The sequence below is a fragment of the Phyllostomus hastatus genome, unplaced genomic scaffold (assembly GCF_019186645.2).
Source record: "Phyllostomus hastatus isolate PE091 unplaced genomic scaffold, TTU_PhHast_1.1 phas_contig_471, whole genome shotgun sequence".
Lineage (NCBI taxonomy): Eukaryota > Metazoa > Chordata > Mammalia > Chiroptera > Phyllostomidae > Phyllostomus > Phyllostomus hastatus.
In genome coordinates this window covers 104,815-244,633 of record NW_025333887.1, presented here as the reverse complement: position 1 = coordinate 244,633, position 139,819 = coordinate 104,815, and the positions used below count along the sequence as shown (strand labels likewise).

The 139,819-nt window shown below is 51.0% G+C and overlaps 6 protein-coding genes across 9 annotated transcripts; 4 read left to right on the top strand and 2 right to left on the bottom strand.

Moving 5' to 3' along the window:
- Positions 1 to 12,445: 12,445 nt before the first annotated feature.
- BGN (biglycan) lies at positions 12,446 to 27,672 on the bottom strand. The gene is made up of 8 exons (XM_045845415.1): positions 27,518 to 27,672; positions 17,260 to 17,511; positions 16,799 to 16,911; positions 16,042 to 16,255; positions 15,474 to 15,584; positions 15,209 to 15,302; positions 14,984 to 15,122; positions 12,446 to 13,651 (listed from the first exon to the last, which is right to left on the bottom strand). Exons 2-8 carry the CDS (start codon positions 17,507 to 17,509, stop codon positions 13,454 to 13,456), a joined length of 1,119 nt encoding a protein of 372 aa, XP_045701371.1. The 5' UTR covers positions 17,510 to 17,511; positions 27,518 to 27,672; the 3' UTR covers positions 12,446 to 13,453.
- A 24,863-nt stretch (positions 27,673 to 52,535) lies between these two features.
- HAUS7 (HAUS augmin like complex subunit 7) lies at positions 52,536 to 75,991 on the top strand. 2 transcript variants are annotated; one of them, XM_045845436.1, is made up of 10 exons: positions 52,536 to 52,664; positions 53,729 to 53,844; positions 58,086 to 58,153; positions 60,857 to 60,918; positions 67,914 to 68,005; positions 68,440 to 68,595; positions 68,693 to 68,789; positions 69,262 to 69,486; positions 70,654 to 70,768; positions 75,715 to 75,991. In XM_045845436.1, the coding sequence occupies exons 1-10, from the start codon at positions 52,566 to 52,568 to the stop codon at positions 75,849 to 75,851; spliced, it is 1,167 nt and encodes a 388-aa protein (XP_045701392.1). In that variant the 5' UTR covers positions 52,536 to 52,565; the 3' UTR covers positions 75,852 to 75,991. The 2 variants fall into 2 exon arrangements, with proteins under 2 accessions (XP_045701392.1, XP_045701391.1); XM_045845435.1 differs by having other exon boundaries at positions 60,854 to 60,918.
- A 1,881-nt stretch (positions 75,992 to 77,872) lies between these two features.
- On the top strand, positions 77,873 to 79,550 carry TREX2 (three prime repair exonuclease 2). Its single transcript, XM_045845455.1, has 2 exons — positions 77,873 to 77,928; positions 78,538 to 79,550. Exon 2 carries the CDS (start codon positions 78,572 to 78,574, stop codon positions 79,280 to 79,282), a length of 711 nt encoding a protein of 236 aa, XP_045701411.1. The 5' UTR covers positions 77,873 to 77,928; positions 78,538 to 78,571; the 3' UTR covers positions 79,283 to 79,550.
- Positions 79,551 to 90,639: 11,089 nt separating this feature from the next.
- ZFP92 (ZFP92 zinc finger protein) lies at positions 90,640 to 104,743 on the bottom strand. Of its 3 annotated transcripts, none has more exons than XM_045845515.1 (5): positions 104,387 to 104,743; positions 98,973 to 99,023; positions 98,620 to 98,746; positions 97,477 to 97,581; positions 90,640 to 97,163 (listed from the first exon to the last, which is right to left on the bottom strand). In XM_045845515.1, the coding sequence occupies exons 2-5, from the start codon at positions 99,003 to 99,005 to the stop codon at positions 95,860 to 95,862; spliced, it is 1,569 nt and encodes a 522-aa protein (XP_045701471.1). In that variant the 5' UTR covers positions 99,006 to 99,023; positions 104,387 to 104,743; the 3' UTR covers positions 90,640 to 95,859. The 3 variants fall into 3 exon arrangements, with proteins under 3 accessions (XP_045701471.1, XP_045701472.1, XP_045701473.1); XM_045845516.1 differs by having other exon boundaries at positions 104,523 to 104,743; XM_045845517.1 differs by lacking the exon at positions 104,387 to 104,743 and adding an exon at positions 103,988 to 104,115.
- Positions 104,744 to 112,280: 7,537 nt separating this feature from the next.
- On the top strand, positions 112,281 to 113,850 carry LOC123823083 (zinc transporter ZIP9-like). Its single transcript, XM_045845403.1, is given in 5 exon segments — positions 112,281 to 112,325; positions 112,770 to 112,914; positions 113,092 to 113,436; positions 113,695 to 113,770; positions 113,772 to 113,850. Coding segments are annotated over 5 exon segments (690 nt in total).
- A 5,917-nt stretch (positions 113,851 to 119,767) lies between these two features.
- PNMA6E (PNMA family member 6E) lies at positions 119,768 to 121,828 on the top strand. Its single transcript, XM_045845402.1, has 2 exons — positions 119,768 to 120,443; positions 120,531 to 121,828. The coding sequence occupies exons 1-2, from the start codon at positions 119,768 to 119,770 to the stop codon at positions 121,826 to 121,828; spliced, it is 1,974 nt and encodes a 657-aa protein (XP_045701358.1).
- Positions 121,829 to 139,819: the final 17,991 nt, after the last annotated feature.

Below are 139,819 nucleotides of genomic sequence, written 5' to 3'. Positions count from 1 at the left end.
TGCTTGATAAATAGCTGTCGAATGAGTGAATGATTATTTGTAGTTCCTTCTTTGCATAGTTCAAGTTCTTTATTTTTTCAATCAGCACTTACTGCTTTCATAACCTTAAAAAATTAAACTGTATCCATTTTGAAAAATTCATTTAAGAATGGATTATATTAATAAAGAAAATGTGCATGTGAACTAAAAAAATAGATTACACAATTATGCCCATGGTATAATTACAGTAATGTGAAAATAAATAGCCTATGCAAGAAAATGGAGCGGAAATGCGTCCAATAAAATGGAAGCACTGGCTTGCATTTTGATAATAGGGTGTATGGGCTTCCTATGTCTTCTATTTCTCTGTGTTTTATGAATTTTCTATAAGGAGCACATATGTTAACACCATTATTTTTAAATGAAAAAAAATTTCTTTTTAAACCCAAGCATCTCGTCTATTTGTACGGAGCCTCCTGGGCCCTTCTAGCATGCCCCAGTAAGCCAGCCTGAGCACAAGACAGGGGCCTCATCAGCAAAGAGCAGGGCCAGATCTGGGTTTGCCCCAAGTTGGTGCACCAGGGCCACTGGAGTCAGCATGCAGCCAGGCCAGTCTGGGCATTCTCACTGCATGATGGGCTGTTCTCTCTCACCTACCCCCCCACGTGTGTAGGGCATGTGGGCCAGTCTTGGACGGTGTGGCAAAAGTCCCTAGACTCCCCAGGGCACAGACAGGCTGCCCTGAGGCATCTACACCTGCTTAATCATCCCGTTTCAACGATCCATGGGGAAGTAGGCATGGGAGTGACCTCAGGATCCGTGTGAGGACTTGGGCCTGCTTTGGTTCTAAAGCAATACCATGTGACAGAACCTTTTGGAGTGATGGAAATGTTCTCTATCTGCACTGTCCAATATAGTAGCCACCAGCCACATGTGCTTACTGAGCACTTGAAATGTGGCTAGTTTGAAAGAGAAGTGAATTTTAAATTTTATTTAATTCTACTTAAATCACCACTTGTGGCTACTTGCTAGTGCATTGGACTGTGCAGCTCTAGGAAGTGCCTTGAGACTGTGGCTGCATTCTCCTTCAGACTTCTCATTTGAATAAAAGGGTTCCCTTTTACGGAGGGAACTCATGTACAGAACACCAAATCAGGTTCAGAATCCTTTTCAAAGATGCATTCCCCAAGATACTGATCATAGTATCCCCTTTGCACACCACTGATTTGGATCCAAGTCACTGGAAACTTCTTGTTCTCCAAGTTCACTGCTAGTCCTTGAGGTGGGACTCAGGACAAACCTCCAGGCCTTTCCTCCTTTCTCACCCTGTGGCTCTGGTCTGGGTACTGCTACCTACTCAGCCATGTAACCTTGGTCTTGTCCCCTTCCCAGCCTTGGGCAGTTCAGGATGCCTGGCCTTCAATCCTACGTCTGAGAGCCCCTTTCCCTCTGTCCTGGTGACGTGTGGGCTCAGATCCTGCTCTCCAGGTGGCACTCCCAGGCCCACTTCCAGCACCTCCCACCCAACAGAAGGTGCACAGGCAGGGGAGGGCTTTCCAGCCAGGCGCCACTTGGCCTGGCTTCTGCCGGATCAGCCAGGGCGGGGAAGAGAAGAACAGTGAGGAGCTGGGGCCTCAGATAAAGAAGCGGCCTTCTGGGAAATGACAGGGGGCAGACAGGAGACATCTGTACATTCCAGGTCTCTGCCTGCTGTGCTTAGCAAAGTCACAGCCAGAGCTCAGTGCCGGGGCCCATCTCAGAGATGGCACTGGTGAGGCTCCAGGGCAGCAAGTCCTCAGTTACATTTAAGCATCTGCCTTTGGTGCCACAGCCCAGGCCCCCATCTATAAGCTTCTGTTTACACATATTGACACTGCCCCTTCGTAGAGATGCAGTGGAGGGGCCACACAGAAGACTTACTGAAACACAAATCATTCCCCAACTTGTTTCAGATTGACACAAATCCATGGTTTGTCTGTTGTTTTTTTCAGTAAGTAGATAGGGGGAGGGCACAGGAGGCTCAGCTTCTGAGCCACAGGGTCTTCCCAGGGCTGGAAGTACCCTCGACAATCAGCTCACATGCACAAGACTCTGTTCTGCTGAGTTCAGCACAGGCTTCCAGAGACTATGGAACTAGTGGCTACATGCACAGACCAGACTCAGAAGCCTGACAGCCTGCCTTCCCATCCTGGTTTTACCATCCACTGGCTCTGTGACCTTGGGCAAGTTGCCTAACCTCTCTGGGCCTCAGTCTCCTCCTCTACAAAGTGCAGATAGTAACAACCCTTGCTACATGTGGTGTTGTTTCAATGAAGTGAAGGGGTGTCTATGAAGCACTGAGAACAACATCCAGCACAAATGCTATTATTATTATCACTGTCATTACCTACAATGTTTGGTGTGGTAGAGACAGCACCCATCAGTTAGATATACACATCCTCAGTTTAAAATTGGAGAGGGTACATTGGGCACAGCCACATACATGCTGACATTTCACTTTGTAAGGTGGGATGAAGGAAGCTGGGTCTGGCTTCAAGAATCCTAGCTGACGGTCAGCTCTCAAAGTCCCCATGGGCCCAGGGCACTCTCATCTTGTCCACTAGGAAGGCAAGGGGGGAGGGGGGAGGGGCTTAAGCTGACCCCAGCACCCTTTGGTTGCCTCCCTGGGCTGGTAGAAGACATTCTTGGATGGAAAGAGTTCACTGACTCACTGCTGGGCCTCTCCCCACTTGCAAATGATTCAACCTCTGAAGCTCCAGCTGGGAATCCTGAAATGTCGTTGGAGTGCACCGAGATCCCCCTCCTAGGTCTGCAGCAGGGAAGGGACCTGGCCAAAGTCACAATAGTCCCAGAGCTGGCAGAAAACCCAGGAGCTCCCCCAAACTTTCTTTACCTGTCAGGGGCCTGGTACACTGCCTCTGTGCCTGTGGTTGCAGCTCTCTCCCCAGCGCTCTTAGCCTAGGGCTTCCTTCCCCATAGGACTGGATCTCCTTCTGGTTCCATGCAAAGCCCCCTCCCACGCCGCCCTAGTGCCATCTGCCTGCGTTACCCCCCCACATGTCTGTGCCAGAGCTGCCTGCCCCTTTGCTCAAACCACCTGGCAGTGCTGGGCATGGACCAGGTTGATCTGATCAAGACTAGCTGTGTCCTCGGCCCTCCTTCTCCTTGAGGCTAGCAGGAGAGACAATTAATACCCTGGGACCACAACTGCCAGCCCCTTTCAACACTCTCAGACCCTCTGCCGGGTCTCAGCCGAGTCCCAGCAGGGACCCAGGTGGCCCCCAGCCCTCCCTTCTGAAGGCTAGTTTGGCTGGGATTCTCACTGCCCAGGTCTGCATCCCAGCTCCTCTGTCATGAGCCCCATGGCCTTGGTTTCCTTGGCTGTGAAAAGGGACAGTGAAAATAACAGCTTGCACTTGGCATTGATGGTGAGATTCAGCTGAGGGTCCAGGAACCCTCATCTTAGAAACGTGATGGACCTAGAATGTCCCCATCTACTTGTCCATCCAGTCAATGTAGGCCCTGAGAGGGGACTCTTCCCTTTCAGGGCCTTAAGTTGTCTCATCTGAAAAATGGGGACAAAACCCCAGGCCTTGCTTCCCTCATTGGGTGATTCTGCAGATTCAGTGAGGTCAAGGTCATGAATGTGCCACACAGAAACCTGTGCTCCCTCTGAGTCACACCTGGGTTGTGCACTTGATTAAGAACTGGCACAGATTAAGTACCAGTCCCTGCCTTAAGATGTTCACAGACCAGTGAGGGTGAGAGCAGGCCTGAGGGCACTGAGCTAGTGGGCAAATGAGGAGGATGTGTACCAGGCTGGCACCCAAGACCTTGCAGGGTGGCAGGGGAGACTGAGATGGCCAGGGTCAGGCTAGACTGAACCCTGCAGCTGTCAAGGACCCACTTTAGGTCAGAGGCCCAGTGGCCTCATCTTTGAAATACTGAGTGGCCCCACTCTCCCGCCCCAGTCTGGCAGTGTCAAGTGTCTAGCTCAGGGATGCTGGCCCTGCCCTGCCCATTGAGGAACCTTTTCCCCACTCTCTCCCAATTCCTCACCCAGGCCCTTGCAAGGGGCTCTCCCAGGCTCCCACCCTTGCCTGCCATCCACCCTCAGCTGGTCTGGCCACTAAGCCCCGCAGAGCCAGCTGAAGGAAAGAAACCAGGTCCTAGAGAGAAAATTGGAGGACTGTCCAAGGGGGAGACCCAGTACTCCCTCCTCTGGGACATGCCACCCCGCCCCCCCACCCGTGCTCCAAATTCCAGAATCCTAAACCCTTGGGAAAACTGAGGCCTGCACAGGAGAAACCTTCTGGCCAAGGTCACACAGGTGAGGAGGAGGACAGCTGTACATAAAGGGATGGAGAAGGAGTTATCCAAGTGTGGCGGAGAGGTTAGCCATTGCACTGCCCATGCATACGGAAGGGTCTGCTGGTTGTCTGTGTGGGCGTGCAGGGACAGTGTGGGAATGTGTGCGGGTTTCTCAGACCGTGTGTCGGGAGTGAATAACAGTGTGAGGGTGCGGGGGAGGGGTGCAGCGAAGCTCCGGAGGTGCGTGCTCAGGACCAGCTTGGCCCAGGCCCCACGTCCCGGCTGTGCCCTCCGGGGACCCCGCCCGCAGCCCCTGGCGGCCCTTTTCCCCAGACGCAGATGCGCGTGCGCGCGGGATGCGGGGCGCAGGGTGGCTGCGGGGCGCTGCCCGCCGGCCCGGGGCTTCGGGTTGACGCGCGGACGCGGCGCCGCAAGGACACGCAGGCCCCGAGCTGGGTGCAGGTGCCGTGAATGGAGACTTGTGTCTCCCCACCTGCCAGCCTCGCCACCTGCCTAGCTACCCGCCCCGCCCGGCCTGCGTCCGCGCCCACCCTAGGGCGTCCGTGCGCCCCAGGGCACCACTTACCCGGTCATGGGCACGGCCGCCACCGCGGCCTCGGCTCTGGCGGGCGCTGTCGCTGCGGGCGGGCGCCCGGCGGGCAACGATCCGCTCCAAGGACGGAAAAGCCCGGGCACAGGGCAGCCTGGCCGGCGGCGCGGGCCCGACCCTCCGTGGCAGGCGAGGGCTGCGACTGAGTGCTCCCCACGCTCCGCACTGGCGGCGGCGGGCGACGCGGCGCGCTCGGCTCCAGCCGCAGCTCTGAGCGAGGAGGGAGGGAGGGAAGGAGGAAGGGAGGGAGGGAACAAGTTGGGGGGGGGTGAGGAGGAGGAGGAGGGAGGAGAGATCGGGCGCGGGGGGCGGCGCGCGGCGCGGGCCGTGGGGCTCCTGAGCCATGCGCCCAGTACCCGTCTTTCTATCCCTCAGGATGAGCGGGGTGCCCGCCCTTCCAGGTCTGTCGGTGACCCCTGAGGGCTCTGGCCTAGGTGGGGTGGGCACGGCTGGAACCTGGGGGTCCTGGCACCTGAGATAGCAGAGAAAAAGCTATGAGCATGCGGCTGGGGCACGAGTCTCCTGCTCCCTCTTAAGACCCCTGTCCTCTGGATCCCTCTCCCTGAAGTCAAATGCGGTGTGGAGCTGGGTTGCTGATATGTAGTGTGGGGTCCGTGGGCCCCTACCTTGAGGGGGGCGGTGATCGTCCTGCAACTGCCTTCCATTGGGAATGCAATATCTAAAAGTGTTTTTAGAAGGGAAGCTGGAGCTTCTGATAGATTCTCAAAGTCCATGACCCCAAGAGATTATAACACAAACCCTGTTATACAAGACAGAGAAAGACACTGCATACAGGTGGACACCAGAGACGGACACACAGGGACACAGGTATTTGTGGACACAGTGGAAACAGACACACAGACAAACCCCAATGCAGAGACCATACCCACAAAGTTACAGATGCACATTGGTGGACAGTGACCCTAGTGCACGGCCCTGGACACCCAAGTGGAAGCTAGCTGGCTTATGTCACTTGTCATTAGAACCCCAAGCTCCGCAGCTCCAGGAACAGTGGGTGCCTCCAAACCTACATGAGGCCTTTGAGCAGACAGCAGAAGTGCAAGGGGGTGGGGGTGGCACAGGAAGGGGGCTGAGTGTGTAGGCAAGAGAAGTGGCAGGCCCACAGTGAGCATCGCCCACATGGAGTAGGCAGGGCTTAGAGCCCGACAAAGTGACAGGTAGAAGAAGCCTGGACACAGCCACAAATTTGACCTTGCCTTGGGCAAACAGAGACCCAGGGTTCTGTGTGCCACGCCCAAACTGGGTGCTGGGGACACAGCAGGGACCACAAAATGGAGCTGGCAGGCAGCGAGAAAGTGCATGGCAATACAGTGGGGATAAGGGTGTAGGGAGACCATCTATTAAGGGAGAGGAAAAATAGTGTTGGGAACTAAGGAAAGGCTTCTTTGATGAGGTCTCACTGTGACAGAGACCTAAAGGACACAAAGGCACTGCAGGAGGTCTTCCCTGGTCCGGGGGACTGTCACACCTCCCCACAGTCTGTCCCTACTGCAGGAAGCAATGGGTTCCATGGACAGCCTTTGAGACCCAACACCTCTCAGTGCAGGCAGAGGTCACATGCATACTGATGCACACTCACAGATGGTCACTCACCCATGTTTGTGTATACACACTCACACATGCTCACACATTCATGCATGCTCATTTACACATGCTTGCACACATTTAAGGACACTCACACACAGTGTCACATGTACACACCTCACACACATACTCAAACACCCCACACATGCTCACACACAAATGGTCACACACACAGCTGACACATGCAAAATGATGATGCCCAATGATTCACACACTGCCACACACTCACACCCAATTATTCACACATAGTCACATGCTCTCACACTTGTGCACTCAGTCACACACATACCTAGTCACTCACATTCACAGTTATACAGTTATTCACAGCCACACCTATTCAGTTATGCACAGTCACACTCTGTCACACTCACATACTCATAAGTCTTACACAGACACATACAGTTGTTCACACTCTTTTTTACACACTCACACATTCATTCACACTTGCTTACTCAAGCACTCACACACACACTCCCCTTCCACTCCAACCCCAGCCACTTTCCTGGGTGTTTGCTCTTTGAAAGAGAGCTGGCTGCCCTGCAGGCCAGGGAGGAAGGTGTTCCAGCAAAGTGGTCTGGCTGTTGTGGGCTTAGCTGCTCTTGGTCCCATAGCAGCCCTGGAGCTTGAAGCCAGCCCTTGATTTCCTGAACACCTATCAAAGGCTCAGTGCTAGCTGTGGAGTCTCATGTCACTATATGTTCAGCCACCTTGGAGTTGTTCTTGCCATCCCACACTTGGAGGGGCACCAGACCTCACCTGAAGGTAGTTGTGAAACTAGGCTTTCACCTTGGCCAGGAGATGGAGTACCCGCTGCCCCTCAATGGAAGAGGAGTTCCAAATGATAGGAGCACCTCCTGAGAGCCCCAGGCCTCCCCTCCTTGCCAGATTCAGGCTATATCTCTTTCTTGGTCTTTGCAGTGTGACAGGCTCCTTGGGAATATCCTTCCATCCCATACCTGAAGGCCTTGGCTCCAGAGCCAGAGGAGGTAGGGGCAGGGTGCTTCCTTGGGCAGAGGGTGCACCCTGGCCAATAGCAAACACCTCCTAGTAGACATGTGTGGGCAGCTCTGGGAGGATAGGAGTGAGGAAGAAATGGAAGCTGGGAGGGAAACGGAGAGACTCACATGTGCAGGCCTGAAAGTGGCTGAAGAAAAGAGAGAAGACTCCCTTGGGACTCTGTCACTGTCTTTTCTCAGAGACCCAAGCAGCTAATGGGCTAGGAGAGGTGATGCCCCCCATCCTTGATTGCCCCTGGGGGCATGTTCATTTTACTGATGGCTGCTGCTCACATGGCAGCATTAGCACCAGTATGTGAAGTCTGTCCTGCTCCTAGAGCTGGGAGCAGGCTGCCTTGGTGGGGAAGTTACATGCCGCCCCTCTCTTCCTGTGCTCAGCATAGGCTCCCTCTCATTGGGAAGGGAAGAAAGTTTGAGGCAGGGATCAGCCACCAATGTCCCTGTTTCTCTTTCCCCAAGCTTGGGGACACTTCTCAGGTCTAGCCCAGGTAAGAGTTGGCTACCCCACATGCTGCTGTGATGAGGCGTACTGAGGCCAAGGTCAGCTGGCTAAGGAACAAGGTATGTGGCTTTCAGGAGTGCTGAAAGGACAGTCACAGAATGTCATAGAAGTCCTCAGTCCCTAGCAAACAGAAATCTCCAAGCAGCTAATGGATCAGCAGAGGGGACTGTCCTCTTTTTGAGGGTGCACTCAGTCAGTCCCCAGGTCCTGGAGTGAGGGAGCCTCTGGTGTGTCACAGATGGCCCTCGCTCATTGGCCAGCCCCTCATGGCTTCTCCATCTGTACAGAGGTGGGTGGGGAGAGCTTCTTTAGAAAGTTCTTCCTTAGGTCAAACCCTGTCTTCTGCACTGGAAATGCTTCGGGAGCAACCCCAGGGGGGCCCATAGCTGGAGCTATGGGGGTATGGCAGGGGAAGGTGCTTGGCCTAGTGGCCCAGACCTCCCTGTTTCCCCACACCCTCCCCCATACCTTTCTTCCTGTCCCATCTCTGGTCCCCACTGTGTCCTTTCCCCCTCCTGCCCTTCACTTGTACATTGTCAACAGCTGCCAGTCCACTGTCTCCCCCTGCCCGTCTCTGGCACTCTCAGCCTAAGAAACAAAGCCAAGAACACGAAACCTGCTCTCAGCCTGTGGCCCCTTACATGCTCTGAAAAAGGAGCCCCTTCTCCCTTTTCCTACTGGCTCATCACCCTTCTCTCATCTCCTGCTTCCAGCCCTTTTCAGCCTTTGCCCTCTTCTCCCACTCCCTGAATGCTTTCTTTCCTAGGTCCTTGGGCCACCCCATGGCCTATCACCAGGCCTCTCCTCTCTGTGGGCCAGCAGCTGCCATCCCTCCCCCTTGCCTGGTTTCCCTCCTGCCAACTTTGGTGTGGCTTTCACAGCCTCCTCTAGGGACAGCAATTCCTCAGCCAAGCCCTGTCATGGAAGAACCTCTGGCTGGGCCCCAGGGCCCCTCTCTTCTTTGTGAGTCCTCCTTCACAGACCTCACCTGCCAAGACCTTGGGGGCCATGCAGCCCTATGGCAGGCTGAAATGCTCCTGGAGAGGTGTGCAGGTCCTAATCCTTGGAATGGGACTGGGACATTATTTGGAAATAGGGCCTTTGCAGGTGTGATTAACATAAAGATCTTGAGATGGAGAGATCATCCTGGATTATCTGGGCAGAACCTAAATACAGCAAGTATCCTTATGAGAGGGAGGCAGGAGGAAATTTCACACACACACACACACACACACACACACACACAGCAGGAGGCCATGTGAAGATGGAGGGAAAGACTGGAGTGATGCAGCCACAAGTCAAGGGACACCTGGAATCACCAGAAGCTGGGAGAAGTAGGAAAGACCCTTCCTTAGTGTCTTCAGAGGGAGCACAGCCCTGATGACACCTTGATTTTGGACTTGTGGCCTTCAGAACCATGAGACAATCAACTTCTGTTCAAAGCCACCAGCTTGCAGTCCTTTGATATGGCCACCCCAAGAAATTCATACCAGCCTGGACCTCCCTTCAGGCCTCCCTGATGCTGAGCCTCAATAGACTCTACCCCAGAGATTCTGGAAAGCCAGGGTTGTATCTCCCAACAGCTCAGGTATGGCTACCAGGAGGTGGTCCTTTGAGCATAATTTCCTCTTGCCAGAGCGGTTCCAGCCTCTGGACACTCCTGCCCTGCCGCGGCAGCCCAGGTACATCAAGCGCTGGGGTCCCTTAGTGACTCTGTGCTACCCCTGGCAATGGTGCCTTGCCCCATGTGTCCACAGTGGAGCCCAAGACAAGAGTCTGGAGCCCACAGGGGCAGGGCCTAGTGACCACAGGGGGACTAGCAGTGGATGAACAGCTCATAGCAGCCCCTCCACTGCCCTTCAGGCTTTTCAAGGAGGGGTTGTCCCTCTGAGGTGCCCTGCCCCCATTCCTGGACATGGCTTGGGGACACCTGGCCAGCCGCCCCTCCGACAAGCCCTGACTCGTCTAAACCTAAGCCGTGGATTCAGCTTAGTCTCCAGCTGGGCCCTGCCACATCCAGAAGGCACCTGACCAGTAATAAGTACTCGGAAATGTCCTCCACCCTGGCCTCGTGTCATTCAGAGTCGGCTTCTTGGTGGCCTCTCCTTTCATGGGATTGCCCTCCCTAAGGGAGCTGTTCCCATGACTTTCATTGCCCCGAGTGTGCGTGTGCATGAGCATGCACATGTGTGCTGGCTCCAGCTTGCCCTCTGGCTCAGACCCCTCCTGAGCTGCACCCGATTGCCTACAACCTCTTAGCCCTCAGGGGGCATTCCTCCAGGGGCCTCAGACCATGAGGGCATCACACACCCACCCTGCCCACTCCCTTCCTCTCACCCCGTGAACAATCTATCACCATGTCCAGGGGCCCCTACTCAAGCTGATAGGCTGGAACCTGGCCCCTTCCCCACTTGTCCTGCACTTTCTAACTGGGCCTCCCTAAGCCCACCCATCCACCTACAGCTCAGTGTGCTCATCCCAGTCCTCTGTAGCTTTGCCAATCTGGAATTCCTGTGACTGCAGCTGGGCCCTGAGCTCCTCTAGGAGGATGTCATGCAGGTCATGAAGTGGACATGAAACTGTACAGGGAGCTGTTGGCTGGCAGGGGTAAACTTGATGTTGCTGTGGGTTTTTTTTTTTAAGCCCAATCAATCTCAACTTTTATATTCATATTCCCCTTCTTCTACTTTCTATTATCATACTTCATCTAATAGTTTACAACACACTTGATAGCAGAGTGAGGCTAAGTAATTAGTCTTTGACTAACTGCTCTAGGTGTGGAACCCTCCCCTCCAACCACAACCCATAAGCCCTTTTGGGGTGTTCGCCTCCCTGGGCCCCTGTCTCAGGGCCCAAGAATTCCTCTGGGTGCCTCACAGCCTCTGGTCTGGGCAAAGTATGGGTTCTGCCTTCAGGACACTGCCCCTTACTGTGAGGGGTGACTCACCAGGCCTACAGGACACCTTCCCTGGGGTCCAGCCAGAGGGGACTCCTCTGTGCCTAACAGTGTCATCACTCTTATCCCACTAGCTTGTTGTGTCACCTGCATCCCTAGTGAGAGGGAGGCAGAGAGGAAACAAATGGCAGGAAGGCTGGGAGGGATGGAGGGAGAGAAGATAGAGACCCACAGCGTGAGGGGCTGTGTTGGTCCTGTACAACATGGTCAGGTGCCCCACACCCTCCCACAGAGAAACAGCCTGAGGGCTCCAAGTTTCCAGCTCTGTTAGGCCCCGGTGCTGAGGTGCTGACTGCCCCTCCTCCTGGCCAGTGAGGGGACTTGACAGAGGCCCTGACTCCTGGCCCCTGGCCAGGGCCCTTGCCCTGAGCCTGCCCAGCTCAGCAGAGATTGCCGGGCTATGGAGCACATGGCCCAGAATAGTGCTATGATGCCGAAGGGTGACATTCTATCGCTGGGCCACCACAGTGAAGGGTGCCTCCCATCCCCAAAAAAGAGGAACCTGGGAACACTGGGAACCTGCCCCAGTGCCAGGCCAGGTGGGAGGGCAGGTGGCTGTGTGCTCGGAGGCAGTGTGCTATTCCTCTGGGCTCCTTTTCTCTTGGGCTGCCACTCCCTTTGGGCCCTACCTGCTCCATTTTCTTGAGTGGGCTGTGGCTGCCCGGGGAAGACTTGGCTCCCACCACTGGACATGAAGCACCTCATGTGGGACCAAGGGAGAGCAGCCAGGTTCTAGCTCACTGCTACCTCAGCCCTCTGGGAATGCCATCTGAGGGGGCATTGCTCTGGGGACTGTCCCCCATACTGCCCTTTCCAGGACAGACCTGTGTATTCAGTGAGCAGGATTTCCAGGCTATGCTCTGGATCCTCTCTTGGGAGCTAGCACCAGCACACTGAAACCTGGGCTGGGCTTTGCTGGCATACAGTGTATCCTGCAGGGTGGAGGTTGTGCTGGGAACCCAGGCCAGGTCAGTACAGATGGGCACACAGCACACAGCACACAGCACACAGCACACAGATGGCCGGGAGTGTGCCCCCTGGTGCTGACACAGGAATCCATCAAGAGGGGCAGTCAGTGGGTCCCCTAGGATTTCCTGGCTCTGCTGGGAGGGGTATCTAGCCTAGTGCTCAGCAAATGCTCTACCCTGGGAGGGCAGATGCTACCTCAGTGGGTCTGCTTCAGGAACCTAGTCTAAGGACAGTTAGGGCAACAGAAGTGCCTAGAAGGGAGGGGAAAGGGCCAGGCAGGGGCTTTTCACCTGGTTGCCTGGACCTGCTTGCACAGTCTCATACCTGGGGGTTCCCAGGATCTTCACTTGATCACAGGGAAAGCAGCAAAGAGGAAGAAGCCCCAGGCTTGGAGGGGGCACAGAGATGAAGAACCTGGGAGCTGGCCAGAGGTAGCCCCTTGTGGCTTGCTTTTCTGCTGGATCCCCAGTGCCATCCCAAGAATGGTGACACAGAGCCATATTGCACAGTGCTTCTTTAATTGAAAGACAACAACCAACCTCAGAAGCAGCCCCTCCTCAAGCTGGGTGTGATTGCTCGAAACTCTACACCAAGGGCTGAAAGCGAGGTGGGGGAAGACCTAGCCATTAAGGGGGAAGGGGGACAATGAAAAGTGTGTTTGGGACTCCAGTGGGATACTGGGCCCCTCCTGGGGGCCTGACTTCCAGGGTCTTGACTAGAGTGTGTGCGGGGTGCAGCACCTCCACCTGCCTCCTCCAGGACCATCCAGGCTTGGGAGAGAGGCCTGGGCAGAGTAGGCAGCTGTGGGGGGCAACTGCCTCCTCACCTGCTGGCTTGCCTGGGTAGGGACTAGGCAGAGGCCTCTCATTGCAGACACCAGATCCAGCCGAAGAACAGTAAGAGAGAAGAGGGAAGACAAGAAAGGGAGACAGAGGGAGAGGGACAGGACTGGTCTAGGAGCCAGTAGAGCAAGGAGGCTTCCATGGATGGGCTATGAACTTGCATAAAGATGGGGGACCATTTGAGACCAAGGATAGCAGACCAGGTCAATGAGGGCTGAAAGCTGCAAGTTCATTTGGTGGAGGAATGTGCACCAGGCAGGTGCACTGGGTTCGATAGGATCTGCTGTCTCCATCCCTGCTCGTCTCCTTCTTCCCCCAGACCTAGGGACTGGTTTTCTTGTACTGGATATTCATAAAATTTGGTTTCAGAGTGAAATGGCAGAAAATTTGGCAGGGGCACCTCTGAGTGGCTATGATGACGGGGAGGGGCAGCTCTGAAGCTAAGGGAACATGTGATGAGGTCTGGGCCTCATGCCCCACCTGCACACTTGGGAGCCAGGGCAAAGGTGTCAGGGGGCAGCAAGTGGGGGTTGGGGATAAAGGGTGGGGCTAGGTTGGGTGCAGCTGGGCACTGGCTTCACTCCCTTGCTCTGCCACCCCCTCAAGATGTTCCCTGTGCTCCCCAGACACCCGGCCCAGGCCACCACAAGGCCGCTGCTGCCTCTACTTTTTGTAGTTGCCAAATTGGATGGCCAGGCGGTCAGTCACACAGCGGAAGGTGGCTGGCTGCACCTCCCAGTAAGGCACAGGATTGTTGAAGAGGCTGATGCCATTGTAGTAGGCCCGCTTGACCCCGAAGCCTATGGGGCAGAAGTCGTTGACGCCCACCTTGGTGATATTGTTGGTGTGTAGGTAGACAACCTGGAACACAGGAGCATGGCCTAGTTTCAGTGCCAATGGCTGAGGCACCTCAACCACCTTTCCCAAGTCTGGCCTGGTGGCTATGGGGACATCACTTCATTGCATTGCATCCAAACAGCCCTTTGAGGGCCCAGATGTAGTTCTCCCACTGGGAGGAACAAACCACAGCTTGAGTATGGTGGTCAGGAGGGTGTGTGATCAGGGCTCAGGTAGGTGTGTGGTGGGTGGGAGGTGAGGGGCACATAAGGGTCAGTGGATGGAGTGGGGTGTCCATGCAGGAAAGATGGCACCTTGGGCTCACAGAGGGACCCTGGCCTTCCTTCTGGGTTCGCCAAACTCCTGGCCTGCCCATCTCAGCCTCTCACTCCAGGGGCCCAGACAGGGGCATGAGAGGAGAAAGAACCTTCAAGTTGATTTCCTTTTCCTCCCAATCCTCTGGGGCACTTGCCCTCTATCAGCCTCCCCCAACTCCCTGAAGCCCCTCTCTAGGGGAAGGGCAGAGCAGACAGGAGGGTGAGTGGGCAAGAAGCCGAATGATGCGGGGGAGACGCTGATCTGCAACAGCACCCTCTAGAGGTGGAGAGGAACTGGCCACTAGAGGGCACACTCAGCTCGGCATTGCCCATGATGCTGTTGCAGCTGGGTTGTCCGGCTAGCAGGGCTCCGTTGGACTTGGCTCTGGCTGGATACCTTGTGGGAATGGCGGGTCTCCCAGCACTTGTGAATGGGGCTGAGGAAGAGACTGGGAACAGGGAAGGTCTGGGCAAGGCCAAGTTTGCCAGTGTGACTGGAGACCAAGCCAAGGAAGGGCCCCTTGAGACAACAACAGGCAAGGGCCTGCACTCCCCTTCCTCCATCAGCCCACTTCTTGCCCTGGGCTGTTTCTGTCTTAGCACATATTTGTACATCCCCATGCCCTCAATGTTCCCCAACCTCCTCTGAGGCCCTGGCCTCTTGGGAGACCTTCAGTTCCAGCATCTACCAGGCCACCTCCTACTCATCCTTTACAACCACTCTCTATCCCTGCCCCACTGTCCTTGCTGTCCTACTCTCCTCCTCCTCTTCCTCAGCACAGACCATTGGCCCTGAAGGAGGAGTCCTCCTAGCTGCTCCTTTTCAGGTGAGGAGGCAGAGGTGGAGTAATCCGCCAGACCCTGCAGCTGCCACTTGCACAGCGAGTTCCAGTTCCACTATCTGGGAACTGGGTCCACTACCTGGGACCCACACCAGGAGGGGCAGGAGGCCAAGGAACTGCCCTGGGGACATGGGCTGTACCCCTCCCCCAGTCTTAGAGAACTTGGTACTGGTATTGCCCCCACCCTCAGCTTTCACCTGGAGTAGCTTGAGATCTGGAAGGCCAGCAGGCACCTTGGACAGCTTGTTATTGTCCAAGTGCAGCTCCCTCAAGGTGGGCAGAAAACTCAGGCTTCCATTCTCGATCATGCGGATCTGGTTGTGGCCCAGGCCCAGCCTGCAAAGGGATGGATGAGATATACCAAGAAGCCAGAGGAGAAAAGGACTGTGGAGTGGGTCACCCGCCTTGGTCCCCCAACCCACCTGTACAGTTTGGAGTAGCGGAGCAGATCCTCCAGCTCAATAGCCTGAATTTTGTTGTGGTCCAGATGGAGTTCATTCAGGGTCTCAGGCAGATCTGCCGGGGCAGGGCAGGGGGTGTGGGGGAGTGGTGGGAAAGGGCACTTTGAGATGAATACAGGAGTGTGTGGCTGGTGCTGTGAGGGGGATGGGGTGGTGGAGAGAGGGCTGCCGAAGGCTCTAGACCCCCAACTTTTCCCATCATGGGAAGAAAGGGTGGTCTTCCTACCTTTAGGAATGCCAGTGAGCTTGGCCTCGGAGATGCGAAGATAGTTGAGCTTCAGGCCACCGAAGGCTCCAGGTTCAAAGCCACTGTTTTCCAGAGGATTCCCACCCATCTCTAGGAGAGAGGCCCCCTCAGCCCCAGAGCCAGAGCAGAACTGCTGCCTGAACATCCTGGGGTCTGTTGGCTTCCTGGCTTGAGCTGGCCTGACAGTCCTTGCTAATTCTAATTCCCTGCTCTCTTTTCTCCCTCTGAAAGCCACTAATTTATGGGGCAAATTGCAAACTCCTAGCTGTTCAAGACCACTACCTCCCAAGGGGTCCTGGCATCGACCTCGTGGGGCAGGGGGAGCAAGGGAGAGCCCATGGCAGGCCCTGGCCAGCTGTCTTGTGGCACTGGCCCCTTCCCTTCCCTCTTTATGGATTCCCTCTTGCTTTGGTGGCTCTAGGACATGCCCCTAGACAAGTCTCCAGAACATTCTGTGAGACCCATTCTGGCTGGAAGAGGTCCCTTTCCCTGACCCTCCCTGCCAGCCACCGGGGTGAGGACTGTCCTGAACCAGGGCCACACTCACCAATGCAGTTCATGTTGCGCAGCCCGCTGAACACACCCTTGGGCACCTTTCGGATGCGGTTGTCATGGATGCGGAGTTCCACCAGGGAGCTAGGCAGGTTGGGAGGGATTTCCACCAGGTGGTTCTTGGAGATGTAGAGCTTCTGCAGCTTCCGAAGAGGGCTGAAAGCCTTCTCATGTATCTTAGAGATCTTATTGTTCACCAGGACAAGAGCCTGAGGTGGAGTGGGCATTGGAGGTGAAGGCACTGGCTCCCCAGCCCATCCTGCCCTCTCCTCTTTCTACTCCTCTGCCACCGGAGCTGGAGATTATTGGGATTTCACAGCTGGGCCTCAAGGAGATCTGTCTTCTCGTAGGCATGGTGCAGAGCTGGGAGCTCGCACTCAGGCCTGGCGAGCCACTACTGCCTAGCTGCAGCCCAGAGCTTCTTTGAGCCTCAGTTTCCCAATTACACCCTGGCTACAATGCAATATGTTCTTGGGAAAAACCAATAAAATGAAAAATGTTTCCAGCTAAAAAGGGAATTAAGTGATCCTGAGTGATCCTGTCCTGTACTTATAGTTGCTGACACCCACAAATGTGACCCTGACCCTCGGCACTCCCTCAATGCCCACCTCCAGACTTTTCTCAGGACTCCATGGGCCCCCAGTCCCCTCTCACACTCCACTAGTGTGCGCACACACCCATCTGGACCCGACTCCCCAGCTGCAGACCATCCATGTCTTCTCAGCCCCTCGAAAGGGCCAGGGCAAGCTTACGTAGAGGTGTTGGAGGCCTTTGAAGTCATCCTTGCGGAGCTCGGTGATGTCGTTGTTTTGCAGGTCCAACAATGTGGTGTCAGGTGAAATTTCCTTGGGCACAGCCTTCAGACCTGGGGGCACCACCGTCACCAATGTGAGCCCAGGCCACAACCCTGGAGAAGCTCAGAGTACGGGGACACAGACATACAGACATGCATCCAGGGACTCCACCACAGCCAGGCAGAAGCTTTGGAGCTGGCAGATCAAGGCTCTTCTCATTCCCCATTCACTTGCAGCCAGACAACTGGACACCTTCCCATACTGAAATCAGGATCCCCAAGCCTGTTCGGGTCACCCCATCTCTGCTCCCATCCTTCTATGCCCATACCACAGGACAGACACGTGTGTCGCCTTGATATGGGCACTCAGGCTGTGCCTGTGCCTCCACATACCCCTCCCACCACAGCCCCAGGACTGACCCAGGTCAGAGCACTGGACAACCCGCAGGTGGCAGTGGCAGCCGAAAGGACACATGGCACTGAAGGTGGGCGGGAGGGAGTCCAGGTCCGGGACTCCTGAGGTTGTGTCGGCACCCGAAGCTTCCTCATCATTGAGCATGGGCAGCCCATCATCCAGGGTGAAGTCCCAGAAGCCCTTCTGTTCAAAGGGCAGGGCCTGGCTCAGGGCCAGCAGGGGTGCGAAGAGCCAGAGGGGCCACATGGTAGGCATACCTAGAAGGCCAGGGTGAGGAGGGGCCGTCAGGAGGGCCTGCCCAGTGTGCACATCCATCCTCTCAGCCCTTTCCTGGCCATCTCCCCAACACCAGGAACTGGAATTCTTCCTGGATTGGCACCATGTCCCCCATCCATCACTGGGGCCGGAGTGGCAGAGACAGGGAATGTGGGCAGCCAGGAGGTACCTGGCAGCATAGAGGCACCTCTTCCTGCTCCCCTCTGCTTCCAGGCAGGACTTGACTTCAGTGGGAAATGCAATGTCTTCCCATTAGGAGTCTGCAGCACCCCCCCTCACACGCACCTACCGCACTGAGTCAGCTGGCAGCTGCCTGGGGGGTCAGTGAGGCAAGTGGAGGAGGCAGAGAAAGAAATCCAGTTATGCTTTGCCCCCCACATGCTTTGAAGATACCGCTGTGGCCTGGGCCAATCCCACATGTTCAAGGCAATGTGGGCAGTCAGGATTGAGTTAGGGGATGACGAGTCACTTCCTTTCCTGCCTGATACCCCCCACCTTGCAGCACATCCACATTTTTCTAAGAAAGTCAAGAGGCCAAGACACCAGGCTGGGCACACTGGACAAAGACCTGGGTTAGTTCCGGAGGCAAAGTGGAGAAAGAGAGGGGTGTCCTCCAAAGCCATGAGAGAAATCACAGAGGTAGAGAGGGCACAGCCCCCCATTCACTTCCCTACTGCTTCCTGGGACCTTGGTTTCTTCCCCTGGCCCACAAGTCTTCCCTGGGCTGGACCCTGGGGCTCTCACCCTTCCTTCTGCCAAGGGTCCAGCCTTCTGAAGAACCAACTGCCCCCCTTCAGGGGAGCAGCCTGACACCAAAGTGGTGGGCAGGGTCAGGCTTGTCTGGAGGCCCCCCAGGCTGGGCAGCAAGGTGGAGGTGGGGGAAGCCTCTCTGCCTGAGCCTGCCCCTGGCACCCACATCAGCCTGCCTCCTTCCTTTTCTAGCAAAGGCTGCCCCCCAGCCAGAGGCTCCTTTGGTCAAAAGCTCTGTACAGGGAAGAGCCAGAGCCCGTGCCTCTCCGATCACCCTCTACTTACAAGGATTTCCAGGGAAAGTCCCAGCCTCATTTTTTCCTATCTGTTAAACAGGAATAAGAGTGCACACCCTGTTTACCTCATAGGTTTGGGACAGAGGGCAGGAGGCTGCCCTGGGTGCATCTCTGGGCAGGGAGTCCAGCTGATTTCCAGGGCCTCCTGCAGACCCAAGCTGGTCCCACCCCAGGGAGGCCCTCACTTGGGGCCCATCTTGTCCAGGGGAGGGGTTGTTTGGGGTATCAGTGGGGCTAGGTGAGCCCCCTGAACCTAACTGCTAGCTGTAGAGGTGGAAGGGAGACTCTGAGGGTGGAGGGCTCTACCCACTCTAGGCCAGCATTTTCGGAGCAGCTTGGCCCTGCCTACCGATTTCCTAGGCAGGCCCCGTCGAGGTATAGCTGGGCTGGCTACCTGGTGGGGCCTGAGGCCACCTCCATGTCTGTGCACACAGCTCTGCCCCTCAGATTCTTATTCATCCTTGCCTTGCTGTCCCCTCCTGCACTCGTCCTGAAGCCACCCCCACCAAGAGGTCACATGGCCTGCTTTGGCCCCCACCATCACTGAGGACAGAGCTGCTGGAGGGGATGGCAGGAGGAGCCCAGGAGCTGCAGAGCCAGCCTCAGAGCACCCCCAGTGGATTCCGACAGCCCTCCTGAGCCATGGTCCCCAGTGACAGGTTCAGGGAAGCTGCCTGCCTACCCCACATCACACAGTGAAGTGAGGGTCCCCCACACTAAGGCAGCATCCAGCTTCCCTGTCTTCTTCAATCACATCACAGGTTCTAGCAGCCCTAGGCTGGCCATGTAGACATCAGGGGGCCCCTGGAAGGCCTTGGCACAGGGTAGGGAGAAGGCCTGGGGTTTGCCTACCTGGACAGCGGGTCTCTCCTTCTTCCCCCAAGTTTGCAACTCTCAGGGCAGAGCACTGTAGGCCTAGGCTTCCTGTGCCTGTTGCCACTGCACAGGGCCCTTGCCCAGATGCCACTGGATGCCCAGGGCTGGGAGGAGGAGGAGGAGCAATGGGAGAGAACAAGAAGGGGAGGATGAAGGTAGGAGAGCGAGATGGAACAGAAGAGAGGGAGGAGACTGCTCCCCCCTTTGTCTGGCACCCCTGCCAAAGCCGCTACCTCACAGAAGGGATGACTCAGGGCTGGAATGCCCAGAAGGAACCTTGGAATTCTCTGGGATCCACAGTCCACCTGAACAGGTGGGGGTGGGATATGGTGGTCTGGCCAGGCCCAGGAGAAACTTTGGGGAGAGGTGGGTGCAGACAGGCCCTGGGCAGCCTGCTGGAGCTGGAGAGTGCTGGGGATCTCCACAGAGAACATCTGCACTGGTGTCTGGCCACTCCACCAGGCAGAGGATGAACAGGCACTGGGAAGGCCAACCAGGTGGTCTCTCAGGACTTGCTCTGGGGGGATGGGCCAGCTCCAAGCAACCGTGTCTGATGGCTGCAGCGCAGACTCACTCTGAAGAGAAGGGAGGCTGAGGGCTTGGAGGCCCTGTACCAGTGCCTCGTGACAGAGGCAGAGGACAAGGTTTGGCTGGTTCTCCCCTGTTCCTGGCTGGGCCCAAGCAGTGGGGAGGCTGGCGGGGTAGGGGCTGGGCAGGCTTCCCAGCACAGCCCTCATTTCCCCTTGAGGAACTGGCACAAGACTCAGCCAGAACTATGCAGGGGGAGGGGGCTAGCTGGATGAGGAACCAGCAAAAGATGGCAAGAGACCCCCGCAGAGCCAGAAAGAGCCAGGAAGGGGCCTCAAGGGGATGCAGGGAGGCTTCCCTGCATCTAGCACAATTGCTCTCTCCATTTTATTGGAAGAGAAAACTGAGGCCTAGAAAGAGAAACAGATTTTCCCCCATTGCAGTCAGCTTGAGATGGGCTCCAACTCAGTCCCTGAGCTTTCAAACCTCAGCCTTGCCTCTCAGTACAGCGTGGGGGTGATGGGGTCTCAGAGTGACTGGCTGGCTCAGTGTGGACAGTGCAGACAGTCTGAGGGGAGGAGTTTGAGGCTGGTGATGATCAGGGTGGGGGACTGTCGGGCTGTAGACAGGCCCAGCTGCCCTAGTTTAAGCATGGTCCTACCTTCTCCCCACTGCCTCACACGGACCTCCACCCTTCAGAAACACACACACGTCAGAGGCAGGAAGGCCACAGCCCAGGAAGTGGGAGCTCCTCATGGACAGATAATGGGAGACCCACAGCAAGTCACCCCAATGCCATCTCCCCATATTACCTGAGCCTTTGGGCTTCAGTTTCCCTTCATTGGCTTCCCCAGGCATGTCCCCAAGGACCTTAGGGAGGGCCTCAACCCCATCAAAGTGTGATCTGAGCTCACTGGACCCCCACCTCCTCAGAGCAAAGGAAAGAAGTGGTAATGGCTGTGAGGCCTTAGGCTTGGTGCCCATAGGTGTGAACGAGAGAAGAGGCTGGGCTTCCTGGAGCCTGCACCTCCGACCCAATAGGGCCCTTCTTGTCTGGCCCTCTGAAAGTCAGAGTACTCCTCCGAGAAGGATTGCTCCAGGTCACAGCCAAACAAGACACATTGGCAGCCTCTAAGAACATGGAGGGGCTATGCCAGGCATTCAGGCCAGGCCAAGGGTGGCGGGAGCAGGACTTGAGGTCTGGCATGCCCTGGGAGCTCGCCGGCAGATGTGTGGCTCACAACTGCCAAGTTGTAGACGCCAGGCGCTGTCTCTGGGCCTCAGCCCGAGGTGTCTGGCCCCACTGAGCCACTCGACCTAAACTCTGACATGTGTGCCACCTTCCACTCAGCCTTGTCAGGTCCCTGGGACTGAGTGGATGGGGTGGGGTGAGAAAGACAGGCGATGCAGGGACCCTCCGCCCCCAACCCTTTTCACCAAACCCTTCTGGCCCAGCTTCAACCAGCAGGCTAGAGGCAGGGGTGCTGCACGGGCTGATTCTACTCGGCTGCTCCCTACTGCCTTCTCAGGCCTGAGCCCACCGGCCTCCTGACAGCTCTACTCTGCACTTGGGTGTCAACCAGAGAGAGGGGACACGTACCACCCATAGGTCCACTAAAGCCCATGTGTGTGTGGGGGGGGAGTGATCGTGTGAAGGGCTGGTAGCTGTAGTGGGGAAGGTTTGGACCTTAAAGCCTACCCTGTCTGTGTCTGCACCCAGGCCACCCTGAAGCCACCACCATGTCTGGCCCTCTGAAAGCCAGAGTAGTCCTCTGAGAAGGATTGCTCCAGGTCACAGCCTAACAAGACACATTGGCAGCCTCTGAGAACATGGAGGGGCTATGCCCTCCAGGCTACAAGGAAGGTCAGATGCTCAAGTGTGGCTTCTGTGGCCCTGCCACTGGGGTGACTGGGCAGAGTTGGGTCTTCAGGGACAGACTCAACCTGGACATGGGTATCAGAGGCCGTAGGGAGCCAGCAATGGGCTGGCACCAGGAAGGTGGTGAGGCAGCTGGTAGTGGCCAAGCCAGACTTCTCTCCCTACAACATGCAGGAGAGCCATCCGTGCCTGCTCCCACCCTGCCAGGAAACCTCTGGAAAGTGAGAGGGTCAAACTGCTGCCTTCTCTTATGCTAGGGGTTGGGCAACAGATGACCTGGGCCAGCTGGGGGCTCTGAGTTTCTGGTCCTTGTGTACTTAAGCTGTGCGCCTTTCTTCATCCCCCCACTCAATGAAGAAATCCTGAGCTCTTCATCATGTTCTACAATCTTTGAGGAAGAGGGAGGATGTTATCACCTCCCAGGGCAGGACAAGGAACTCAAATGATTTTCCAATGACCATAAAGAAGAAGCACAAGGGTTTGTCCAAAACTCTTGCCCAAGGCAACGTGTTGAGGAAATGGTAGAGCTGGGACTCTGCCGTCTGTCTGTCTACTATCCATGTGTCTGGCCCCACCCTCTGCCATTGATCGCAGACTTTGCTGCAAGCCCCAAAGCCACAAGATCCCACACTCTCTGAGCTGTGTAGGGGCTAGACCAGCTCCTGGAGTCCCTGGAGAAGAGTCTTTGGCAGCTCCTTCACCCCAGCTAGGAAGTGAGGCTGTTGGAAAGCACAACCCTGATCTGTGGGTCTTGTGCCCCCGTGCTTGCATCATGAATCCTTTGGGAATATAGCACCTTTCTCTGGCTGCCACCATCAATAGCTCCCCACTGCCTGAGGGGCCTACCCCTTTCACTGATGGGTCTGGTGGCACTGTTTTGACCCAAGTATATCTACCAGGCCAGCTCTGCCTTCATCTGCAAGGAAGTTGCCTGGAAAAGCCATCATCCTGGCAGACCAGGGAAGTTTCCTGGTGTATTTTAGGTCTCAACAGGCGCCAGACCCCCCAGGGCTATGTTCTCAGCCTGGCTATCAGAGTCTGGGGCCCTACCTACCTCATTTCCTCATTAAGCCAGGCGAAGGCAAGGGAGCTTGGCCTGGTTCCCAGGGCAGGAGAGTTGCCAGGCACCCTGCAAGGAAGCGCTGTAGCCCCTTTCTTTCCTGGGCCCAGGGTTTACTGTGGCCCCTTCCCTGCCTCAGGTCCTAGCTCTCTTCCAGGAGCTCTGGCTGGGATGGGAGTCAGCCCTTGGCAGCTAGCTTAGAGGCTCCAGGACCTGTTCACCTTCTGCTCCTTCTAGGGCTCCTAAGCTACAGGCCTCTTTGTAGCTGGGCAACCTCTAAGGCCTGGGGGACCATAATGGAGGCTGAGCTGGGATTTGGACTTCAGAGAGTATCAAAGTCACACTCTCCTCTGCCTTCAGGACTTCCCCTGTCTCCAGGGACAGGACTGCCAGAGCCAGCCTCTCTCTGCCTTCTGCCCTTCTCTTTCAAGCCCAAATTCTCTTCCCCAAATCTTCGATCTTGCAGCCACAGGGTCTGTGACTGCTGTATCCCCTTTGGCCACCTGACCTCCCAGAAGCAGTTGGTGGGGGTGAAGCAGGGGTGAGTTCAGAGTTACACAGAATTTGGGATCTCTCTCAGCCCACCTCCCCCTAAGCCTGAGAGATATGTCACCACAAGGAGGGGGCAGATGTGAGTCATCTGAGTCCCTACACCTTCACTGGGCTCAGGAATGTCAGTGAGGCTGACAATGTCAGTGCTGCTGAAGCTGAGCAATATCTGGAAAAGCTGAGGCTGGTGGGCTCTGGGCTAGAAGGTACCCTCCACAACCACTCTAGGAGCTACCCCTACCTGGAGCAGAGAGGATGGAGCAGGGGTGGAGAAGCTAAGCAGGGTGGGGCTGAGGTGGCTTCTAGAAGCCTGGAGTGCCAGTGGGGGTGAAGGATGCTCTGGGACTCTTGGGCTGTGTGCTCTAAATGGAGGAAGGGCCTTTACCCCAGTACCTCCCATTTGGAAGGTGGGGAGCTGATCTGGAAGGCTGGCGAAGGGCCTGGCCATGGGGCTGGCCAGTTACTCTCAGTGGGCCTCAGGCCTGGCCAGGACTGAGTAGACATGTCCCCATCCCCCCAGCACAGCCCCCTCTGCTCGCCTCCTGCTAGCTCCCTCTAAATTGTGATTTACAGAAAGGGTTCTTTCTGTGGGTGTCCCAATGTGTGAGTAGAAAAGGACAGGAAGGGAGTGGGTAGAGTTAGCAGGGCTGGGGTCTGCCTGCCTTCAGAGGAAGCAGGGGTTTACCCCACCACAAGGCTCACTGTAGGGTACTCTGGAGAGCCACTGTTACCTCCCAGCCCCTCAGTTTGTGTCCCCTCTCACCAGCAGGGCCAATAGGTGTGGGGTAGAGCAGTTCGGGGCAGAGACCAAGCTCCTCTACTCTGGGTACCTGATCAGGAGGAGCAGGGTGAAGTGTTGGTGGGTCTGGGAAGACCTCTTTAACAATCAGGATATACAAGGATGGTGAGGGGCCCTGGGCGTGCCACCTGCAGGACCAGTAGCTCGGTGGCCCAGTGGGTGGGGCTTCAGAGATCAGGGTGTTGGTGGGAGAGAAGGGAAGCCCCCTTGGAAAGTCTTACTTGCTTTTTACGTGAACCCTTACATTCGGGTTCATTACAACTCCCTCCTCTGGAGACTTGATGCTGGCACTGGAAGGGACACTGTGGTCTTGTTTGAGTAACTGCAGTATCTTGCTAAAGAAAGGAGACTCTGGCCATGGCTGGTGTGGCTCAGTGGATTGAGTGCCGGCCTGAGAATCAGAGGGTCGCTGGTTCAATTCCCAGTCAGGGCACATGCCTGGGTTGTGAGCCGGGTCCCCGGTGTGTGTGTGTGTGTGGGGGGGGCTCGTGCCAGAGGCAAGCACATATGGATATATCTCTCCCTCTTTCCCTCCCCTCCATTCTCTAAAATAAATACATGGAATCTTAAAAAATACTTTTTTTTATAAAAAAAAGGAAACTCTGCCTTACAAATACCCACTTTCCTCCTGTCCTTCCTTGTTCATGCTCTTCCAATGGGCCAAGGCTACCTGTGGGACAGGGGAGAAATTTGGGCCGATGCTTGGAAATCACCCCGGATAATGGTCAGAAGGTTGGCACCTCTACCAACCTTTCTGGGTCCCTAAAATGGGCTGACACAGAACTGCCACCGGGTCCACTGGCAAAGGCCTAGACCTCAGACTCCCCGTCTACTAAATGAGGACCCTGGTCTCTGCTCCAGGGCAGGCAGAGCAAAAAGCAGTGGATGGTCAGTGCCCATTGGAACCTGGGTCCTTGGGGTTTGAAGGTGGACCAGTGGGCAGGCAGAACAGGGCAACCACTCAGCAGCTAGCTTGGTATGGGAGCCCTCTCTTCTCCCTGGCTCCCAGCTTCTGTTCCTGTGTTCACGATGCCTGGCCCCAACAGCTTAGTGGCAGCTCTATGCCTTCCTTTCAATGCACTCACATAGACCTGCCCTCACAGGCTCACCCATGCTGGCCACGGTAGCCAGACACAGGCAAGCACCACATGAAGGTGCCTCTGCTCTAGCACCAGCTAACCCAGTGTGCAGATGGCACAGGCAGCAGCATTTTGCCAGAACACACTTGCCTGCACAAATGTAGTCTCGTGCATGTATTCTCACTCTACATGAACTTGCACTCCTGGATACGAATCCCCAAGAACTGTTTTTGTTGTTGTTGTTGTTGTTGTTGTTGTTGTTGGTTTTTGGTACTGAGGGAGGCCCGAGCATCTCTGGCTTGTCTTAGTCCCAATCAGACCCTTGGGGTGGTGAGCTGGCAGGCCAGGGAGGGGTGAGGGCACAGAGGCAGGAGCCTCCTGGGGGCAGATGGGACTGGCCGAATCTGCAACCTGAGAGAACCTTCTGAAGATGGTTCAAGAACAATGAATCTCCCTGGCCTGACTGAGTTCTGCCCCACTTGATGCCACCCACCACCCTCCCTGGGGGACACTGGGCCTTCTGCTCTGCTCAGCAGCCCTCACTAATCAGTGCCCAGACTCCAATTCAGCCTATGGTGCGGCAAGGGGGGGGGTACTCCCATCCCCCAACCTTCCAGGGCACTCAGGGGCACACCCAGAGAGCTCTCTTTCCCCTTCCTCCTCTCCTGAGTCCCTTGGCAGGCCCCTCTACATGCCAGCCATCTTGAGAGCTTGCAGGAAGGATAGTGGTCAGTGGCCTTGCTACCTCTCACTCTAATCATCTCGCACTAGCGTTGACCACAGGCTATTGTCATCAACATTCAAATAACTTTGATGATTCCCTGAGTGGTATGGGGTTAATATAGCTCAAATTTGTCTGTTAGAAGCCCTGGGTCCTGACTTCTGCTCTGCCCTTGAATGGCTGTGCAATTGTGAGCAGGTTCCTGCCCCTCTCAGGCCCTTAGTTGCCCCCTCTGTACAATGGATGGGAATGGTGGAGGATGGGACAAGCAGGAGCCACTTATCCCCACCCAAAGGACCCTGGGGGCAACATTGTAGCTACACTTTGCTTGAGACCTGGGGCTCTCTCTCCCTTCAAGAGATGCCCCACGCACCAGTGTCTGGGCTGCCTTTGGGGGACAGGGCATCTAGTCAGGGAGCTATTGAAGTTCACCCATCCTTAAATGCACCCCTCCTGGGATGATGGTGTCCCAGCTTGGAAGTGGCCCTGTGGCCTAACATTTACCCAGTGTCCCCAGAAGCCTTACGGTGCCCCAAGCCAGGCCTGCCCAGGGTAGCATGGCATAGTTGCCCAAGTTTCTTTCTGCCTCATGCCAATTCTGAGTCCCAATCCAATGGGGTTCTGGGGAGATGGGGCTGAGCTACCCAGGCAGCCATGCTCAGGGTGCTGGAGGCCAGGGGTCTGTGGACCCACACTTTGCCCAGAAGGAGACAGGGGCAAAGCATTAGCCCATGGGTAAGCGAGGAATATCTGGGCAGGGTGCCTCAGGCATGCCTAGAGAACCAAGTCTCTGAGCTCCTGCCAAGGACTAGCCCTGGACAATGGGGACGGCTTCTTGTCCAGAGCTCAGGCGGAGGCCCAGAGGTCCTCCCGACCTGGGTCAGGCAAAAAACCCTGAGTGAGTAGGTTTGCCTGCCCCAGCAGAATGCAGAGAGAGAGGCTGGTGGGAGTGCAGGGTGCACCCGGGGCCTTGCAGCAAAGGGAGAGGGCCATTGGTGGAACTTGGGTGCCTGCTAGCCACCCAGCCATGTCTTGGTGATGTCCTGGAGCAGTAGCCAAAGGGAACAACCCCAAGATGGAGCAGAGAAAACAGACATGGAGCTGAGCTGAACGAAGTCAAAGGGGAGAGGAGGAGGCACCTGGAAGAGGGATGGGAACAGAGGCAGAAACCTAACAAGGACCAAAGGTGCCACAGGGTGGCGACGATGGGGCATGAACTAACAGCTTACAGCAGTGTCCTGGGAATCCGCATTGGGGGCAGGAGAGGGCGGTAAGGGGGCATCAGGGACAAAGATAAGGACATGGAGGGGTGACATGGGGGCAGCAGGGTCGGGGTCTGGGACTTCTTGAGAATGGTGAGGGGGCAACAGAGTCAGGGATGAGACATCAAGGGCAGCTGAAGGCTAGCGTGGGGTGTGGGGACAGTGAGTGGCTGGCGTGGGTGTCCTACCTGGGGAAAGGAAGCGCTGGGTGCAGGCTGGTTAGTTGGCAGGCTTGGGTGTCGGGCAGTCCTTGCGTCTGTCTTGTCTGTCGGTTGGGCCGCCTAGAGCAGCTGCTCACTCCTGGGCAGTTAGTGGAGAGAGGGAGACAGAGGCGGTGGGAGGGAGGCTAAAGGCTGGGCGGGCCGGCGGCCGACAGGGGGAGGGGGCAGGGAGGGAGGAAAGGAGGGAGGGGGCTGGTGGGGCTGGGAAGGGAAGGAGAGAGGGAGGGAGGAAGGGAAGGAGGGGGGCAGGCTTCTCAGCCCCCCTGGCAGCTTCAAAGGGAGCAATTTTCTTGTAGACGGCTGGGCTAGCTGCACCCACTCACAGCTCCTGCTCACACACCCACCTCCAGCACCCCCTCTTCCTGCCCCAAGCACATAGTGAGGGGACACACACTCTCATTCGCATGAGGGCCCTTGGCATCCCTGGGCAGGCATAGCCTCAGAGAGTCAAACTTTCTACTGCCCAGATGGGGACACTGAGGCCCAGAGAGAGGCGGGAACTGGCTTTCTGGCAGTGGGCTGGGCAGAGGAAGGCAAGAGAGCAGAAATGAAAGAGCATTGAGAGGGAGGTGGCCTTTGGTTGCTAATCCAGTGAGTGGCCCTGGAATTCTGTCCTGAGCCCGCCCAGAACCTGTGCCAGCCTAGGACTGATCAAGGAGGTGGTTCTCTGGGATCAGGGAGGCAACTGTTGAGGATTTCTGGAAAAGCTTGATCCATCTAGGCTCCTGGGAACGCTGGAAACGCCCACACCACCCCCACACACTCCAGAGTTCCTTTTCTCCTAAAAAAAAAAAAAAAAAAAAAGGGCAACTGGTCCTCTCTGTGTGATCTCAGGATCTGAGGATGGGAGTCATCTGGGAGTGGCAGGGGAGCAGCACAGATTCTGGGGATCCTCCCTCGGTTGCCTGCCCTGGAGCTCAGAGAAACTGAGTGGGAAAGCTGATTCAGAGAGAAGGATCCTAGCAAGTCATCCTTTTGCTCAATCTGTGATGGTCCCCTAGGATGTGATAACTGCTCCGTGGGTGGGCATTTCCTTAGGGCTTGAGCTCTGTGCTGGCCACTTACTAACTGGGCCAGCCAGCCAAGCATCCCAGGAAGAGGCTGTCATCGACACCCACGTAATCACTGGAAGCTCGGCCACTTCCTGAGGGCTCATGTAAGCCCAGCTCCACCTGCATCTAGAGTATAAGGCTTCCCTGTCCAGTGGGATCCCATTCTTCTCCTGACTCATGTACCCAGCATGCAGTGAGGCCAGGCCAGAGCCAGCCTCTGTCACAAGCTGACACTGCATGGAGGAAGACTCCTGCAGGAGCAGCTCCCAGGAGACAAAGGTGAGGGTTTAGAGGGAGTGGGAAACCGAAGTAAGGAGTGACGCTGAGATCTGCACAGGAGACTTGGAGGCTGAGAGGGGAAGACACTAAGGCAGGTGAACAAGACAGGACAAAACTCTGCCAAGACTGAAAGAGCAAAGTGCATATAGAGAGGAAAAGCTGAGCAGGCAGAGGCCAAGCGGGAGGCCAAGAAAAGGTGGGTCCAATGGGTGGAGAACAGGGGTGAGGTCTGAGGGTTCTGCCTATCTGGCCAGCTGTTATTTACTTATTCCGTGCTTAGACCAGGGCCTGCATGCAGGTGGGATCTAGAAGGTTCTGCATGAAGATGTGGCTGGACCCAGACCCCCTTTCTTGTACCAGCATCAGTTCAGGGCTCCTGACTGGGACTTGGAATACACGGTGGCCTGACCAAGCTGTGGTGCCTGCCTGAAAGAAGCTTCCAGGCTGGGTCATGGAGAAGGGAGACATGTGAAAAGGAGGCTCTGGGCTGGGAGCTGAGGCTCCTTCTTATTTTTGTGGGCAAGGCTGTTGTAAGAGTTTGAGACCAGGAGACTAGAGAGAACACATGCCCTTCTGGACAACACAAGTCAGCTTATCTGCTTGTTTGCTTGTGTTTTTTACTGTTTATTGAAGATGTATTCCAACATCTCTGGCAGTAAAAAGACTAATATTGTGAGGCTCGTGTAGGGGAGGCTTCAGCATCCCCAGTCATGGCATTTAGGAGAAGGAGGGTCAAAAACCTGTAGAAAACATTGTGCTCCATGAAAGAAGCCTGTCACAAAAGACCACCGATTACATGATTCCCCAGGAAATGTTCGGAATATGCACATCTATAGGGCAGAAAGTACATGAGTGGTCTCTGAGGGCAGGGGAATAGAGGGGTGAGAGCTAAAAGGCATGAGTTTTCTTTTCTTTGTTTGTTAAAGATTTATTTATTTATTTATCTTTAGAGAGATGGGAAGGGAAGGAGAAAGAGAGGGAGAGAAACATCAATGTGTGGCTGCCTCCCACACACCCCTCACTGGGGATCCAGCCCAAAACCCAGGCATGCACCCTGAACTGGAACCAAACCAGAGACCCCCTGGTTTGCAGGCCCACGCTCAATCCACTGAGCCACACCAGCCAGGGCTGGCATGAGTTTTCTTTTTGTGATGATAAAAATGTTCTAAAATTGACTGTCGTGATGTTGTACACTCTATGAATATACTAGATAAAAACTTATTGAATTGTACATTTTAAATAGGTGAACTGTATGATATGTGAATTATATCTCAATAAAACTGTTTAAGAAATGGGAAAAAAACACGTAAGGCATGCCCATTGCCCAAGGAGCCTCACCTGGCCTTGTGTCCCCAGGCAGCCCTCTGTTGTACCCTGCACCGCTCTGGAGGCTGGGATGCCAGAGCTGCACACAGCACCAGAGTCTCAGGAAGGCTTCCTGAAGGAGGTGACTTGGAGCAGAGGAGTAAGGAAGAGGGATGTGTTGGCAGTAGAAGGAAGAACACATAGAAGTACAGAGGGTGTGGGGAGCAGGAGGGATAATGCCACCAAAATTAGGTGGGAAGGCTAGTGGTGTGCCTACCTCAGTCTCCCCTGCACAGCACTCACCCTAGGCTATCAGCTTGGCATGTTCCTGGGGGGAGCTTGGGGTTGGTAATGAGGTAGCACTCTGCAAGGGGCATATATGCACCTTGGAGATCTTCCCCATAGTTGGGGGATGCAGCTGGGGCAATATTTCTGTAAATATGGTTCTTGTGCCTGGAAGGATCTCGTGTCTGTGGTTTGCAGTCTGCAATAAGCCATGACTGCATGCCCGGCCCAAGGCCCACTGAGTCACTCGGCTTGGCCCTCTAATTTGGGGGCCACTCCCAGACTAACCAGGCAGCACCTCAGTCCTGGGCTCCCCTCCCCCTCTCCCTTCTCCTCCCCATGCCTCAGTTCTCTGCAGCACAGGAACAACCTGGACCCTAGCTGATGCATGCTGGGAACGGCATGTCCTTGCTGGCTGGTGGGAGGCCAGAAGGCATGGTTGGAAGGAGGCAGGGGAGGGCAGGCATGGGGAGCAAGGCAGGAAGGAAGAGAAGGCATTTCCTGAGGCCCCAGGCTCCAGAGGAGGCCAGTGTGCAGCTGTCTCAGCTCTACAAGAATGAGTGGCCGACAACGCTGACCGATAAGCAGAGGGAGGAAGAATCCACCCCCATCAGCAGGAGACGGAGTGTGACTAGGGCTGCCTCCCAGCATGCCCTGCACTTCTGGGACATCACTGAACAGGATCCAAATTCCCACCCTGGACTCTTCTCCCAAAGGACTGCAGAGGCCTGGGTGATCCTGCTGGACCCAGCTAGCCCCTCAGCCCAGAACCCTGCTCCCTGTAGGCCCCTTCACAGAAGGCCCTTCTGCTAGAAGGAGTGAGAACTTCACCTGAAAATGAGCCCAGTGGCTAGCTCAGGTTTCCCTGGTAAGCCCTTAGGCTACACCGATGGGTGCCTGCTCTGAGCAGCCAGACCTCACTTAGCTCTTGTTGGGTCACTGCTACCCTAGCCCACTTCCCAGTGCCCAGCCTGGGGCCCCAGAGTGGTGAGCAGGTGCTTGAAGGTAGCAGGGTGAAAGGTGGGGGGTGTAGGGGGAAAAGGCAGGGAGCTGAGAATAGGGAGAGGCAGGGCTGGTGAGCAGCTGGGGGTGGGGGGCACCCCAGGTGAGGCAATGTAAGTCAATTGCCACCCTGTAGGCCTACGTGTGGAGAAGTGCCTGGAGTCATCTGCAGCTTGTCCTCCCACAACTGGCTTATACCTGTTCATGCCCTGGCTTCAAAGGTAGAGGGCGAGGACCAGGAGAGAAGCAGGATGAACTCAGAGGTCAGGCTTTAAGCCACTGATTCCATTTAGGCACAAAAGGCTGCCTTTGGTTCAAGTCTCTGGAAGGCAGCACCTAGGAGTCTGGAAGGTGGCCCAGTGGGTGAGGGTTCCCAGGGGCTGATAGGGGGTCTTCTACAGAGGTGGCAGTAATGAGATTTCCCCTTGACCTTCAGCCCCCCCAGCTACTGGCCCCATGAGCTGCTGGGTCCTGGTTAGAGCAGCCAGGCCAAAGCTCCGGGAACCCTCTGCCAGCCTCCTTCTGGGGCCTTCCAGGCCTGCTTGTCCTGCTAGGTCTAGCTGGCTCCTTGCTCACTCCCACCTCTGCAGATTGCTCCCTGTCTGTTTTTTTTTTTTCTGGTTCCCCACTGCTTCACTGCTTTCTTGGGTCCCCCTTCTGCCTCTCTGACCCATCCTTGGGCACTGAGTCAGTCAGCCTTGACAGCTACTGTCCCCTGCACCCAAGAGTACATGTGCTGCTGGACCAGAAGCAAGGATGCTCATGCACAAGCAATATGGTGAGCAAGTGTGATGAGTGAATCAGAAGGAAATAGTGAGGTTTAGGTGCTGGCATGGGATAGGGGCACAGGGAGGGCTCCTAGGAGGAGGTGACTCTCCTGTCTTTTAGACTTTCTCTGGAGTGTTCATATAGGGCTCTGGCAAAGCCAGCCCAACACAAGGAGTCTTGCCCAAGGGACCCTCCAGGATGAGTTCCCAAGTAGGGAGACATCACACACACATCAAGGTCACTTCTTGAGCGAGTGACCTTGCCCCGAACTCAGCTCAGATTTCCAAGAGAGCCCTCAAAGTTCCTGGCAGCTGCAGCCCCTAAACCCAGGCCTATGCCCTCAAGTTCATGGCCTTGCGTGGGCCTCATTAACAGCTGGCAGGCTTCATCCACCCCTAACCTCTGTACTCTCAGAGGCTAGGCAGGAGAGGGTGAAGGCCAGGCCCATAGTCAACAGGGGGTGGCCCTACCCACCTTGTGAGTCCCTTGAGGCCAGAGTTGGGACATCCTGGAACCCTGAGGTGGAATGCACAGCCTGTGCTCAGTGGGACCCTCTGGGTGCAGGGGGCTGGGACCATTTCTAAGAGGCTCATGCTCAACAGGCCCGAAGGGGAGCCAGGCTGCTGTGGAGTGGCCAAGCCTCCACTATCTGGAAGCTTCCCAGTGCGAATGGCTGAGGTGTGGCCAGTGAAAGCTGGCATTCTCTATGCCAGAGCTTTTTTTGACCTTCCCCTGAGGATATAATCACACAGCAGCTCTCCACCCCAGGCTGCCAGGGCTATAATTTCAGGTCCCGAAGGGGGCTCCATGGAGGCTGTCCTACGACTAGCTATCTTTAGAGAAGCACAGTCTGGGGTGTGGCCAGAGGAGAGATGGTGGACAGCGGGCTGTGCCATGGGGAGGCATCCATCTGTGGGCTCCTTTGGAAACCTGCAAGACACAGAGATGCCATGAGGCACCCCAGGGCCCCCATGGTCTTCCTCTGGGGGTGGCCAGCCCCCAGGGACTGTTCTCAGACCTGCAAGCTGCCTGCAGGACCATGGGGCTTTGGTGAAGGCAGTAGGTGAGGGTGGGCACAGGGGAGGGAGCCGTGTAGCCCTCCTGACAGCAGCCCCAAGGGCCTAGCAGTTTCCTGTCTAGGAATTAACTTGGCCACCACCTGTGGGCTGCCCACTCCTCCATCCTCTGTTCTCCTCTACCCCCTACCCCTACCTGGCAGCCATGTTACCCTGTTTTTCTTCAGGTCCTCATCTGCTTAGTGGTGGTAAGAGCAGTAGGAAAGGAGGGATTTGCCCAGCCTGACATTTTTGTGCCTCCCAGGGCCTGACCTCTGAGACTGTGGGGAAGGAGGCAGCTGGAGGCTGACTGGAGCAGGAGGGGTGGGGAGGAGGGGTCATGAGAGCTGGGAAAGCTGCAACCTTCCCCATCAGGGCCAGCGCCTCAAGGGCTGATGACCTCTGACCCAGCCCAAACAGGAAGTGCCATATCTGTGGGCCTAGGCCGGGTTGGAGAAGGAATGCAGGGATGAGTCCAAAGCAAACACTCCACCAGCTTCCCAGGCCTCTCCCCGCCCCCTGCCAGAGTCTGGCCCTTTCTCTGTTGAGAACTGGGGGAGGTGGGGTGGAATGGGGTGGGGGTGGGTGGCTGTAGAATGGGATCAATGTAAAGCTTACAGTTCCCAGGCCCAGGCTCCAGCCGGAGGCTGTGGCAGGGCAAGGTCTCTGCAGTGAGCACTTGGTGTCCTTCCTTCTTCACTCCACCCACATCCAGCAGCACTGAAGGCCAGGGCCTACTGCATCCTTGATGCCTATCACTTGGCTGTCTCCCCCCATACCACCATAAGTCTCCCACCCCCATCCCCCATCCCCCACAGGGGCTGGACCTCCCATGCTCCTGCTGATTGTGCACCCCCCTCATCCCTCACCCTCCCCAGCACCGAGCATGGTGGCATAATGAGCTCTACAATGCTAACTAACCCAGTGACCCCACCCCAGTCCTGTGGCTGCCCTCACACAGGCCGGGCAACTGCTCCAGTGATGTCATGGAACTTCATAGACCCCCTGTCCCCACCCAGCACAGCTGGCCAGTCCTGTCCTCAGGGCTCAACAGGCTGAGCCACCACAGCTGGCTTGTGTCTGCGTCTGCCTCCCCACCAGGCAGACAGTCAGCAACTTTGGCCAGGGGGCAGTTGCTGCTGGGTCCTCAGGGCCAGGCCTGGCCTCCTAGGGCCAAAGTGCTCCTTTCCCAAGAGTTGTTGAGTGGATGTGGATGCCACTCCCCACCCTCCCCTGGCACCAGGCTACATGGGGGCACATCCGGGTCCCACACCGTTGGATATCTGCGCTTGCCTCTAAGGGCTGTGGGGAGCGGGTAAGCCGGAGATCCACAGACTAGCTTGGGGATAGGTGTGTATGGGGGATGAGGGGAACCAGGGTGAGGGTCTTGGGGCCTGAAAGAAGGGAAGAGGGAGAGGTAAGTTGTCCTTGGCCTAGATGAGGGTGTGGATGTGGCTGGCTCCCAGACAAAGGGCCAGCACCAGGGTCTCCCATGTCAGTCAGCTCTGTCAGCCAAACCCACCTCTGTGCATCTACACCCAGGACAGGGACCCTTCCTTGATGACAGATGCTGATGCTGCTATGAGCAACGGAGGCAAGCCTGGCCCCCAAATGGCTTGGGGACTTCAGGACCCTGGCCAGGGTAGGTAAGGTGAGGAGGATCTTGGAGAAGCTTCTGGAACCAGGCACTCTTAAACCCCTGCTGATGAAGCAATGTCCAGGATGTGAATCCTGGGGACTCCATGAACAGTGAGGGTCCAGCATGCTCATGCAGCTTTGCTCCAGGAGGAAGGGAGGCTGGTGGGAGTCATGAACTTAAATAATGTACATTTATTATATTCAAGTCCAAACCAGCACTGCACCCCACTGGGCTGTTTACTAAGTGAAGGGGCCTTGGCAGTCAATAGGAAGTGGGCACATCTGGAAAAATCAGGGTGTTCTAGACCACAGGGGGCAAACACAAGGCCCTCGGGCCCTTGGCCCTCCACCTTGTTTTATCCAGCTTGGCACCTTGTTTCTACCCAGCGGCCATGTCAAGTTCTCGATTAACTGTTAAGGAGTAGTTACATTTATACAGTCCTCAAATTACATTTGGCCCTTTGAGGGCAACCAAGAGGCTGATGTGGCCCCCCGTGAAAATGAGTTTGACACCCCTGTATCTAGATCTTTTTCCAAGTGGTGCAAAGATCAAGTGGAAATGGGCCTGAACACCCCTTACCATTCTGAAAGGAACAGGGGGCAGGGAAGTCCAGTAGGGTGGGGCTAGGAGCTCTCCCCCTCCCCCTGCTGGGGCTGGAGGACCCCACTGTGGTAGGCCCAGATGTACAAAAAGGCCATGGGTGGGATGCAGCTCCTGTAGATGTGGTTGTTCTCCAGGTGGGTTGAGATGAAGTTGGAGTACTGGGTCACTCAAGTGTCACAGAAGGAACTCAGGAGCACGTGTCTCTGGAGTGGGGTGCCAGGGCCAAGCAGAGGAGAGAAGGCCCCAGAAAGGGGAGGCAGGCATCACACAAGAGTAGATAAAGAGAGTAGGCACAGTAAGGGGGCGATGAGACCATAACACAGAGATCAGACCCAGGGCAGAGGGGCAGGCAGGTGTCTCAGCCCTTATCGCTCAGAACTGGAGCTCTCCTGCCTTCCCCTTTCCCACCTCCTGCCCAGATTCTGCTGTATGCTTCCCTCCAACTTGGCCTTCCAGGCCTGAGAGCCACTGGGCCCAGCCTCTTATCATACCAACCAAGATGGGTAGATGTGGGCAGTGAAGGATTCCCCCACAGTCTCACACTCAGCCTCTGAGGCTGCAGGTGAAGAGTCCACAGGCCAGCCCTCCATGGCCTACCTGGTAGGCAGGGTCTCATGGCCTCAGCCCTGGCTTGAGGGGGAAGGGGAAGACAGCAGCATAGGCACAGGTGGGCAGCCCTACCTGATCTTGTTGTGGCTCAGATGCAGGCCCTGCAGCCCCTTGAGGCTCAGGAGGCCATGTGGGATGGTCTGCAGCTGGTTGTGATCCAGTAGCAGCTCGCCTAGGGAGGCACACAGACCCCAGAAGGACACGCTATGGATACCATCGGCACACAGGCTGTTGTGGGACAGGTGCAGAGTCTGCAGGCCCGGCTTCATGGGTGCAGACTATGTAGCCAGGGATGCACTCAATGTGGTTGTGGTGCAGCGTCAGGTGCCGGAGGCCCCTTGGCAGGAAGGAGAGTACATGCACCAGTCGGTTGTGGAACAGGTCAAGGATCTCTAGCTTCCTGTGGGGCGTGCAGGTGTGGGATGAGCAGACAGTGCTCAGCCTCAAGCACAGGAACAGCTGGAACCCACGTCAGGGTCGCCGGGCCACACCCACTAGGAGACTGAAGATTTGCCTCCCGACAGAGCACACAATCTGAGCTACACCTGACAAAGAAAGTACAAATGCAGGTGCCCTCGTTCTGGGGACAGCAAAAGAGTGGGGGGCAGTTGAGTTGTCACCTATCTTTCCCACTTACGCCTGTGCCTGCTTTGCCCTCCCTTGGCCTCACAGCCTTTTCCTCTTATCCCTACATTCTCTTGGCCTCTTCCTGCCTCACCTAGGCTAAGCACAAGAGAGACAGGGAGGGAAAGAAAAATAAGTCTCTTAGAGGGTCAAAGCCAGGGGACCCTTAAGGGATCAGGGCCTCTGTGAAGCTCAGGCCTCTGTGAGCCCAGGTCGCTCCATGGTGGGTGAGGACCAGGGCTGGTCAGGGAAAAGCAGGAGCAGAAAGTGGTGATGCTTCTAGAACGGGTCAGAGCGGAGAAAGTGGTTTTCTCAGTGACATCCCCCAGCCTCTGGAGGTGGGGTCAGGCCTTCAGCCTTGGGGCCCATGCTGTCCTTAGCCCACAGGACAGGGGCTCAGGTGCCTCCTGAGCCTGAAGAGCCAGCAGCCCCCTCCCCTTCCATCATCCAGAGAAAAACCAGGCCGTGCCAGTCCAGGCTTGGCTGGCCGCCAGTCCCCGGCCCAGGCCCCGTGGCTGGAGTGGAACAGCAGCTGGTCGGCTCCTCCCTAGGCTGCTGTCTGCTTTTCCTTGCCCCCTTGGCAAGAATGAGAAAGGAAAAAGGAATAATTAAACCCAAACATTCTAGTAACTTTTTCCTGGAACACAAGGGTGAAGGGAGGGAGGCTCTGATCCCTGCAATGGTAGGTCGGACTATCTGTCAACCCCTGTCTGTCTCTCCCACCCCCACCGTGCTCCCTGGATGATGGTGTCAGATCCCAAGGATTGTATCTTAGCAGTCCTCCTGCTGATCCTGGGGCCATGTCCTGTCTCCTTAGGCACTGCCTTTAAGGACTGGATCTCCTGCTGGACCCCTCCTGCCAGCACCCCTACCCAACTGTCCAAACCGGATCATGTGGACTCATCCTGGAGCCTTCCTATAGTGGGAGGAATAGTGGCCCCCAAAAGGTATGTCTACCCAGAACCTGCAAATGTGACATTATTTGCCAAAAGGGTCTCTGTACATGTAATGAAGTTAAGGATCTTGAGATGAGATCATCCTGGATTAGCCTGGTGAGTTAATAAAATGGACAGCCTGGTGGGTGTCTTTATAAGGGACAGAAGAGAGACACAGACATAGAAAAGCTACATGAAGACAGAGCCAAATACTGGAGTGATGTGGCCATGAGCCAAGGAACAACTGGGTCCACCAGAAACTGGAAGAGGCAGGAAGGACCCTACCCTAGAGCCTTTGGGGGGAGCACAGTGCTGATAATACCTCGATTTTGGACCACTGGCCTCCAGAACCATGAGAGAATCAATCTCTGTTACTTTAAGTTGCCCAGTGGTACTTTGTTACAGCTACCCCAGAATACTCATACATTTCTCTTTCCTGTGCCCCACCATCTCTTCCGTGATCCTTCCTGCCTCTGTTACCCCTAGTTAAACCCAGTATCAGGACAGCTCTTACCACTCACACTGTCCCTTCATCCAAGCTCAAGCCACCTCTTAGGTGAGCTTCCTGGGTGCCTGTAGGGCAAGTCATGGCATGGACAAGGGAAGGGATTTCTTTTTGTTTTTAATTTGTAAACTGTAATTGAAGATTTTGTTCATTTACTTTTAGAGAGGGAGAGAAACAGCAATGGCCTGCAACCCAGGCATGTGCCCTGACCGGGAATCAAACTGGCAACCCTTTGGATTGCAGGCCGGCACTCAATCCACTGAGCCATACAAGCCAGGGCAAGGGAAGGGATTTTTTTGGCCTTGGGGATTCTTCCAGGTGGGAGTAACAGGAAAATCTTGGAGAAGCAGGTGGTGGCTGAGGGCCCAGGCCACCTGGAGTCTCAGGTGGAGAGACAGGTGACTCAGGAGACTCACCTGAGAGCAGGCCTAAGCAACAGGGCCTCCCCAGCCCTCTCAGCCAACCTGCCTAACTCTCTGATTTCTTTTAGGTACATCATCCTTTCTCTCTGGCCTCCAGGTGCCCACTGGGGTGAAGCTTGGGTGCTGCCAGGGTGGTGGTGGCACTCACGGGAGATCAATCCAATCATGGGGTTCTAGCTGGTCCTTCTGGAGCCAGTTGTTGCTGAGCACCAGCATGCTGAGGCTGCAGCTGCAGTTCAGCGTGCCTTCTGTCTCTCCTCAATGACGTTGGCACCCAGATGCAGCAGCTAAGGCCAAGGCTTGGGGTGAGGGTCCAGTTCATCACTTACTGGTGGCCTGGCCCTGTTCCCTGCCCTCTTCCACCCAGCCCCATCTGTGGTACTTAGGTGCCACTGCCTCTGCTCCTCCCAGGGCCATGGTCATCTGTGCAAAAGACCTCAGCAACACCTACTAGTGGTACCATGGCTCCTCAGAGCCCCACAAGACACAGACCCAGAGAGTACCACCAAGCACAAGGGGACTGTGTGGCCTAGAGAGGGCATAGGCTTTGCTCAGGGACACCCAGTCCAGGAAAGTCCTTCAGTCCCAACTCTGGGCTTCTGGCAGTTTACGTCAAGTGGAGGAGAAGTCTTTGGTGCTGAGGCCTTGTGGGTTTATTGTCAAAATTCTCCCCCATGGGAAGCTTTACTACCCAGTGGCAGATGATCTGGTAATATGACCACAATATTGCCACTCCTAGCTCACCTGCAGGGAGGGTGGCAGGCCAGGCAGGATAGTCCACAGCGGGTTCTGGTCCAGCCTCACGTATAGCAAGCTGCACAGGGGTTGGAAGGCCAGGGAGGAGATGTTCCCATCGTGCCACTTGCTTCCTTCCACCTCCATCATCAGCAGCTGCCTGAGTCCTACAGGATGGGTGGGCAGAGGGGCACCTGAGCCAACTGCAGAGCTCTGAAGGCCCACTGGGTGCTGCCTGCTGTAGCTCTCTTAGGGGCCAGGGTCACTTTCCTAGGATGGTGCTCCCTCCTCTGCCCTCCAGCCGGGCTGCCTGGGGCAGACCCTCCCCTCACCAACAACTTTCCAAGGCCTCCTTGGCTGCCTAGTCATGACTGCTTTGGTCCCTGCCCCCAGGGCCTGCCCCCACCTCGGAAACTGCTGTGCTGTAGGCCCTGTAGGAGGTTGTTGTTGAGTTTGAGCTCTTGCAGGGAGGTGGGCAAGGCTGGCACTGCAGACAGGAAGTTTTCATCCAGGTTCAGCCACTTTAGCTATGTCCGATTCTGGAAGTGGGTTGGGGGAGAGGAAGGGGCTGGGGACTGGAGTGCTTTGTGAGCCAGGGCTAAGCCTTATGGGTATGGCTTTGGGCTCATCCCACTCAGGGGGCACCCCTAATGTGTTGCATCATGGCTTCCTAGTTCCCCCTTAGACCAGGCCTGTCTGGGGGTTTCCAGACACCCTCCCTTCATTTCTCTTAGGAGTGCCACTCCCTTGTGGAGCCCAAAAATCTGTTTTGCTCTTCATACTCCCAGCTATGGATGGTGCCAGTCCAAATTATGCAAGCCTGCTGTGCTGGGTACTCTGTGCTGTGCTTCCTCTAAGCCTTCTCCTCCAGGCAGAGTGGAGTGAGGAGTCATGGATGCATGAGGCTATTTTGGACTGGCTCAGGCCCTCTGGGAGACCAGGTGGTGAGGCCACCACACACCTTAAAGGCATGGGGGTGCAGGCCTCGGCATCCAGCTTGTTCTTGCTCAGGTCCAGCCACTTCAGGTTGGGCAGCCCCAGGAAAGTGTTGGGCAGGATCTTGGCAATTTAATTCTCTGTGCACACACATGGGGCCACCATAGTCCACGTCTCCTTTTCCCCCTCTCTTCTGTCACTCTGTACCCCCTGCATTCAGGCCAGTGGCAGTAATGACATACTCCTTGAAGAAGCTGGCTCTTCTGGCCATCCCAGGACAGGGCACCTTCTCATTCCCAACCAGGACCCATGGGAAGGTGAACCATTTCCAGAGCACAGTGGCCCAAGAGCCTGGGTGTGTGGGCTTCTCACCCCTGCAGCAGGGATGGGTATGGTGAAAAAGGCCACCCACCTGGCAGGGTGGGCCTGGCAGGTGGAGTGTGGTCAAGCTAGGGTTGGTCAGGGCAAGGATGTGTTTCATCTTGATGTTGCCACAGGCAATGGCCACCTGGACCAGGAGGGAATGAGGCTGCCAGGGAGGGCGTGGCCTGCTCTGTAGTGCCTGGGTCTGCAGGTCCACAGCCTGTGGTCTCTGAGGTGCTTCTGCCACCCCAACCTTGGCTGCAGTCCTTCTTTTGACACCAGCCACCTGGGCCAGGTTGGCAGGAGGTCCCTGGAGGACAAGATTCAGCTCTAGCCCAGTCACATAGAAACAGCAGCCTGCCCAGGGCCCCTAGACTTGACAATAACTTGGCCAGCTGGGCTGGAATACCAGGCTACTTGGTCCCCTTCCCTGGGCACCAAGGGCAAAGGCCCAAATAGGGGATCTGAGGGTGGGGAAGGGGGCCTGCCTTATAGAGCTCCCCACCTGCTCCCCACATGAGGATGCTAGGCTTGGGCACATTGACAATAGGGTGGGGTCTCAGTGGCTGGTGATGCTGGTGTTGTTGGTGGAGATTTGACCAAGGTTTAGCCTCTTCAGATTTAAGCATGGCCTGATCACCCCCAGAGGATTCATTTGGGGGCTGCCTGTCTTGGCTAGTCCTTACCTCTGAGGGGCCTCATGGGCTTCAGACCCCTTCTTCTGACTTCCCAGGCTCCTGCCTTCCTGCTCTGCCTTCCTCAGTGGCCATTTCTACCTCTTGTGCTCAGGTGGCCCCTGCTGGTCTGCAGGAGCCTGACTTTGGCAGCCTGGGGCCTTGCTGCCTCAGCTGCGCTCCCCCCATGTTGCTGTGGCTTGGGGTGGCGTCTGCTTGGGGATGGACCCCTTGTGACTCCACTCTTGCTCCTGGGCTGCTTGGGGTTACTCTTTCCTCTGGGCCAGCGCTGGCCTGGTGTGGGCCTTCTGGCCAGGGACCAGGGGCTGGGTTGGGTCTCTATGGCCACCCTCCTCAGAGGTGGGCTGTGCCTGTGGCCAGTACAGCTGCCCATCCTCAAGCTTGCCCTAGTCGCCATTCCAAGAGATGGGTTGTACATGACCTGCAGAAGAAGCCAGTTTGAGCTGGGGTGGCCAGGACCCTTGTGTGGCTGGGAAGCAGTACATCCTTCCTCCTAGTGGGAGGTCAGCTGCAGGCTGGACACCCTCTCTCCCTCTTTGTCCAGGCTTCACTTCTGCTTTTCTCCCCCCTCTCCTCAGAAGATCTCATCCTTCTGTCAAGATCCCCGAGGCCACCAAGTATCAGAAATTTCTCGGTCTTTTCCCCACATTTTCATGACTTCAGAGTAGGTGACCCTTAGCACCAGAGCCACCCTATCTGCTTCTCAGAACTGAGGCAGCTCTTTACTGCTGGGAACCCTCCAGCCTGTTGGGACAAGGCATAGGTAGGCCCCCAGAGTGGGCCCAGGAGAGCTTTGGTGGCCCTAGGCAGAGGGCCTGGGGCCGTTCCTATGCCTCTGGGTACCTGTGGATGTTTCATGGGCAGTGAGGGTAAGGACAGCCTCTGGGAAGCAAAAAGCGTTTCCTGGCAGTTGGCTTTCAGAGGTGGGGAGCTCCAGTACCTAGTGAGAGGAGAAGCAAGCCTATTGCCTACCCCCTTGTTGGGGGCAAGGCAAGCCTAGAGGTCACCTAAAGGGGCCATCAGCCTTGGCAAAGGAGGAGCAATAGCTCCCAGGCCTCCCCTCCACTGCATGGCAGCCCCCTCTTAACTAGTACTGACCATAAGCTTCCCATTCAGGTCTACTCCCTCACCCCTCCTGCCCCACCCTGAGGCCTGGTGGTGGGCTACCATCCATTGGCATATGAGATCAAGGCCACACTGTAGCCCAGTTTCCTGGGGCCTTTGTGCCATCCCACTTCAGCACTAGGCCCTCCACTCTCAGCTTCCCACACTTCTCTCAGTATCCCCAGTAGGCCTAGGTCAGTGAGCTCAACTCCCTAACCAGCAAATCCAGATCCATTCTTCTAGCCCCAGCTGCAGTGGCCCCTCCTGGAGGGGGGGATCTCTTACTTCCCCTGCTCCCACCCTGGGCAATGGGCATCAGGCTTCTTATAGTCTGCAACACCCCCTTGCCCTCCAGGGAGGGTTCTCTGAGGCCCATGGGCCCCCCTCGATCCCCCAAGGTGGGCACCATTGGATTGCCTCAGGTGACCAACTTTCTCTTCCTATGCCCCAGCCCCAGAGGTGTTTCACTAGTGGGGTAGGGTGCTCCCTTCCTACCAGCCTCTTCCTGCTGGTGCCACCTACTCACCATTGGGAGGCCCAGGGAGGATGGACAGCAGTGGCTGCAGGGTGGGAAAGTCCCTGGGGGTTGGTGGGGTTATGGGCTCTCTGAGGCTCAGCCCCTGCTTGGTCAAGGCCCCTCCAGGGCAGCACCCCATGTAATGAGCAAGGACAGGGAGCAGAATGCTCTTCATGGTTGTCATGCATAGCCTACACAGGTTGCCTGGGTCAGCAGAGACAGTGAACAGCTGAGAGGTGGGAGTGGCCATCATGGCAGGATGGGACACATTCAGGATGGCATTCAACAGTCCCTCTTCCTGAGCTCCTGGCTGCAGTGCTTGGAGCCTTCCCCGCCCACCGTGGCCCTTCTCCAGAAAGGCCGTCTCCAAACAAACACCCCCCTCCCTGCCCCGCCCCAGGCCTTGCTCTCCACTTCCCCCAACATCCCCTGCTCCCACCTGAGGAGAAAGAGAGATTGATTTTTTTCTTGGATCTGAGCACTCGTGCTCTTTCTCTGTAAGGCCTGCATTTATTCTCTACTGGCCCAAGCCCAGTGGCCCCCATGAATGGGGCTTCTGTCTCCACACACAGCGGGCCTGTGAGGCCCACCACAGAGCAGGCTGCCCACCTGATGCTGCCAGGCCCTACCTCCATGGCTTGGAAAGGAGAGGGGCTGGGCCTTATTAACAGCAGGCCCCAGGGCCTCTTGGGTCCTTGGGAGAGGGGGCAGGTGCCAGGGCTACCTGGGCAATGGAGGCTCTGGAATGTTTGGAAACCTGTGGGCTTCTGCCACAGGCACCAATGCTGAGGACTCCCAATTCCAGAAGAAACAGAACACATCGGCAGAGCTAGGGCAGCAGGTTGGACCCAGCCCTTAGAGTCCCAGGGCCACCTGGACACGGTCCTGCCTCAGGATGGCACTGCAGTATGCAGCTCAGCTCCCGATCCTTGTACCAGCTCCCTGCCTACCTCTGGGCAATGCCAGGCATCCACGTCCTCCTCCATAAAATGGAGAAGGTTATATGTCCTGTGACCCACTGGCTATTCCCTCAACATCCACACTGGAGTATGTGTGGACCAGGGGCTGCCAGGATCTTTAGGGACCCTTGACCTGGGTGTCCTGACAGTGGCCTGGGAAAGGCCATTTCACAGATACCCCCAGACTTCTTGGCCTAGAGTCTCAGGTCCGAGTGTAACCACTGTTATCAGGTGCTCCTGAGATGCCCCCATGCCTCACATATGCCCTCTGGGTCAGAGGGGCACCTGCTGATCGGGATGTGGCAAGGTGGGAAGGAGGTCAGGCCTAAAGGCAGGGGCAGGAGGATAGAGCAAAAAGCAACAAAAGGGATATCTGACCACAGGCCCTGGGACAGCCCTCAGTGGGCCCCAGCCCCAAGCCAGCCATGGCAGCTGAGGGTGGGCAGGGAATAGCCAAGAGACTGGGCTCATCATGAGGCTCTTCAGGGCCAGCGTTGAGGAAGCTTTTCCTACAGCTCTGTCCAGTGTTGACTTATGTTTGGAAGCGTTCTTTAAAAATGAGTTAATTGTAGGCAAGGCGTAGATGGAGGAGGGGGGAGGGGGAGGGGTGGTGCGGGGCTGGGAAGGGCTGTAGGGAAGAAGCTTCCCATCACCACATGGGGTTCAAGGTCTCTGTTTTGGGCCATATGGGAGTGTGTGAGACCTGGGAGGGGCTGGAGGATGGTCAGGGTGGGGAGTCCCCAGCAACTGGGTCTTCAGTGGGCTCCTCAGCATCTGTCCGTTTGGGTCTGAGTAACAGCTAGATGTACAGCTCACAGGGTGCAACAGGGACACCCCATCCCTTGTGCAGTCCAGGGCTCTGGTTCACAGCCTAAATTTGGGACCATGCCACATGCAGACCAGAGACAGGAACTGTCTGGGGAGTGAGGGTGAGCAAGCACCTTGGGAGCCAAGGATGAAGCCACTGTCTGCCTGTGCGCCCCGTGGTTAACACAGGATGTCCTGGGCTGGTGGCGTGCTGAAGCTGGGGGAGGGGAGCACTTAGGCCTGGGAAGCCCGAGGTGTGACTCAGAGACTGAGTGAGATTTGCTCAGGGATCTTGGAAGAGTGCACACTGCCCCCCTTCACACCACCTCCAGAACGGAGAAGGAACCACAAGGGAGTTGGGCTCACCCAAGTCAGATGCCAGAGGCCAGGTCTCCTGCACTTCCCTGAGGTGGGCCCTTGGAGACAACTGTGGTGGGACTCTGGACTCTGACCCTCCCCCTGCCTGGGGAAGGATTCTGGAATCCTGTCCCCCAACCCATTTCCCCTGTTCGCTGCTCCCCAGGCACTGACTAAACATCCTGCCATCTGGTTTCCATTAGCTGGGCTGGGGGTGAGGGGAAGCCTGCTCCCAGGTTTCTTTGGCACAGTGGCCTGGAAGAAGGGAGGGACTCTTGCTCCTACCCACCTAGGCAGGAAAGGGTGAGGCCTGGCCACTTACTTCCCCAGCTCCTGTGGAGTCCTGTCCTAGATGTCATTGCCCTACTGGAGGCCCAGTGGCCACCCGGCCACCTACTCTATCCAGTCTTGGGGTGCCCAGCCATCGTGGGAATCTTGAAGGAACCCCACAGAACAGAGCCAGCCTGCGGGGTCTTGGCAGAATCAGAAGGGCCCTCCCACAGCCGCCCCTCCTGCACACAAAGCTCACTCATGGACTTGGGCTGAGGCAGGCAGGGCCCCTGGCCAGCACTACCCTGAGCCTGGTGTCTGGAGCACAGGGTGGGATAGTGTCGGCATTTTCCAGGAAACAGGGATGCAGCCTGAGGTTGCTGGAAAGAGTTTTGGGCTTTCAGCCTTCCCTGGACAGACAGGCCCTTTGATGTCGGGACAAACTTCCCTACTCAGGGCCTCAGCCTCCTCATTTCAATGCGGTGGACATGGGCTCCTTAGAAAGTTCTAGAATCTGAGAGCTGGAAGGAGCCTAGAGAAACTGCATTAGCTGATCGAGGTCGCTTCTAGCTGCATAAGCCCAGAATTCTAAGGGTGAAGAAGAGACTCCTGCCTCCTTTTCCCTTGCCCATCCCTTTCTTGTGGCCCATTGTCCACACATGTGTACACACCCAGCACTAGTTGGGACTCAGATTGGCAGCTCGGAGAATGCCAAAGCAACGCTCTTCATCCCTCAAGGCTCCTTAGCTGAGACCTTTCCACCTACCAAGGGAGATCTGGAGAATAAATTCCTTGCTCACTGAACATTTCCGAGGCCCTGCTGTGTAATAGTAAACCATATGGTCAGCTCCCCTGCACTCCCAGAACTGACAGTCTAGTGGGGAGCACAGAGACCTCATCAGGAGGAAAGGGGCCAGCCATGGTGATTCGAGGGTGGGGCATTTTTGACAGGGGATCAGATGAGGACTCTGAGAAAGTGACATTTGGATGGAGATGTGAGTGAAAAGGAAATAGCCAGGCAAAAGGAGCTCCAGTAAAGAGTCCTCCAAAAAGAGGGGACAGCCAGTGCAAAGGCCCTGAGGCAGGAATATTTTTGGTCCAATGTGAGAAGAAGCAAGGGAGCAGGCTGAGTGAGGGTGAGGTTGGTGAAGGGCAATTAGGGCTAGCTTGACAGGGTGTCCAAGGGTAGCAGGCCAATTTTGCCTTTGACCTTGAAGGAAACAAAAATCCACTAGGGACTTCTGAGCAGAGGACTCACATGATCTGACTTACATTATAAAAATGATCACTGGGGTCACAGGGTAGAACACAGACTTGTTGGGGGCATAAGAGCAGAAGACAGGAGCTAGTGTGGAGGCAGCTCTACCTTCCAGCGGGAAGATGATCATGGCTGTCCCAGGTTGGAGGCTGCAGGTGGGAGAAGTGGGTAGATTCAGAGCTGTCAGCCGAGTGAGCCTGGGGTAGAAGCTGGGAAGTTCAGCTCCCCACCTGTCACATGTGAGGTTGGCAACTAAACAACCTAGCAGTGACATCTACAAGGCAGTTCCATGTATGAATCTGGGCCTTAGGGCTAAAGTCTGGGCTGTTTGTCCTGCCCTTCTATTACCTGTCATTTGACAAGTACATCAAACCCCCTATTGGATGCCAGACCTTCTGCCAGGGCCCAGGGCAGAACAGAGGCTCTAGCAAAAGACACCCCTGGGGAGACTCCCAGAGAATGGGAACGGGCCCGATTATGAGCCTTCCACATTGTGTCTGGGTAACATCAAAAGCAGTGTGTGCGTGTGCTCATGTGCACTAGGATGCTGGGTCTACCCATGAGGCGTATGTTCACACATCTATGGTATATAAATCAATGTACAGGGGCTCTTTCCCTCTTCAAGCTCAGAGAACAACAACAACAAAAAAGCCAAACTTTCCATGCCTTCTTCTTGTTGCCAGCAGTTTCTTCCCAAGAGAAAACTCATCTTGTTTTAATGCCATTGAAACCTCAGAGGATCTGGTCCCAATTAAACGACTTTTCTTGCAGACGCTTTGTGAGCACTAAATACATCAGCCAGTTCAGACTCATGTGTTGTGCTTCCTTGCCTGAGACCCGGTGTTCCTGAGTGAGGAAATGAGAGACAGAAAAACAGACAGAGAGAGGAGGAGGGAAAGGGTACACAGCACCCCAAATGGGATAATGATGGCTGGGGATGGGATGGTGGGTAGCAAGGAACCTGGCGGGTAGGGAGAGAGGAGCCAAGGCCTTCAGCTGCTGTGGTGTGGGCATCCCTGGGGAGGGTGACAGTGGAAGGTGGAAGGAGAGGGCAGAGTGCAGCAAGGGTGGCTTTGGGGGAAAAAGGGCCCAGGTGGGGAATGTGGCTGGGTCGAAGGAACAGAGCTGTGACTGAGATGGGGGCATGTGGGGAGTCACTTTACCCACTCCCTCTCTGCCTGAAATTCCAGTTGGTCCCTGCCAATAATGTGGGCCCCGCTCAACTCCCTGTGGAAGCTGCCCTTGCCCCTCCAGGTGGGCATCGAGGGGCCTCAGGCAGAAGACAGAGGCTGAACAGAAATGGGGCTCCTGCTGGGCTGAGGGCAAGGGAGCCAGAAGGAGGTTGGGCCCCCCTCCCCCACCCAGCCCTCCCTAGTGGGCACGTTCGTGTTCCTGTCCTGGCGCCCGTGTCTCCAGCTCCAGACACATGTGACTCAGCCCTGCTGGCCTTGCCAAGCCGTCTAGACCCGAGTGTCTCCCTGCGGAGGGGGCCATCCTGCCTGCCATTTCCTTTCATGCCGCCTGGGGGAGGCTGAGCACCGCCCCTCCACCCCCCGCCCCACGTGCTACTCTTCCACTCTTAACTGCACCTCGAGCAGCTGCCTGGACTGCTGCAAATGTGGAGGGAGAAGGCACAAGCTGGGAACCCAAAAGCCCATAGGGACCCAGCCAGCCTCCCCCTCACCCCCAGCCCTGCCATGTGTGGGTCCTGGAGCAAGGGGACAAGTAAAGACCCCAGCCCTGGCCACTTTCCTCATCCACATGGGTTCTACCGCTGGCTCCACTGGGGCCAGGAGCTCATGTGTGGGTTCACTGGGTGCACCGGCCTGGCTCTGTGCACACCCCTACATAACTTTGGACCTCAAGCAAGACTCACCCTAGGCGGGGAGAGGCCCTAGGAGTGGGCTGAGAGCTGATCGGGGTCCTGGGAAGGAGAAATGTGCTCTTGTAGAAGCGTGTGTCCTGGGAGTGGGTGGCATCTAGGAAGTAGGCATGGGGCTCTAAAGCAGGAAGCCCCAGGCAGGGCCAGGTTGACAGTGTATGGGGGCAGCACTGCCTAGGTGTCCCATATGGACAGGGAATCACCTGCCCCTCTCAATGACTGGCTCTCCAGCTGCCCTTGCCTGGGGTTGCCATAGTCCCCACCCCAGCATAGGGACCAGAAGTGATAGGAAGAAGAAGCCAAGGTCCCAGCACAGCATCTCTATCCTCATGTGCCCATAGACTCCCAGTGTGGACACAGGCCTAGAATGAGAGCACTCTAGAATTGGCAGCCATCAGTCGGCTCGTAGGTTGACAGTGTCATTCATTGATTGCTACAACCAGAAACCACTAGACTCCCCCGAGCCTACGCTCACGGCAACCCATGTCTGTCAGACCCACTGTGCCATACCTGGAATCTTCCAGGCTTATGCTATCCCAATACCTTGTACTTGGTCAGGCCAGTCCCCAGAGAACTTGGGGTAGGTAAATGACAGCCACCTGTGGGCAAGACAGTGTCATTCTTGCTCTGAGAACGCTTTGGCTTATTGCCCATGCCAAAGTTTGGGGTCCCTGTAGTCTCAAGGCTCTTCCCCATCTCATATGCAAAGGCCCTCACTTTCATGTTCATCCTTCACCCCATAAACTGAATTCTTCCCCTGAAATATCACCACACACACACACACACACACACACACACACACACGCACACACACACGCTTGCTTTCGCTTCAAGAGCCTGCCTTTGGTGCTCACCAGGGGACATGGTGAGAAGTCCTTTGATCTTCTTTTCTTCCTGGAGAATCTCAGGGGTGAGATAGGCTGGAGAAAGCCTCTGTCCCTCACAGGCTCCTCCTTCCCTGGGGCAGGAGTTGATGCAGTCCATGGGACAAGGCTTTCATCCCTGCTGGATGCAGCAGGTGCCAATGCGTTCTCTTCCTTGCTGGAGAGGTAAACCCCTGAACTTCAGATTTGATTGGTGATGTTTGTTAGGGGGCACCTGATTCAGATTTGCCCCATATCCTGGGGTCTGCTGCTCAAGGCAGTTAGAACAGTGAGGTTGAGAAGCTCTCTGAGACTTTTCTCTTGCCAAATGGCCTGCATAGCTGCCACTGATGGTCTGTTGCTCCAGGGTAGGGAGGCCACTGGGTAAAGCTGCTCAGATGGCTATACATTTCTGTGCCCGCTGCACAGAGTGAGGTGCTTCATGTGGCGGCTGCCTCAGCCTCCACTGCCCGCCAGCCTATCCATGGCTCAATGGGGTCAATGCCTCTCCACTGGTCTCATTTTCCAACCTGTTTTCCAAGTACTGACATATGGCTGAGGCCCTGCTAAGATCCATGGCCAAGTTTCCCCCATGATCAGGATGCTAGCTCTTGCTGTATGCAGTGCCCTGGTCTTCCCAGGGCCCTACAGTCTCCATCGATCCTCCTCACACTTCTGCACAACCCCTGCCTGCCCCCCACCCCGCAGGTAAATAGGTCCTCAGCCCCATTTTCAGCCCCTGACCTGCACAGGCCTCCTTCAAAGAACCCAGGGGCTCTGGGCAGGAATGCCCCTTATAGAGCTGTCCACTTCTCCACTGTAGCAACCCACCCCTCCACATCCCTACTTGCCTCTCTGGGCTTGCATACCTCCCAAGACTGGGAGCTCCCTCCCTTTTCCGGCAGCAAACTAGTGTTTAGACAGTGCCCTCTGGGAGAAGTACTTCCTTGTATTGAGCTTGAGCCCCCATTTCCAGAAGCTTATACCACTCAGCTCTTTCTTCCCACTCTCTCCAAGAGGCCCAGCAGTCTCCGTTCCCATTCCAGCCTCCAGCTTTTCCAGTGAAAGGTGCCTGATTAGAGGGTGGAGTGGGCAGGGAGGCTATAGCCTGCTGCTGCATCTTCAGCAGCCATTTTCATGGGCTGAGGGCTGGTCAGCAGGTCCTCTGTGTAGGAGAATGGACCCTATGACCCCTTGAGATGGTCTTTTCCCCTCAAGGCTCTGCCTATCCTTCTTTGTCCCACCCTGTGCCATAGACAGAGCTGCTGAGTTGGAAAGGGGCTACTTAGAGTACTGGCTCCATTGGGCTGGGTGGAGAAGGGGAATTTTCTTCCAGAATACACAGGGGCTGGTTTCTTCCTGATCCTCAGGAGCAGAGGATATGGGCAGGGTGAGGGAGGCCACCACACTGCCGTGGTTTCTCCCGCCAAATTCCCCAGTCCTAGGAAAGATCCACAGAAAAAAACCACAAAAATTTGAATGTCTGAGCTGGGGCTGTGATTGAAATGAAATTTTTTAAAAAGAAAGAAAAACAAAAAAAAAGAAATAGAAAAAGAGGGGAAAAAGATTAAATAAAAAACAAACAACCCAAAGACCCTACAACCCTCGGCTGCCAGAAGGGCCCAAGGCAGCAGCCACGTGGAGAGGGAGGGGGTCTTAAGATTCTTTGCACGTCATTGGGTCCCTGGGTCCCTGAGTTAGGGTTGTTTGGTTAGCTCAAGTTCTGAGGCTCGGTGTCCTCAGAATAGCTTGGAATTACAAATGATTCCGTAAGGCATCAGTCTCTACCCCAGAAGGCCAGGCTGGGGTCCCTTCCTGTTAGCCCATATTCATGCCCACATCTCCTGTCACTCAACTCAGTGCAATTGGTTCCTGCCAGACCTCTAGGTCTCCCTGCTTCTAGACTTGCCCCCCTGACACCACCCTCCAGGAGATGGCAGGGTGAGGCACAGAGGAGGGATAGACCCTAGAGTGGATGGAGGAAGGCTGGCAGTGGCCGCCTGCTGCTGGTTCCCTACTCCCTGGGTACCAGCCACCCTCTAGCTCCTTCCCACCACATCTGATCAGAAGGTTCTGGGGATGTGGGCATTCAGTGACCTGAGGGCTTTGGAAGTTGGGGAGAAGGAACAGCTGACACATTTCATTCCAGACTCATTGAGTTTGAAGGGCCCAAGAGATGCAAAGAAATTTGTAAGCAGACAGGGCAGAAAGGAGCCACAGAAGCTTCCACGAAGGTCAAAGACTGGTTGGGGAAGGAGGTGGGGGAAGTAGCAGAGCCCAGCATAATAATAATGAACTTTAATTTTTACATAGTGCTTTTTAAAAAAGATTTTATTTATTCATTTATTTTTAGAGAGAGGGGAAGGGAGAAAGAGAGAAACCTTAATCAGTTGCCACTCGCACACTCCCAACCCAGGCATATGCCCAGACAGGGAACCGAACGAGTGACCTTTCAGTTCACAGGCTGGTCTCAGTCCATTGAGCCACACCTGCCAGGGCCACATAGTTCTTTTTATGTGCCAGGCACTATCCTAGGTATTTTATAGGAATCATTACCTCATTCCATCCTTCTTATAGCAACGCAGTGAGGTGAATGCTCTCATTATCTCCATTAGGTGAGGGCAAGTGGGCAAAGAGAGGTTAGGTAACCTGCCCCAAATCACATGGTTAGTGACTGGTGAGGTCGGTTGGATACGAACTCAAGAAACCCCTTTAACTACAGTTGTGAGCGTGTAAAACAGGAGGTAGAGCTTCGCACTGGGAAATGGGACACAAGTCCCAATTCCATCCAGTCTCCATAGCTCCCCCTTCACCGTCCCAGCGAGAACCCAACAAAGGAGCGCCCTCTCCTGGAAGAGGCTCTCCCGGATGCCTCCTCGATCTGGCCTCCGGGAGGACCGACGAGAGCCAGACCAGCGACTGAGAGCCCGCCCCGGCTCCGCCCGCTGCTCTGCCCCGCCCCACTCGGTGCTCGCAGTCTCTAGGGTGGTGCCTAGGAGCTCTACGAGCCCCGACCCAATGGAAAGGCGCGATGGAGAGTCCCGCCTGCGTCCTTGCCTCAATTCAGGCAGGTGGGAGGCAGGAGTGCTGGCTAGCGCGTGATTGGCAGCGGGGCCGGCCTGTGAGTCCAAGGCGTGGGTGTGGCGTAGGTCTGGCGTAGATAAGGCGTGGCTCGGGGCGGGAAACATGGCCGGGCCGGGTGTTGGGGAAGGCTGCTCCCGCTACGAGGATGCGAGCGATGATGGCGTGTTCCAGGCGGCCGTGGCGGTGTTTGCGAAGCTGAAGGTGCTGCGGCCTCAGGGAGCCACCCGGGGCGTTCGGGCCGAGCGGCGGGCGGCGGGCGGGCAGGGACACTAGCGGAAGTCGGCGGCGCCTTGCCTATTGCCCCAGTCTCCGCTCCCGGTTGCGCCCTGTATCCCGCTGCAGGGACGCCTTGTGGGGGCGTCCAGTCCATATCTGCTCTTTGGGAGGTCCTGGGCTTTTGCTCTTGCTGTTCCCACGGCCAGTGCCTGGTAGTTCTGGCCGGCGCCGCAAGTGTACTGCACCGTAACTCCTGTCTCCTGGAGCCTTGCAAGACCTGGCTGGGCTCTTGAAGAAAGTGCAAGATGCAGAGGACACAGACCCTTGGTTTTAAGGAGCTCGCGGGGCGCAGGAGAGACAGGCGGGCAGAATCCTTGCCCCAGGCTAGTCATCATCACCGGCCAGTGGTGGCAGTAGCGAGCCACTAGTGGCAGTAGCGAAGGAGCCCGCCCCCATAGTTGGGTAGTTTTCCCAGGTTCGGCTCTCTCCCACACCCCGCCCTCTCACCTCCCCTCTCTTCCCCTTCCCGCCTTTCTCCCCCTCCCCTCCCAGCCTTTTCCCCCTCCCCTACTCTCCTCTCCCCGCTCTCTTCCTCCCCTCCCCTTTCCCTGCCCTCCTCTATCCCCCTGCCCTCCACTCCGCTCCCCTTCAGGAGAGTTCTGTTTGGCCCCCATCCCGCTCCCTGTCCCTTTAGTCCTATAGCCAGGAGCCTGCATTTGGCTTCTGATAATCTAGCTACAGCCCGTAGTTGCTACTAGGTCAAATCACCATGAGAGCCCAGAGGGGAGTGGATTTTAAGGAGGTGGGGTGACAGACCGACACAGATGGGCAAGATGGAGGGGAGTGCGGTGAGGGCTGCAGGTTGCATACGGTGGGAATGGGCAGTGGGCCGGTTAGAGGGCCAGTAAGTTCCCTCTAATGAGCCTGGTATGTACCTGGTGGCAGTAAACATGTGACGCAGCAGTAAGGGCATAAGTGCAGAAGTGCATTGTAGCCCTTCCTTGATTCTGGTATCTAAAGCTTCCTGGCTTTCCCTTTCCTTGCTTTAGGACCTCAACTGCCCCTTCCTCAACGGTCTTTATCTCACAGATCCAAAGACCATTCAGGAACTGCTGTGTAGCCCCTCAAAGTACCGCTTGGAAATCCTGGAGTGGATGTGTATACGGTAATGGAGTTGTTTCTTCCTCCACCAATATGGGGGCATAGTTGGTGCCACTCAACCCACCTGGGTGAGATGGGGTTTGTTCTGTTTATAAGCAGCTGTCCTCCCAGAGGGCTCTATACCCTACCCCAGATAATTGACAGTACCTGCTGAGGTAAGAAGTGCCAGCTATGGGCCCATAGTCAAATTTTGGGTGAAAGTGTCCCTCAGCATTGCTTTGGGCAGTCTATCCACCACCTGGCTGAAGTGCTCAGCTTCCTGAGATTCTTTTTTTTTTTTTTTAAGCTTTAACTACTGATTTCAGGGCTAGCAAGGGCCTGATAAATGATCTATTTACTTCAGTCCTTTCGTTTTCAGACTGGGAAGCTGAGGGTCAGGCTGGAGTTGTAACTGTCTTGGATCTTGCCACTGAGGAGTGACAAGCAGGGCCAAGACCCCAGTCCTTCAGGTCAAGGCACAGCCCAGTGTATGTGCTCAGCATTGTGTAAGGGAAGCAAAGCCTGCCCAGATGGCAAGGGGAAAGAAAGATCCAGAAAGTCCACAGAATGTCTGTATCTTGGGAGCAGCAGCCCCTGAGCTGAGCATCTGTCTTAAGGCTATGGTGGGGAAGACAGGCCCTGTGCTTTTGGACGTGAGTGAGCCCCAGGGCCCTCTCTGGAGTACCAGTGCTTGGTCGGTACAGGAGTCTTTTGTGAGGTTAGGCCTGGGTCTGCCCCTCTTCACACGGGCCTGTCTGCCCTTGCAGCTGAGGAAGACACCTGGGCCGGAGCATGGCAGTGGAATATCGAGGGTCTAGCCTGCACCCAGCTGGTGTGCCTTCTGGGCCACAGGATGCCAGCAGACCTGGCCCTGAGCTGGGTGTCCTAGAGATATCTGGGAGGAAGGAGGGGACATTTTCATGTTTAAGCCTCTCCTGCTACCCTTCTTCAGATTCTACCACAGGCCTTGGCACACCAGCACTTTTGTAACATTTTGCTCTTGCTGATCTTCTTTTCCTTCCTGGAGATGTCCTTCGGATCTTTGCATGTTGCACGTACTCTGATACAGCCTTCAGTGACCCAGGTCACAAGACTTACCTCCTTTCTGAAAGTCTCCAGTCCCAGGGCACAGTGCATTCCTCCTTCCCCTGGACACCTATAACCTTTGAGCACACTCCTGCCAGAGCCCTGAGGCCTTTTGGTTTTGTCCTTGTCCTGTCCGGCTCTCCAAGGCACTGGGAGCTGCTGGATGGCAGGTACCGGGTGGGGTTCCCCCATCAGCCTCAGGTTGCAGTAGTTTTGTACTGAAAGCAGGCCCATTGACACATGCACACCTGGGCCATTCCAGGTGCCTAAGACATGGATGGGTGCCCTCGTGGAGCTGGGACTTTAGTGGCCGCAAAAGGCTCAGGCACGAATCCCAGTGTTGGGGACATTGGCAGGGAGGAGGTGGCATTTGATCTGGAATGGAACAAGTAATGGTAGGTGCTTGTTTCAACAGGACCAGGAAGTCAAGGTATGGGAGGAAGAGCCAGGCAACAGTGGCCTTGAATGGCAGCCCAGGGCATCTCCTGTGGGGCTTTGCAAGCCACATGAGGCCTTTAAACTCTGTGCTCTGGGTAGGAAGGGCATGGGACCAGGGAAGCACCAGACAGATTGGCATTTCGGCAAGGTGACTTGGGGGTTCTGTGGCAGATGGATTTGGTGGGGAGAGGCTGGAGGCAGGGGGACCAATATGGAAGGTGTAGCAACAGCCCTAGGGAAAGATGGCAGGCTCCCGGCTCAGAATGGTAGATCACTCTTGTGACAGCCATTGCCAGCCCTGGAGGGACCAGCATGTTGTCCAGGAACCAGGAGGAGAGAGTACTGGGGATAGCCTGGGCTAGTGCAGAGGTTTTGAGCTCATTCCCAGGAGGACGAGGCCAAAGCTATGGCTTGGAGAGGCTCTTGTGGGAGGGAGCCCACATCTGCCTGGCCAGGTAGAAGCTAGGGACTGGGCTGCTGTGCTAGCCAGAGAGGCATGGGGGGCAGTTTACCACTGCATTCTTCAAATGTTTTTAGTACTTTTTTTTTTAAGAACAAGAAACTAAACCCTTTTTGTGATCCCAAGCTGGCAAAAGTGCTCTTGTTTTTTTCAAGGGCCCGAAAAGAGAATTGGACAGACAGTTTCCCCTCAGGTTCAGGTTGGCTTTCTTTGCACATGACTTCACCATTTCAGCCCTTATCTGGGGCCACCCCGTTCACCCCTCTCGGCAGAATCTGGAAGCTGCACCCAGCACTGCCTGGGGAGTTCAGTGTGGCGGCTCTTGGTGGCCCATATGCCGAGCTGGCTTTCAGTGCAGGAGGGGAGCAGAGCCACAGGGTGTCCTGGGTAGCTGAGTTCAAGAAACATGGGTTTCCTTGGTTCCCAAAAAGCTGTACTTGCTTTTAAGGCTTTGAATGCTGTTAGTTTCTGTTCTGTTCCCTGTCACTCCAAGGAAAATCAACTGTAATGAAAGCCTTTCCGAGCAAGGTCACCTAGGCTTTTGCAGATTCATTTTTTAGTTTGTTGAAATGCTTTGCTGTGGTTAAGCCTGATGGATCGCTGAGTGTTCTCCACTGCTCTGTGCCTTGTGAATTGGGAACATTGCCTGGCAAGCAAGCCCAGGGGCCAGCCTCCCAGCATTTCATAGGTTGGGGCTCTTTCTTCTTCTGCCCTTTCTGCCCTTGCCCTCTTTGGCAGAATGGGGATGGAGTGGGGTAGGGGTGGGGTTGCCTCACTGAGTCATGAAGACAGGTGGTAAAGCTGAGGAGCTGAGGCTGCTGGGTCCAGCACCCTCTCTAACTGCAGTTCTGCAGTGTAAGGCTCTGGGCCTAGGTCTGGGACACAGGCATTAGGAGGCATGGCCCCAGGGAAGGAGCAGTGAGCCTTCTTCACAGAACGGTCACTGTGCCTTCTCACCTCGCTAAGCCGCAGGTCCCTTGGAACCTCGATGGTATGATGGAGTCCCCAGCACCCACCTTTCTGTGAAAAGAGCCTCTTTATGTAGAGTAGGCCCACCATGGCAGCCAACTCCCAGGGCTCCCTGGCAAACAGGCATGGGCCTCGGCAGCTGGAGCTCAAACTATGCCCCCTAACAGAGGAGACCCAGTGGGAGGCCTGTGTTGGGAGTGACTTGTGATGTCTGCTGGGGCACTGCGGCCCTTACTGCCTTTGGATGCAGTCTGTGTCTGGAAAGGGTTCTGCCGATCAGTTCAGCACCTTACAGCAAGAGGCTTATAAGTGGCCACTGATTCATTTATCTGTGTGGTGTCATCAAAGCTGGGGCTCCACTAGGCCAAGAGGGGGCAGCTGGGATTGCAGTTTCCCCACCAAGGAGGCTGGGGCTGTGACCCTGGAGCCCATAACACCCTATGGGAGCTTCCAAATGGCTTAAAGCTATGGCCTGGAGTAGCTTAACTACCCCCTGATTTTTGCTTTTTAGAAAATAGAAAATGTTTCTCTGCTGAAAGAGCTGAGTGCGGACATTTACTGATGGCAGATTATTCCATAGCAAGAGGCTGTGGTCACTTACCTGTTAACGCTTACTGGCCACCTTTTCTGTGCTGCCTGCCATGTTAGACCCTAGAAATACTGGATGGAAAGCCAGCTGCTGACCTTGGCAAGCCCGAAGTCTGGGGGGTGGGAGCACAGTAGAGGACAGTGCCCAGGCTGTGCTGTGATGGAGAGATGCCAAGGTGGCTTCCCGGGGGTGGATGGTGACAGCCATGGGCTTTGAGGGATGAGTTTTGCTGACCTAGTGTGCTCTGGCAGGGAGGCTGAGAAGAGCAGAGACTATGAAGAGAGGCTCAGGAGGGTGACCTGCAAGGATACCAGAAGTGCTGGATCCTGGGACACCCTCCAAACAAACCTGCGCCATGATAAAGAAAAAGCTGGCCCCTTGCTTCCTTCTGAGAAAGACCTAGAGCTCTGGGGAATTTTGTTTTGTTCTCTTGGGCAATCATTTTATTTATTTATTTATTTTTTGGTGAGAATTTTAGTTTCAGTTTTCAAATTCATATATCTGAGGTAAAATTTCAGAAATATTTATGATTGTAATTGCTGATTTATGGAGTTGAAATTCACATCACATGAAATTATCCAATTTAAAGTGAACATCTCAATTGCGTGTAGCATGTGCACTAATAATTCACTTTTTAGAGTTTGGATAAGGAGGGGTTGTGAGGGGCCTTTGTAACCCAGCCCTCTGGGTACCAGCCCTGACTGGTCTTGCTCTTTCCTTGCAGGGCCTGTCCTTCCTCTCAAGACAGGTTCAACTTGCTGAAGGGGGCCTCCACCGAGCTGAAGATCCAAGGTGGGTCTGTGTTAGGGGAGTTTGGAATTGGGTGGTGGATTCTGGGCTATTCTGAGCTTGTGCTTAGCCTCCTTAGTGAGTTGTGAATTTCCTGTCGGAGTGGTGTTTTCTTTTGGATGGTGCGTACCCTGTAGATATTGCTAGAACCTTCTAGAACCAGGCTCCCTCCCCACTGGTGTGGTGAGTGGGTGAGCCACTGACATAGGGGCATGTGAATAAGACCAAGAGCCCGTCACCCTGCCAGCCCATCCCCTGAGGCACTGTGGGCAGAGGCAGCAGTTCTTGTGGATGCCAGTGGTGGTTCTGTCCCCGTGTCACTGGTGTGTGCATGTGCACACTACACGTGGTATTCTAGGAGCACACCAGGCAGCTCTCCACGAGGGCTTGTCTTGTAACCACCTCTTTTCAATTCTTTCTTGGCATAAACTGTCTTTCAACCCAGTAATGGACATTGTTAGGTAAAGAGGAGTGAACTGCAGTCCTCAAGATGGTGGCTAACTCTCCACCATCACAGTGGTATCTCCAAAACTTGAAATTTTCAAGGGCCTGCTTTTGGCCCAGCCACCCCAGGATGGAACAAACTGGACCCTGAAGTCCTGATCCATGCCCCAACTGGCACTGCCAAGTTAATTAAATGAGGGCAATTGTCCCTGAGGCCCAGATAGGCCAGAAGAACAGGGCACTGTGTCTTGGAGCCTGTGGGGCTGGCCTGTGGGCTGGTCCAGGCTACAAAGGAGTGCTGGCCTTCTCGTGAGTGCTGTGTCCTGTACTTCCAGCGCTTTCCTACTGGTAGGAGCATGTTCAAGCCACATAAGCCTGGCCATCGGATACCACCTGAATTTTTTAACACACGTGCATATACAGGTTCTGACCCTGGCCCTCAGCCCAGCCACAGCCTTGACCTTGCCGTTCCCAGCCTCAGTTTCCTCTTTGGTAAAGTGCGGGTGATAACCTTAGCCTTGCCCACCTTGTGGGAGTGTGCTGAGTGGCAAAGCAGATGGTAGGCATGACTGCTTGTCAAGGATTGTAAATAAATTGGGACAAATGAGATTAGAGGAATCACGAATTCACCTGACAGGTATTTATGGAGCACCTGCTGCACACCCTGTACTGGTTTAGGTGCTGGCAGTGCGGCAGTGAGTTATACTGCTCTCATGGTGCTTAGGTGCTAGCTGGGAGAGACAGGTGATAAAGAAAGCAGCAAGATTCTCAGTATATGGATGGTGAGAAGCACCATAAACAAAGACCGGTAAGGGCAGGGTGGTGCGTGGGTGGGTTGGGAGAAGGGTGATACTGTTGACATAAGATGGCCAGGGAAGTCCTCTCTTTCAAATAGAGACTTGCAGGCAGGAAGGAACTGAGTCAGGCAGGTACCAGAAAGAATAGTGTTCAGGGCATGAGAACAGCAAGTACAAAGGGCGTGAGGTAGGCTTGTGTGTGCCTGGAAGCTTTGAGGAACAGTGAAGAGGCCATGGTAACTGGTACCTAGTGGAGAGCAAAGGAAGAAAGGTGGGGTGAGGTCAGAGGAGGACAGGACCAGATCCAGCCAGGCCTTGTGGGCCATGGAAGGACATTGAGGAAGGTTGCGGCCTGACTTTGTGTTTCACAGAGTCCCTTGGGCCACCATGCTGAGAATAGGAGGATCAGGCAGACATAGGAAGGCCATTGAGAGGGTCTTCCAGTGAACCAGGCTGGAAATGGGGGCGAGAGTGGGAGCAGGGCACTGTCCAGATCCTGGATTTATAGGGAAGGGAGGGTCAGCCAGACTCCCTGAGGTTTGGATGTCAGCTAAGCAAGAGAGGGGCCGAGGAGTACATGAGGATTTGGGGTTAGGGGCTGTGGGCAGAGCAGCTGTGCTTGGGGGTATAACTGGCATCTGTACAGTGTTCCGGGATTACTAATGCTTTCACATAGACATACTCCTTGCTTCTTACACCAAACCTTCCAAAGCAGGTGCCAGAGTTATGCCTGTTCTGTCACTGAAGCACTTGGGGGTAGGAGATGGACCTTGCCTGTGAGTGTAAGGACATGGCCACAGAGCTAGGTGGCAGGTGTGGAGCTTGCATTGGCCCCAGGCTTTCTGGCTCCAAGTCTTGGCCTTTCTCTGTATACCAGATGGTTCTTCAGTAAATACCCAGGGCACCCTGGACTCAGTTTCCCAATCTGTAAAATGAAGCTCAGGCTCCTCCTAAGGTTGGTGGCAAGAGGAAAGGAAATGATGACATGAAAGGTGTGTAGGAAATGGGTAAATGAGAGCAACAGTTCCTTTCGCTGTGGCCTGCTGAGGTCTCTGAAAAGGCAGCACACAGCATGTTTGCAAGGTTCCCTGACCTCTGTCAGCTCCTCTGGAAGCTGCTGTCTTCTCTGAGAAGCCGAAGTTCCCTACATGGAAGAGCATTGGTTGTGACCCCTTATTTTTAGGTGAGGAAACTGATGCCCAGAGAGGGGGCAATGACTAGATGCAGATCACACAGCCAGAGGCAGTCTTGGTGCCTCTGTGTGTGGTTGACCTGCTTCCTTATCCACCCAGGTCTCTCAGGCCATGCCCAGCTTTGTGGGCTCCAGACCTGCCGACCCTGGAGCAGGAACACCCTTAGCAGAGAACTCCTGGGAACCCTGCATGTTTGTGCACCCCCTGGGTGTGCAGTGTCCTCTCCAATTTGGGTGGGTGTCTATAGTAATAGGGTCCTTGTGTCTCAGCAGAGATGGTGAAACTGGGCCATGAGCTGATGCTGTGTGGGCCGGATGACCAGGAGATCCTGAAGGTAAGAGAGGGCCCTCTCTGTCCCCACTCATCGCCACCCTGATCCCTTGCCCCATAGGGTTCCCTGGAGTAGAGCCTAGCCATCGCTGAGGAGGCCAAGGTGGATTCAGGCTTATCATGACCAAAGGGAGGGACAGAGTGCATCTTGTATTCAGTTGATGACTTCATACACACTGGCACTGTGGTAGGTACTGTACAAGGGGGAACCCCCCCAAAACCAGAAATATCTTCTGGAGGGTGAGCCCCTTGTAGTACAGGCTTACCCTGCTAAATATTCTAGGAACCCATCTGCATCAGTGCTATCTACCAGCTGGTGGTGTTGTGAGAGGCTGTGTTTGGCTTCAGTGAATTGTTTTTAAGGACTTTTTCAGTACGTTTGCCCATTTGGTGATGGGTGATTTACAAGCACCCCTGCCCACACCGCTCTGAGTTTGACCAAAACGGCATGACCCCTGTGCCTCACCCTCCACATTCACGCACTCTTGCCCCCAAGTGACTTCTTTTTGTTCCCCTGGATGAAAAAAGCCCTCAGAAGGAAACATTCTGCCAGTGTGAAAGGGGTGAAACAAAAAATGGCCGAAGCACTAGAAGGCATCAAAATCGATGAGTTCAAAAACTGTTTTGAGCAGTGGAAAAAATGTCTCAATAGGTGTCTTGCATCAAATGGAGAGCACTTTGAAGGTGACTGAAGTTTAAACATGTGAGGATAGATACACAATTTTTTACAAATAAATTCTGGCTTTTTATGGGTACCCCCTTGTACATGCCAGTAATTGTTTCACCTACTCTTGGCAGTAGTACTTACCTTAGCTCCTTTTCACAGGAGAGGTGACAATGCACTTGAGGTCACCCAGTGACAGAGCCTGGCCTCAAACCCAGGCCCGCAGCTCCTGAGCCCATGCATTTCCCCCATGTGCTACGCGCTGCAGAGGTGGCCCCATCCACACCCTCCCCCACAATCAGTCACTACTGATTCAAAGAAACCCTACCCTCTACTCTTAATACTTTAAACACTTTTTGAAATAATTGTTTCCACATTTTGGCCATTACAAATGATGTTGCTATGAATGTTCCTGTACATGATTTTGACTGAAGACATGTTTTCAGTTCTCTGGGGTATATAGCTAGGACTTGCTGGGTCATACAGTAACATGACCTGTGACTCTGAGGAACGGCCAAACTAGTTTACAGAGTGGCTGCACCATGTTTACATTCCTACCACCAACATGTGAGGGGTCCAGTTTCTTCACACCCTCACCGGCACTTAACTAGTGTCCATTGTTTTGGTTCTGCCTGTCTTGGTGGGTGTGAGGGGCTATCTCATGGTAGTTTTAATTTGTGTTTCCCTGATGACTGCCAATGTTGAGCATCTTCATGTGTTTATTGCTATTTATAGATCTTCTTTGGAGAAATGTCCGCATTTAATTCTTTTGCCTAGTTTTTAATTGTTTTTTTTTTGTCTTTTTGTTAAATTATAAGAATTCTGTATAATTACTGGATACAAGTCACATCAGATATTTGAATTGCAAGTATTTCCCCCTGTCCTGTGGACTGTCTTTTCACTTTCTTGATGTGTCCTTCGGAGCACAGAAGATTTCAGTTTTGATGCAGTCCACTTTATTTACTGGTTCTTTTCTTGCCTGTGCTTTCAGTGTGACATATTTAAGAATCCATTGCCAAATCCAAAGGCATGAAGATTGACACATGTTTTCTTCTAAGAGTTTTATCATTTTACCTTTTACATTTGGGTCTTCAGGTAATTGTATGTATGGTGTAAGATATGCATCCACCTTCTCTCCTTTGTCCCAGTACCATTTATTGAAAAGACCTTTTTTTTCTCATTGAATTGTCTTAGCATCCTTGTTGAAAATCAGTTTAACTGTAAATATGAGGGTTTATTTCTGGATTCTCCATTCTAATCCATTGACCTATATGTCTCTCTTTATTCCAGTACCACACTGTCTTAATTACTGTAGCTTGTAGTAAGCGACAACATATGAATCCTCCAACTTTGCTCTTTTTAAAGATTGTTTTGGTTATTAGGGGTCTCTTGAATTTCCATATGATTTTTAGAATCAGCTTGTCAATTTCTGCAAAAAAGCCAACAGGGATTTTGATGGAGATTTTGCTGAATCTATAGATCACTTTGGGGGGAGAATTGCCATCAACTACAGTATTTTGCCATGTATAATGCACATTATTTTGTCCAAATTTTTGAGAGAAAAATAAGGATGCACATTATACATGGGTAGTGCCTGAAATACCTTGTATCTGTTCTTGAGTTTTGTAATTATTTATTACATAAAGTTTTGTGTGCCATAATATATTTTTAAAATTGCTAAAATTGCTTTGTAACATAAAAAATAAGTATCTAAATATATAAATAAAAAATTGAATTAAAAATTAAAATGAAAGCTTTTTCTCCCTGAAAGTTTGGCCCAAAAACGTAGGTGCGCATTATACACGGGAGTGCATTGTACACGGAAAATACGGTATATGGTCTTCATATCTGTGAACTGTCTTTCCATTGTTTTTGGTTTTCTGTAATTTCTTTCAAAGATGTTCTGTAGCTTTCAGTGTATAAGTCTTATACTTCTTTTTTAAATTTGTTCCTAAGCATTTTATTCTTTATGATGCTATTGTAGATGAAGTTGTTTTCTTAATTTCATTTTTGTATTGTTTATTGCTAATTGATTTCTGCACATTGCTCTGGTATATTGCCCACTTTCTAAACTTGCTTAGTAGTTCTGATAATTTTTTAGTGGATCACTTAGGATTTTCTATACACAAGATCATGTTATTTGCAAATAGATATAGTTTGATATCTGCCTTTCTAACGTGGATGCTTTTTATTTCTTTTTTTTACCTAAATGCTTTCTACCACCTCCAGAACAATGGTGAATAGAACTGGCGAAAGTTAACATCTTTATCTTGTTCCTGATTTTAAGGGGAAGTATTTGATCTTCACCGTTGAGGATGATGCTAACTGTTGGTTTCTTTTTAATTGATGTCCTTTATCAGGTTGAGGATGTTCCCTTCTCTTTCTACATTGTTAACTTTTTATCATGAAAGGGTGTTGAATTTTAGAAATGCTTTCTCTGCATGTACTGAGATGATCGTGGGGTTTTGCCCTTTATTTTATTTTTCCTTCATTTGTGATCTTCCAATTGTCTTTCTGGTATCATCTTACTTCTGTCTGAAGAACTGCCTTCAGCAGTTTTTTTCAGCAGTGTTCTGCTGGGTCTATATTCTCTTAGATTTTATTTATTTGACCATCTCTCGTTCCCCTTCATTCTTGATGGATATTTTTTTAATGGATATAGAATCCTGGGTTGGCAGTCCTTCTTTCTCCACAGGATCTAACCACAAATCTGTAGTCATTTGAATCATTTCCCCCTTGTGGGTCATGCATTGTTTTTCTCCTGCTACTTTAACATTTTTTTATTTGTCGTTTGATTATATATTTCTGGGAATATATCTTCAGGTTTGTCCTGCTTGCATTTGCTTACCTTCACACATCTGTAAGTTTGTATATTTTGCAAACATGGGAAGTTTTATCTGTTTTCTCTCTGTTGCTCATATTGGATAGTTTCTGTTTACATTTTCAAGGCCACCGACTCCCCTGTCCCCTCCATTTTGCCATTGAGTCCATCAGTGAGTTTTTTGATTTCAACTTTTCTATTTTTCTGTTCTAAAGTTTCTGTGTGTTTTGTAAATATTTTGTTTCCTTGCTGATGCTTTCTTTTTTAACTTTTCTTTCAACCGTGTTCATAATCAGCTCTTGAGCATTTTTATGATGACTGGTTTAAATTTGTCAGGTTATTCCGGCATCTGTGTCCTTTTGTCAGTGATGTCTTTTGATTGTCTTTTCTCATGAAAGTTGAGATTTTTGTGGTTTTCTTCATGTGCTGAGTAATTTTACATCGTGTCCTGGACATTTTGACTATTACTTTGACTCTGAGTCTTGTTAAGTTTTATGGAGAACGTTTGTGTTTTAGAAGGCACCCAGCCTGGTTAGTTTTATTTTATTTTATTTTATTTTTATTTTTAAAATTTTATTTTAATTGTTGCAGTACAATTTTCTATCTTTTACTCCCATCTCAACCCAGCCTGGTTAGTTTTAAACTGTACGTTCTACCTGTTCTGCCTGCTTCTCTGACTTGTAGTCCCAGGGTCCGCTGTTCCCTCAGATCTTTGTGCCACTTGGATCTGTGGTGCATGTGTGCCATCTGGTGGTTGGCTTGGGACTTGGGCATTGGTTTTCCTCTGGTTTAGTAATCAGAGTCTTCAGTATGTTCATTAAGATCAGAGCCTTGGCCCTGGCTGGTGTGGCTCAATGGATTGAGTGCTGGCCTGGGAACCAAAGGTTCTGATCCTAGTCAGGGCACATGCCTGGATTGGAGGGGAGGTGGGGGGACTGGGGGGCTCCCTTGGGGGGAAACCACACATTGATGTTTCTCTCCCTGTCTTTCTCCCTCCCTTCTCTAAAAGAAAAATTAAAAAAAAAAATCAGAGCCACCCTTACATGGGACGAGGCGAGGGGAGGGGAGGGGAGGGGATGGATCGAGCCATGAACAGATTTATGGGGTCACTTTCCTGAGCTCTTCCCTCCCTGTCAGCATCTTTGATGCTATCTGCAGGAAGAGGCTCTCCTTTCCCGTCCTCTAGCCAGGCATAAATCACTCACTTCTGTGACTGCACCATAGAAGAACCAAGAGGAAGAAGGGGTAATAGGATTTGGCCCATAGCTCCACCAAACCGAAAGGAAGTATACCTGTCCTCAGTGTTAGAGTGTTGCTTCTGCTGTTGTCAGACACTTTGGTTGCTGCCCGGGGTCTGAGAGAAGAGAGAAGAGGGAGAGAAAAAAGGCTGAGGATTTCTCCCACTCTCTTGGAATGTGAGGAGTTCTCTTTTCTGGAGCTTTCTCTCTGTACCACCATGTTTCTTCTGGGTTTGGGCTGGACTGAGGTCAGGTCCGGGGAGAGCGGAGGCGAGAACACAGTGAATTGTCTGCAGTCTGAATGGTGACCTTGGTTCCCGTGCCTCCCCTGCAACTCCTTCTGGCGTTTACCTTCCTGAGGCTGTAGACACCTGCCACATGCATTCTGTCCCGCTCTGAGATGTGGGTACTTCATGGGAGAGGAAGATGGCATGTGTTCCTTCCATCTTAGCCAGAACTGTAACCCTTCCCTTAGTTTTTATTTTAAGAATGATTTTTATTGTGGTAAAATGCACATAGCATAAAACTTATGATTTAACCATTTAAAAAATATTTCCCAGTCAGCCCTGATGGGGTTCTACTTTTTTAAGAAAACATTTTTATTTTGGTAAAAATACAAAGAACATAAAACTTATCATCTGAACCATTTTAAGTGTAGTCAGCGGTATTAAGCACATTCACAGTGTTGTGTAACCATCGCTGCCTTCTATCTTCAGAACTGTTTTCTTTTTCCAAAGCTGAAACTCTGCACCCAGTTTTAAGCCATTTTAAAGCAGACAGTTCAGTAGCATTTAGTACATTCCCAATGTTGTGCAATCATCACCTCTATGTAATTCTAGAACATTTTCACCTTCCTAGGAGGAGATCTGTGCCTATTAAGCAGGCTAGAACCCACCACTCTGCTGTCTCTGTTTCATATAAGTGGAGTCATACAATATGTGGCCTTTTGCAATTGGCTTCTTCACTTAGCACATTAGTTTCAAGGGTCACCCTTGCTGCAGCATGGGTTAATACTTCATTCCACTTTATGCAATAAAAAATAAGAGGAAAATAATAATTTATGTTGACACCGGTGAGTGTTGGGAATTGGGACATGGGAGAGAGGAAATACAGGTGTAAGATGTGTGAGCTCCTAATATGTTTGAACTTAGAAACTGTGTGTGTGGGAACCGTCCGTGTGGGGGGCACCAGGCAGCTGCAGCTGTGAGGCCAGCACCCATGGACAGGGAGCCGAGCTACAAGCATTATAATAGTACATCCCTGTCCCCAGACTTCCTCCCCACCCAGGGCCACCTGGGTTAAAATACTATCAGGAGCCTCTTGGCCCTTTAACTTCAGCCTGTGCTTTCCACACCCACTTTAAGTGAAAATGCTTTTCTGGGGGCTTTATAGTAAGCAAGTAGCCTGTGAGGCTGGCTGAGCAAAGAGTTCTGACACATTCCTCAGACTAGCGGGTGTGTAGGGAAGGGCAGTAAGGAGCTAAAATGGAGTGGCAGGCCCAGTTTTCTTTCTGGCATAGTTGCTTACATAGGGCTCTCTGCAGCAGGCTGGGCTTCTCAGGTTGTAAGTGGGTCCTGGGGATTGTCTGTGAGCCTCTTTCTGGAAGGAGGAAGGATTTGTACTTCTGAAGCCTGAGCTTCTGGCTGGGCAGCAGCCTGCTGGGAATCCCAGGCACCTTTAGGGCAGGGGAGTAACTCAGCTGCTGCTTGGGGACCCTGGCTATAAGGCCAACCACATGCCACCTGTTAGGGACAAGTCCTTGTTCTCCCTGTGAAGAGGAGCAGGGTTGGCGGAGGCCACCTCTATGGCCTTGTCTTGCTGTGCCAGTCAGCTTTGATTGTTCCTGGCTAGGGTGGGTGATCTGCTGAGGGGGACAGGCCTCTTCCTGGAGATGTTCCTGAGAAACAGACCACCATCAGGTTCCTGTGGGCTGTGTTCTGCCATCAACAGGCCCTCCTGCACCCCGCATGCCCACCCAAGAAGCCACACTGTTGGATGTGCGGTGAACATACACTCCCATATGTTTATACAGCACTTGTCACTTGCAGAGTGGTCCCAGGCATCATTGCAGCCCATGGCTGGGTTGAAACAGGGAGTGCTCAGTGATCACAGCCCCTGAGGCTATGGTCCCTGAGCCAGTCCAAGATGTTGCCTGGTGGGGACCAGGGAGCCGGTGGCCCAGGCTTTTCCTTTCCACTAGCTGCAGCATTGTCGGGTGTCAGGTGGGGGCACCCCACGTGCCTTGCCAGTGAGTACATGTGATGTTGCCTGCCCAGGGCCGGGCCTGCGCCCAGAAGCAACTGTACTTCATGGACCAGCTGCTGGACATGATCCAGAGCCTGACCATTGGATGTTCCAGCTTCTCCAGGTAAAGGCTTGTAACAGGCCCTCCACAGAATGGCCAGTGGGTGTCCTTGGTTCTCCAACTGGAGCTGGTGGGCACAAGGACCTGCCGGGTACTTGGGCCTGCCACCAGTTACATCTCTAGTTGGGGTTTCACTCCCTGCCCTGGTGGCTGCATGCCGGCCCAGGTACTAGGCTGTTCACAGTAAAGGGGATGGGCCTGCTGAGGAGAGTGGGTGCTTAGGCTGTCCCTGCTGATGGGTAGGCTCTCAGTGGCATGGGGCTCAGCTCCGGCTACCAAAGCAGGTGAGGACTGGAGGAGACCCCTCCTCTGGGCCTCTCGGCCAGCTCTTGTTTGGCTTCTTGGGTTTCGCACATGGGACCTCAGCAAGGCTGCCAGCACAGTCCCTGGATGCCATACTGCAGCCTGTGACTGTGGCCCTGGGGCTGCCTTTGCAGTGTGCAGGGGCAGTTTGAGGACACTTTGGAGAAGAACGAGAAGCTGCTGGGGGAACTGTACTCTGGCTCCCAGCTGCAGATGCTCCTGAACCCTGAGTGTGACCCAGGGCTCCTGGACATGCAGCCCCCTGACAAGCAAGGTGATGACCGGCAGAGGTATGGGCCCTGCATGGTTCTGTGATCTGGGACAGATTCTTCATGTGTGGCCTGAGATGGAACAGAGCTGGGAGTGTCTCCCCTTTTCTCCTTGCAGGGTCAACTCCCCTGTGGAGTTGGAGAAGGAGAAGGTGATAGAGCTGGCCAGGCAGCTGCAGGAGAGCGTGGTCAAGCTGCAGTCACTGAGGACGGAGGTGAGGGTGCTGGCTCCCAGGGCCTCGGGCATCTTGTCTTCACAGTGAGCGTGTTGTGAGGCTTAAGTGAGCTGGCATGTTTGTGGAGCCTGTTGGGCTCTAGAATGTATCGGGTGCTCAGCCCACATGAAGAGGAGAGACAGAAAAGCTCCAGGCCGGAGCTGGGAGGTTTCCTGTAGAATGGAAAGGGTTAGTCAGGTGGACTGCATGCCAGGCCCTGAGCTCCAAGCTTTCCTGCACCACCTTACATGTGACCTGACGTCTACACAGGCTGCAGGGGCAGGACTGAGGCCAGAAGGCAATCAGCTTTGCTTGAAACCAAGTTGCTCTTTTCTGTTTCTTGTCTTAATGTCTCTCGGTTTTTGGAAGCCTGGGATGGCCAGCAGACCCTGCCTCTGATGGGTGGAAGGGACTTGGTGCCCCATGGGCACGCAGGGCAGCGTGAAGGGACCTTCTCCCTTTGGCTTTGCAGTGCTTTGTGCAGCACAAGCAAGGGGCTGCTGTAAGCAGGGTTGACACCAGCACCCTGGACCAGAAGCTGCGCCTGGTCATCTCTGACTTCTACCAGCTCGTCATAGCTTTCCTTCAAGTCTACGATGATGAGCTGGGTGAGTGCTGCCAGCGCCCAGGCCCCTACGTCCACCCGTGCGGCCCCATTGTCCAGGCTGTGTACCAGACTCTGACCTCGTGTCGTCAAGTAAGAATCACCCTCTCATTTCCCACTGTAGCCCTCAGTGAGGGACCCAAGGGCTGGGACAGGGGGCTGGGAGGCACTTGGCCCAGGCTCTCTGTGAGCAGGTGGCACGGCTGTAGCCCTCAGCCTGGGACCTTCGTCGGGTTGCGGTGGGAGCTTTTCCTGGTGCCATGGAGGGGATGAGGGGTACTGTGGGTGCCCCCCTGCACTTCAGGGGGTGTTTACTAAGCCAAGCCCCTGGGCCTGGAAGGGGTTTGTGGACTGCCTACACTGCGTCCTAATTGCCTACGACACTCCTGCTCTTTCACTGGACTGGAATTGTTACTGTGAGCATTGTTGCATGTCATCCCACCTTTTTAAAAAGCATGATGATCTTAGTGGCTCCAGAGCATTTCGTTCCAGCTTCTGACCCTGTATTGGTCTCATTCTGTCTTTGTGACACGCTGAACTGTATCATGGCCTGTTTGCTCTTGTGTATGACTGACAGCTATGCCAGACAGGCAGATGCCTGCCTGTTTGCACCCTTGACTGAGCCCAGAGAGGCAGCAAACAGTAGTCTCATGCCGCCAAGCTGGCTCTGTGCATATTTACTCATTGTGTTGCTCTACATCACAGACCCCCAGAGCCAACCTGAATGCATACTTGGGCTAGGATTATGAGCGCAGCAGCCATGCATGGCCCTCTGACATTGGCTCGGGGCTTGTACAGCCTTTGTCTTGTTTATTTAGTGGAGAGGCTCCTAGACTTCCAAACCTCTGGTCAACCCGTTCTTTGTGACTTTGCCAACAGGGCGAGTTAGGGTACAATCCTCTCCCATCAGAAAGGCCTTTTTATTTGGGGGCATCGATTCCCCACCATGGGACAGTTTCCTTCTGTGCCTCTGGCTTTGATTGGCTACCAGTGTGGGGTGGGGCACGTGATAGTGTGGTATCCCCTCCGGGCCAGGATGAATGAAGTTAGGTTGGAGAACTCTGACTGATGACTCTCCATGTAGCTGGGAGTCCTGCCATCACCTGTGGATATCCTTGGGGGTGAATGCCACGTGCTTAATAAGGGCCTGGGGAGGATCACACGCTTAATGTGAATCTGGGTGGGAAGAAAGAGGTGCCTTTTATAGGTCAGACCGCTGTACTTAATGCCCATGTATTTCTCTCCCTCCCTCCCTCCCAGCTGTTGATAGCAGTGATGGAGCTCACTGACGTCTCGGCAAGTGCCGTAGACATGGCGCAGCAGCAGCAGGCTGAGAAGATCTGTTGGAGCAGCAACAACTCTGTGATGAGTCTGGGTACGTGGTCACCACTTTATGCAGCTGTGGTCGCCCACTCAGCGGTCATGAACAGGGCTGTCCCAGTGCACCTTGGCTTAGCTCCTGGCTCATGCCAGGGTTCCTTCTGTGCTCAGCCAGCATTTGGGGAGCATTCAGGGACTGGCCTCTTACTTCTTTCTTTTTTCTCTAATGTATAAGGTTTCCCTTCACTTGAAAGAATGCTTTGGACAGATTATAAAATCAGGACATTAATTGCAGAAATTTGGGATAACCCAAAGACATGCAGAGGTAAAATAAAAACCATCCATAACTCGGTGGCCCAGAAATGGTCAGTGTTAATATTTTGGTCTATTTCCCTCTATTGTTTTTCCTGTCATCCTTTTTTTTGTTCCTTTGTACATGTTAAGTGTGATAGCAACACATGCACACTTTTATATTATTATGTTCTTTCCCTTGGACCTCATTGTAAGCATTTTCCAATGTTCTCAAAGCAGCATTTTCAATCGTCAAACACTATTTCATTCAGGCATTTCCTGTGATTTGCTTACTACTTTCTGTTACCGAGCCTGTAGGTCATTTTCAGATTTTTAGTATTCTTCATAATGCTGTTGCAGGATTTATGATAGTATAGGATGAAAACAAGGTGAAGCTTTGCCATTAGGTAATGCTCAGGTAGAGGATGGAGTATGTATATGGTGAAATAGTATTCACCATTTCAAAAGTTGGTGATGGCACCACAAGGAAATGCATATTATAACATGCTGAAGGGAAAATGCGGGGTAAAAAGGAAATACACAGTATGACGTTGCCTTTCTAAAGGAAAATAATGTAGAAGAAACCCTCACAGGAAATGGACCAGAATGGGGACATTGGTTTTCTCCCAGTTGGAATCAGAGGTGGTTTAGTTTAATTTCTGTTTCTTTATTCTGCTCCATAGTCTTCATATATTCCCCAGTGGACACATATTACTTCAGTCATCTGCCCATTGTCGATCTTTAAAACAGGATGTGGTGAACGTGTTTATGCATAAAGTGGGTCCCCACTTAGATCGTGTCGTTAGGATGGGGCTCCCAGGTCACAGTGGCGAGTCCAGGTGGTATCCATGTTTCTATATCCTTATCAGTGCTGGATTTGATCTTTCCGACATTTCCAGTACTGGGTAGGGGCAAAAATGTAGCTTAGTTCAGTTTCAATTGAACTTTTTTTTCTATGTTGCTTTTTTAAAAAAAATTTTTGGAAGCATACATTGAGAAAACTTTTTCTTTAATGAGAAATATAGCCTTTAGGGAGGACTCTTAACTCATAGGGATAGAAACATGAAATAGCTGCATATTTTTCCCTATGCAAACCTCCTTTATTCCATTTCAAATGATTCTGAAGAGAATACTTGTGTAACCATGACCCAGGTTGAGAAATAAAACATGCCGAGAGTGGCCAAGAAACCCTTCTTGTGCCTCTTCATGCCTACAGCTAGCTGCTGTCCTGACTTGGTGATAACTATCTCTGTTGGTGTTCTGGAAGCTCCTTCCTTGTACAGTCCCTCCTCTGTTACTGTTCTCAAGATTCTCTTAGTCTTTGGCTTTTGATAGTTTGATTAGAGTATGTCTTGGTGTGGGTTGCTTTGAGTTTATCCCATTTGGAGTGTTTTGAACTTGGATGTGTGGCTTCATGTTTTTTATTAACACGCGGCCAGACAGTTGATGATCCTTTCTTCTCCTTCACTTCCTCTTTGCTCCGAGCCCCAGGGTCAGCCAGAGGTGATGACTCAGGGCCCTCTCATGTCTCCCCTGGGCATCTGTACCGCCTCAGGCATGCGCATGGCTTTCACGACTTCCTTGTTGATATCTCATTCCCTCGCCTCTCCTCTCATTTTCTGCTTTGTCTGTAGTTTGTCCCAACTCTCATCCATCATCCCAGGCAGCAGCTACTAAATCATTTGCCTATAACTGTCCCTGCCTGCCCCCCCAAGTGTGCCCCCAAGGAGTGGCTTTAGGCTGCATAGTCTCTGGGCCCTCCCTTTGGAGGGCTGTCTCTCTAGCTAGCCCTCTCCTTGGGCAGCTGGCCTTTTCAGCGCTCTTGGCTTCGGCACACACACTTGCCATATGTATACTGGGTGCTCAGGAGTCGCTCTTCTTTCTAACTGAACTGCAAGAGTCCTCCATTTTCAAATATATCATAACATTTATCCTAATCACAGCTGTCACTATGACTCTCACCCCCAGTGCATATAATTGCTGTTGATAAAATGCTTACAATCCACGCTATCATTAATATAATAGTGGTCATTAGTGCTGTGTACTGTGTGCCATCTCACCTGTGGTCACAGGACTGACTGGTGGCAAGTTTCACCTTTTAGATAAGCACCCTTTGTGTCGAAGATGTGGGGACCCTGCTGTCCTCGCCCCTTCTCCTCTGTGCCTGGTTGGGTGGAGCTGCCTTCCACTCGGAGGGCTCGGTTCTTGTCAGTGTAGTTTCCTGATTTTGTTTGACAGGAGTTCTTGGGCTGTAGATATGCCAGAGGAATGGCCTGTGAACTTTCCCTGTTCCCACCTGAAGAATTGAGGGCATTGGTCTCCATGACCTCCTCAGGCCCCCGCCCCTTACTATGGAAGGTCTGTGTGTCTCTGCTACTTCCCCTCTCAATATAAGAAGCCAGGCCTCCGATCTGGGTGCCAGTGGGCAGGTTATGTTGGTTGCTCGGCCCATCGTCATTCACCAGTCACCATCTCAGCTGACTGGACCTGAGGCCTCATTTGGTTTCCCAAGCCTCCAGAGACCCCGGTGCCAGGAAGATAGACATCAATGCTTTTTGAAAACGAAGCAACCCTTTCAGTGCTGGGAGTGAGGGAGGGGAGGTGACAGCTCCAACAGGGAGAGATGATAACAGATTTCTGGAAGCTAGAAAGTGCCTGGGGACAATTTGATGGATGCAAGGGGTGCAGAAAGCCTCAGCCAAGGGGACAGCCTGAGCAGCAGTCGGGGAGTATGTCTGCCTGCTGGGACCGCTGGGCTATGTGGCCGACAGCCCCGGGGAGGGAGCAGTGGCAAGTAGGCAGTAAGCAGAGGGTGAAAGCAAAGCAGGACTTTACAGGTTGGTGCTCCCAGTGATACCCTCACCTGCTTTCTTTCGGTAACGAAAGTGATTGAAATGAATGGCCAACCCAGGCTCCGAAGGTGTCCGAGAGAAACCTACCTGTTTCTGGCCTCTGAGGGTCCATGGCATGAGGGCTGACCCCTGTCTGCTTCTGCTGTCCTCTCCTGACCAAGCTCCTTTGGTGGGAGGGCAGACCCTGGAAGGGATGGCGACTCCACCAGAACACAGTGGGGGCAGCACCATGAAAGAGAGAAGACATGGAAAAGCAGGGCTAATGGATCATTTAGAGAAATGGGCTTTCTAACAAACAACATAGAACAGCAGGTCCTTGAATAATGTCCTTTTGCTATAATGTTGATGAGATGGTGTTTTATCCATTACCCTATGGTAAAATGGGTTTCATTATACATTGTTTTACCTAGAGTCACAGAACCTATTGAGAACATGAAGTGAGGACTTACTGTATCATGCCCAAATGAAAACCAGTGTGGAGAAAAACAAGCAAACACTCCTAGAAGCTAAAAAGGCTTGCCAAAGTGTTGAAAAGTCAATGCAAAGAGGAGAAAATAAAAGGAGGCAACAAATCTATAAGAATAGAAAGAAAACAGATCAACAAAATGAAGACAAAGATAAGCAATGCAGAGGCCCTGTCCAGGTGGCTAACAGGATCTCCAGAGAAAGAGAGGAAGGAAAATGGAGGGTGGAGGATCAGTGAAGCAACAGATGCACAGAGCTGAGGGAGTGAGTCTAGAGATTCTAAGCCCAGGCAGATGGAACCAGAATCACACGTCCCCAGGCCCACCCAGCCTTCTGAAGTCTGGAGTAGCAGGGATGCAGGGCTGGGGCCCAAAACTTCCAGAGAGGAAGCCTGTGGCCTCCTCCACAGGGTGATGCCTTTCACATTCAAAGGGCCTGGGGTTTCTGGCCTAGGAATCGAGACCTAGCCAACCAAGCTCAGCCAAGAGATGGCCAGGTAGTGGACACAAACTTATGGAGCAGCTATGTTGGGGCAGCCCTGGGAGAACAGTGGGCTAGAGGGCTTAGAGGTTGGGAAAACCTAAGGATTCCATGAAGGCAGGTGATACCCAAAGGGAGGCAGGAAACCCCTTCTGTGGAGAAATGTGATTGAAACAGGAAGGGTGATAATCTGACTCCAATGAAAGCACTGATGGCAAGTGGGGAGGGTCGCCGGGACTGGTCTCAGGTGAGCCACGCTTGGTTCCAGCCCTGCTAGGAGTCTGCCTGTTCCAGCATCTCGCTGAGGCCGCTCATCCCGAGGCACAGCCCTTGATTCCTGAACTTCAGAGTCACCCTTGGGATGGGCAGGACCAAATTCCAATAACTACTTGCCATGTGGATGGACGAGGAGGCAGAGAAGCAAGTTGGTGGAGGAAGGAAGAGGTATCTATTTAAGTTAGGGCACCACTGCCAAGGAAACTCCTGTACCCAGGGTGGGGGAGAGAAGTGAGCTCAAGTCCCCACATTTCACACTCGGTGGTCATCATCTGAAGTTGGTACCTCGACAGGCAGGTGCATGTTGTGGCAGTGTTCCCTACCTCTGAGAGCAAAACAGCAGGTCACAACTAAGGCTCTTGTCGTTTGATTGGTGTTTGATTAAATCACAACCTCCACCCCTGCCACCTTCCCCCTGAGGGGTAGGCAAGGGCTTCCATCTGTGCTTGGCCCTCACTGCAACACGGGGTTGCTGTCCAGCCTCCAGCCCCCTCAACAGCTCCTGGTTCAGCAGTTTCTGGTTCACAGTGTGAGTCAGCCCCCCTGCACCCAGCTGTGAGCCCCTTGAGGGCCAGGTGCAGGGGTGCAGGATGGGAGTCACTAGACTCACTTTGCGGTTTGTATTTTTGCTCTACAGTCACCAAAATGGAAGAACTAACCCAGAAATACAAGCTCTTCAATGACACTCTGCAGAAAGGCCAGAAGGAGTCTGGGAGCAGGAAGCTGTGCCCTGAAGAGCCAGGTGGCCGGGCAGGACCGAGCCATTTGCAGTAGAAGTAGTTACAGGCCCCATGTTTTCCAGGCACAGCCTCCAGATGCCTGGGCCTTCAGCTTCTTGGAGGGAGAAGGAGGAAGGGCGGAGGTCAGGCAGGGTGGTGTGAGCTGGGAAAAAAAAATAAAACCTCAGATTTGAAGAAGTTGCCTCTAGCCTGCTTTTTGCTTTTATGGCTCTGCGTGATGGCCTCCTTTCTTCTGTTGTCTGGCCTGCTCTGAGTGACCTGTGTGGTGCCTGCTGCCCAGTTCCCTTCTTCACAGCCTGGCTGCCCCGAGTTCTGGACCACACCTGACATGAGCCTCCTGCTACCCTGGGGGCCTGGGCCCTGCCCCTCTCGTGGCCCATCTGCCACAGGCACTAGCACTTCCTGGTGCTTTGCACCTTCCCCAGCCACAGTCCAGTTAAGCTTGGCACTGCCAAGTGCTGAAAGTCTTCACCTTGCCATGACACCTGTCTGCCTGTGACCAGAACCTGCCCACCGCCCAGCTGCAGCTACTCCTGTGACCAGTCTCAGGGTCCCATGTAAGGCCTCATAGTCCTTCAGCCCCATCCCTTGCACTCACTACATCTGGGATCCAGCAGGCAGGGTCCATGTTTCATCTTCCCTCCTCCCCAGAGTGCTTGGTACCAGCCAGGGGAATTCCTGCTGGTGACCTGACTGGTTGTCCAGGAAGCTGCTCTCTGGGCTTCTCAGGGTGGCCCAGTATCTTCCTGAGCAGTGTGCCTATCACAGCCACGTCCCTCCCTTCTAACACAGGAACAGGTACAACTAGTGGGGACCCAGCCTCCTCAGCCCAGTGTCAGGCCTGAGGGGGACTTCCCTTCAAGTGCTTGGCCTGCTGGGAAGGCGCATCCTGGTTACCAGCCTTACTTGCACCTGCTCTCTGCTCTGCTCCCTGCAGCTGTACCTTTGATTCCCAAGTCTCCTGTGGAGGTTGCTGGGAGCTGGGCACCAGGCCTCCTCCTGCTCCAGATGCCTCCTCCTGGAGCCCCTGGCCTTGGTTGCCTGCCTGGGGCATCCACCCTGATGGCTATTGTGGGAGGTGGGAAGACAGGCAAACCCATGGCCACCACTGCCCAGATGTGCCAACAACTTGATAGACTAAGTGCTGGCACATCTGGTTCCAGAATGAGGTTCTCAGGTGATGCCGCCTGCTTCAGGGATGGCCTTGCTTCCCTCCTGTCTTGACTGTGTCCTTTGCCCTTGGCTGAACATAGTGGGCTGGGAAGGCCCTGGAGCCCAGGATCCCTGCTGTCATGGTCCTGAGGCTGTGGGTGCTGCTGAGGCAGTCCCCTACCCCTGCTGCTTACATTGCTTATTCTTCAGAGGGGAAGGATTGGTTATGCCAAAGCCTACCCTCCCTTCCTCCTAACCTGGAAGCCTCTGCTATCTGTTAAAGGCTCCTTAGATATTATGTGTCACTGTACCCATGAGGCAGATACTATTAGCCCTTCCTGGCTGCAAGGTGGGTGAGCTGCCATCAGGCACTGCAGTGCCACTGACCCTGCACCCCACTCTTAGAATGCATCCTTCCCCTTCATGCCTGAGCATGATGGATGCAGGTGCTTCCTTCCCACTCCAGAATCACTTTATCCTCAAGAGAGGCAGCCTGACCCCCAGTGACAGAAAGGGAACTGTGCGCCGGAGAAGGGACATCTTGCTTTTGTGAGAGGTGCCCCAGTATGGGGCTGGGCATCAAACCCAGGCCAGCCAGGTCTAGCTGCTGTTGCCTGGCCAGCTCAGACTTGGAGACAGGGCTGGGTGGAAGGCTCGGGCTTCCTCCTGGTGCCTATGATGACGCATCCTCAGCCCGTGGTTGTTGGCTAGTCGAGTTCCTGAGAGCCTGCTTTCCAATCTGTAAACATGGGGTGTGTGTCCGGGTGGCTGTGAGTGAGTGAAGGGGGGTGTTTAGCCGGCCACACAGGTCCTGCAGCCTCAGGCCTCTTGTTGCCCAACAGGCAACTGGGGGCGGGCCACAGTTGCTGATTAAAGGCCACTGATTAAAGGCTGCCTGGAGCAGCCTATGTGGAGACAAGTGCCCAGCAGCCCAGGAAGCCAGCCAGCGTCTGCCCCAGGTAAGCCAGCATGGTTGGGTTGTCGAGCACAGCCAGTGAGAGCCCGGAGGCAGGTGGAGGCCAGGTTGGGGCCAGCATCCGAGCACCAGGGAGGCTGGAGATGACTGTGAGGCTTTTTCAGGTGCCTGCTCCTGGCAACTGATCCTAGGGATACAGACCTGGGCTGCTATGCTTGAGGCTCCTGGCCACAGTGTCTCAGTGAAGATACCATCCTGGGCTGTACCTCCCTATGTCCCTGATGACATGGACCTGAAGGCAGGAGGCAGAGGTCTCTGGGCACACCACGCCTATTGTTTACTAGATGGTAGTGGGAATGGTCAAGGAGGGACTAGGGGCCAGAATGAAGGGGTGATGAGACCCTAGGCAAACCTCACCCTAGACAGGAGTAGGAGACCCTGGTCACTGGGTCCTAGTTCTGGTGACCCCTTAGTAGTCTCCCTGAATGTGGGCCTTAGAAATTGCTCCCAGAGTGTCAAGTCCCATCATGGGGGTGGCAGGAAGTATACCCAGAGAGGTTGGAGGAGATTCAGCCACTGGGACGCCTGCGGGTGGCTGGGCCCAGGCATCCCTTTTTCTGGCCCTCAGGTTTTGTACTTCTTGTTCCGGCAGCTTTAGGTATCACTGTCCCTGTGTGAACATCACCATGTCTACGGTCGCTCGGGCTGAGACCTTTGTCTTCCTGGACCTGGAAGCCACTGGGCTCCCCAATGTAAACCCCGAGATTGCCGAGCTCTCCCTGTTTGCTGTCCACCGCTCCTCTCTGGAGAACCCAGAACGTGATGAGGTTGGCACCCCTGTGCTGCCCCGGGTCCTGGATAAGCTCACGCTGTGCATGTGCCCAGAGCGTCCCTTCACCTCTAAGGCCAGTGAGATCACTGGCCTGAGCATCGAGGGCCTGGCACAGTGCCAGAAGGCTGGTTTCAATGAAGCTGTGGTGCGGACACTGCAGGCCTTTCTGAGCCGCCAGGAGGGCCCCATCTGCCTTGTGGCCCACAACGGCTTTGATTATGACTTCCCCCTGCTGTGCATGGAGCTGCAGCGACTAGGTGCTCATCTACCCCCGAATACTACCTGCCTGGATACATTGCCAGCACTGCGGGGCCTGGACCATGCCCACAGCCACAGCACACGAGCCCAGGCCTGCAAGGGTTACAGCCTGGGCAGCCTCTTTCGCCGCTACTTCCAGGCTGAGCCTAGTGCAGCCCACTCAGCTGAGGGTGATGTGCACACTCTGCTTATGGTCTTTCTGCACCGTGCTGCTGAGCTGCTTGCCTGGGCTGATAAGCAGGCCCGGAGCTGGGACCACATCAAGCCCATGTACACGCCACCTGATGGGCTGAGTCTCGGGGTCTGAGCGCCAGGGGGTTGGTGACAGTGCCACCCAGGGGGACAAAACCCACCTCCTGTGTCACAAGCAGTACCAGCCTTGACCTTTCAGCCAGACTCTGAGCTCTGGAGCAGGCACCAGACCAGTACTTCGCTGCCTCACCCCCATCCTCTTAGCCAGGCATCCTCTCAGGCATGCACTTGCCTGGCCTACCTAGTCCCACAGCCTTACCTTTTGCCCACTGGAGTTTGCCGCTTCAGGCTCCCACCCTTCACTTTGTCTCACAATAAATATTGACAACTGTTCACTAGCTGACTTTCTGGTCATATACCCCAATGCATTGCCCAGAGAGACAGGCAGTGATTCCATCAGAGCAGCCCCCTACAGTGAGCCCAGGGGTGGGGGAATGGGTGGGGAAGACATCAGTGCTCACAGGCTGTGGACCTAGAGCCACAGGCCTCCTCTCCCTGGCTGGTCTCCTACCTTTGCCTCAATTATCACCCCTTCCTTGCACTGTCACCTTAGACCCAAGAAATGAGTGAACAGGGTCTTAAGAACATCTGCTGTGGCCCCGAATCTGTGCCCTGTGGGGAGATGGAAGAAGTGTTGCTGCCTCAGCCTCCAAGGAGCTCCAGCTTCCTCAGCCCTGAGAGCTGAGCCAACAGGCATAAAGCCCAGCTCCAGTACTTGCTCCCTGCAGGACCCTGAGCCATCTCCTTCTTCCGGAGCTTCTGTGGCTGCAACAGGATGGAATGATATGATTGGTTGGCAGAGCAACACAGTGCCTGGTGCAATCAGGTGCTAGGGAGTAAGGGAGGTGCCCCCAGCCACACATGGACATACATGCAAAGGGCCCACTGGAGTGTGCAGGGTGAGGGGGTATGTATGATGGGGGATCCGAGCTGTGCCCAGAAGCATGTGGGCTGCATAGCTGACTTGAGACATGTAGAAGAGGTGGGGTAGCTGGTGCGGTGAGGGTGACAGCTAGGAAGGAGTCCATCCTGGGCCCATGTTCCTCATGGCATGGCCTGAGGAGGGCCAGGAGGCTGCTCTGTGGGGAGGGCCACTTCTTGGCAGCTGCTTCAGCTGGGCTTCTTGGGGAGCCAGCTAACCTGCTTCTAGGGCACCCCTCTGTGTCACCAAACAATGGGACAAGGCAGGGGAAGGATGTCTGAGAGACAGGGAGAGCAGGAGAGAAGGGGTGGGATGGGTGGGATGGCCACACCTGAGAATGACTCGTAAGAGCAAAGCCTTGAGTCTTGATCCAGCTGGGCCCGTTTGGGGAATCCTAAGTAGGTCAAAGTGACTACAGCCACTACAATGTGCAAGGTGGCAGAATCGTGAGGCCAGATCGCAGGTAGTGGCCATGTCAGGTCATCCTCATTTCCTAGGCCACAGAGTCTGGAATGACACTGAGGGTAATGGGGAGACACACAAGGGGTTGTAAGCAGAAGAGGGGCAAGATCTAGTTTCTGTTTTACAATACCTCTCAGGTTGCTATGTGGAAAAGGCACTAGGGCAGACTTGGAGGCGGCAGCGGGTGGCAGGGCGGTGGGGGAGGCAACAGAGGGAGGAAGGAGTAAAAGAGGTTGGGGCCTGGCCAAAGACAGAATGGAAGGGGGTGGGGAGGGTGCAAGATAAGGGAAAATCCAGCAGAGACTAGTTTGGGAGTGTGGTCTGTTTACTGCTGAGCTTCCTGAGGGTGGATAGCTAGCTCCCTGCCCCAGGAGAGAACCCACCTGGGAGGGTGTCACAAGGCCAGGACAGGGTGGGGCCTCAGGTTAAGAGCCTACACCAGGCAAGAGCTGAAAGAATTGGGGCACCACGAGAACATAGGCAGCAGGGCTAAGTCCCCTTTGTCAGGCTGGCTAGGCTCCACGCCACGCACTCATTGAGTAGGTGATGCCAAGAGAGTCCCTTCTCACTTGGCAGGCAAACCAGAGGGGCTGGACTACAGGCCATGGTGAGCAGGTCAACACCCCAATTTGTGGCCACTTGCTACCACCCCAGAGTGGTGTCCAGTTTGGTCCAGTCTCATCTCTTACAGACCCAGGTCCCTCTCCCTCACCACTCTGGGTTCTCCTGACCTCAGAAGAACAGTGGCCTCAGTGGCCTAGTTTTGGGTGCTCTCTCCAAGCCCATGGGTGAACTGTCCAGGCCAAGCTTCTTGCCTTCTGTGCTGCACAGACAGGCTGGGGCCTGCCCTACTGCTGTCTGAAAGCAGTGATGTGCTGATACATGGGTGACAGCAGCTTTCCAGGAAAGTAAATGTAAACCATGCTCTCTCTGTCTCTTTCTCTCTATGTAGGTAGATAGATATGTGTATATGAATATATATACACAAACACATAAGTCATTGTAAATGTTAGTGATATAAAGGATGTGAGTGCACAATTTACAAATACTGAAATCTCCAATATATACCAAATATGTAATCACATATACAATACACTATTTACACCTTTCCCGTGGCCAGTTGATTCTCACAAAACCCCTTCACTGACTCTTTTTTTTGCCAAACTCTGGTAGCTGTACCAGACCCATGATTGCAACTGATGAATGAGCGTGGTTCCCACATTAATGTTGGTTGATATTTTTGTTTGTCTGAATGAGTAAGACAAAAGTGAAACAAGAAAGACATATATCAGCACTTCACATGTTCATTGGTGATATGAGTGACTCCTTTGCTGAATTGGGTAATACCTTTTGATATTGGCAAAGCCTTTCTTTCTTTGTTTCTTTTCTCTTTTTGCCATTCACAATGGAATGACTACAGACTCAAGTGTGCATAATCCACCAAACAATAATAGTGAAGCTTTGGTTTGCAGTGTGTGATGATTCTCATGGTATAAATACTTCACCAGGCCAATTTCAGGTGACACATGATATCAGTGAATGTGAAGTGGGGAAGAGATTCCCAGTAGCACACTGTAACATAGATTCCTACCAAATGGATGTGATAGGTAACAGTAAAATGTGGTGAAGTAAGATGAGAGTTTTGAGTATCTTCTTTGTTTTTAATAAAATCGAAGGGGAAGTTTATAGTTTAACTTGTAATAATGGAGGTGTTTAACTCAGTACTTGAAATTCTTGAATATTTAACATCTATTAGCATGGCAAAAATACAAAAATATAAAAATAAAAAAAGAACCCGACCATACAAAGTGGTGGTGGAGATGTGGGGGAACTGGAACTCTCAAACACAGCTGGGGGGAATTACAAGATGATATTGTAACCGAACGCAGGTCTAGCTGCCTGTTGCTATGAAAGCCAATACTCGAGAGGCAGGTGCTGATGTAAAGAAAAGTGGTTTATTTTCAGGTGCTGGCCACCTGGAAGATGGGGAACTCATGTCACAAAGCCCATCTCCTGGAACATGGGGACTCACATCTCAAAGCCCATCTCCTGGGAGATGGGGGGCTCAGGTCACAAAACCCATTTCCTGGACGGTGGGTCTCACATCTCAAAGCCCATCTCCTGGAAGGTGGGGGACTCATGTCTCAAAGTCCATTTCCTGGGAGATGAGGGACTGATATCCCAAAGCCCATCTCCTAGGGGTACTCACATCACAAGGCCCATATCCTGGAGGGTGGGGGACTCACATCTCAAAGTCCATCTCCTGGGAGATGTGGGTCACATTACAAAGTCCATCTCCACATTCCAGTGGAGGCAGAGATTTTCACAAGGAGGGAGAGGGGAAGATAACAAAGAGATCAAAGGGGGAGGGTTGTAAAGTTCTCTATGTGCAGACAGGCACAGTCCATTCTGATAAGGCCACTGATGGTCTGATGTGCGTCATCCTGGTTTAGATGTCCTGGCTTCAGCTCATCCTGGCTTCACGTCATCCTGGATCCACAGCTGAAGGTCAGCAAATCTCCTCCAGCTGGGATGCCTTGAGGTCGGAATTTGTATCTTTTGAAGTTAATTCCTAGGATTCTTATACAAACATGCTGTTTATCTGTAAGCCACATATCAGTCAGAGTCAGCATTTAGATAACTAATGTCAAAAGAATGGTGCGGTGGGTTACAATTTCCCACTGTTACAGTTTCCCACTGCTATATCTCCTTTCTCATTTATGCGTTTCATTTGTCTTTTCAAAGAAAAAACCCAAGATTTTGATTTCTGCTTTTATTTTCTGCTTCGTTAAGTTCAGCTTTTATCTTTATTAATTCCATTTTTTTCTTTTGGTTTAGTTTTTGTTCTTTTTTTCCTAATTTCTTAAGAGGAAGTTTAACCTCCTTTGTCACCTTCCATCTTGAATAACTAAGATTCTCAAAGCCTCCAGTCTCCCCCAAATGGCAGTTTCCTGTGTCCCATGGTTTTGCTAGTTAACATTCCTGTTTGCTTTGTATTAGGGAAGTTTCCTAATTTTGCTTTTCATTTCCTCACCAATCTAATGCTTGCATAGTACAGTTTATCTAAGTCATTAAAACTTTGTGGTCATCTTTTATCATGTATTTCTAATTTTATTGGATAATGACCTGAAGATGAGATGTGCTGCTTAAGGTTGTTTGAGGGCTGTATAACTTTTCTAGGGGACACAATTTTATAACATTACATTAAAATAGCCCATTAAAATTTCATTTTATTGAGATCTTCTTCCCATCCAGTAGTTTTTCTCTATGTAGTTAATTGATGTGTGTTCATATTTATAGCTTTAAGACTGGATCAGGTAGGGCTCTCCTGAGAAACAGAACCAGTAGGATGCATATATAAGGAATTGACTCACATGGTTGTGGGGGCTGGCAAGTCCAAAATCTGCAAGATGGTCCAGTGGGCTGGAGACTTAGGGAATGGTTGCATTTAAATTGTTTTCAAAATTTAGTTTATTCTTATTCTTTGTTGAATTTATTGGTGTGGCATTGGTTAATAAAATTATATAGGTTACAGTTGTACAATTCCATAACACATCATCTGTAGATTGTATCGTGTATTCACCACCCCAAGTCAAGTCCCTTTCCATCATTATTTATCCCCCCTATATATCCTCTTCTACCTGCCTCCCTTTCCCTCTGGTAATCACTATATAAGGATTGCATTTTTGAGTCCAAAGTCCATCTGGAGGCAGAATTCCTTCCTCTTTGGCTGAATATCAGTCTTTTTCTCATGAGACCTTTAGCAAATTGGGTACAGCCCACCCACATATGGTGGGTGATCTACTTTACTCAAAGTCTACTGATTTCAGTGTTAAACTCATCTACAAAATCCCTTCACAGCAACTTCTAGACTGATTTCTGACCAAAAACTGGGTACTCTAGATTAGCCAAGCCAAGGTGATGCTGACAATGAAGCAGCACAAAAACTGTCATGTGGTCTTTCTTTTCTAGGCTTTATCTCATTGCCTATCATCCATGAAGCCTGGATCCTTGCCCTAGGGCCCAGATCCACAGTCTCTCACTGAGGTCCCCTCCTCCCTAGACCCTGACCACCCAGAGAGAGTCCTCTCTACAAATGTGGAAATGAAAGCAAACAGCTTTGATGCTGAATAAACATTCAACAGAAGTGCCGCCACGCCCATGTCAGACAGTCCATCAAGGAGACCACAAATCCAGAAGGAAACCCCAGCCTTTTATCTAGCCAGGCAGATGCTTCTCCAGATAGCCCATACTAGTCCTTGCTGGGTGGTTCAGTTGGTTGGAGAGTCGTCCCATATACCAAAACGTTGCGCATTTGATTCCCGGTCCAGGCACACATAGGAGGCAACCGATCAGTGTTTCTATGTTTCTCTCCCGCGCACATGCTTCCTCTCTCTCTCTAAAATCAGTAAATATATCCTCTGGTGAGGATTTAAAAATACCATAGCCCACTCTAGTTGGTCACCTGGTAATCAGGGCGGTCATCTGGGCATTCTCTTTGCTTCAGGCAGGTGACGGAGCCAGAAGCAGAGCAAGGCACTACCTTCTTTGGGGTTTGCATTTGAAAGAGGTACTTCTTTTTTTAAACATTTTATTTATTTATTTTAGAGAGATGGGGAAGGGAGGGAGAAAGAGAGGGAGTAAAACGTCAATGTATGGTTGCCTCTAGCACACCCCATACTGGGGATACAGCCTGCAACTCAAGCTTGTGCCCTGACTGGGAAAGTGGTACTTCTGAGCCCTTAAGAAAATCCTTCCTGGGCTGTAAGGCTGGCAGGAGGCTTGTCACTATCCACTGTGAGCCCCAGAACTCTTGGGCCCAGAGGGCCGAGCTGGGGCTAAAGGCTGCTATGTCCCTGGCCCTTTCCTCTGTGCTGTGAATGCCCTGGGGGACAGTCAGGCAGCTCTCTGCTGGATGGAGGCCTCAGCTTCCTGGTCCAGTGTCCCAGGTAGATTGTGCCTTCTCCAGAAGACTTCCCTGCCATCTTTATGCCTCTTCTCACTGCCACCAACCAACCTGGACAAAACCAGTGTTCTCATGGAGTGCTTTTGGCAAGCTTGCTGATAACTGTTCCTGTGGTTGGCATCTTTTGAAAGCTCTAGCTTGGTGCTGTCACCTGAAGTGGTAAGTGCACACCATCCACATGGGCTGTTGTATGGGATGACTGGAGGGGCCGGAGCCCCAAGGGATGGGGACCAGGCGAGAAAGGGAATCTGGAAAGTTCAGGGATAAGGTGTGAGCAGCCAGAGGGCCAGCCTTGCAGAGTGACGGTGGATGATGATGGCTGGCAAGGACCAGCCAATGGGCCAGGAGGAGGAGGAGTGAGAGGAGGCAGGAAAGCTGGACTTTTCAGCAGGTTCTCCTGCTGACAGCTAGAAACCTCTCTGCTTTCCAACCTCAACCCTGGCAACTTGGGTGTATGGAGCATTTTGCCCAACAACCAGGCGTGTCAGGTTGAGAACCTGAAAATCATGTTCCTGGAGAAAGAGGAAGAAGAGCAAGGAATCACTGACCTTTCCCTCACATGTTCTTACTCTGGCCCAGGCCCCACAGGAGTGGCAAGCGGTATTCAGCAATTGGGAGGGAGCTTCTACTCTTAGTGATGTGCTCAGGCTTTGCTGTGGAAAAGCTTGGGTTCTGGGCTCTGCCTCTCCGCCCTTCTTTGTTTGCCAACTCTGTGATGAGCAAAGGTTACCCAACAGGCCTGAGTTTCCTCATCTGTAAAAGGGAGATAAGAGTATTGCCAGAAGGCTGGATTGTACCCAGGGCCCAGCACATAGCAGATGGACAGAGAATGTCAGCTATGATTATAGCTGTAGTTATTTTGAGCCCTGTACTAACTTGATGCTTGGCTTGTACTCTTCTTGTCTTGGCTTCTGATCCTTACGTGGCTGCCTCTGCCCTACTACCCCATCCCTCCTCTCAGCTCCCTGGGCTCCAGCCACATGACCTCCAACACACCAAGTATTTTCCTGTCTCTATTGGGCTGAATGGGGGCCTCCCAAAAGATCCATCCATGTCTTGATCCCTGGACCTATGAATGTGACCTTATTTAGAAAAAGGGTTCCAGCATATATAATTACATTAATGATCTTGAGATGGGTCCTAAATCCAGTGACAAGTGTCCTTATAAGAGACATATGAGGAGAAGACAAAGCAGAAGGCCACATGAAGACATAGGCAGAGACGGGAGGAATCTGGCCACTAGCCATAGGATGCCTGGAACCATCAGAAGCTGGTAAAACTAAGGAAGGACCCTTCCCTAGAGCCTCTGAAGGGAGCTGGACCCTGCTGACACCTTGATTTTGGACTTCCAGCCTGTAGGAAAGTCAAAGACAAAGTATCTGTTGTTTTAAGGCACCTAGTTTGTGGTATTTGTTATGGCAGCCCCAGGAAACCAACTTACTGCCTAGGACCTTTGCAATGGTTGTGTCCTCTTCCTGGACTGCCCTTTTCCAGATGTCCATCTCAATCAAGTCTCTGCCCAAATGTCTCTCTTCTGAGAAATACCCTCTCTGACCACCCTTTCACCCTATCCACTGCTCCCCTGCTGTATTTTTCCTCCCTGCCTGTAGCACTCCTGTCACTAGAAAGTCAGCCTGCTCTGAGACAGCAGGCATTTTGTCTTGCTCACCACTGGGCCTCCACACCCAGCCCAGGGCCAGCCCAGAGCAGTGATGAAAAGATGAAGAGTCTTTTCATCTTTATCACGAGGAAGAAAACTGAGGCACATGGCATCTGACCAAAGAAAGCACTACTGGCACTGCTCCCAGGTCCCAACCCTCAGCTCTCTGGAGAGTGAACAGCTGACAACCTAGACGGGGGTCAAGGCTTTTGAAGTTCCCAAAGCAGGATTTCACAGCATTTCTCTTTTGCAAAATCCTTTTCATAAAATTAAATTGACTTTGATGTAATTTTATCTTTGGATCTGCTAACTGTAAGGAATCATCCCCAAATGGGCCAAGTTGGGAAAATGAGAGGGCCAGCTGGATTCCCTCTAGTCTGGGGGAAATCCAGGTGGCTGGAGTGGAAAGAGCTGTGGTGCTGAGGTTCCCTGAATCTGAGCAAGAATCTGTTGTTTACTAGTGGGGAGGCCTCCAACAGCTCCTCTCCACCTCTGAGCCTCAGTTTCCTCACTTATAAACAGAGGTCAGGATAGTATCTACTTCAGCCATGAGAACATGCAAGTGAATATGCAGAGTGCTCACATGTGGGGAGGGAGCTCAAGCAAGGTTGACCTTCTTCTCTTGCTGGCACATGGCTTCCCAGCCACTGAGGTTTTAGGAATAAAGAGGTGAGGTCCACGGGTAGACAGCAAGGTGTCAGCATGGCTGGGCTCCTTCCAGAAACTCTAGGGGAGGATCCTTCCTCATGTCTTCTAGCTTCTGGTGGCCCCAGACATTCCTTGGCTTGTGAACCCATCCCTTAAAGCTCTGCTTCCATCTTCACATAGCCTTTTTTCCCCTGTCCTCTCTTATAAGGACACCAGTCATATTGGATGAAAGGACTGGCCTACTCCAGAGTGTCCTCATCTTAACTATTTATATTTGCAAAGATCCTATTTCCAAGATCTTGAGATAAAGTCAAAGGGTACTGGGGGTTAGAACTTCAACATATCTTTTGGGGGGCAGGTGCAAAATTCAACCCATAACACCACCCAATACCCATTCCAACCATCTTTTGGGATAAGACTCCAATTTTGTTTAGTTCATCAGTGCGCTTAGCCTCAGGTGACAGGTCATGACAATCTTGTGCCCTGCTTTCCCAGCCTTTCTTCCAACTAAGGATACCATGTTATCCAGTTGTGGCTGAGACCTAAGTAGCAGCCTGCTTGGCAAACTTCTGGGATTTTGTTGCTTTCTTGATAAAAGGGGACAGACGCAGTTGGCCTTGCCCTTTGCTTCTTTTGTCCTTGGATATATATGTGATTGCTGGAGCTTTGGCAGCTATTTTGTGACAAAGAGACAAAGCTAAGCTAATTAGAGAGATGTCAGTGCTCTGCTGCTGAACCAGTGCCAGCAAACTACCTTCAGATTCCTTATGTGAAAAAATTAAATATCTAATTATTTAATCCACCATAGTCAGATTTCCTACTACTTGTGGCCACTTTCCTAACTAATACTCTATGCTTGTTGGTTCCTCCATCCTACCCCCATAATCTGAGGAGATAACTAAGGTGTCTTCCACCCAAGTGCACAAGCACTGTGAAGCTACCCTCCTTATCCTCAACCTTGCTTTCCTCTTTCCTCCTTTGTCTTTCTCTCCCCATCCCTTCTCTGCCTACCTGGCTCACTCTCCCTCTACCTCCTTTCACTTTGTTCCCACTTAACTAGCCAGAATATGGAAGGAAACTATATTATATATTATGTGAAGAATATTCTGGAAAAATACAAAAGTTTAATTTGATTTATACTTCCTTATTTCAATTTGATTTTGTTTTTCTGTTAGAAATCTTTGCTCAAAAGAAGTTTTAAAAAATCTTGGAACAATGATAAGTCTTCAGACCAATAAACATGGGATACACAGCTCTGTTTTATATCATGTTCAAGGCCATTATCAAAGCTAAACAAAGGCATCATAGCAACAAATACATGCTCCTGATTGTGAATGTATGCAAGACATATGCCTTAGTTACCCTCACATCCCAGCACACAGTTAAATGTGTAGTAAATCTCTGGGGAACAGGACTACAGGAAAACTAGGGATGATTGAAGCAATAGCATCAAAATCAATAACTGCATAAAGGGATAAATCTGATAACACAAGTGCAAGATCTGGACTCTGAAACCACAAGCCATTATGGAGATGAATTAGAAAAGGTCCCTGAATGAAGACAGAAGCTATGTTCACAAACTGAAAGGCTCAGTACTGTTCAGATCTTGGTCCTCCCCAAAACAATGTATAGGTTTACAGCAATCCCAGTCCAAATCTCAGCAGGCCTTTTTCCTCCATAGAAATGACAAGGTATTCTAAAACTCATGTGGAAATGTGACAAACTTTGGATAGACAAAGCAATTTTGAAAAAGAACCACATTGGAACACCTAAATTACCTGATTTCAAGATTTATTACAAGCCAAATGAAATAAGAGAGTGTAACATTGGCAAGAAGATAGAAAAACAAACTGAAGGAGCACCATTAAAGAGTTCAGAAGTGTACTCATACATAGCCAATTGATTTTCAACAAAGGTGCCAAGGCAGTTCAATTGGGGAAAAGATCACCTTTTCAACAGACAGTGCTGTAAGAAGTAGATATTCATATAGAAAGAAATGAATTGGGAATTCACCTCACACCATACACAAGAATGAACTTAAAATTGATCATAGGCTTAAATGTAAGAGCTAAAACTATACAACTTCTATAAACAGAGGATCAAATCTTAAGGATTTCAGTTTTGCAAATATTTCTTGACTATGTCACAAGAAGCATAAACTATAAAATTTAAAAACTCATAAACTGGACTTCATCAAGGTAAAACAACTTAAAAAAAAAAACATTGTCATGAAAGTAGAAAGGCAAGCCATAGTCTGAAAAAAATCTTCGCTGAACACATATTTGACAAAGTCTTGTATCTAGAACTCTTGCAAGTTAACAATAAGACAAACAACCCAAATGAAAAATGGGCAAAAGATTTGAACATACACTTCACCAAAGAAAATATATGAATGGCAACAAGGACATAAAAAGGTACTCAACATCACTCATCATTAGGGAAATGCAAATCAAAACCACAATGAGATTACACTTCACACCCACTAGGATGGCTAGAATCAAACAGATGGACAATAAAAAGTGCTGGGGAGGATGTGGAGAAGTTCCAGTCCTCACTCACTGCTGGTGGGAATGTGAAATGGTGCAAGTGCTTTGGAATACAGTTTTGCAGTTCCTCAAAAAGTTAAACAGGATTACCATATGATTCAACAATTTCACTCCCAGGTGTATGTATACCTAAGAGAACGGAAAACATATGTCCACACAGACACTGGTATACAATTGTTTATAGTAACTTTATTAGCCATGGCCCAAACCCAAAAACAACCAAAACACTGTGGTCCATGCATACAATGGAATAATAGTCAGCAATAAAATTTTAGGATTGATACACATACAACAACCTGAATGAACTTCAAAACCATTACGCTGAGTGAAAGAGGCCAGACAAGAAAGAGTGCATACAGCAGGATTCCATTTACATAGAATTGTAGAAAATGCAAACTAATGACCAGTGACAGAAAGCAGAGCAGAATGGTGGAGGGCAGGGAGGGACAAAAAGGAGGGAGCAATGGGAAGACCAAGTAACTTTTGGGGGTGACAGATGTATATGTTCACTGTTTTCATTGTGGTGATGTTTTCACGAATGTCCACATCAAAACTCATCCAAGTGTATGTTTTAAAGATGTGCAGTTCCTTGTATGCCAATTATACCTCTATAAAGCTGTCAAAAAAATTCAGAATCAGCAATCTCCAAACCCTGGAGGGCTGCTATGTTTTGAGGTCATAGACACATCGGTGCTAGCATAACAGGAAACCAGTTATAAATACTATGGCAAGTGGGGACTCCCAAGAATGTCAGTTGAGGCTACTTGTGTCAAAGCATCATTGATAGTGGACTGTTGCTATCCATATGCATGTGTTGACACCGAGTGGGCATCCAAGCCATCTAGATATACAATGTGTATACTAGGTGGTTGTTAATGTGTAAATTCACACACTCTAGCAATTATGTTTTACATTAACTTCCCTGGCTCGATCTTAGAATACTTCTGTGATGCTTTTAAAAGTTGCCTCCCACCCTGGCTGGTGTGGATCAGTGGATTGAGTGCCAGCCTGCAATCCAAAGGGTCACTGGTTCAATTCCCAGTCAGGGCACATGCCTGGGTTGTGGGCCAGGTCTCCAGTGGGGGGCATGTGAGAGGCAACCACACATTGATATTTCTCTCCTTCTTTTTCTCCCATCATTCCCCTCTGTCTAAAAATAAACAAAATCTTAAAAAAATAAAAACAATAAAGAGTAAAAATTGCTTCTCATCAGGAACTAGCTAGAGTCTAAAATTCTTCCTCTGTCATCCCAGGCTCTAGGCACTCTGGTTCTAATGACCTTTCACCTCCAACTGTCCTACAGCAAGCCCTCTGCCCTTGTAGGGTTCCCTAACACACCATGTGCCCTCCCTTCCTCTCTCCACCCCACTGCTGGAAGTCCCTTAACCTCTACTTCCTGTCTTGAGAGCTCACCTGGTACTTATTCCTACCTAGCCTCGAGACACAACTTGTCATGCTTTAATACCTAAAAAGGTGTACACTTAGCACCCCCAGCTGAAAGTCTGCTGTGTCCCCTTGGCTGAGTAAAGGAGTAAAGATTTGGGGTCCTGGCTTGTCCTAGATGCTTCATTGGAGTCAGCTCTGAAACCAGCATCCTGCTGTACCCATGCTGCCATAATGCCAGTGAGAACACATTCAGGAGTGAGAGTAAACCATTCAGTAAACATTTGGGACCTAAGGATGCTGAGTGGCAATGGCAATGAAACCTCCAAGAGCCCCTTTCTCAGGCCTGCTTTCTCCTCCCTTGGAAACAAGTCTGGGATTCCAGCCACTTGCTCTCAGGGAGAACAACTTTTGTTTATTTCTTTGTTGAAGTCACCTGGCAGCTTTGCCAAGCAGAGAAACTCTTGTAGGCACTCTAATGTCCTAGTACACCAGCCATGATTGGAAAGAGCTAAGCGCCCAGACCTATTTAGGGCCCCAAATATGGATGTTGCCATTAGCCCAGCACAAGGCCACATGAGGGGCCACATGAGGGGGCAGATGGGGCTGGGCCAACCATAATTGCCATTGGACAGTATCTGGTGGCTCAATGACCATTGGACATAAAGGGCAGAGGGAAGGGCCAAGGACCCCAAGAATTGCTGGGGGAACAGGAAGGTAGAAAGAGACTGAGGCACCACCAGCAGGCAAGGTCAGGGAGAGGGGCTTCTGGGCCTACAGGACAGAAGAGTGTCCATGCTGGAGTCCCTCTGCAGAGAGGTCAAGAAGCAAACAATGGGAGATTGAAGATGGAGCTACCCTCTCTACAGGGCTACACGAGGCCAGACAGTGTACCCACAGTGACGAGTGTGGACACTTCCATGTTGTCTGAAGAATGGTAACAGAATTGTGTTTCTCAGGGGACTGATGTGGTGCTTGACCCTTCCTGGTCTCAGAGTCATGGTGTCTGACCAGCTTCAGGTGGCTGCCCCTGATCCCTACACAGCTGGCTCTCAAGGGTTTCTGCTTTATTTATGCAGGGGGCTGAAAGATGTCCAAACACAGCAGCTTTAGCTTTCCCCCATAATTCCATGCTTATTGTCTTTCCTGACACCTCTAACCCAGCTGGTATCTGGTTACTTTAAACCATCTGATAGCTACCAGTTACTGGTACATGGAGATACTGCCATAGTATTTAAATAGCTCTTGAAAAGCACCCAAAGTTTCAAAGGTCAAACAGCCCACAGACTCAGATGTGCCATGAGCTGACCCAATGTCTTGTTATTGTAAATGTCACTTATCTCGGTAAGCATCAGGGCACTCTAAAACCAGACTGAAAGTGCATAGCATCTCTCCAGGAAAATCTACTTTTTACTTAAACTACCTGTACATTACTCCCTCCCCCGACCTAGTCATCTTTGCCTGTGGGTTCCAACGTGAAAAAAGGAGTTCACACTAATAATTAAGTTAGCTTAAAAAATAAATAAAAGTTTCTAAAATCTAAAAAAAAAATCAAGTTAGCTCATCCAGTAATGACCAATGAGGAGATCCAAGCCTTCTTTATTAAAATCTGGTAACTGACTGGCCTGTTAAGAGCAAAATTGTTCACTATTTCCAATTCCCATCATGTGGCAGCTGCTGCCCCAGTCTTGGTCAGGGCATGGTTGAACAAGACTGGAATCCAAGCACAAGGCCTCCTGCCACTGTGCCCTGCCCTGCATGGGGATTGGTTTCCTGAATCCATGCCAAATGCAGCAAAGATTGTCTGTGCCTTGGAAAACACACATTTCCCAATGACCTCTCCATGGACTTCAGACACTGCTCCCAATACTTCTTTTTCTACTAGAAAACCTGAAGCTGCAGGGACTTTCAACTGCCTCAAGGTAAGGCCGGTGCTGACTACAGTCTAAAACCTGAGTTCAATGTGCTAAGGGGGCAATATTCATTTCACAAGCATTTACTAATTACCAAGCACTGGGCTTGGCAACTAGGGCACAAACATGAATATGACACAGAGCAGAAGGCAATCAAAGGATGAGGTGGTATGGGCTCAGTGAAGGAAGCTGTGAGATAAGAGCAAATTACAAGAACTTCCCATAAGTCAGAGGTATGGAAAATCCTTTCAATATATCTAGATAAAACACCTATATTTACACTTACACTTATATTTCTCACTTCTGGAGTTGTCTTAGCAATTGGAGCTCCAAGCAGCATGTTCAGAAGGAATCCTGTACTTTCAGGTCTTCCCACCTTCTTCTGATGGGTCTTTGACCCTTCCTGTCTTGCAGAGAAGGTAAGCTTGCTCCTTGGAGGCCCAGTGGGTGGCCTGCAGAACATCTATCATCTGTCTGTCCTCAGGTGCTCTGTATGACAGACCAGAGCCCCTGGGAGTGAAGAGGGCTGGAAGGAGGTGGCAAGCCAACCAGAATGCTAGGTTGAGAGTACTAAGGGGCATAACTCCTGGGTCCAGCTCTAGGGACAGCACAGATGGAACAGGACAGAGCCTGCCAGCAGCTGCCTCTTGGCCGGTGTGAGCTTTCTCCTTGAGAACCTCCCTTAGCCTGCAGTAAAGTGCTATTTGAAGGGTCTGCTCTGTTTCCACAGGGCTAAGGGGGAGGAGTGAGAATAGTAACAAGGCTTACCACCACACTAATCATGTGTCAGGCCTCAGGAGGTGAGGTCCTTTTCTGTTGTCTGAGTACTTCTCAAAGGGTTGGCAGGGGTTGGGGGGGGATCTTATTTCAGGAGCAATTCCCTGACACTCTCATATGGCAAAAATCCCAATCTTCAACTTACATTATCCCATACTTACATATAACATATCCCAACTTACATATAACATTCAAAGCAACTGAACCTCCAATATTTTAAGAAATGTCATGTGAAGACAGATCCAATGAGAGAACCACAATTGGGCACCCTCTGTGCAAATTCTTAACCCGTCTTGCTTGCTTCCTGATGGGCACAAGCCACAAAGGGTGGCTGCTTGGGTGGGGGTGGGGAGCAGCTAAGTTTGAAGCTTTAGGCACTGAGGGTGGGGAGGAAGGACAGAGAAGCCAGGGTGGCCTTTGCTGGTGGGGTGGGAGGGACAGAATGTAGCAGGTGGGGCAAGCCTGAGGGTCTGGTGGGCAGGGAGGAGACCAAAGGCAGCAGGGCAGCTGGTGGCAGATGTTGCCATGCTGCAGTGGTCTTGCCTGGAGCCTGCTACTTTAAGGGACCAGAGCAAAAGGGCTTCTCTTCAGGGAGGAGATGCTGAGGCCCTGGGCCTCATCTTCTATGCAGGCCCCTGGCCAACCATTCCCCATACACCCCCTCCCAAGCTCTGAGCTCTAAGAAGATGGGGCCTTGGGTGCTGTTCCTCTGAGAAGCAGCAACTGGGGACACACATAGAAGGCTGTAGTTTTCAGGCACAAAGACAAATGGCCAGGAAAAAGAACGGATCACTGCTCAACATGATAGCAGGGTGTTCTGTGCCTTCTCATAGAGCAGAGGTTGACAATGCAGGCACAAGCAGTCCACAAGAGCATTTGCCCAAGCCCATTTTCAGACCATTTCTTGATGAAATTTGGGGATGTCACAGTCAGGCCACAGCCTACTTGTAGAGCTCACAATTTTGAATTTCCTCAAGTTCCTTCCACTTATAAGCTCTTAAAGCATTAAAGTGCTTTTAGTATCTTCAACCTGGAAATGCTAACAAGTTTTGGGGTGAAGTGAATGACCTCATGAGAGAAAATAGACCATCTCTCCTTAACTCAAGGTACTTGTGCCCTTGGGGTGGCTCTACTCACAGGTTTCCTCCTGCTCATAAGCACAAAGTCCTGATGGGCATTCAGGAGCTCTTGCAGCAGCTCACACATTGGCTCTACATGTATGCATACCTGTGCACATACATGGAAGCCTGTAATTAGCCCATGGCAGAGGCTACAGTGAAGTCCCTGCATCAACTGCATCATCAATGACAGAATGGAGGGGAGCAGGGCGCTCAGATTCCCCATGGACAACCTTGTCAGATGGCACTGTGGGCAGCTGTGAATTCAGAATCTATTCCCTGCTTCTCATCTGCAGGGTGGGGCTCTTCAATGGGACTTTTGAGGGCCAAAGAGGCTGGCACTTTTTCACAGTCGCTGTCCTCCAAATTCTTCCTTCCATGGCGAATTTTCTGATACTGACGGAGCTGCAATTTCATCTTAAGGGTCTTGCCACACTTGCCACATTTGCCACATGTGCAGGGCCTCTCACCACTCTTGCTACAGGTCTTCTCACACTCGTGCACCCTCCGGTGCTCCAGGAGGAGTGAGCTGCTCCGGAATACCTTCCCGCAGTCTTGACACTCATAGGGCCTCTCATCGCTGTGAACTGCCTGGTGCTTGAAGAGGTTGGATCTTCTGCTGAACGTCTTCCCACACTCGCTGCACTCATAGGGTTTCTCACCACTGTGCACCCGGCGGTGCTGACTGAGGCCTGAGCGCCCCCGGAAGGCCTTCCCGCACTCCTTGCACTCAAATGGCTTCTCCCTGCTGTGGATGCGCTGGTGGTGAATGAGTTGAGAGACACCCTTGAAGGCTTTTGGACACTGGCTACATGTGTAGGGCTTCTCGCCACTGTGGGTACGCTGGTGCTCAATGAGGTTGGAGCTCCTGCTGAAGGCCTTCCCGCACTCACTGCACTCATAGGGCCGTTCGCCACTGTGGATGCGCTGATGTTCCAGCAGGGCAAAGCTGCGCCGGAAGAGTTTCCCACACTCTGGGCACTTGTAGGGCTTCTCACCACTGTGGATAATTTGGTGCTTGATAAGGTTGGAGCTGCGTGTGAAGGTCTTCCCGCACTCATCGCACACATAGGGCTTCTCTCCACTGTGGATACGCTGGTGCTCCAGCAGGGCAAAGCTGCGCCGGAAGAGTTTCCCACACTCAGAACACTCATAGGGCTTCTCAGAACTGTGGATTATGCGGTGCTTGATGAGGTTGGAGCTCCGGCTGAAAGATTTCCCACACTGCTGGCACAGGTACCGCTTCTCTGTACCTTTGGAACACTGTTGCCTTGAGACCAAATTCTGCCTAATGCTGTGGGTACTTCTCTGCACCATCTCTCTTTCCTTACTCAAGGAGCTGCCTTGGTCTTTCTCCCTGTGACGGTCACCCCTGCTGGAACCTGTCTCTGGAGAATGAACATGTTTTTGTCTCTGCTCAAGTGTTTCCTCTGGCAGCCTGGCTACCTGGCTCTTGCTGCCACCCTGAAGATTGGCTCTTGCAAATTCTTTTGGACAACATTTCTCCTTGGAACTTAATGTCTGGCTCTTGATCCTTTCACCTGTAAAGACCGAGAGCACCAACCAATGTTGCTCCCTCCTTGGATCTCTATTTAGGGTTTGTTCTCCACCCTCACCCTCATGCCAAGGCTGAGAAAAGATGAACCAGGAGATGATTGTGGGCAGGCAGACAGGAGAGCAAGAAGGGAAGAGGTGATCTGAGACAGCAGGAGGTGCTCCCTTCATCTGGTGCCTCCATGAGGAGAAGTCATTGGGCCATTTAAATCAGCCACAAAAGAGAATTTTCCACCCAAAGTGGCTGCACCTTCCTCTATTGTCTGCTGCCTTTGCAAATGCTAAGCATCTTGTACTCACCTGCCTGTATCCCTGTGGCAGCCCTTGTCCTGTTGATGTCAGCTGCCCAGGGCCCTTCCCCTCGTTCCAACAGGGAGACCAGGTGAGGCTTGGAGGATGAGAGCCCTGTCCATGGAAATGAAATGGATCAGTCATTCCTGAACTCAGCCCAGCCTCAGTATCTTCAGGAACACAGAACAAAGAACTCTCCCAAAAGTGCCACTGGGTGGGTCCAGAGAAAGGGCAGAGTCCCTCTAAGGATGCAAAAGGCTCTAAGTATATCGAAGCCAGGCAGGCACAGGGGATCTTAACTAATTGGTGATTTGGGCCAAGAGGGTAAAGATGTTATTGGCCTGTAGGAAAGGTAGCAGGCTTGTAGGAAGCTCTATATGTATGGACACCCTGAGGCACAGATGAAGAGCTACAGCAGGGATTCACAGGCCCTAGGGAGTATCAGGAAGCAAACAGAGTAGAAGGGCTGCCTGCACCCTGAAAGCTAAAGCCCCTTAGTTCACCACCATACAGAGTAGATGTCTCAGTTCCTTATGCCAGACTCAGGTGAGGATTCTTGAACTTTCCTGGGAACCCCAGATCTTCTTGGTGAGGGTCAGAAAGAACCCATTGAAGAAGATAGTTTCCCTCTGTGGGGGTAAATCACAGAGGTGAAATCTGTTGAATCTAAAAAAATAAACTGAGAAAAGAATGCACTTTAATTCCAAAGGCAGTGGGGTACAGCAGGGGAGCCTACCCTGGCTCCTACCCTGGCTTCTGCATGCCTTGTCCCAGGCCCTCTGTGGCTCAAAGCTGCTAAACTCTCTAACATGAAACAAATGAGGAATGCAACTTGGTAAAAATGAATTAAGTCTCAAATAGTGTATAGGGTAGTTTGCACCTATCTTTTGGGTAGAAGAGGTTTAGTTAAACTATTAATTTATATGCAAAATAAGTTTGATGGGGGGTACATATTTACCTAAAACATTTACAGGTCCAAACTATTGAATAAAAACTGCCCTGTTGAGACAAAGGCTGAGCTGCAAAGAATTATGGATCCAGTGGGAAAATACATTTATTCTTGGCCTCACAGCAACAACAAGCAAAGAAACTCAGAAATAAACTGAGTTCAGAGACAGAGTAGGGGGCACTGGGTGTATGTGGGGTCCTTACCCAGTGACACCAAATGGCGGTAGTTCTCCAGCATTACTCTCTTGTAGAGGATCCTTTGTTTGATATCCAGAAGCTTCCATTCTGTCTTGGTGAAGTACACGGACACATCCTCAAAAGACACTGGCACCTAAAATGAGCCATTCCTGAGGCTGCAGGAAAATTCACCCTCATGGGTCCCAGAATGAGGTGCCAGCAACTGAAGATGGGGCAAGGGGGCTACTGAAGAACTCAGCAGCTGGGGGTAGGCTCAGTTTCAAGAGTTGTGAGGCTGGGACATGAGGAGGTGGCAGATGAAGACTGTAAAGGAGAGATGCTGAGGCAAAGGACTGCTACAGTTGGGGAACCCCACTCACCTTGGGTCTGGTCATCAGGAGAATGGCTGCCATGGCAGGAGCACCGAGAAGCTAAGGGAAGTGGAAAGAGCCAGGTGTGAGATGAGGCCCACACACTCCAGTACAGCCTCAACCAAATTAGGTCCTATTCACAGCTACTGGAGACACAATTCAATGTACAACACTTTCCCAAACTGAGCTTGTATCCCCTCTCTTTACCCATGTAGCAGACCACTAAACACAGACTTAATCCCTTCTCATGCTAGGCTCAGCTAACCAGGCTTTCAAGGGAGTGTGTTTCTTCTTTCCTTTCTTTTTCTCATTTCCTTCTTTTCTTGGCCCTCTTCTCATGTGAGCAGTATCCCTGACCCCAACATTTCAGCCATCCCTGGGAGCTCCACTGCCAACCTCTTTTCCTCTCAGGTCAGGTTTCTTACAGAAAAACTCCAAACATACCACCTCTACATGCAAATACACTTTCTTTCAAGGGAAAGAGAAAGATCAGGCTGGTGAACTGCACAATGAAGGGATAATAGCTGGTGGAGGGGTGCTCTCTGAAGAGGTAACATTCAGGCTAAGAGCTGAAGGTTGTTAAGTAAGGAGAGGTTCAGGCCAAGGGCACAGCCCATATCCAGCACTTAGATAGCCTGAGTGCAGATAGCCTATAGTTTGTGGTGTTGAAAACTGGTGGGGGTGGGGTGTGGGTGGGTGTTGCAGAAGGTTGCAACTAATCGTTCTACTTGTCTGTTGCAGAAGGTGAGACCATGTGGGCCCTTTGGGGACAAGAAGGAGCCAGGGCTCACACTAAGGGCAGGAAGAGTGTGTCACTGACAAAGTGGACATTATCTGATTTCTCCACATCAGTTCTTAATGCCAGAATACAGTGGGGAAGAAGAAAGTTTGCTCTAAGCATATAATTTTCACCCAACTGGAGACCAAAAGGTGGAAGTCCTAGGCAGAGCAGCAGAGGAACAAGGCTGTGGATGGTGGGCACATGGGCCCAGACTATTTCTTATGCTCCTCTGGGTGAGCACAACTTGTTTGTACAACAGGAGAGTGGGCAATGGGACAGAGTCCCAAAAGCATTTAAATTGCCCCTAAATCCCTTATCCTCTGTGATGAGCTGTCAGTCAACACTGGCCCAGAATAAATAAATTCATGTATCTGATGAAGAAGTTTATATTAATCAGAGAGAAAGAATCCCTTAAGGTTGAGTGGCTAAAACCATTAGATGAAAGAATGAGGAAGAACAACATCCATTTGATATCAAAATGTCTTCCCGGGCTACTACTGGTCACAAGAGAAAGCTAAACTAACAGTGGTGGCACAGAGGTGGGACATACCTTTGGGGAGTGCTCAGGTGGCCCAGGAGGGCTCTTGTCAAAGCCTGACCTGATTGTAATGCAGCCTTGGGACCTAACTTGCAGTTTACAGGGCATCTCTGGGACAGATAAAGACATCACAAGGAAGCAATCAGCCCAACCCAGAAGATGAGCTGTTCCTTGGTCTCCTTTGCAAATTAGTTTCATGGGAGAAAGAGAAGGCTACAGAGGAAGACCATTATAGATGAAAAGAGATCTAAGGAGCCAGCAGCCAAGTGCAGCAGAGTCTTTGATGAGATCCTGGCATGAACAAAAGAGGAGTGGAAAGCATTGGGGAATATGGAGGGTCAACTGTGGAGCAACTCTCAGAGGACAGTGGGGACCACTGCTGCTCATGTGTTGGATCAGTAATGGCACTGAGCCATGGAAGAAAATGTCCTTGTAAAGATATGCACATTGAGGCATTTGGAGGGAAAAATGGCCTTCAGACTTACTTTAAAATATTTGGCAAAAACAAAGGGGCAAGGCAGATAGAGAGACAGAGAGGCAAACAAGCAAATAAAGTGAGCTAGAGACCACTGCCAGCCCTGAGAGGTGGGTACCTGGGCTTCATTAGACTAGTCTCTCTACTTGTCTGTTTGCTTGATGGGGTTCAACATTAAAGGGGAAAGTAACTTGATGGTTCCTCAACAAGTAAACATAGTTATCATATGGCCCAGGAATTCCACTCCTGGATATATGCTCAAAAGAACTGGAAATAGGTGTTCAAGAAAACAAACAAACACTTGTATATGAATGTTCCTAGTAGCATGATTCACCAGAGCAAACAGGTGGAAACAACCCAATATCCATTGACTGATGAATGGATAAACAAAATGTGGTCCATACACACAATGAAATATTATTTGGCCATAAAGAAGAATGAAATATTAATACATGTAACAATGTAGATGAACCTTGGAGACATTATGCTCTGTGAAACCCACCTTCCACACACAAAAGGCCACAGATGGCATTATTCCATTTATATGATGTAATATAATATTTCACAAGTGCTGTCTTGACCTAGTTTGGAAGTTATGACTAAAAACCTTTTCTCTGCCCTTCTTGGGCAGTTTGCTAAACTCCCACCCCAACTACCTCCCTCATCAGGGGTCTTCTCTCTGGGGCCACTAAACATGCCCCCAGTCCCCTTATTGGGCTCCCACACTTAGGGGTCAGGGGCAGTTCCAGACAACTAGGGACAGTCCCTATGCCCAGAGGGACCTCATGAAAACTAGTATGCTACTTCAGGTGCACCCCCCTCCTGTGGAAGACGCTTGTCCTTTGGAGATGTAAGAAAGAAAGAATTCTGCCTTTCATCTCTCTGAGTATCAGTATCCTGTGACATGCCATCAAAAAAATCTTATCTTGCCCTGACCAGTGTGGTTCAGTTGGTCAGACGTCATCCTGCAAAGCAAAAGGTCACTGGTTCAATTCCTGGTCAGGGCACATGCCTGGGCTTCAGGTTTGGTCCACGGTCAGGGTGTGTACAAGAGGCAACCAATTGATGTTTGTCTCTCACATAGATGTTTCTCTCCCTCTCCCTCCCTTCTCCTCTCTCTTAAAAAATCCTATTTTATAAAACATATGACATGTCCAGAATAGGAAAATCCAGAGAGTCAGAGAGCAGATTGGTGGGTGCCAGGGGCAGCGAGGTACGCAATGCATGTGTGACTGCTTCATAGCTTTCAGGTTTCCTCCATGGATGATGAGAATGTTCTGGAACTAGATAGTGGTGATGGTTGCACAATATTCTGAATGTACTTAATGCCACTGAACTGTTCATTTTAAAATGGTTAATCTCCACCTCAACAAAAAACGGGGGTGGCAAGATGTGTCACTGTCGAGTAATCATTCTGATGTCCACACATCACATGCTTCACTCTGACACACCGTCAGTCACTGGGGGACCTGACAAGCTAAAGGGGCAGGGCAGAGACCAGTGATATTAGCCAGGGTGTTCAGACAAGCATCACATTGTTTTGAAAAACAGCACAAGCTTCTTTTTTCCCTTCCACAGCTGTACTGCCAGGTCATGATCCAGCTTGGAAAACAGAAAAGTCTAAAGGAAGAGGCAAACTCCAAGACATACTAGGGTCCAAGCCCTGAGTAGAGAAGCAGCTGCTGAGCTGTGACTACATGAGAGAAACAGCATGGGCAGGCTCACCTGTAGATGGAGACCAACACTTAAGTTCAGCACCACAAGGCGCATTGCGGGTGCCAGCCATGATGTGTGCTCGCCACAACAATGTCTATGCTTGAGACCTAGCCCCCCAAAGTCAGCATACTTTCAAATCCCAGCAAAAAAGACATGATAAGCCCTGTCCTCACAGACTATAAACTGCAAGTAACCCCCAGGTGGTAATGGGGTGACACTTCCTAGCATATACATAAGGACAATCTAGAGAGAGCCTGTGGAGCCGGAGGTAGCTTCTCCTAAGAGACTGTGCCCTTGGGCCCCAGAGTGGAGGAGAAACTGAAGGATAATCCTAGGCCCCAAAGCTCAGTTTTCTCTGAAACCAGGCACTGGACATGCAGGTGAGGGTCCATTAGACAACAGTGCCCCAGGCCAGAAGCTGGTAAGGCCCTGCCAGCCTCCTCCTGGGCTGGTTCGCCCCCAGGAAGGAGGCAGACACCCACCCCTTCACTGAACCTGGCAGAGGGAAAGCTGAGAATGAGGAGCCACTTGCCAGCACCCTGGGGGCGGAGAGGAGAGGAGGGGTTATAGCAGTACTGTCAACTGAAGTCACCCTAAGGCAGGAGAGGGGGCCAGGGGGCTGATGCTTCCCAAAGACCACGAGATGGGGCTATTTCCCCAGAAAAAGAAAATAGAAAACAAACAAACAACCGGAAAAGCAGTCAGTAGTCCCACTCATGCTGGATCAGGAACTGGGGCTTTTTCATCCACAAGGAAGGACACCCATGACCACTGTGCCTGGTCTTCTTTCTTTTGGGTGGAACCTCCTCTGGGGTCTAGTGATTCAAAACCCCAGCTGCCTTCTGTTGGTGCCAGCAGCCTTCCTTCCCTGAAACGCATATCACCTGCCACCCACCTGGTGGAAAGCCTGGAGGACCTAGGGCCTGGGGAAGCCAGCCTCAGCCCAGAGCCAAGGTCTGGCCTGAGCGCTGCCACAGGTCAGCCCAGGGCCCTCTCCGTGTGGCCTGGCAGAACAAAGCCCTCTGAGGAGCAATCCTGCAACTGGTATCTCCAGTCCCTGTCCTCAGGGGATAGAGGCTGACCTGGAAATAAAGAGAGCCACCTCCTAGTGGAGTTCTATCCTTCCCTGCTTAGAGCCCTCCCTGAAGTGCCTATCTCACTCAAAGTAAACTCACATGGCCCTTTCTTACCTCTTCTGCCCCTCCTCCAACACCCTTGCTCTCTCTGCACCAGCCACACTGGTCTCTGAACTCTACCTCCTGCACACCAGGCCATTCCCGCCTCAGGGCCTTTGAACTCTCTGTTCCCTTGGTCTACTAGACTCTCTCACCTCCTTCAAGTTTTTCAGAAATGTCGCCTTCTAACCACACTACTTAACCTAGCAATCCCACACCCCACCTCCCTTACCCTGCTCTATTTTTCCAGTGACACTTCCCACTGTTTAACATGCTTTATAATTCTTTAAAAACATTTACTGTTTATTGTCTGTGCCCTGTCACTAGAACTGGACTTACCGAGCAGGGAGTTAAGCAGATTCGCTTCTTGATATATCCTGAATGTCTGCAGCAGCCTGGCCCCGCAGTGGGAGCTCAGCGTGCATTTGTGAGAACTGGTCCTGCAGGGCAGCCCCACACAATTCCCGCACAGTCCCCTTACAGCTCAGTGCAGTCCCTCTCTTGCTCTTGAGGGCCTTCCATCCTGCCCTCAGCTTTGTCTTCTTAAACCTTCCCATGCGTTCTCCTCAAGTTGCTCGTCACAGTCAGTACACCATCACCAAAGGGCACAATCCCCACCCCCAAACCCTGTGTCTGCCGAGGGTTTGCCGGGCGCCTTGGGCAGGAGTGCTGCAACCACGGTCACTGTGCCAGCCTGCCTGGCGCTCTCACATGAAGAGGTGGACAGTTCAAACTTACCAGGCGACTGGGCGACGGGATACGCTCTTGCTGGCCCAGTAGCAAACTGCAGTCAGTTGATAGACTGGAAAACCTGGCCTGCCTTTCCCGGGCGCCCAGGACAGGAACAGCCCTGGGGGGCCAGCTGCCAGCTTACCCGAGCTCGCTGCCTCCCAGGGCGTCCCGACGGTCACAGCAGCTCCAGTGCACCCTCGCCACCTGCGGAGACGGTGCCCCGCCCCTTAGTCCGAGCAGGCCTGAGGCCAAGGCCACCGCCTCCTAGAAGCCCTCCGGGGCCGCCCCAGGAGGCGGTGGGGCTTCCGGAAGGGTCTGGGCCTCCTCCCCTGTCACCGTTCGGGAGGTGCGTTCTGTATGGCAGTCCCGTCCGTCAGAGTCCGTCCGTCAAGTACCAATGTTCGGGGAGGGAGAGGGCTGGGCGGGGGTGGTGGCAGCGTGGGAAGGGGGGCACGGAGCATGCGCGGCGCGGCAGGAGGGCGGCCCGCCCCGCGCTCGCCACAGCGCGACCCACGGGGGTTCTGTCTTGGCTCCTCAAGCACCCTGGAGCACTTCTGCTCCCGGTCCGGATGCTTCTAGGGCTCTGGTCTCAGTAGCCAGTCCTCTGCAGCCCCCAAAGGGGACGGGGAGGGGCGACATTAGGCTTTACGTCCATCCAATTATCAGTCCTTCCATCTGGGATCATTTGTGGGGCAGCTAGCAGCAAATGGCCAGGCCATGGCCACCCAGTAAGGGACCACACCACTTGAGCCAGGAAGGCTGAGATGAGAAACTGAGGGACAGTGAGAGGTGTTGGGGGGAGGGCAGTGTGCAGATAGGTGGAAGGGAAAGAGGGTAAGAGCCGGAAGTGGAGAGCTGCTGGATGCATTTGTCTTTCCCTCAGGTCCCCCCATGTAATCAGCAAGCCTGTCTGCAGGGTAGGCATTGGGGTCTGTATTTTCCCACAGGTCAACACTCATGTGGCAGAAACAGGACTGAAATGCAGGGTGGATTGGGGACACGTGCTCTGTTGACAATGATGAACTCCTCAAAAAGTTGGGGTTATGAAGCCTGTCAAAGAAGAGCGACAAGGATAACCGGCACCCTGCGTGTTCCACCCCTCTCCCAGCCCCAGGCCACTGGGAATTGAGCAGGAGCTAGGCACCTCTCTGCCTCTGAGTTCTACCTCTCCTTACAGAACCAGGAGAAACTAGGCCTTAGGGAGAAGCCTGAAATATGCCTGCCCTGGCTTAGCGGGAGAGCCGAGATACCCACCTAGCGTGCTTCTAGCTATGGGGAGCAGGGCTCACAGGGGTTTTTCACTGAACAGAGGCAGGGAGATTCCCCGCTTGGCTCTTGGCTGTGGGCCTTGCTCCTCAGTGTTGTCCTCTCACTTGGGGTCTGGCTAGGCAGGCCTGAGCCTGGGATCTCAAGGTGAAGTGGGGGGAATGGTGGTCCCTCAAAAAGATAGGTGCTTATCCTAATTCCAAGACCCGTGAATGTGACCTTTTTCGGAAAAAGGGTCTTTGCAGATGTGATGAAGTTAAGAGTCTCGAGATGAGGTCATGCTGGGATTATTCAAGTGGGTCCTAAATACAGCAAATGTCTTTAAAAGAGACAGAAGAGAGACATAGACACAAGGGAGAAAGCCATGTGAAGGTGGAGGCAGAGATGGGAGTGATGTAGCCACAAGCCTAGGGATGCCTGGAGACCCATGAAACTGGAAGAGGCAAAGAAGGGTTCTTCTCTAGAGCCTTTGGAGGTAGCATAGCCCTACTGACACCTTACTTTTGGGTTTCTGACTTCCAGAGCCACGAGAGAATAAATTCCTGTTGTTTTAATCTATTTGGTTTTTGGTAATTCATTGCAGCAGCCCCAGAAAACTCATACAAGAGGGAATGGGCTGAGCTCAGATCCCTCCCAAACCAGTTCCTGAAGGGGACTGGGCCTTTGCACCAGACATCAGCTAGTAACAGTTGGATGTGTACTGGGGGTGACTCTGGGTAAGGCAACTCCTTTGGCCTTGGGCAATTCCTAGAGAGCATTGGCATTCAACCTTCACAGAAAGGGGGGTGGGGGTGGATGAGAGCCTCAGGCCCAGAGTGGGGTTCTAAAACTGCACCCCACATCCACTTCAGTGTGAAATGACTGTGGGCTGTGAACATGCAGTTGCAATAGGGCTATAAAAATAGAGATGGGAACACAATGCATAATTGTCTTAAACTGTTTTGGGGTTACCATATGGCTGGTGGTAGCATTACTACAGTTAGTCTGGAGAGCATCAGAATGTTTACAGCAAAAGTGATAGACCTATGGGGAAAAAAATCTGATAAACCCACAATTGTATTGGGAGAGACATTTCCCTTCTAGATTTTTTTTTCAATATTTTATTAGAAAAAATTTCAAACACACGCCCAGCCAGCCTAGGCAGAGTAATATAACAAAACTCTGTTGATGCACCCATCAGCTGCTATCCACATAGGGCCATCCTGTCCATCTGTCCTCCATCCACCCCCCTTTATTGTGGTAGAAGGCTTGAGACTTTCTCTGAGGGAAGTGGCCTCACTGCTGCAGGCAGGGACAGCACCCTGAGGGCAGCAAGCCCAGATTCAGCCACTCTGCAGCATACACCCGGAACCCCAAGGGAAAAGGGGTCTGGAGAAGGGGTCCAGGGTGAAGCCAAGTTGTAGTGGGAAGTGAGCAAGTCTCGATCAGGAGTGAACCAGGTCCTTTATTAGCTCCTCTTATTCCATTCTTCTGTTAACGTTGGTGTTTGTTAATAGTTATGAGGGTTTAGAGGCTTCATATTACTTGTTGGAAGATAGATCAATAGAAATGATCCATTCTGAGAGGAAAAAAGATAAAAAAAAACCACACCAAACAGCACCTCAGTGAGCTGTGGGATAATATTAAAAGGTGTAACATGTGTGTTTGGGAACCCAGGAGAGAAGAAAGAGAGAGAGAGTAGGGAAGAAAAACTACTTGAAGAAACAATGACTGATGCTTTCAAAATTTGGAGATAGACATAATTTACAGATTCAAGAAGTTCTGTGAACGCAAAGGAGGATAAATTCAAAGAAAAACGACATGTAGGCTCATTGTAGTCAAACTACTGAAGACAAGAAAAAGAGAAAATCTTGAAAGTAGTCAGAGTTAGACAAAGCACTCCATATAGGAGAAGGTTAACAAGACAATCTACTGAATTCTTACTGAAAAGCATCAAATCCAGGATACAAAGAAACAACATTTTAAAGTGCTGAATAACAACAGCAAACTTTCAACCTGCACTTTCTGTCTATACCCAAGGAAAGACCCTTCAAGAATGAAGATGAAATAAGGACCTTTTGAGATAGATGAAAGCTAAGAGAATTCATCAATAGACCTGCACTGAAAAAAAAATGGTACAGGAGGTCTCTCCGTTTAAAAAACATGGTAACAGAGAGACCTTGATCTTTGGGCAGAGATGGAGAACACCAGAAATGGCAAATATGTGGGTAAATATTTAAAAACATTTTTCTTAATTTCTTTATAATATACATGACTATTTAAAATAAAAATTATAATAGTGTGTTGTAACACATGTGTATTACAAAATAGTGTGTTGTAACACATACAATGGATGGAAATGTAATGCATATGGTAACTACAGCATAAAGGATAGATTAGAGAGGGAATGAAGGTTCTTACAGTATTAACCACAAACAGACACTGAAAAAGTAAGGATATATATTATAACCTCTAGAGCAACCACATAAAAACAATGCAAAGTGATCACTTCCTGAAAAGGTTGTAGATAAGTTACAATGGAATTTTTAAAAATTGATTATCTCAGGCAAGAAAAGAGGCACATAAGAACAAAAACTGCTATAGATGGGACAGACAGTGCTATAGACTGCATGTTTGTGTCCTCCTGAAGATTCACATGTTAAATTCTAACCCCTGATATGATGGTATTTGGAGTTGGAGCCCTTAGCAGGTGATTAGGCCAGACAGAGGCTTGATTGGGTCAGACAGGCCCCCATGAATGGGATTAGAGCCCTTATGAGGGAGACTCCAGAGAGTTCCCTTTCCCCTTTCTGCCATGTGAGGACATAGTGAGAAGACAGAAGACTATGACCTAGGAAGTGGGCTCTCATCAGACACAGGATCTGCTGCTCCTTGGTCATGGACTATCCAGCCTCCAAAACTGTGAGAAATAAATGTTTGTTATTTATAAGCCACCTCATCTATGGTATTTTGTTATAGCCACCTGAATGGACTAAGACAGACAGTAAAAGGATAGACCTAAATTTAACCATGTAAAAATTATACTCAGTGTTATGATGGGTTAAATACTTAAGTGAAAATGTAAATATTGACAGTATGAATAAAAAGAGCAATGACTTTGCTGTCTACAAGAGACGCAATTTAAAAAGACTCAGATGAGTGGACAGTAAGAGAATCCAAAATGATATACCATGCAAAGGGTAAGCATAAGAAAGTAGGAATGGCTACATTAATACCAGACAAAACATATTTAAAGACAAAGACTATTACCTGAGATAAAAGGTAATAATGAATTATATGTGTTAATTAATCAGGAATACATGGAGTTCATAAGTGTATTTGTATGTTATAAACTTAAAATATACAAAACAAAAGTTGACACTTAAAAAAATTACTTTATTGTTGTTCAAGTACAGTTATCTGCATTTACCCCTCTTCACTCTCCCCCTACCCCAGCCATCCCTACCTCCCTCCCCTGCTTCTTCTAGTGAAGATGATGGCATAGGTAACAATGGCTCACCTCTTTGCACAACCACATCAAAATCACAACTAAAATATAGAACAACCATCACTCAGAGCTGTCAGAAATTGAGATGAATGGAAGTCTGACAACTACGGAATTAAAGAAATCACATCCATCCAGACTGGTAGGAGGGGCAGAGACGTGGAACAGGCTGGTCCCACATCCACGTGAAATGGGTTAAATATCTCAGGAGTGAGGAGGTCCAGTGCCACACCAGGCCCCCGAGCCCAGGGTTCCAGTACCATGAAGGTAAGTCCCCATAACTTCTGGCTGCAAAAACCAGCAGGGACTGAGTCAGGGGAAGAAACTTCTGGAGTCCCAAGCAGTTCCTCTTAAACAACTCCCACATGGATTTACTCAGACTCACTCCCTCTGAGCTCCAGCACTGGCGTAGCAGCTTGAAAGGCATCAGTGGCATACAGGGAGGAACTGAAGTGTTTGGCATCAAGGTGAGAGCTGGGGGACAGCTTTCTCCCAGAGAGAAAGGTAGGAAGAGGCCATTTCCCCTTTTCTTTTCTTTTTAAAGGTTTTATTTTATTTATTTTTAGAGAGAGGGGAAGGGAGGGAGAAAGAGAAGGAGAGGAACGTCAATGTATGGTTGCCTCTCATGTGACCCTCACTAGGGAACTGGCCCATAACCCAGGCATGTGCCCTGACTGGGAATCAAACTGGCGACCCTTTGGTTTGCAGCCCATGCTCAATCCACTGAGCTACACCAGCCAGAGCCATTTCCCCTTTTCTAAACCCCCTTCCCACAGAGCCACATAGCTGGCAAGTGGGTGCCATATATGAGACTCCATTAATCTGGCTAACATTGTTTTTGCCCCACCCCACCCAATTTATGGGCCCACCCAAGCTGTTAATCATGAGTTTTCCATATGAATGGCTGGTCTTGGCTCATGCTTCACAACTTTCTAAATCCTCTCAAATAAGCAAAAACTGGCATCCGTGAGTCCCCAGCCCTTGTACTTCTCGCTAAGTAGCCCCAGGCCTGGCACTAGCAGCAGCCAACCTAGATTCACAGCTTGGCTTCACCTGGGAATCTCTAAGCCCAGCACAAGTAGCAGCCATCTCAGATTGCTTTATAGCCTAGGCAGGGCAGCCCCAGGCAAAACACAGGTTGGGGCTGACCTTGGCCTGCACCACCTGGGAAAGGGCCTACACACTCAGTGGACAGCTACAGACCACATCGAAACACCACCACCCTGCCCCTGCACAGCTGATCCTCCATGGAGGGCTGAGGATGGTGGTCAGTGGTCATAGCCAGTCCTTGCATCTGACTGCCCAGGGTAAGTCCCTCCCATTGATCTGCCAACAGCAACCAAAGCTCCACTACAAGAGGAGGGTGTAGTCAGCCCACACAAGGGGCACACCAGGAGTACCCAGCTTGGGTAACAGGGGAGGCTGTGCCACTGGACCCTACAGAACACCTATTACATTAGGCCATGCTACCAAGTCATAGCAGCTATACCTAGTACATAGAAAGAAACACAGGAAGGCTTCCAAAATGAGAAACATGGTCCAAATAAAAGAAGAGATAAAAACTCCAGAAAAAGAATTAAACAAAAGTGAGATAAGCAATCCATCAGGTACAGAGTTCAAAACACTGGTTATAAGGACGCTCAAGGAATTTAGTGAGGACCTCAACAGCATAAAAAAGATCCCATCAGAAAGAAAGGATTTGCTAATTAAAATTAAAAAAAAACAATTTACAGAGAAAGAATAGTAGAGTGGATGAAGCCAAGAGTCAAACCAATGATTTGGAACATAAGGAGCAAAAAATTACCAATCAGAATAACAATAAGAAAAAATAATCCAAAAATATGAGGATAGTGTAAGCAACTTATGGGACAACTGCAAGCATTCCAACATTTGTATCATACAGGTGCCAGAAGGAGAAAAGAAAGAGCAAGAAATTGGAAATCTATATGAAAAAATAATGAAGGAAAACCTCTCTGCCCTGACTGGTGTGGCTCAGTGGATTGAGCACTGGCCTGCAAACCAAAAGGTCACTGGTTCGATTCCCAGTCAGGGCACATGCCTGGGTTGCAGGCCAGGTCCCCAGTGAGGGGCATGTGAGAGGCAAAACCACACATTGATGTTTCTCTCCCTCCCCCTCTCTCTAACAATAAATAAATAAAATCTTTTAAAAAAGAGAAAAATCTCCCTAAGGAAATAGACATGCAAGTCCAAGGAGCACAGTCCCAAACAAGATGGATGCAAAGAGGCCCAGTCCAAGACACATCATAATTAAAATGTCAAAGGTTAAAGATAAAGAGAGAATCTTAAAAACAGCAAGAGAAAAGCAGATGATTGCCTACAAAGAAGTTCTCATAAGACTGTCAGCTGATTTCTCAAAAGAAACTCTGTAGGCTAGAAGGGATTGGCAAGAAATATTCAAAGTCATGAAAAATAAGAACCTATAGCCAAGATTGCTCTACCCAGCAAAGCTATCATTTAGAACTGAAGGGCAGATAAAGAGCTTCCCAGACAAGAAAAACCTAAAGGAGTTCATCATCACCAAACCATTATTATATGAAATGTTAAAGGGACTTGTTTAAGAAAAAGAAGGTACAAATTATAAACAATAAAATGGCAAAAAATACATATCTATCAACAACTGAATCTAAAAAAAACCAAACTAAGCAAACAAGAAGAACAGAGACAGAATCATGGATACTGAGAGCATCTGGTGGCCAGATGTGAGGGGGTTATAGGGGAATAGGTGAAGAGGTGAGGGGATTAAGGAGTACAAATAGGTAGTTACAGAACAGCCATGGGGATGTAAAGCACAGTATAAGAAATAGAGTAGCCAAAGAACTTACATGCATGACCCATGGACATGAACAATGGTGTGGGGATTGCCTAAATGTGTGGGGGTGCTGGCTGGAGGTGTGTAAAGGGGGAGAAATTGGGACACTTGTAATAGCATAATCAATAAAATATAATTTTTAAAAAGTTGATAGAATAAAAGGAGAAACAAACATGCCCACAATTATAGTGGGCAATTTTTACATTTCTGCCTCAGCCATTGATATAAGTTGACAAGAAGTCAGTAAAAATAGAGAATATCTTTATGATCTTTTCAACCACAATAGAAAACAGGTATTGAAGGGGTGTCCATTGGCGGCCATGGCTGCTGCAGTATCAGTGGCTCCCAAAGCCCAGTGGAGTGCGGTAATTTGGGCTGCACCAGATAGAGGGCAGAGACAGATTTGTATTGGATTTGATGCAGAACCCCTAAGACACATCATTAGAGACTTATAGGACTTTTTTCCTCATTCTAGACTCAGAGGAGGGTTTCCTGGGACTGGTGGGCTGGCCTTAGAGTAGGGGGGAGTGGGTCACCAGCAGGGTGCCCCAAAGAGCTAAGGTTGCCTAGAGAACAACCAGGACTGGGTTTTCCTCCTTTTCCTGCTGGCACCTGCAACATTGTCTGTAGAAGGAGTGGGCCTGTTGTGCCACACTCATTCCGACCATTGAAGAAATCACTCATTCACATATTTTCCCCGTTAACTTTTCCCATTTCTGTTAACCCATGGGAATACAGTGACTGGCATCTGAAAACCTAGGGGCTGGGGACCTAAGTTTGCTGAAAGTTCTCTCTGGTGCAAACATCAGCAAAAAGGGGCTGTTCTAGGAGAAACTAAACTGTTGACTGGTTTGGATTTCAGCCTTCTCCGTGGAACTGCACCACCAGTCATTGTGCCTGAAGGAGTACACACACTTTATGAAGATATTCTTGAGGGAAAACACCACCAAGGGAGTGAAACACATAATGTGATTGTATCAGGCAAGGCTGCAGAAATACCAGTTGCCCATGAACATGAGCATAACCATGACTAGATACAGCTGCATGCCTACACTGGCGTTCCCCTTCTACTGGGCTTTGTTTTCATGTTGCTGGTAGATGAGATTGGCAACTCCTATGTGCATTATACAGATGATGCAGAAACTGCAAGGCCTAGCAATTCCAAAATCACCAATACACTGGGTCTGGCTGTCCATGCTGCAGGTGATGGTGTTGCATTGGGAGCAGCAGCTTCTACTTCACAGACTAGCGTCCAGTTAATTGTGTTTGTGGCTTCAATGCTATGGAAGTCACCAGCTGCTTTTGGGCTGGTTTTGTTCTTAATGAATGGTGGCCTACAGCAGAATCAAATTAGAAAGCACTTACTGGTCTTTGCACTGGCAGCACCAGTTATGTCCATGGTGACATTCTTAGGACTTAATAAGGGCAGTAAAGAAGCCTTTCCAGAGGTCAATGCCACTGGAGTGGCCACACTTTTGCCTGCCACTTTTGTCTGCCAGGACATTTCTTTCTTTTTCTTTTAAAGATTTTATTTATTTATTTTTAGAGAGGAGGAAGGGAGGGAGAAAGAAAGGGAGAGAAACATCAATGTGTGGTTGCCTTTTGCACGTGCCCCCCCCCCCCCCCCCCGCTGGGGACCTGGCCTGCAATCCAGGCATGTGCCCTGACTGGGAATCGAACCAGTGACCCTTCGGTTCGCAGGCTGGCACTCAATCCATTGAGCCACACCAGCCGGGGTTGCCAGGACATTTCTTTATGTTGCCACAGTACATGTCCTCCCTGATGTGGGTGGAATGAGGCACAGTCACCAATCTGAACCCACTGGAGGTGGCAGCCCTGGTTCTGTGTTGCCTCATCCCACTCATCCTCTCAACAGGACACCAGCATTAAATGTTCAGGTTCTAGCCTCAATCCATAGCCATTTGCCATCTAGAACAGCCAGCACATGATAGCTGCTCACTTTCTTAGTCTCTTGTCTCACCTTGCCCATTTCCACCTGTATTCCTAGAGTCCATAGAGAGGTGATATTAAGACTTGGAGTAACAGAAAGCTTTTAGAGTAGAAATAACACATTGTGATTGGATATACACATTTCATTGTATTGTCTTTTAAAGGGCCCTGGGAATTTAGAGTTTTGATGTTTCTCTAAACGCTATTTTCAGGGAAGATGGAATTTAGTTTTAATTTTTAAGGAAAAGTGGAGAACTTCATACTCACAATGAAATAGTAATTATGAGAATACAGTGTTCTGTAATTAAACTAAATCTCTTAGTTTAGAGCAGGGGTGTCAAACTCATTTTCACCAGGGGTCACATCATCCTCACAGTTGCCTTCAAAAGGCTGAATGTAATTTTAGGACTGTATAAGGAGTAGTTATATTTATACAGTCCTAAAATTAGATTCAGCCCTTTGAAGGCAACTGTGGGGCTGATGTGACCCTCGGTAAAAATGAGTTTGACACCCCTGGTTTAGAGGCTCTGCCACTTTAATTCATTTATTTTTAATATGGGTCTCACCATGTAAGACTGGTGCTTTACCATTTATGCCACATGCCTTTATAAAAAGTCATAATGCCTGTTGTCTTAGATGCTAAAGATAACTGTAGTTAATTTGGGGCTAGAGTCAGAAAAAATGATGGCAAACAAATTGAAAGTTGACTTTATACTCGGGAGATATCCACTGAAAAGGCCTGTCTGGGAGGACTTTAACACCTCTTTCTGCATGTGCCTCTTTGAAGACAGGCTGCCATTCCACCAAATGGAGCAACAGAGATGGACTAGCTTCTAAAGAGGTGACTAAGTATTTAGTAGCATTTTTTCAAGTTCTTCTTTGCAGAACCCTGCCTCCAATGCATGCTTATAAGGAGCCAAGTTCTAGTAGGTTTAGGTCTAGACTTTCCTTCAAGAACAGTCAGGTGCCAAAATATCTTTAGAAATTAAGTGGTATTAAATTTTGAGTGAATTTGGATAGTTACTGTCATCTTTGTAAGAACCTCTTTAAAAGTAAGATTAACCAAAACCTATGCTTTCCTTTTTTTTCTTTTTAAATATTAATCTTATCAGACTATCAGTCCCTCTGGCAAAATACTTGGTGTCTCTTGGGTGATGCGAGCTCAGTGTCACCTAGGCACCTGTAGAGGTGAAGAAAGTCAAGATGTATCATACATGGGAAGTGTTTGCTTGTTCATTTAAAGTTATTGAAAGAGAGGAAGGAGGGAAGGAAGGAAGGAAAGAAGGAAAGAGAGAGAAAGGAAACTATACAGAAAATGTGCCCGATTTGCCACCATAGGCTCTCCATCTGCAAGTTTACTCCACCAACTACCTGCTGCCGTGTTCGTAGGCCATCTTGTTGCTGAAGGGCCAATGGGTGTGCTTTTTGCTTCTACATGCTTCAAGCCTCGGGTCACCAAGCCCCCACCACTTGCAGCCTGTTGCTACTGTAACATATTGCCTCCTCACGTGCTTTTCTGATCCAATCATTTGCCCTGCACCCAGACACAGCCAGAACTTTCCACCTCTTCGCGGAGGGGCTTCTGGGAAGCCCTCGTGGCCTTAACACAGAGAGCTTGGAATACGCCGCCACTCAGCTCCTGGCTGCGCAGCAGAGGCGAGTTCTTCAGTCCCTTACGAGTGGGATTTTGGAGTCGTCCACGAAGGCCGAGAAAGTGAGGCCCAACGCAGAGGTTTGGTGGGGACTCAAGCTGGAGTAGGGCTCCTGGGTGAGGGGTTCGGAGAGGAGGGCTAATGTGTAGGGGTGCCTGGGCGGGTCCCAGGCACCCAGCCTAAGGGAGGGCTGCTGACTGAGGGGGTGATGAGGGCAGGATTCTCAGTTGGGGGTCCAGAGGGTGGTACTGCTGGCTGGATGGGGGCAGGTGGGGGTGCTGTGGTGTAGGGAGGTGGTGTGTGGAGTTAATGGCTAAGCGGTTGAGGGGCTGTGGGCAGGGAAGGCTCCACGGTGCTGGAGGGGAGGGCAATGACTGTTCTTCCAGGAGGACAGAGGGTGGGGTCACCTGCCAAGTGGCTGGGGCCAACTTTGGGGCTCCACAGAGGAAAAGGCTGCTGGTTGTGGGTGGGTGTGGGGCAGGCAGGGTCCCGGTGCCCTGACGTGAGAGGAGAACTAATGCTTACTGTGGGGATAAAGGGAGTGCTACTGGTCAAGGTGGGGACTATTGGGAGGGTCCCCGCGTGTGGGGAGCTTCCACTGTGCGTGTAGGGAGAAGAGGGGGAGGGCGAACGCCATAGAGGAGGACTGACTGAGGGGTGGAGAGCATGGGGGGGAGGGTCCCAAGAGAAGGGCTCTCTGGTGTAAGGAGGCGAGAGGAGAAGGCTAACGTCTAAACATAAGGGGGGCGCACTGGTGGAGGCGAGTACCACTGGCTGAGTGCCAGGCACAGCATAAGAGGGTGGAGCCCTGTGTCCAGGGAAGAGATGGGCTGGAAGGTAGAGCCACTGGCTGAGGTGTGGGGGTAGAGGAGCCGCCTGGCACATGGGGAGCAGGTGATGGTAAGAGGGGAACACGCTGGGGGTGCTGCGATCTGGTGGAGGTTGTCGGATACTGCAAATAGAGGGTGGGGGTTGGGGATAGGGCACTGCAATTGGAATCTGAGAGGTCACCCATCACCTCTGTGTGTGTGTGGGGGGGTGGCATAGGGATTTCAGTGTGGGGAGGGGCAAAGCCTTGGCCTCCACAGGAAATATAGATTCTTTTTTTAATCTTTTTTAAAAAAGATTTTATTTATTTATTTTTTGAGAGGGAAGGGAGGGAGAAAGAGAGAGAGAGAAACATCAATGTACGGATGCTGGGGGCTGTGGCCTAAACCCAGGCATGTGCCCTGACTGGGAATCAAACCTCCAACACTTTGGTTTGCAGTCCGCGCTCAATCCACTGAGCTATGCCAGCCAGGGCGTATAGATTCTTTTTTAAAAGTATATTTTATTGATTATGCTATTGCAGTTGTCCCATTTTTTTCTCCCATTTACACCCTGGCCGTGCACCAGGCCCCTCCCACCAACATTTCACCACTTAGTTCATGTCCATGGGTCATACATATAGGTTCCTTGGCTTCTCCATTTCCCATACTATTCTTAACCTCCCCCTGTCTATTTTCTACCTACCAATTATGCTTCTTATCCACTGTACTTTTCCTCCATACTCCTCCCTCCCTCTTCCCACTGAAAGCCCTCCATGTGATCTCCATTTCTGTGATTCTGTTCCTGTTCTGCTTGTTTACTTAGTTTTTTTTTTACCTTCAGTTGTTAATACTTGTGAATTTGTTGCCATTTTAATGTTCATAGTTTTGATCTTCTTTTTCTTAAATAAGTCCCTTTAACATTTCATATAATAAGGACTTGGTGATGATGAACTCCTTTAACTTGATCTTGTCTGAGAAGCACTTTATCTTCCCTTCTATTCTGAATGAGAGCTTTGCTAGATAGAGTCACCTTGAATGTAGGTCCTTCCTTGCCTTTCATGACTTGGAATATTTCTTTCCAGCCCCTTCTTCCCTGCAAGATTTCTTTTGAGAAATTAGCTGACAGTCTGATGGGAACTCCTTTGTAGGTAACTGTCTCCTTTTCTCTTGCTGCTTTTAAGGTTCACTCCTTATCTTTAATCTTAGGTAACTTAATGATGATGTGCCTTGGTGTGTTCCTCCTTGGGTCCAACTTCTTTGGGACTCTGAGCTTCCTAGAAGTCTATTTCCTTTGCCAGATTGGGGACATTTTCCTCCATTATTCGTTCAAGTAAATTTTCAATTTCTTGCTCCTCTTCTTCTCCTTCTGGCACCCCTGTGTTTCGAACGTTGGAATGTTTCAGGTTGTCCCAGAGCTTTCTCAGCCTCTCTTCATTTTTTTTTGAATTTCTGTTTCTTCATTCTGTCCTGGTTGAATGTTTGTTTCTTCCCTCTGCTCCAAACTGTTGATTTGAGTCCCAGTTTCCTTCCCTTCTCTGTTGGTTCCCTGTATATTTTTCTTTATTTCACTTTGCATAGCCTTCACTTCTTCCTCTATTTTGTGTCCATGCTTAATCATTTCTGTGAGCATCCTGATTACTGTGTTTTGAATCTGCATCTGATAGGTTGGCTATGTCCTCGTCACTTAGTTCTTTCTCTGGACTTTTGATCTGTTCTTTCATTTGGGCCGTATTTCTTTGTCTCAGCACACTGGTTATGTTGTAAAGGGTGGAGCCTTAGGTATTCGTCAGGGTGGGGCAACCCACTTTGCTGTGTTGTGGCACTGTATGTGGGGGGAGGGGTCAGAGAGGGAACAGTGCCACTTGCTCTGCTCTCGCCCTATGTTCAGTCACTGCCCAAAAGCAAATTGGGCCCTTCTGGTGCTGAGGTCCCAGGTGGGTGGGCTTGTGTATATTCTAGGACCCCGTGGGTGTCTCCAATGGACTCTCCTGTGAGGCTGGGAGTTTCTCCTGCTGCCACAACTCCCACAGGTTTTTTCAATCAGAGGTTTTGAGGTTTTAGTTTCCTGCACTGGATCCCTGGGTTGTGCAGTCTGTCTCGCTCCCTAGTTGTTCCTCCTGGCTTATCTGCATGTGAATGTGGCACCACTTGGTCCACCAACTGCTGCCTTGCCATGAGTCCTTTCCACCCTGGCTTCCTGTCTCTGCCCCTCCTACTGGTCTGGATGAATGTTTCTTCTTTAACCCCTTGTTTATCGGACTTCTTTACAGTTCAGTTTTCTGGCAGTTTTGTTTTTTTGTTTTTAAATTTGTTGTCCTTATTTTGGTTGTGCAAAGAAGCAAAGCATATCTACCTATGCCTCCCTTCTTGGCTGGAAGTTCTGAAAATACAGATTCTTTATGAGGGTGCTTTATACATTCACCAGATACAACATGTTTCCAGCCATGAAAAGTCTCCCTAAATGTAAAATGATTGCTTTTACTTAATAAGTTCTCTAATCATGAGAGAATTTTATTTGAAATTAGCAGTGATAACATTTCTAAATATTTGGAAACCTATGAATCAAAGAAAACCACAAAGAAACTTAGAAAATATTTCTTGTCAAATACTTTAATAAGAAAAAATACAGCTTACCAAAATCAGTGGGAAGTAACTAAAGAAACAATCGGAGGAAAATGTATTGCTCTAAATGCTTATATTAGGAAAAAAGAAGGGCGTACACTCGACGACCTAATAGCCCATTTAAAGAAGCTAGAGAAAGTAAAGTAAATGTAAAATGAGTTGACGGAAAAGAAATAATAGGGCTGAGAAAGGAAATCAGTGACAGAAAGCAAATTATAGAGACAATTAACAAAGCCATCTCTTGGTTCTTTTTAAAGAGCAATGAAACTGATAAAGCCCTGGCAAGACTAATCACAGAAAAGGAGAAGGACTACTAATCACTAATCAGGTATGAAAGAGGGCTACCACTACAAATCAAACAGACATTAAAAAGAGAATGAGTTGGCATGGGGAAAATGGGGACAACTCTACTTGAACAACAATTAAAAAAAGAGAATGAGGGAATATTATGGAAAAATTTGTGCCAAAAATTTGAAAACTTGACAAATTTCTTGGGGAAAAAAGGGTGATTTCCTAAAACTGATGCCAGTAAAAAATGGAAATTGTGACTAGCAAAAATGTTTCCTAAAATTAAACAACAACAACAAAACCAGGGAGGGGAGGTGCTCCAGGCCTCTGCTGGGAGGGGCACTGGGCTGTGTAGCACATGCATGACTCTCTTCCCTTTGCACCCATAGGACAAGGGCCACACTACAACAACCTGCACATCACTGTCCAATCACTTCTACCCACCCCCCAGGCCCTCAGGCGATGGCGATGGCACTGGAGCTGGCGATGCTGCATGACTGGTGTAGCCTGATGGGTGTGAACGCCCGCCGCTCCTTGCTCATCCTGGGCATCCCAGATGACTGTGAGGACCAGGAATTCCAGGAGACTGTGCAGGCTGCCCTGTGGCACCTGGGCAGGTACCGAGTGCTGGGCAAGGTCTTCAAAAGGGAGCTCCAGTCTACCGTTGCCTTGATTGAGTTTGCTGAGTATTTAAACCGAAATTCAATCCCCCAACAAGTACCAGGCAGGGAGGGACCCTGGACTGTGGTCTTTCTGCCTGAGGCCTCTGATTCTGAGTCACAAGATAGACCTGATTTCCCTGCACTACTCCAGAGGGAAGCAGGGGCTGGCAGGGCAGGTGAGGCAAGAGGTGTAGGTGAGGAAGAAGCTGCAGGTGAGGAAGGAGCTGCAGGCGAGGAAGGAGCTGCAGGCGAGGATGGAGCTGCAGGCGAGGGAGGAGCTGCAGGCGAGGGAGGAGCTGCAGATGAAGAAGGAGCTGCAGGTGAGGATGGAGCTGCAGGTGAGGTAGGAGCTGCAGATGAAGAAGGAGCTGCAGGTGAGGATGGAGCTGTAGGTGAGGATGGAGCTGCAGGTGAGGAGAGAGCTGCTGGTGAGGCAGGAGCTGAAGATGAAGCAGGAATATCAGATGAGGAGGGAGCTGCAGGTGACACAGGAATTGCAGGTATGGCAGCATCTGTGAGTATGGCAGGAGCCTCAGGTGAGGCAGGAGCTCCAGGTGAGGAAGTTGTGGGTGTGGCAGGAGCCCCAGGACAGGCAGGAGCTTGGAACCAGCAATGGAGGCAGGCCTTGCAGCCTATGCTGGAAAATATGGCCTACCAGGAACTGAGAACCTTTTCTGGGATGGAAGAGCCAGGCCACGGGGATGAGTCCTTTGAGAGCTGGCTGGACCATGCCAATGACATGCTGTACCTGTGGCGCCACATATCAGAAAGGGAGAGGAGGAGGAGGCTTGTGGAAAGCTTGGGTGGCCCTGCGCTGGATCTTGTGAGTGACCTCTTACGTGAAAATCCCAACATCACTGCACAGGACTGCCTTGCTGCACTGATTCAGGTATTTGGGAACAAGGACAATCCTATGACTTCGCGGCTGAAATTCATGACTTGTGCCCAACGGCCCCAGGAGACTCTCTTTGCCTATGTCATGCGCCTGGAAGGCCTGCTGCAGGCGGCCATAGAGAAGGGGGCCATCCAACCCCGTATGGCAGACCAGGTGCGTGCCCGGCAGGTGCTGATGCGAGCCCGTCCCAATGAGATGCTCTGGAACATGCTGAGGAGATTGCGGCTGGAGAGGAGATCACCTGGTTTCCTGGGGATGCTTCGGCTTATTCGGGAGTCAGAGGCATGGGAGGCCACTCCAACTACGAGCCAGCAGGCCCAAATGGAAGAAGGGGCCTGTGTGGATGTTGGAGACCTGGCTTCTGACCTGGTTGTTGCCCAGGCCATCCCAGCCCATGAAGATGATGGCGAGGCTGCCCCAGCCCATGAAGGAGCTGCCCATGCTGCCCTAGTCCATGAAGATGCTGCCCAGGCCGCCCCAGCCCATGAAGATGCTGCCCAGGCCGCCCCAGCCCACGAAGGAGCTGCCCATGCTGCCCCAGCCCGTGAAGATGATGGCGAGGCTGCCCCAACCCATGAAGGAGCTGCCCAGGGTGCCCTTTCCAAAGAAGATAGTGCCGAGGCTGCAATGGCCCATGCAGTGGCCAGTGAGGCAGGTCCTGGCATTGCCAGTCCTGATGAGGCTGCTCCTAAAACCAGTGATACCACCAGGGCCAGCCCTCCCTCTGAGGAGACCACCTCTGCCACTCAGCGAGATGAAAATGCTCTTGCTCCAGCAGGCCTAGGTCAGGCAGAACCGTCCTCTGCCCATGTGAGCAGTGCTTCTGGGGTGGGCTTGGGTGGTCCCAGTGGTCGTCCAGAGGGCCAGGCCCAGGCAGACCAGGAGGCCGAGGAACCCCCTGAGGAGGGGCTCAAAGCCATCCCGGAGGAGTCAGGAAGTGAGGCCAGGGCAGGGGAGATGAGTTCCCCTGAGCCCTCCTCAGGCAAATAGGCTTAGAAGACCCAGTGACCTCCAGTCCTCTCAGGCAGCACAGGCCTGGAGGCAAGAGGAGGTCAGGTCAGGGTAGCCTGGGTGGGTGTGCTGGCCTACGTACCAGGGCAGCTACCTCTCAGCCCTGGCACATGTTGTGAGCTCCACTATCAGCCATGGCTCTGCTCACTCTCGTCCAATGTCCTGAGCTCAACCTCTGCTTTCTCGGTGTAGATTTCGGTCAAGCACTGCTTGTTCTTGTGGGGATGTGTGTGTGCTTCTCTGAGCAGTTCCTGTACCTCCACTCCCACCCCGGCGACCCTGTGCCCAGTCCCAGGAGATGGAAGGAAGGGCCAACGAAGGCGAGGCTGGGCCTTATCCAGTGACCTCGGAAGGAAGAACTGGACCAGGGACCAAAAGGGCTGCCCGAGGCTCCACGGGGACTGCTCTGATGTGCCACCCTGTTGTTCCTTGTGACTCGGCTTCCTCGGCTTGGAGGAGTGCCCCCTGCTGTGTTGTCCAGCATCCTGTGACTGTCCTGTGCAGGCCACAGGGCAGGGCCAGGCCCCAGCATGTTGGCCAGAGGGGGAGGGGAGCCCTGCAGTGAGTGGACATTGCCAGCGTCCACGGTCCTGCAAAGGCCCATGGTGGGGCCCTCAGGAAGGGGGACTAGGGTGGGAGGGCTGTGGTGGGGGGGGGGCACCTGAGGCACCTTGTCAGGGACTTCTAGGAGGAGTGGCAGTTCTGGACCTATGGGCTTTAGTGGCCATTAGGAGTTCCTCTCTGTTGTCATTCCATTTCTTCAAATATTTCAGTAAATGTTTCTCTTCAATAAATTTTGTTGAGTTTTGCTATGGGAAGTTGAGGGGAGTGTGTGCTGGGGATGGAGTTGGGAACCAGAAAAGGATTACGGCTTAGCACCCATGGGAGACTTTGCCCATGAGAGGGTAGAGTAGGTACTTTGGCAGGCTAGGATATGACAAAAGTTTTTGTTTCACTGAATGGGTGAATTATAAAGTTTTGGGGTTATAATTTTATAATCCCAATTAGGAGTGATCCTACTTTTCTCCTTGGCTGGGGGGAAGGAGGCACTGGTATCTAGTGCATGGGATGCAGGACTGCTAAGTGTGTGTGCTGTGTGGGGTAGGGCCACATAAGAACTGTCATCCCCCACAGCCTATGGCCTCCTTGGTGAGAAACCAGTATTAGACTGGTAAGATTTTAGTAAAAACCCCAAGTGTATCTTAATTTGAGGTATCCAAAAATATGAAAATATCACCATGGAACAACAGTGGTAACACTGAGCAACTCAAAATCTAGACATTCTGGCGGTTTCTTGGAGAATGGGCACTAACACATCCAGCAAAAAGGATATTTTGCAGGTTCTCCACCTGCAAAAAGACTTGCTCTCAAGGACAAGAAAAAGACTAGGATGGTGATCTGTACAATGGAGGTACCCACAATACTTGGGGGATGGGGTGCTCTCTGAAGGGGTAATATTCAGGGGTGGGAGGTCAGGATTCATGCTAAAGGCAGTGGGAAGCTGTTGGACCATTAATGTGGTTCCAGTGAACATTGCTCATTCCTTCTGTTTCCAGAGGTTGTCACTTTATGAGGCTGAGCCTACCTCCTATGAGAGGAATGCAAAATGCCAGGTCTGTGATCTCCCAGCTTCTCTTGCAGATAGGACATGGGTATGTGACCAGGACACGTCAACCAGATGCTCCTGCTGCCAATTGAATCTGGGCCCAGAGGTGGGAAGAAGCAGGATCACACAGATTCCACTTGGTAGTGAGTGGCAGCAGGGGCAGTGATAGCTATGGTTCTGGCACCATCTGAGTCCCCTTTTGGTGGTGCAAACCACAGTATCTGTGCCCACTCATGGGAGGGAGCCGGCCCAGCACTTCACCACAATGCAGACCCTTGTTCCTCCAAGCCTGACTCTCCAGCCCTCCCCAAATGCCCATGAGTGCCCCCACTCCCGATGCCATCCTTCAGCTAGTCCTCTTTGTGCTTCCAGTGGCTACACTGAGATGTGATGGCTAAAGACTAGGGTGGTACAAGTGCCTTCCAATGACACCATTCAAAAGAGCAGCCCACAGGAGTAGATATTTGTACTATAACTCCTGCTTGTAGCTGGGATTTGGGAATACTGTGCTTAATGCCTCCAGGGAAGGTCTGAGGGAAAGTACATCCCAGAATTTAGGGTGTGGAGTCCTGGGGCAACAGGGTCAGGATGGGTAGGCCTTTGCCTCTTTTCTCTTGGAACTGGATGATGTGGCTGAAGTCTGAGGGGGAGCTGGTCTGGTGAAAAGAGGAAAGCCCCCAATCTGGGGTGAGCAGCAGTGCACACCCTCTGAGAACATGTCCCAGGCACAGCTAAAGTTGGTGCCTTCCTGCAGACTCCTGTCAGCTGGGTATGCCCTATCAAGGATAGAGAGGAGCCTGTGAGAGGGCAGGGAGATGCCCTGGGATTGAGGAGAGTGTCTGCTCAGGACAAAGCTTCAGTGTGTATGTGTTTGTGGAGGGGGGCAGGGGGAGAGAGAGAGAGTATGAGTTGGGCAAGTTGTTTCTCAGACTATCTCCTCTGACTAGAGCCTGAGACTTCCAGTGGCTTCCCTCTTCCCCATGAATTGAGGAAGAGCACATACACTAACACCAGCCAACTCAGGGGGCCAAGCAGACTGGTTGCTGAGGGAGCCCCTATCCCCATTTTTCTACTCTGTCCCCATTCCCCACAGCTTATGGCCCAGATAAGATGGTCAGAGACATCCCCACAGACCTTGACAATGCCTTTCATATTTCCTTCCCAGTCTTTCTCTAGTATCCTCTGTTCAGCTTGCAGTCCAAGTCCTTATCAGTGTAGCCACTTCCTGTTCCTGCCTATAGCCTGGGGCAGCTTGCAGAGTCCTGAGGATTGGGGAGCCCCTCCACACCACTTGCTGTGTCTTTTCCAGCTTGTAGGGACAGATTCATGGCTGGCACAGGGAGTGGTGGCTTGTTGAGTAGATGGCCCTCCCTGAAGCTTAGTGCAGACTCTGCTGGCACCCCATCCTAGCCCCATGCCCATTCTCATCCCAGTCCAGCTCACATCTGCAGAGAGGGAGACAGTATTGACCAAATGACCACTAACACCCTGCTACAGAGTCACCCCTGAAAAATGAAAGAGAAACCCACTGGCTGCTGGGTGGGGGACAGTGACTCGGTGCCTGCCCATTGGGAGGCACTTGGGACTTGGCTTTCAACACTTCCCCAACAAGGGCTTGCTGTAGGGGCCTGAGTCTTGTTCTGTGAATACATTCTATTCTGATGCACACATTGGACTTTAGGGACAAGTCCACCAGAGCAGGGCTCCAGAGACTCTCCTACCTGCCAGGTCCTCAGGGAGCCAATGACTTCTGGGTGAACAGAGATTCAGGCTCAGGGTGGCTTTGAGAGAGAATTTGGTGAATCTGTGCCCCAGTGGTCATCTTGCAGGCCCCAGAGCCCAGTCTTTCTGAAAGTTTAGGGCTGGAGAGGCAGCACAACTCCACTCATGTGATGGACAACTTCCATCATCATTGTGTAACTTGCCTCTTTTTCCATCTGGTGCATTCCAGATGCCTGGGACCCTGACAGACTCTGGCAAGGGGGCTGCTTCAGGAAATCACATGCAGCTGACTGCCAACACTGTTGCAGGGGTGGTAATTCATGGCTGTGCTCTCCCAGCTGACAGCCCAGGAAGCTTCCCCTCAGTGATCCTGTTGCCCAGCCCTGCCTGCCAGTGCCTATGGGGACAGTTGCCCAGAGGGCTGTAGGGGACTTGGGGAGCAGATGGCACTTGTGTGCCTTTGAAGCATAAGGTGGATGTCACCAGGTACACGTAGAGGGACAGTGGGGCAAGATGGAGGAAGCAAGGAGGCATCCTCAGATAAAGGACAGCACTTGTCAAGTATATTGTGTCCACTGGGCTAAGCTACAATGACTTCCCCTAGAATTCCTGCCCTTTACAGTCCCAGGCTAAGGTTGACCACAGGAGAAATTTGTGTGACATTTGGAAGGGAGAAATTAAGCAGGAGTCTTTCTTTTCTTAAAGTTCAGAAGGTCAGAGGAGTACAGTGTTGTTGATCTGTTGTCTTGACTCACCTGCTGCTGCCATTAAATCACTTGTTTCTCCAGGTTCTGGGTCTGCTCAAGTGCAGCTCTGTGGGGATGGATTCCCACCTCCTACAGGTCACCACATCATCCAGGTTTGAAGTGGTAGAACACATATGTAGCTCCCAGTTTGTCCTTACCACACTGCTCCACTTCTTGGCCGTCTCTGTGTTCCTTGTGCCAGCCATGCCAACTGCAGGTCCAGAAGCAGCAGTTCCCCCTGACTGACTGCGAGGGTTTTATCCCTGTGGTGCATTGTCTGTACCATTTAGGGAGTGGGTTCTGCTTTCAAAAGAACCTTAACTGGCAGGCACACCATAGTCTGGGCCTATCTGCCTCCCCACAGAGTAGTCCTCAGGTCAGATGGGCTAGGCCTTTCCAGCCTATCCCTAGTCTGGAGTGGCCTCCCAAGTTGGGGCCCCTTTCCAGTTCTGAGCCTCCAGTGACTGGCTTAGCCTGAGAGTAGGTGGAGCTCAGATACTCTGTGCTCCTGCTTGCATCTTAACTGCCTGCAAAAGAGACTGACTTGGGCTCTTTTCCTCTCAAGTTATACAGAAAAATGATGGGCTGACCCGGCTTTAAACACAACTTCAAAGAAAAACAGCATTGGAAATATCTAGAACCCCAAACCACAAATTAGAAAGCTCTCCAGCCAAATACTGCTCTGTCTGCACTGGGGTAAGGGGCTATCCAGGCCAGCAATGCCTCTTCAGCTGAAGCAGGAATCAGATTGCCCTAGAGTCAAGGGTTACAGTCTGGAAAGTCAGAGACAAATATAAAACAAATATCTGGTTTTATTAATGAAACCTAAGGATGCAGGCAATAGGAATGATGGAATCTCACTGTGGAGACTCAGTCAGATAAATGGAAGTGGGAGACAAAGTGGACATGGCAATGTGGGTCCTACACATAAAATAGAAGCAACTACAAAAATATTATGAACAAAAATAATATAAGAATTAATAATATACATAATAAAATAATACGATGAGGAAAAGAACAGAAGCACAGAGCAGATGAAAATCACATTGCTATGGGAATTACACAAAAGTACAGGAGGACAATAGACAAGAAACACCCCCACCCCCAAAAAGAAAACACAATGTCTCAAAACAAAAGAGATGTAGGGTTCAAAGGATAGATCATCAAAAACAGAAGGCAATGAAAGGGAGACAGCAGAACTCAGAAAAGAATTGGAAGAGAAAAGTAAATTACTGAGATGAAAGCATTTTTCATAGTTTCATTTGTTAAATTTGTGGGATATTTTTCCCCTTTTATTCTTATTTTTAAATATATTTTATTGATTATACTATTACAGTTGTTCCATTTTCCTCTCCCCTTTATTTCCCTCCACTCTGCAACCCCCTCCCACCATCATTCCCCCACCTTAGTTCTTGTCCATGGGTCATACATATAGGTTCCTTGGCTTCTCCATTTCCCATACTATTCTTAACCTCCCCCTGTCTATTTTCTACCTACCAGTTATGCTTCTTATCCACTGTACTTTTCCTCCATACTCCTCTCTCCCTCTTCCCACTGAAAGCCCTCCATGTGATCTCCATTTCTGTGATTCTGTTCCTGTTCTGCTTGTTTACTTAGTTTTTTTTTTTACCTTCAGTTGTTAATACTTGTGAATTTGTTGCCATTTTAATGTTCATAGTTTTGATCTTCTTTTTCTTAAATAAGTCCCTTTAACATTTCATATAATAAGGACTTGGTGATGATGAACTCCTTTAACTTGATCTTGTCTGAGAAGCACTTTATCTTCCCTTCTATTCTGAATGAGAGCTTTGCTAGATAGAGTCACCTTGAATGTAGGTCCTTCCTTGCCTTTCATGACTTGGAATATTTCTTTCCAGCCCCTTCTTCCCTGCAAGATTTCTTTTGAGAAATTAGCTGACAGTCTGATGGGAACTCCTTTGTAGGTAACTGTCTCCTTTTCTCTTGCTGCTTTTAAGGTTCACTCCTTATCTTTAATCTTAGGTAACTTAATGATGATGTGCCTTGGTGTGTTCCTCCTTGGGTCCAACTTCTTTGGGACTCTGAGCTTCCTAGAAGTCTATTTCCTTTGCCAGATTGGGGACATTTTCCTCCATTATTCGTTCAAGTAAATTTTCAATTTCTTGCTCCTCTTCTTCTCCTTCTGGCACCCCTGTGTTTCGAACGTTGGAATGTTTCAGGTTGTCCCAGAGCTTTCTCAGCCTCTCTTCATTTTTTTTGAATTTCTGTTTCTTCATTCTGTCCTGGTTGAATGTTTGTTTCTTCCCTCTGCTCCAAACTGTTGATTTGAGTCCCAGTTTCCTTCCCTTCTCTGTTGGTTCCCTGTATATTTTTCTTTATTTCACTTTGCATAGCCTTCACTTCTTCCTCTATTTTGTGTCCATGCTTAATCATTTCTGTGAGCATCCTGATTACTGTGTTTTGAATCTGCATCTGATAGGTTGGCTATGTCCTCGTCACTTAGTTCTTTCTCTGGACTTTTGATCTGTTCTTTCATTTGGGCCGTATTTCTTTGTCTCAGCACACTGGTTATGTTGTAAAGGGTGGAGCCTTAGGTATTCGTCAGGGTGGGGCAACCCACTTTGCTGTGTTGTGGCACTGTATGTGGGGGAGGGGTCAGAGAGGGAACAGTGCCACTTGCTCTGCTCTCGCCCTATGTTCAGTCACTGCCCAAAAGCAAATTGGGCCCTTCTGGTGCTGAGGTCCCAGGTGGGTGGGCTTGTGTATATTCTAGGACCCCGTGGGTGTCTCCAATGGACTCTCCTGTGAGGCTGGGAGTTTCTCCTGCTGCCACAACTCCCACAGGTTTTTTCAATCAGAGGTTTTGAGGTTTTAGTTTCCTGCACTGGATCCCTGGGTTGTGCAGTCTGTCTCGCTCCCTAGTTGTTCCTCCTGGCTTATCTGCATGTGAATGTGGCACCACTTGGTCCACCAACTGCTGCCTTGCCATGAGTCCTTTCCACCCTGGCTTCCTGTCTCTGCCCCTCCTACTGGTCTGGATGAATGTTTCTTCTTTAACCCCTTGTTTATCGGACTTCTTTACAGTTCAGTTTTCTGGCAGTTCTGATTTTTGTTTGTTTGCTTTTGTTTTTAAATTTATTGTTGTCCTTGTGTTGGTTGTGCAAGGAAGTAAAGTATATCTACCTATGCCTCCATCTTGGCCGGAAGTCCCCACTTTTGTGGGATGTTTTAGGAACTAATGCTTCTTGTGAGGAGACATTTACTACAAATTCAACATTTCTTTAAGTTTTCTTTCAGTTTCTTTTTTGCACAATCAAATACAATTAGTACTCCAGATTAAATACAATGAATATATTATGACCTCATTTTTCTGAGGTATAATGCAAATACCATAGAATTCACCCTTCTAGGGTATAATTCAGTGTGTTTGGTATATTTACCAAGTTGTACAACCATTATCTATCTACTTCTGGAACATTTTTATTGCTCCAAAAGAAGACTCCATGCCCATGAGTAGTCACTCCCCACACTGCCTCCCCCAGCCCCTGGCAACCACTGATCTATTTCTTTCTCTATGGATTTGCCCATTCTGCACATTTCATATGAATGGATGCATATACTATGAGGCCTTTTGAATTTGGCTTTTTTTATGAGCCTACCAGATGATCCCATGGAGAGAAGTAGTTTCATCTCATGGTACCCATTTCTGCATGTGTCCATCCTTCTATCTTCTCACACCTAGGTCTGGGGCAATGTTGACAATGGGGGTTTCTGGGTGCTGGAATTTCGGGTGGATTCATATCATCCCTGGACTTTTCTGCAACACTTGATTTGTTCCCACACGCATGTATCCTTCTCTCCTCTTCTTGCTAGCTGCCTCTTAGCAAGGCAATCTCTCTCTCCTGCTCAGTTATCTATTTGAGAAGTATTTACTGTACCCCTCCTGTGTGTAGCTGTCAATAGAGTGAGGATGGGACCTGGGCTGGAGTAAGCAGCAAGGAGAATGGAGAGGGGTAGATGGGTGGATGCAGGGTGCACTGAAGGGTTGAAATAATGAGAGTTCCTTATAGATTGGCCAAAGGTGTGAGCTTATGGTTAAGGAAAAGAGGAAGTCAAAGATGATGTACAGGTTTTCAGTCAGGGCAACTGGACGGGGTTGTTGATCATCAGGTATATCCATTTGGGGCTGGGAGTCATATTTCTAATCTGGGTTGTTCTTGGGTTGTAAGAGGGAAGGGCTCTGGTCTAGGGAGAAAAAAGAAGCCATTGGATTGGAAGTCAAACAATGCAAGCACAGGCCATTCCCTGCAGGCAGCGTCTGCTGGACCTCACTCAATGTGCCCTTTTGGAAACTGCCTCCCCACCACTCTACAATCTGGGGCCAAAGGCTCATAGGACCCTTCCTCGCTGACACCTTTCTAGGTCAAGGCTGCTTTCATGCTAGTCTGGGAAGCCAGCTCTGAGGGTATGCACGATTTATGTAGCAAAAGAAACAGACTCGAGTCTCAACAGCTACTCTTGTGTCAATCTGCATTTGGTAGGAGGGGGTGTGAGAGAGGGAGTGTGGGGGAGAGCTTTTCCTAGATGGAGCCAGGTACCTTCTTTGGGAAACCACCATTTCCGAGAGCCTGTTAGCTCTCCCCCAGTGCCACACCTCCCCAGCTCTGGAAGTGTATTGGGTGAAAAGTAATAGGCAGAAGGCCAGTGTTGTCCCATCCACAGCAGCCTCCCAGTAAGAGATGGGAGAGGGCCCTGCAAGTGCCCTCTGCTTCGAAACAACAGCTGCAGAAGCTTGTCTTGGTTTGAAACTTCCCAAGATTAGCAGAGGGGTGCTAGCACTTTCCCCCTTTCTGTCTGTCTCTGTCCTCCACCCCACCCCCCGCCCTGTGTGTCATACACATTAAACTTGAGCTGAAGCTGAGAGGCCCCCGAGGAAAGCTGAGACCCTGCTGGGTACAAGGTAAGCCTGTGTGGCTTCCAGGCAAAGCCAAGAATGATCTAGCTCTTCCTGTTCTCGGAACTGTGCTGTTTCCTAGACAACGCGTTTTGTGTAATCATGGTCAAGGGAACGTACATTTCTGCTGAGAATCAAGGTCACAGTATAATACCAATTCACCACGGCAACAGCGGACTACTCATCTGACATGCGAGATGGGATTTGCAAGAAAAAGCACATGCCCAGTGCTTGTGCTCAGCCTGCCTAGCTCACCTTCCTTGATGGAGGACCATGGCAATTCTACACTTCCCTGGAATTTGGAATCCATGTTTTTAAAAAACACATAGTCCCTTGTAAGATTAATGTAAGTAATTTGCAAGACAGAGACAGCCAGGCAGATGGTGCCCCTGGTAAACCTACGGGTCACAACAGGAGCTATTCTACCTGACCTAGCTCAGGGGTTTAATTTCAGTCTGCAAATCCATCTGAGTCACCCTGTGTTTTGTAAACAAGCCCTGCAGCTGCTCCAAGTCAAGCTGCAGATTTGATGAACTCTGTCAATAGCTCACTGTGGGACCAAGGCAGGTACTTTCCCTACAGATGAACTCTGAAGAACAGTGGTTCTAGAACAAAACCCTGTAGCTTAAAATTTGATGATGTTCCTAATTTCTTGGCTCAAGACCAATTGTTAGTCACCCCCTAGCACATGCCTCTCCTCTCTGGTACCTAAAGTCAGAGAAGTGGCGGTGCCCCTTCTGTTTTGGTAAGTAGGGCCATTATGCAATCTGTGGGTCTGAACACTGTGGGTTTGCCTCCCCTTCTCCAAGGCCATTTGCTTGAATGAGAGAAAGGAGGAGGAGACAGGGAAACCTGAAGGCTTGTGGGTGAGGTTTTTGTGAAGGTAAATATAACCTAGAATGGTCTGGTCTGGATTTGTCCCAAACCCCTGCCCCCCACCCCACTGAGGAAGCCCCACTGTTGGTCCCAGGTGGAAAAGGGCAGAAAGAGAACACGGGCAAGAGAGTATGCCAGAGAGGATTCCATGGGCATAAGCCTTGCCATGTAAGGGAAGGGCTCAGAGACTGGGGGTTGGTGTATGTGAGTATGTTGTATGTTAGAGGGGGCTGGTGGGGAGAGAGAGCAGACTTCACACATATTTATTGTTATTTTTGATGTCAGAACTCAGGATGGCAATTCCATGTCACTTCTGGTGTCTGTCCCAAGGTGGCTCCAGGTGTTTGACCTTGGGTAATGAGGTTCCCCAGCAGGGACATTTCTTTGTAAAGACTACCAGGACAAAAGATGAGGTTTAACACCAGATCCCCTCATCCATTGTGGCCAATCAGAATGCTCAGGTAACCATGTTGGGTTAGTGAGCCCTCAAAAATACATGCCAAGGACAATGCACGGGGTCAGGGTGGGCCTTCCCCTGGCCTTGATTCGTTAGGATGTGTTGTTAGAGGGCAGTTGTTTCTCTAGTGCTCAAAGCATGACATGTTCTCAAAAGCACACTTCCTGAAGATTAAGTAAAATGTAGAGGGTGGCATGGCCCCCATGCTGCAGCACCTAGGAAAGAGGGACTATGAGAGGGGTCGCCTAGGGGATTCTGAGGTTCTGGGTCCTGCTTAAGGCCTTGAAAGCCAGTTTCAAGTCCCCCTCCGGGGGGGGGGCAGGTGATGGGGTCTCTGAGGGGCTCATAGGGGCAGAAAAGTAGTGAGAAGTGTGACTGCTTTCTATTTATGTCCCTGAGTGCCCCAGACAGAAAACAGGTGGCCCTGAGAAATTAGCTGACATACTTTGTCAAAAGAATCAAACAGCCCAACATGCCAGCAACTCCCACTGGCCACCCTTGCTTCTAACATTTAAGGCCCCAGATTTTGAGACTTTCAGACTGACAGCCCCTCCAGCCTCAGGTACCCTCTCTAGGGGTTACTGCCTGAGACTTCATGGGCCACCTTTGTCTTACCCACTGGCCTGACAACCTCCCCAGAGCCTGGCTGACCTCTTTTACACTTGAAGGTCCTATTTTCAGAAGCCCTGCCTTGGTGGCTTCTAGTTTAGAGCCTTGAGGCCTCAAGGTTGAGAACTAGCTCTCAGTCAGTGAGTGCAGCTCCAAGGGCAGGGGCTTGGAGGGCAGCCATTGGTGACAAGATCTGTCCTCAATTGGCAGCTTGGCTGATGGAAACATGTTCTAACTTAGAGCGTCCTGTGACTTAGGTTGGGGTCTCCGAGGAAGGACTAGGGGCCACCTCCATGGTCATGTGGTGAAGTGGTTAAAGCCAGCTTGCTAGGAAGCGCTCTCAATTCCACTACTTTGGTTACCAACTTTCTGAAACTTACATTCTGTTCAGACTTCACAGTTCAATGAAATGCCAAAATCGCTTTGTAGTAGATGCAATGCTGGGCACTTTTCCATAGCCCACCTTATTTCATCTCTACTACTGCTCATTTCACTTCTTCTGCCCACTGGTGTTGATGCCTAGTGTGGACATGGGAGGTAGACATTAATGGAAGATCCACTCACACATTAGAAAACAATTCATTGGCAGAAGTGCTCTGAAATAAACAAATAGGATAGAGCTTAATGGGGTAATGCTCAGGTAAGTGGTTCTGAGAAGAACCTTGAATCTGAAACTTGAAGGTTGAGGAGCAGGGGGCAGGAGAACATTCCACAGAAATGTAATGCGTGTGCCAAGGCATCATGTGGCACCCATGCTCAAAACTGCTGAGGTTGTTAGGAAACCAAGGTTCACATTGGTGAATGGTGTGGCTGAGATGGTGCCACAAGGGGGTAGCTCTGTTGTATTGAATTTTGTGACAAGAGTCATGCTGTGCTCAGAGCTGCTGTTACCAGCATCATTACCTTATGACTCTGCTTCTTTTCAGGTGACATGCCCATTTCCCTTTCATGGCCACAGGCTCCATGAAGGTAGGGAATTTGTGGTTTCCTAAGGCACCCCAGCTCCTAGACATTTGCCTGCACACAGTAGGTGTTGCTCAAGAACACTGACATTCATGGAGCACCCACTCTGGCTAGCCTGGGCAATGGGATTGGTGCCATAGATATTCAGGAAAGGGAAAGCTCCCTGCAGACCCCAACCTTTCCACCTAGAGCCCTGTGAGTGGGCTACCAGTGACCACAGTGGTCCATTTGGAAAAATTGGTTGCTTTTGACCCCACCAGCTACACCTCCCAACTTTTGCTGGCCCACACTAATATGCCATCTCCCTGGCCACCTGTCCTCTCCCTGTTCCCCCATGTGCCACTACCCTTGGCCCTTGCACCTCCTTTTTCTCCACCTTCTGTTTCAGTTGAGGCATGGATGTCCGTAGTGGCTAACACCTGGAACTCTTCCTCTTACTCCATGTACCACAGTGGCAGGAGAAGGAGCTGGCATCCTCTTTGCCCTACAGGGTCACTTCCTGTGCTTGCACTACTCTACACATGTATAAAATCGGATCCTTCTAGGCTCCTCCCATCAGTCACACCCATCTTGAGTGTCCCCATTGTTTGTGCCACCCCCCACCTTGGTCCTCTGCTCTCATGGGCAAACCCTTGGCCTGACCCCCTCAATCACTTACACCCAAGTGCCCTCTATGGGCCCAAACCTTCTCCTTCTTTCCTTGCACTTAGCCCTACTCCTCTATACTCCTGTGACCTCGGTGGGAGAGAGTGCCAGTCTCTGCCCCCATCAGCTTTTCCAGACCCTTCTATGCTCTTTTTTTTCACCTCCTGGGATTCCAGGGCTATTCCCTGACTTGGCACTCCTGTCTCCAATGTGGCTGCTCATTCATTCCATTTATTGAGCACTAACTGTGTGCCAGGCACTTGATGTCACAGTCTAGACATTGAAAAGTTACATGTGTGATTACAAATGATGAAAAGTGCTGTGTAAGAAAATGTCAGGCACCCTGCGAGCTGATGGAAACATGTGTTCTAACCTAGAGAGTCTCATGACTCAGGACAGGATCACCCAGGAAGGGCTGGGGGCCACCTCCAGGAGGCCACCTCTAGGAGGAGAGGGGGCAGGGGACAGATCCTAAGGTGACATTTGTGCTGGAATCTGCAGGAAGAGGAGGAACAGAGTCCCATCTTTTGGGTATTAGCCTGCTGCAGCCATGTACTCATCTCTCTCCAGCTAAGGCCCAAATCATGATGGGTAGGTGTATTTGTCAGCCATTGCTGGGTGCCAGGTTACCACACACACTTATTAGCTCACAGTTTTGTCAGTCAGAAGCTCCAGGCATAACATGTCCAGGTCCTCTGCTCATAGTCTCACAGATGTTGCTAGGCTGCCTTCTGCTCTGAAGGCAAATTAAGGTCACTGGCCAGGTTCAGCTCCTTGTGGCTACAGAAACAAGGTCCCTTTTTCTTTGCTGGCTGTCATCCAGGGGCCATTCTCAGCTCCCAGAGGTCACCTACATTTATTGCTACATGGCCCCTTCCATCTTCAAACCCAGCAGGAGAATTTCCCTCTTTGAATCATTTTCATGCCCTGAATTTCTGACTACCCTGTCTCTGGCCTCTAGACTCAGATTTAAAGGACTCCTGGGATTAGGTCTGGCCCACTGAGGATAATGTCTCCTTCTTAAAGTTGCCCATGCCATAGAACATAACCCTGTCATGGGCTCATTAGATTTGCAGGCTGGGGCATCATGCAGGTGGTATAGCACAGGTGGCAGAGATTTGGGAGATGTTAAAGAAATCCAAAGCCAAACCCTAGTTAAAGTGGTAAAGACAGATGATATTCAGTAATAGGGGAAAAGAGTCCAGTGTGAACTCAACACAATTCCAGTTTGTACAGAGGTACCTGAGTATTTTAAAGGGATAATGAAAGAGCAGGGAGGGCAGTGAGCCCATGGCAATAGAGTCAGGGCAATAAAAAATTACAAAAAGGAGGAAAGGGGGAGGATGCTTCATGTGAAATCTGTCTAGGTTTGCTAACTGGCACTTTTTGAAGTATGGCTCCTGCCCTCCACAGAAGCTGGGAGACAGGGGTCCTCAGGTATTGGCTGCAATAGTCAGTTGTTTTTTCAGCCTTGTGTTTTCTCAGGTAGGCACTTCTAGGGAGCTAGCATCATCCTAAGGATGCAGACTTGAGCTATTAAAAAGTTCCTAAGTATTTTGTTGAAGTCTTTATAGGCCAAGGTTTAGGCCTAGTCAAGAAGAGGTCACAGAGCAGCCTGGATAGAGTTTGGTGAAGGAGAGTCTTTGTCAGAGCCATCTTGGAATTCTGCTGGTCACGGTAACCTGCTTGTGGGGGTTCTTTTTCATTTGCCAGTGGGTGGTTTAGGCATGGGCATAGGTGGATTCATGGTTTGTGGGGCTCTCTTAGAGCAAAAGAATATAAAATTACAAATACAAAAATTGGTAGGCCACCTCCCAGGATCTAAGAAGGAGCGTGCACAAATGAGGGGCCCCAGAGCTTATACAATTGATGAGGGGTGGAGGGTGGGGGAGTCAGAAATCTGAAGTTAGTTTCACTGGGTCAAATTCAAGGTGTCAGCAAGGCTCTGCTCCCTCTGGAGGTCCTAGAGGAGAATCTATTTTCTGGCCTTTTCCAGTTTCTAGAGCTGCATTCCTTGGCTCTTGGGCCCTTCCTCCACCATCAAAGCCAGCAGCAAAGCATCTTCAAATCTCTCTGCTTTCATCACATTACCCTCTCATTTTCATCTTTCAGATCACCCTGTTATAAGTATACAGACACATTGGCAGTCAGAGCCCACCCAGATAATCCAGGATCATCTACTTATCTCAAGGTCCCTAACTTGATCACTTTTGCAAAGTACCTTTTGCCATATAAGGTCATATTCACAGGTTCCAGGGGTTAGTATATAGAAACCTTTTGAGGGGGCCACCACAGTCCACTGTCCTTGGCCACTCGGACCCTGAGTAGTACAGCACAATCTGAATGGCTTATGAGAACTGGGAAGCAGGCCTAGAAGATTTAATCCCTGCTATGGTGAGTCCCATGCACCTAGGATTTAATTGTGCTTATTTGGGAACATGGAAGGATTACAAAGTTCCTGACACAGCTGGGATTCAATGACCTTATTCAGAATCACAGAACGTGGAGGGGAAGGCCATTGCAGTTGCCTCAAAGGAACAAAGCTGGCAGATCAATCAGTCCATTGGGAACTACCCAAGTGTTCAGAGAGGTGGGGTGGGTAGCTGTCATAAATGCCTTGTTTCCTATTTTAGTTGCTTTTTTTTGCCTCTTTTGGATTAGTATGCATTAAGCAATGTCTACTTCAACATGAAATTGAGGTCCTCTTTGGTCTTGAAAGGGCTCTGTGCACACTCCAGATTTTTTTTTGTCCCTACCATCAGCCTCACATCCTTTCAGTCACCTGGCTTGAGACCTGAAGGTCCTCTTTCCCACCTCCTTCTCACTTAGATGAAATAAATTATAAAGATAAATGCAGAAATTAATGAAATAGCAAACAGAAGTAATAAGGTAAGACAGAAAACAGAAATAATTACCTCCAAAAGCTGATTATTCACAAAGACTAATGAAATATCCAAACTTTGAACAAAAGTGATCAAGCACATAAAAGTGGGGGGCACACAATAGTAGGAATGAAAAAGGGTATGTGACCATAGGTATAGTAGGGATTTCTTTAAATCATAACAGAATACTGTGAACAAACTATGACAATATATCTTAAATCTAGAGGACATAAAAATATAGAAAACTATAAATAGTTACCAAAACTGACTCAAGAAAAAATAGTCTGAATTAAAAGGTCACAATTAGGAACTTACAGCACTATTCAGAAATTTCCAAGATGAAAAATGGACTCCAGGCATTAAAATTTTTTTAACAAGATTTCAAGGATCAGATAACTCCTAACTTACATTAACTGGTCAAATTATTAGAAAAGGGGAAAAATATATCAAGTTTATTTTTATGAATCTAGGCTAACATAAAAACTAGGTAAGTATAGTAAAAGAAAGTTTAAAAATCCTAAAGAAAATATTTGCAATTGAATTTAGCAAATAAAACCACTAGTTTGTACACTTTAAAAGAGTGAATTTTTTGGTATATGAATTATATTCAATAAAGCGGTTAGGAAAACATGAATCCAACAATATATTAAACCCATGCACATACATTACCACTAAGTAAGATGTATCTATGAGTACAAGGATGGTTCAGCATCAGAAAAATCTCTCATTGTTATTTGCTACATAACAGATTCACAGAGAAAAATCATTTCATCATCTCAATAGATCTGAAAAAGGAGTTAGAAGTGAATCAACACCTGTACCTGATGAAATTTCTTATTAAATGAAGACTAGAAGACAAGTTCTGTAACCTAATGAAGATGAGCTACCAAAACCCCTTTAACAGCCATTAGAATTGATGCAGGATACACTCTCTCTGCCTGCTACAACCACCACTGTTGGCCTTTCATTGGAAGGACTAGCCAATGCAAAAAAGAAAAAAAAATGAGCAGGATGGGAATTACAAAAAAGGAGACTGAATGGTCAACATTTGAGGATTATTGGATTATAGATTATATATTACAAAAAAGAGAAGAGAACCAATGAACAACTTATTAAAATTTATAAAAAGTACACCAAGTAGCCAGATAAATAATCAGCATGTATAAATCATTAGTATTCCCATATACTATCAATCATCAAATAGAAAATGAGATAGAGACAAAGGAGATATAAGTCACAAGAACAATAACAATGAAATGGTATCTGTGAGTGAAACTAACAAAAAATGTGCAACAAATTATGGAGATAATTATCAAATTTAAATGAAGGATATAAAGATTGTACACTCTAATAGGACAAAAATCATTTCCAGAGGAGTTTAAGATATAAATGTGAAAACAAAATTCAAATACCATTAAAATAAAATACAAGAAAAATGACCTTGTAGTATTTCTGAAACTTTCTTAAGGTACAAAAAGCACAAAGGTAAAGATATATTTAACTACATCAAAGTTAAAAACTATGGAGTATTGTGTAGCTGTAAAAAAGAGCAAGAAAGCTCCCTGTGAACTGATGTAGCATGACTTACAGAAGTTATTGTTAAGTGAAAACAACAAAGTGCAAAGAGAATATACATGTGGTGCTTTTAAGTAATGGACAAGGGAAATAAGAAAACATACACACATCTGCTAGTCGTTACAAAAGGAAACAGAGGAAGGATAACCCAGAAAGCAAAGAAGGTGGTTGCTTACAAAGGGTGGAAAAATGGAGCAAAAAGGGTACAGGAGGGAGCTGTATTTGTCTGAGTATGACTTTTTATTAGTTTTGACTTTTGTAATCATGTTAATGTTCTTCATATTCAGAAAATAAAACCAGTAAGAATGGGAAGGGGAAAAAGCTAAAACTGAAAGCAAATGAACCTAATTGTATGTCAGCTGAACACCATAACCACACTGAGGGTGAAATAAAACACCAAGGAACTCATAAACACTTTTTTAAATAAATTATTTTTAAGTTTATTTGACTACCTACCTGCATTCTTGGGCAAGATTGCAGGGGCAAGGAGACTGCCCGAAGATCCCAAGCTCTTAGGTTTTTGATAGTGGGAAGTGTGAAGCAATTTTGAAACTATCTTTGATGTATGATAGAACTGGGAAAATGAGAAAAGATTTGGTCAGGGAGGCATAAATATAGGATGGAGGAGACAAGAAAGGAGCCTGTGGGGATGGAGGTGGTATGAGGGTATAGATGTATATGCAGACATATATACACATGGATATGTGTGTGTAAATATGTATGTATATATACATACAAGTGCATGCATATATTTCTTAGCCTCTTCCACTGGAAAATCCCAGTAGCAACAAGTGTACCCAACACCTAGATCTTGGTCAATAATGTCATTCCTTACTAAAAATACTGGGGTTCCTTGGAGAAGTGGCTGATTTCAGAACTGAGGCAAGAAGTAAGGAAGTGCTCAAAAAATAATGATGGCATATCAAAAGGACACTGGAACTACCTTAATGAACTTA

Excerpts from the sequence above, each read along its gene's own strand:
- TREX2 (XM_045845455.1), top strand. The coding sequence starts at position 78,572 with ATGTCTACGGTCGCTCGGGCTGAGACCTTTGTCTTCCTGGACCTGGAA.
- BGN (XM_045845415.1), bottom strand. The coding sequence starts at position 17,509 with ATGCCTACCATGTGGCCCCTCTGGCTCTTCGCACCCCTGCTGGCCCTG. Across the intron at positions 15,303-15,473 it reads GCTCACTGGCATTCCTAAAG|ATCTGCCTGAGACCCTGAAT; the intron begins GTAGGAAGACCA and ends CTGCCCCGGCAG. Across the intron at positions 13,652-14,983 it reads CAGATCTCAAGCTACTCCAG|GTTGTCTACCTACACACCAA; the intron begins GTGAAAGCTGAG and ends CCTGTGTTCCAG.
- PNMA6E (XM_045845402.1), top strand. The coding sequence starts at position 119,768 with ATGCTGCATGACTGGTGTAGCCTGATGGGTGTGAACGCCCGCCGCTCC. Across the intron at positions 120,444-120,530 it reads AGGTGACACAGGAATTGCAG|GACAGGCAGGAGCTTGGAAC; the intron begins GTATGGCAGCAT and ends CAGGAGCCCCAG.
- HAUS7 (XM_045845435.1), top strand. The coding sequence starts at position 52,566 with ATGGCCGGGCCGGGTGTTGGGGAAGGCTGCTCCCGCTACGAGGATGCG. Across the intron at positions 52,665-53,728 it reads CGGTGTTTGCGAAGCTGAAG|GACCTCAACTGCCCCTTCCT; the intron begins GTGCTGCGGCCT and ends TCCTTGCTTTAG. Across the intron at positions 60,919-67,913 it reads ATGACCAGGAGATCCTGAAG|GGCCGGGCCTGCGCCCAGAA; the intron begins GTAAGAGAGGGC and ends TTGCCTGCCCAG.
- ZFP92 (XM_045845515.1), bottom strand. The coding sequence starts at position 99,005 with ATGGCAGCCATTCTCCTGATGACCAGACCCAAG. Across the intron at positions 98,747-98,972 it reads TCCTGATGACCAGACCCAAG|GTGCCAGTGTCTTTTGAGGA; the intron begins GTGAGTGGGGTT and ends GGCTCATTTTAG. Across the intron at positions 97,582-98,619 it reads CCGCCATTTGGTGTCACTGG|GGCTCTCATCCTCCAAGCCT; the intron begins GTAAGGACCCCA and ends TTCCATGGACAG.